The 140,511-nt window shown below is 35.0% G+C and overlaps 19 protein-coding genes and 1 long non-coding RNA gene across 33 annotated transcripts; 7 read left to right on the forward strand and 13 right to left on the reverse strand.

The window, feature by feature from the left end:
* The first annotated feature begins 4,414 nt into the window (after positions 1-4,414).
* On the forward strand, positions 4,415-8,508 carry LOC109186431 (protein PLASTID MOVEMENT IMPAIRED 1-RELATED 1-like). 4 transcript variants are annotated; one of them, XM_019336405.1, is made up of 3 exons: positions 4,415-4,518; positions 4,871-7,162; positions 7,248-8,508. In XM_019336405.1, the coding sequence occupies exons 2-3, from the start codon at positions 4,887-4,889 to the stop codon at positions 8,386-8,388; spliced, it is 3,417 nt and encodes a 1,138-aa protein (XP_019191950.1). In that variant the 5' UTR covers positions 4,415-4,518; positions 4,871-4,886; the 3' UTR covers positions 8,389-8,508. The 4 variants fall into 4 exon arrangements, with proteins under 4 accessions (XP_019191950.1, XP_019191948.1, XP_019191949.1 ...); XM_019336403.1 differs by having other exon boundaries at positions 4,425-4,518; positions 4,785-7,162; XM_019336404.1 differs by having other exon boundaries at positions 4,426-4,518; positions 4,788-7,162.
* Positions 8,509-9,362: 854 nt separating this feature from the next.
* On the reverse strand, positions 9,363-29,287 carry LOC109186435 (PHD finger protein ALFIN-LIKE 4-like). Its single transcript, XM_019336415.1, has 6 exons — positions 29,279-29,287; positions 13,358-13,526; positions 13,125-13,157; positions 10,529-10,757; positions 10,038-10,176; positions 9,363-9,808 (listed from the first exon to the last, which is right to left on the reverse strand). Exons 2-6 carry the CDS (start codon positions 13,452-13,454, stop codon positions 9,566-9,568), a joined length of 741 nt encoding a protein of 246 aa, XP_019191960.1. The 5' UTR covers positions 13,455-13,526; positions 29,279-29,287; the 3' UTR covers positions 9,363-9,565.
* LOC109186433 (protein bem46) lies at positions 14,472-18,222 on the reverse strand. Of its 4 annotated transcripts, none has more exons than XM_019336408.1 (8): positions 17,911-18,219; positions 17,135-17,170; positions 16,956-17,034; positions 16,815-16,869; positions 16,609-16,725; positions 16,156-16,320; positions 15,430-15,688; positions 14,472-14,809 (listed from the first exon to the last, which is right to left on the reverse strand). In XM_019336408.1, the coding sequence occupies exons 1-8, from the start codon at positions 18,146-18,148 to the stop codon at positions 14,784-14,786; spliced, it is 975 nt and encodes a 324-aa protein (XP_019191953.1). In that variant the 5' UTR covers positions 18,149-18,219; the 3' UTR covers positions 14,472-14,783. The 4 variants fall into 4 exon arrangements, with proteins under 4 accessions (XP_019191953.1, XP_019191952.1, XP_019191954.1 ...); XM_019336407.1 differs by lacking the exon at positions 14,472-14,809 and adding an exon at positions 14,850-15,053 and having other exon boundaries at positions 17,911-18,222; XM_019336409.1 differs by lacking the exon at positions 14,472-14,809 and adding an exon at positions 15,215-15,359 and having other exon boundaries at positions 15,391-15,688; positions 17,911-18,221.
* On the reverse strand, positions 25,376-29,470 carry LOC109186434 (nuclear transcription factor Y subunit A-7-like). 4 transcript variants are annotated; one of them, XM_019336414.1, is made up of 6 exons: positions 29,295-29,470; positions 27,437-27,569; positions 26,808-26,911; positions 26,666-26,737; positions 26,361-26,522; positions 25,376-25,977 (listed from the first exon to the last, which is right to left on the reverse strand). In XM_019336414.1, the coding sequence occupies exons 2-6, from the start codon at positions 27,564-27,566 to the stop codon at positions 25,657-25,659; spliced, it is 789 nt and encodes a 262-aa protein (XP_019191959.1). In that variant the 5' UTR covers positions 27,567-27,569; positions 29,295-29,470; the 3' UTR covers positions 25,376-25,656. The 4 variants fall into 4 exon arrangements, with proteins under 4 accessions (XP_019191959.1, XP_019191956.1, XP_019191957.1 ...); XM_019336411.1 differs by having other exon boundaries at positions 26,808-26,914; XM_019336412.1 differs by lacking the exon at positions 29,295-29,470 and adding an exon at positions 28,998-29,277 and having other exon boundaries at positions 26,808-26,914.
* An 11,089-nt stretch (positions 29,471-40,559) lies between these two features.
* On the reverse strand, positions 40,560-45,515 carry LOC109186432 (phospholipid:diacylglycerol acyltransferase 1-like). Its single transcript, XM_019336406.1, has 7 exons — positions 44,993-45,515; positions 44,163-44,385; positions 43,687-43,970; positions 43,234-43,558; positions 42,597-42,856; positions 41,839-42,332; positions 40,560-40,921 (listed from the first exon to the last, which is right to left on the reverse strand). Exons 1-6 carry the CDS (start codon positions 45,439-45,441, stop codon positions 41,849-41,851), a joined length of 2,025 nt encoding a protein of 674 aa, XP_019191951.1. The 5' UTR covers positions 45,442-45,515; the 3' UTR covers positions 40,560-40,921; positions 41,839-41,848.
* Positions 45,516-50,603: 5,088 nt separating this feature from the next.
* On the forward strand, positions 50,604-57,623 carry LOC109186156 (protein Brevis radix-like 4). 2 transcript variants are annotated; one of them, XM_019336080.1, is made up of 6 exons: positions 50,604-50,685; positions 50,795-50,997; positions 51,107-51,495; positions 55,573-55,711; positions 56,640-56,998; positions 57,110-57,623. In XM_019336080.1, the coding sequence occupies exons 2-6, from the start codon at positions 50,875-50,877 to the stop codon at positions 57,186-57,188; spliced, it is 1,089 nt and encodes a 362-aa protein (XP_019191625.1). In that variant the 5' UTR covers positions 50,604-50,685; positions 50,795-50,874; the 3' UTR covers positions 57,189-57,623. The 2 variants fall into 2 exon arrangements, with proteins under 2 accessions (XP_019191625.1, XP_019191626.1); XM_019336081.1 differs by having other exon boundaries at positions 55,573-55,706; positions 56,638-56,998.
* Positions 57,624-58,629: 1,006 nt separating this feature from the next.
* Positions 58,630-59,116, forward strand: LOC109186314 (glycine-rich RNA-binding protein-like). The gene has a single exon (XM_019336245.1). It carries the CDS (start codon positions 58,778-58,780, stop codon positions 59,087-59,089), a length of 312 nt encoding a protein of 103 aa, XP_019191790.1. The 5' UTR covers positions 58,630-58,777; the 3' UTR covers positions 59,090-59,116.
* A 552-nt stretch (positions 59,117-59,668) lies between these two features.
* LOC109186126 lies at positions 59,669-64,284 on the reverse strand. 2 transcript variants are annotated; one of them, XM_019336037.1, is made up of 7 exons: positions 64,121-64,284; positions 62,315-63,938; positions 61,253-61,686; positions 61,002-61,163; positions 60,732-60,807; positions 60,248-60,403; positions 59,669-60,118 (listed from the first exon to the last, which is right to left on the reverse strand). In XM_019336037.1, the coding sequence occupies exons 2-7, from the start codon at positions 63,926-63,928 to the stop codon at positions 59,984-59,986; spliced, it is 2,577 nt and encodes an 858-aa protein (XP_019191582.1). In that variant the 5' UTR covers positions 63,929-63,938; positions 64,121-64,284; the 3' UTR covers positions 59,669-59,983. The 2 variants fall into 2 exon arrangements, with proteins under 2 accessions (XP_019191582.1, XP_019191583.1); XM_019336038.1 differs by having other exon boundaries at positions 64,054-64,135.
* A 9,021-nt stretch (positions 64,285-73,305) lies between these two features.
* On the forward strand, positions 73,306-76,573 carry LOC109186191 (growth-regulating factor 1-like). The gene is made up of 4 exons (XM_019336119.1): positions 73,306-73,810; positions 74,199-74,622; positions 75,108-75,574; positions 76,261-76,573. Exons 1-4 carry the CDS (start codon positions 73,624-73,626, stop codon positions 76,266-76,268), a joined length of 1,086 nt encoding a protein of 361 aa, XP_019191664.1. The 5' UTR covers positions 73,306-73,623; the 3' UTR covers positions 76,269-76,573.
* A 4,327-nt stretch (positions 76,574-80,900) lies between these two features.
* Positions 80,901-83,823, reverse strand: LOC109186134 (cytochrome P450 72A15-like). Of its 2 annotated transcripts, XM_019336049.1 has the most exons (6): positions 83,418-83,823; positions 82,666-82,886; positions 82,288-82,532; positions 81,911-82,059; positions 81,660-81,880; positions 80,901-81,425 (listed from the first exon to the last, which is right to left on the reverse strand). In XM_019336049.1, the coding sequence occupies exons 1-6, from the start codon at positions 83,695-83,697 to the stop codon at positions 80,997-80,999; spliced, it is 1,545 nt and encodes a 514-aa protein (XP_019191594.1). In that variant the 5' UTR covers positions 83,698-83,823; the 3' UTR covers positions 80,901-80,996. The 2 variants fall into 2 exon arrangements, with proteins under 2 accessions (XP_019191594.1, XP_019191593.1); XM_019336048.1 differs by having other exon boundaries at positions 81,660-82,059.
* Positions 83,824-87,849: 4,026 nt separating this feature from the next.
* Positions 87,850-88,794, reverse strand: LOC109186928 (stress-response A/B barrel domain-containing protein UP3-like). The gene has a single exon (XM_019337123.1). It carries the CDS (start codon positions 88,765-88,767, stop codon positions 88,000-88,002), a length of 768 nt encoding a protein of 255 aa, XP_019192668.1. The 5' UTR covers positions 88,768-88,794; the 3' UTR covers positions 87,850-87,999.
* A 359-nt stretch (positions 88,795-89,153) lies between these two features.
* LOC109186242 lies at positions 89,154-90,960 on the forward strand. The gene is made up of 2 exons (XM_019336169.1): positions 89,154-89,171; positions 90,136-90,960. The coding sequence occupies exons 1-2, from the start codon at positions 89,154-89,156 to the stop codon at positions 90,958-90,960; spliced, it is 843 nt and encodes a 280-aa protein (XP_019191714.1).
* A 1,308-nt stretch (positions 90,961-92,268) lies between these two features.
* LOC109186160 lies at positions 92,269-93,786 on the forward strand. The gene is made up of 2 exons (XR_002055092.1): positions 92,269-92,485; positions 93,296-93,786. It is a non-coding gene; the product is annotated as an uncharacterized LOC109186160 (long non-coding RNA).
* A 9,850-nt stretch (positions 93,787-103,636) lies between these two features.
* LOC109186894 (40S ribosomal protein S3-3-like) lies at positions 103,637-106,237 on the forward strand. The gene is made up of 6 exons (XM_019337080.1): positions 103,637-103,770; positions 103,883-104,030; positions 104,722-104,893; positions 105,498-105,552; positions 105,643-105,774; positions 105,884-106,237. Exons 1-6 carry the CDS (start codon positions 103,741-103,743, stop codon positions 106,055-106,057), a joined length of 711 nt encoding a protein of 236 aa, XP_019192625.1. The 5' UTR covers positions 103,637-103,740; the 3' UTR covers positions 106,058-106,237.
* A 695-nt stretch (positions 106,238-106,932) lies between these two features.
* Positions 106,933-109,210, reverse strand: LOC109186097 (vacuolar protein sorting-associated protein 2 homolog 1-like). Its single transcript, XM_019335999.1, has 5 exons — positions 108,958-109,210; positions 108,074-108,204; positions 107,638-107,742; positions 107,280-107,540; positions 106,933-107,161 (listed from the first exon to the last, which is right to left on the reverse strand). Exons 1-5 carry the CDS (start codon positions 108,992-108,994, stop codon positions 107,021-107,023), a joined length of 675 nt encoding a protein of 224 aa, XP_019191544.1. The 5' UTR covers positions 108,995-109,210; the 3' UTR covers positions 106,933-107,020.
* Positions 109,211-121,056: 11,846 nt separating this feature from the next.
* LOC109186791 (protein BIG GRAIN 1-like A) lies at positions 121,057-122,437 on the reverse strand. Its single transcript, XM_019336934.1, has one exon. It carries the CDS (start codon positions 122,235-122,237, stop codon positions 121,191-121,193), a length of 1,047 nt encoding a protein of 348 aa, XP_019192479.1. The 5' UTR covers positions 122,238-122,437; the 3' UTR covers positions 121,057-121,190.
* A 2,068-nt stretch (positions 122,438-124,505) lies between these two features.
* Positions 124,506-129,830, reverse strand: LOC109186790 (omega-amidase, chloroplastic-like). Its single transcript, XM_019336933.1, has 10 exons — positions 129,524-129,830; positions 128,522-128,638; positions 127,999-128,223; positions 127,358-127,451; positions 127,003-127,077; positions 126,296-126,374; positions 125,544-125,559; positions 125,371-125,451; positions 125,107-125,189; positions 124,506-124,795 (listed from the first exon to the last, which is right to left on the reverse strand). The coding sequence occupies exons 1-10, from the start codon at positions 129,773-129,775 to the stop codon at positions 124,708-124,710; spliced, it is 1,110 nt and encodes a 369-aa protein (XP_019192478.1). The 5' UTR covers positions 129,776-129,830; the 3' UTR covers positions 124,506-124,707.
* A 444-nt stretch (positions 129,831-130,274) lies between these two features.
* On the reverse strand, positions 130,275-130,877 carry LOC109186243. Its single transcript, XM_019336170.1, has one exon. It carries the CDS (start codon positions 130,875-130,877, stop codon positions 130,275-130,277), a length of 603 nt encoding a protein of 200 aa, XP_019191715.1.
* A 636-nt stretch (positions 130,878-131,513) lies between these two features.
* On the reverse strand, positions 131,514-133,487 carry LOC109186792. 2 transcript variants are annotated; one of them, XM_019336935.1, is made up of 6 exons: positions 133,398-133,487; positions 133,115-133,290; positions 132,441-132,593; positions 132,178-132,353; positions 131,910-132,014; positions 131,514-131,796 (listed from the first exon to the last, which is right to left on the reverse strand). In XM_019336935.1, exons 2-5 carry the CDS (start codon positions 133,247-133,249, stop codon positions 131,924-131,926), a joined length of 555 nt encoding a protein of 184 aa, XP_019192480.1. In that variant the 5' UTR covers positions 133,250-133,290; positions 133,398-133,487; the 3' UTR covers positions 131,514-131,796; positions 131,910-131,923. The 2 variants fall into 2 exon arrangements, with proteins under 2 accessions (XP_019192480.1, XP_019192481.1); XM_019336936.1 differs by lacking the exon at positions 133,398-133,487 and having other exon boundaries at positions 133,115-133,379.
* A 3,166-nt stretch (positions 133,488-136,653) lies between these two features.
* On the reverse strand, positions 136,654-139,150 carry LOC109186840 (trinucleotide repeat-containing gene 18 protein-like). The gene is made up of 2 exons (XM_019337005.1): positions 138,670-139,150; positions 136,654-137,353 (listed from the first exon to the last, which is right to left on the reverse strand). Exons 1-2 carry the CDS (start codon positions 138,966-138,968, stop codon positions 136,882-136,884), a joined length of 771 nt encoding a protein of 256 aa, XP_019192550.1. The 5' UTR covers positions 138,969-139,150; the 3' UTR covers positions 136,654-136,881.
* Positions 139,151-140,511: the final 1,361 nt, after the last annotated feature.

Here is a 140,511-nt window from a genome sequence, read left to right on the forward strand (position 1 = left end):
GTCCACCCCGGGTTAATTAAATCCATCAATCCATATGGAAAGATATGTGACTTTCTCACCAAACAAATCCTATGGTGGAAAATGGAAACCAATTATGGGATCATTTGTACACTTCATTTATGTTTATTTTTCTGTTATATTTTTCAATACATTATGTTATAATGAGTTGTACTATACAATGTTTTGGACAAGCATACACTTACGGACCGTTATACTTTTCATTATATTTTTCACTATTGCATTCACCATATATTTTCTTATTTTCTTCTTCTTTTTCAATAATAATAATAATAATAATAATAATAATAATAATAATAATAATATATACACATTATATATTGGAGTTATATCTTAATCATTTCTTAAAATAAAAAATTAAATTTATAAAAATATTTTACATTATTATTATTATTTACAATAATATAAATATCTAAAATCTAAATAAATTTACAATTTTAATATAAAATACTAATATTGAGCACCTATTTTTTTGCATCGCGCATAAAAAATACTAGTAAATCAAATAAGTTCTGAAAAAATCAATTCTACATTTGTACTTTCAAACTAAGTTGCATACTCGGTACTAGTTATTGAACTTTCTTTTTTAAAAAAAAAAAAAATACAATTATAATATTTTTACCTGTAAATTACTTGCTATTACAGGTAATGTTGGTGTTGATGTGACTTTCAAGTTTTTTTTTTTTTTTTTTTTTTTTTTTTTTTTTTTTTTTTGTATACATGGATAATGCATAGACTATTTTAAATTTAAAAAAAAAACATTTTTTTAACAGTAAAAATATATATTGAGAGAGATGAAACATGCTTAGGTTGGGCCTAGTCTTTGAACAAAGATTGATCCCATATCTAAACGGCCCATATGATTACCTTGAATTCCACTCGGCCCAAACTGGAATCTTACCAATGGTCCACATGTGGACCATATTTTGTATATACTATAAAATAATATATATTTAATACACTAATAATGTATTTTTAGTATATTAAAAATGTACTTTGTTTTCAGAATAAGTATATTATTTAAATACTAAATATATATTATTTTATATAATATACATTCAGTACACAAATAATATATTTTTAGTATATTAAAAATATACTTTCTTTTATGGTCCATACAACCTTACGTGGACTATAGACCCTTAGACTTGATGAGTTGATTTGAAAGTTGAAACTCATTATTAAACAATGGGGTACAGTTTTTCCCATATTAGATCAATTTCATCATATCACCTTATGATGAAGCGATATAGAATTTAGTTCAAAAAACAGTTCCATTATGAAATTCAATATATACATATATTTAAGCAAATTAATAATAAAAGAGGGGCTAGAAGTTGAGAAGTAAAAGCTAGCTAGGGAGGGCATAAATAAAAATAGAGCCAAAATAATTGCATGCAGAAGAGAAACAAAAGTTGGCCTGGCAAATTGAGAGGCATCACGTCGAGTTGAGAGGAGAATTGAAAGAGAGTACGTGTGACCAAAAAATAATTGAGATGGGATATGATGGGAATGCTTCCAACGAATAAATAATTAAACATTATCGTGGGCGTGCAATTATAGAAGGGCGTTTTGTGGGAGAAGGCGATCAACTTATTGACAGTCATCAATTATTAGTATTTGACTTAACTTCTCAGAATTTAATCGAATGTTTGTCGAGGTTAGATGAAATCCTAATTGACCTGCAATTACATGTCACCACACATGTTAGTAGGTTTAATTGCTTCAGTTCAAAATAATATGTTTGTAAGTTTAATTACAACTTCTAAAAATTTAAAAGTCTAATTGACTTTTTGAGTGAAGTTTAAGGGCTTATTTAACCCTTTTTTCTAATACTTTTAATGTAATTTTTAAATATACAAATTTTATATACTAATATATATTAAGCTTAATATTATGAAAAATTTAACTCAACATAACTTCAGTCAAATCATCTTGTTAACTGAATCAGACACATAAAATGAAGTAAAGGGTACATATTTATACTCTATGTATTTAGGCCAAAACGATGTGTTGGTGGTGAAATAATGTATGTTTGGATGATATGTATAATGTACTTAGTCTAAAACTATATATATATATATATATATATATATATATATATATATATATATATATAAAGTATACGGTATCGCTTGAATCGGGTACAAATCTAAAATTTTATATAAGGTTAAGATTTTAAATTTGTCCCTACAATACCAATATATATAAACTCAAAGTCTTCTCTAAATTATATTCCGTATATATAAAATATAGACATGGACTCGCATACAATAAGATTTACATGCCCATCGCGTATAGTAAAAATTATTTAATTAATATTTAACATAATGAATTTGGTATACATGAATGTGTGGTGGTTGTTCTTTGCACCTAATACATACGTTAGTGTGTAACGTGCATGTAGGCACGACACACTACACATGTTACAATTAATACGGAGTACTTGATAATTACATTTTCCTTTTACATCTTTTGGAGGGGAAATCTTAAGATTTACACTGGAAATTCTAATCGCCAAAGGGACGGGAGCATATATATATATATATATATATATATATATATATATATATATATATATCGTTGACAGAAGTCTTGTTGGTCTTCATGTAAAAAAACTTCGACCGAAACTGATGAGGAAGCTAAATTCAGGCATGTGTTTAGGGCCTACACGAATGATTTGGCAAGAGCATCCGTTGTCTTAGCTTGTTATGCTTCCGGTAAATGTCTTTTATTTGATTATTATATTTAGTTTTAACTTTTTTTTTGTTTTTTTTTTTAATCGAGTTAAGGGAAAATAAAAAATAAAAAACACACGAACATTCAAAATATGCACCTTTCCTGGACATGAAACCCCATCCGATAAGCCTTTGAAGATTTAGGGACTTGTAAGCTGGTTAAGGCATATCTATAATTTATCTCTTTCACTAGTCTTTAGACTCTTAATTTTTGGAGTTTAAACTTATGAAACATAATATATGACATTACTCAATAGATGTCTTAACTATAATTAATGAGATTTAAAAAGTTTTGATGAACTGTCGGATATATTGTTAAGCATTGAATTGCCGATAATAATAACTTCAAGCACGATTTTTTTTTTTTTTTTTTTTTTGAAGATAGAAAAGGCATATTATTATTTGCTCAAAAGGGAGCTTCAAGCACGATTTGTTGGTTCTTTATTTGCATTTAATCATAGATTATTATGAATAGATAAATCATTAAAATTAAATATGCTAAAAGCAAGTATCAGAACGTAGTTTAAATAGAATATAAAACAAAAATATAAAAGTTGGACCATTTTATTAGTTAATCAACTTCCAATGCCATGAAAATTGTGATAATTAATGTTGCATAATATATAATATTGTAATTATATTTTAAATACCTTTAATTTACAACTAAAAAAATAACAAAATTTTGAAACATGAGAGTTTAGATTAACTGAAAGTCCGGAAATATTACATTTTTCAAAAAATACGCATAATATTTTGTTTTTTTGGTGATGAAAGAAATTTTCAATCACTCCATGATAAGGTATACATAATAAATTCTACCCATGTATAATAGTTACCGTTTTTTAGATAATTTTCAACAACATAGTTTAAATTGAGAATAAATTATCAGTTATATCATTTCACTTTTATATATAATCTTCAATATGTTCCTTCATAAGATCAAGTTTCAATTGAATGGTATATAAAGATGGGATTCATAATAATAGCAAGACTGAATTGAGTTTGAAGTTTTGTCCCCACTCTCTAATAAGCCTATTTGAGATTGAAACTTTCACATCCAAATATCAAACTTAGTGTGAATGAGAGTGTAAAAATGGGACCAACTGAGCTGCCTATGTAGACTTTAAATTAAAACATATAAAACAAGGTGTGAAATATATGTTGACTTCACACTTTCTCTTTCAATTCGTATCTTCACATCGTTTTTTCGTTTACGTGGATGAGACTTCTCCCTTCAAAACTCACATTAGAGATGCCTTAATAATGGAGAACGGATATACGAGTTTCATTATGAAACGATAACAGTTACTTTGACCGTTAAATTATGATCAATTTATTACATGATATTTTTGAATTAAAATAAATGATATAAAAGTGTGAAAATCGAAAATAACTTTACAATTCTAATTACTCGATCAATTTGGTTGGATTCTCAATATACTTGAATCTCTATTTTTATTTTTATTTTTTTGAAAACAATCTCTAATCTTATGACTTGTCAATCTTAGCAAGTCATCAATTATATAATTGCCATTTGGATAAGAACTAAATGAAGAAAAAGAAAACCCGGCGCAAAACGCGAAGTATACAAAAATGGGAGGTCGAATATGCAAATTAATAAAATATAGAAAAAGATAAAAAGAATACTTGAGTTTTAAACTTCGAACTCTTCTCCAGAGAGAGAGAGAGAGAGAGAGAGAGAGAGAGAGAGAGAGTTATTGGAAGCAAGGAAGGCTGGCTTCGAACTCCGCTTACTCTACTTGTAAGAAAATTCATTCCCGTTCTTCATCTTCTTCTTCCAATTCTCTACCATCTTCATCGACACGTTTTTTAAACGAAATTTACGTTGGTACATATAATAATAATTCATATATGACGATGATGATCAGAAGCGGGAGGACTGTCGTTTTTGCATAGATGATAAAACCGAGAATTAACTCACGTTTCGTTTATTGTTTATTAGAAAACGTAATCTTGTTCCGCAAGAAAAGCATCAAATTAAACTCCCGTTTTTCCTTGATTTTGTAGCAGTTTTGGATCATCTGAAATGCGTTATTGCTAATATGTGTGATTTTGGGCGGTGTTGATGATTGGAAAGTTGTGTTGTTTTGCAGGGTTTAGAGGGGAAGGATGTTGTCGAAATCGGAATCTCGGAGGAAAATTGGTGAAAATTCAGGGCATGGGAAGCTATTAAGTGATATTGAATCGCTTAGTAAAGCCCTGCATTTGGACAGAACCACGCCGAGGAGTTTAATGTCAACAGTAAGCAGTCGTTCAAAGGCTGTTGGGAAATCAAATTCTGCAGAAACAAAATCGAAAGTTGTGAGGAAGGATTTGGCAGAAGAGAAGGAGAGTAAGAAGTCTGGTTGGGGTTGGAAGGGGTTGAAGGCCTTATCTCATGTACCAAACCGGAGGTTCAACTGTTGTTTCACCCTGCAAGTCCACTGTGTTGAAGGGCTGCCTCCATTGTTTGATGATCTTAGTCTGATTGTGCATTGGAGAAGGCGGGATGCGGAGTTGAGTACTAAATCAGTGACAGTTGTTGAAGGGGTAGCTGAGTTTGAACAAGAGTTGAAGCATTCATGTTCTGTGTATGGCAGTGGGAATGGACCATACCATTCTGCAAAGTATGAGGCCAAGCATTTCTTGTTGTATGTATCGATATATGGTGTTCCCGAGCTTGATTTGGGGAAGCATAGGGTGGATCTTACCAGGTTGCTTCCTCTTGCATTGGAGGAATTGGAGGGTGAGAAGAGCTCTGGTAAGTGGACAACCACTTATAGGCTATCAGGGAAGGCTAAGGGTGCTTCATTGAATGTCAGTTTTGGGTATGATGTTCTTCAGGACAATCCTATAGGGCTTCCTAGCAAGAAGAATGTGATTGAGGGGCAGAATAGGGGAAGTGCAGTGAGGCGGTTAGGACAGTACGAGCAGGCCATAGTGAGGCATGCAGGAAGCCTTCCTTCAAAGTCATCTGTTTCGAAGCGAAGCCTTGCTGCAAGGTTTGCTGCTGAGTCAAGTTTGGCTTTGAAATCCATAAAAGATGTTCACGAGGCTTCACCAGTGCCAAGGTTGGAATTTTCTGAATCAGTTAATGTGCTCTACCAAAAACTTGAGGAAGAGAAGTTGGGCGTGCCTACTGGTCCTAATATCTCTGATAATGTTGAAAGTTCAAAACCAGATTCAAACTTGCCATCCGAGGTTGGAATGGGAAATGCTGCAGATGAGTGTGAAATTGTTGAGTTTTCTGTCATAGAGAAAGGCATAGAACTGTCTTCAAAGGAACAGGAGAAAACAGGTGTTGATGCCATCGGGAATTCTCATGATTCTGTAGAGGGTTGTATTGTACCTGTCAATGCGTTTGGCATACCCCCCAACTCAGAGTTGCAGGTTCAATCCATGACCAGGGAAATTGGTGGTAACAAAGAGGATGATCAGGTAAATGACTTTGACTTTAAGGAGAAAGATGACTCCACCAAAGAATCAATCATGAAAGAATTGGATTCTGTGTTGGAGGTTGTCTCAAATCTGGCAAATGAAGGATTAGATTATCCAGATGATGAAAGAGAAGTTATAAATGAAGATAGTTGTGTGAGTACTAAGGAAAGTTATACAAAGGTTAGGAAAGGGAATTCCCTAGGTCCGGATGATGCATATGGGGCTGGTGACTTTTTGGATATGCTTGGGATAGAACATAGTCCATTTGGCTTGAGTTCTGAAAGTGAGCCCGATTCACCAAGAGAGCGCCTATTGAGGCAGTTCGAGAAGGATGCTTTGGTCAATGGTCATTCCTTGTTGAACTTTGATACGGACACAGATCCCTGCTTAAGTGTTTGTGATGCTTTAAATGATCCAGATTGCAGTAACAGTTCCAAGGACTTTGATTACACATCTGTGACCGAGTCTTCTAAGATGATTCCCGGGATAAAAATAGAAGACACCAGGAATAAAACAACTGCCTCTATGTTGGAGGACTTGGAAACAGAGGTTCTGATGCAGGAACTGGGCTTGAATGAAAGGGCATTTCATTATTCTCCTAGCTCGAGCAGGTTTGGCAGCCCAATTGATTTGCCTCCTGAGGATCTCGATCACTTACCACCTCCTCTTGGAGAAGGATTAGGCTCCCTTGTTCAGACCAAAAATGGAGGCTTCTTGCGCTCAATGAATCCTGCACTTTTCCAGAATGCAAAAAGTGGTGGGAAATTGATTTTGCAGGTTTCTAGTCCAGTAGTTGTGCCGGCAGAAATGGGATCTGGTGTCATGGATATATTGCAGCATTTAGCTTCTATTGGCATTGAAAAGTTTTCTATGCAAGCCAACAAGTTAATGCCATTGGAAGATATAACGGGGAAGACAATGCAACAAATTGCATGGGAAGCTGTACCCTCCTTGGAGGGACCTGAGAGGTTTGTGGTGCTTTAACTTCTCCTGCAAATGCAAAAATATTTGCTTCTATTCATATTGTTCTGAAATTAACTTCTGCTGTTGCAGGCACGGTAAGTTGCCCCGAGAATTTGAGGTTGTAGAAAACATGTCAGGTTTTCCAGATACGCTTCAAGGCAAGTCACGTGGACTCAAGCCTAGTAAGCTTGAGTCTAGTTCCACTGGCACTCGACGTGATTCAGAATATGTATCCTTAGAAGATCTTGCCCCTTTGGCAATGGATAAAATTGAATCTCTTTCAATTGAGGGGTTGAGAATACAATCAGGCATGTCAGACGAGGACACGCCTTCAAACATAAGTCCACAATCGGTCGGTGAATCTTCAGCCTCTGAAGGAAAGACAGTAATTTTTGGTGGATCCAAGGGCCTGGAAGGAACTGGTGGGTTACAGCTGATGAACATTAAAGACAATGGTGATGAAGTTGATGGGTTGATGGGACTGTGTCTATCACTTGACGAATGGATGAAGCTAGATTCTGGCGAAATTGATTATGAAGATGGGATTAGTGAACGAACATGTAAACTACTTTCTGCACACCATGCCAAGCGCGCAGACTTGAGTAAAGGAAGATCACGGTGTGGTTTGTTGAGCAACAACTTCACGGTTGCATTGATGGTGCAGCTTCATGATCCTTTAAGGAACTTCGAGCCAGTCGGTGCACCAATGCTCAGTCTGGTTCAGGTAGAGAGAGTATTCATTCCCCCCAAACCAAAGATGTATAGCTCAGTTTTTGAAGTAAGATGCAACAGTGAAGAAGATGATGATTCTGAACCTGCTAAAAAGGATGAAATAATGGAAGAGCCAAAGGTGGAGAAGATAGCAGAGGAGGAATTAATCTCTCAGTACAAAATCACTGAAGTCCATGTTGCAGGCTTGAAGACTGACCAAGGCAGGAAGAAACTATGGGGCTCCAAAACTCAGCAGCAGACTGGTTCCCGTTGGCTGCTTGCCAACGGAATGGGGAAGAAGAACAAACACCCGCTTATGAAGTCGAAAGGCAGCAATAATTCTTCATTGCCAGCTTCCTCAACACCAGACACAACCACAGTGCAGCCCGGTGAAACTCTTTGGAGCATCTCCTCCCGCGTTCATGGAACAGGAGCTAAATGGAAAGAGCTGGCCGCATTAAATCCTCATATTCGGAACCCAAATGTCATCTTCCCAAATGAAACCGTCAAATTGAGGTAGCACAGCACAGGTCTGATCATTTTTTCATGAATAAACTTTGTCTGCAATGCCTCTTCCAAGCTGTATGGAATGTCCAATAATAGGTGAGAGTGAAAGTTCTATGGCTTTCAAGTTCAACAATATAATGTTGAGGTGTTATGCATGGTGCCTATGGGGCAAACTAATACCACCATAAGTGCAGGCAGGATCAGATAGAGAGTATTGTGTCGCTAGTCTAGACTCTAGAGAGAATTTGTTGGTTTTTACGTTGTGAATAATAGAATGGTGAATGGTGATTGCATTGTGCACATCATGTAGAACTAGTTCCCGTTATCATTTTAACATGGATGAATATTTGTCTTCAACCGATCAGTACCCGGGGGGCTTATCTTTTTACTTTGTTGTGGCACTAAATCTACTCAGGAAGCATTATATCCTTAGTATGTATGGTGAGTTGACTAAACTTGTCAACCCTAACATGACAAGACAAGATCAGTTATTACAACTTTGTAAAAGTAGAACCCAACCTGGTCACATAAAACAAACATTGAGTGAAAATCTCAGTGCATGTAGAGCTGTCCAACCACAGTGGATGCTCCACTAATTCTCTCCTGTTAAAAGGTTTTGGTTAAAAGTGGATGGAATAACACCTACAAACAGGAGAACTATGCACTGAAGAGACTGCAAGTAGACATTTTGTGCAAAAAGTTTCAACTTTGCATAAATCAATCAGAATGTTGAACAGAAAAAGGGTACAACTCCCATTAATTGAACAGAAAAACATGACTCCAATTAACATAGACAGGCCTTGTCAGCACAGCTGTGTTCTGAACAAACAAATTCTGAACAGATATATCACACATGACATACATAAACCATATATAGTTCATGTACACAAATTTCAAGCCAATCAATGACAATGATATATGTGATATGATCTCAGTTAAGTGTTCCAAGTTTTCAATAATCACAAAAGGATGGTTCATGCATCCTTGCAACATTTAAGATCCCCCTGTAATATATATCAAATGGAAGTGAATTCAAATTAGGAAATAGTACATTATCCTGATAAACAAGAGTTATGGGCCGAAACTTCAATACACATGCCTAGCAGTTATGGGGGATGGCAGATGAGATGTTTAGGTGAGCCGAAATAAGACAATTACAGTTAAGTGAAGCGTAGCACTTGTAGGGAATATCAAGGCCGTGGCCTCTTGTTGCTGCATGATGGGCATTTGTACTGCTTTATGTGTTCAGCCCGGGCAGGGGTGATCTTCACACACTTGCCATGGAACCACCTCTCACATATGTCGCAGCAAATCCAGAATTCATCTGACGCGTAGTTCTCACCACAAGCTCCACACAAGGTATCACCGTGCTCGTCTTCTTCTTCATCAAATCCATCCTCCTCATCCTTTGCTTGGACTTTTGAGTACTTAACCTGAGATTCAAAACGATAGTATTTTCACATTCAAAATTGAGTCAATGATAGCATGCAAGGGCACCTGAAGAAAGGAACAAATTATTGTTCATGGTAAGTCAATACATTGTGGTATTCAAGTAGAATGTTTTAGAAGGCAAGATAAAACAGTAAATAAATGATGATTTCCAAGAACATCAAAAGAATTTCATCTAATTAAATGCAAGAAATACAGAGAATGCCTATTTACCGGTTTAGGATTTGACTTGGACTTGTTGTTGCTGCTATTATTTGTGACAGATGACTTTTCCTTTACTTGTTTTTTAGCAGCTCCAGTCACAACTTCAAAGATTGTAGGAAGATCATTTATCATATTGAAGAGGCGCTTCCTGCATGATAATGTCACAAACATTAGATGGGTTAAGCAAAATGCAGCAAGTTTTTCATATTCAGTCCATCAAACAGGCAGTTTTTTTAGAAGGCATAGGATCAGTTTGCACTCCATAAACATGAGCCACATGGCATCAGATAAAGTTCGATATCACACAAAGGCATGCCATCTCTAATGGGGCATTTCTTCAAAGTGAACTAATGAAGTGTAAATTTATATAAAAGAACAAACAAGCAAAATAATTTAAAAAAAGTGAAGGTGGGGGAAAGAAGGATGTGCACAAAAATTAATCAAGATTTATTTTTAAAAAACAAGGTTATTTAAAAATTAAGGAATTGATCATAATTTACCTGTCAGCTTTGTCAAAACCAAATCTTGCACCAAAATAGAAGGCAACTGAAAGTAGCCATGCATCGCTATGAACAGCAACGAGAGCCAACCAGTCCTTTTCTTGCATCCCATCTCTGGCAAAGTTGATACCTAATGCTGGTTCTGGAAGTTCAGGTGGGACCTCTTCAGCAGGTAAATTAACTTCCCACAGCTCACTTGGAAATCCATAGAGACAAAGATTCTCCTTCTCTGCAAGGTTAGCAAAGTTTTAATATTTAAATTTAGACATGATTGCCACAAACAAGAAAATCTCTCTCTCTCTCTCTCTCTCTCTCTCTCTCTCCCTCTATATATATATGACCCTAATGATTCAGACAGAAAGACCTTGTATAATTTTATACGTTGCCAGTTCCTAAAGTAGGGAAGTTCAAGCCTTCAAATTTGCTGGGATGCATGCAGAAACAAAGAGGAAAATCCTACTTCTATGGAGAACCAGACAACAGTTTTCTCACTGCTGAAAATGTAATGAAAATCAAGAGTTATAGTCGGTGTCACACCATTATATCTGCAGGGAACAGTGTACAGAGGTGAATCGCCTTCTCTCCCACAAGTTAGTAGCTTAACATTGATCACTTCAACTAAACTTTTGGAATTTAACTTGAGATTCCCTCAACTAAACTTTTGGAATTCAACTAAACTTTTGGAATGTTTTTACCCATTTCTTGGGACTGTTTTGAAAATTTCCACAGAGATAACAAAAAGTTTCAAAGATCAAATTTGACCCCTTTTGTTCTCCAAAATGTGGTGCAATTTGCAAAGAAAGTATAAATCATTCCATGAAGGAATCAATGCACTTTATGGAGGCTGCTAACCTAACTCATTTCACATGTAAGCTCCAGCATCTCCTCAGTGCTATTTTAACAAGATAATTATCCTATTCACCTAATAAAGACAAATTAATGATTGAAAGAAAGACCATATAAAAAAATCTGAGGCATCTGGTTGTACTCAGTAATGCAAGTCAAGAAAGAAACAGTCACGTAAAATCATGTGCAATGAATCTAGTCTACAAGGTAACATCACTTCCTTATAAAACTTTAGCAAGAAATTTAAAATAGATCTTAGCCTCGACCATGTGACGTGAACATAACCAATATTGTAAAACTCATCCTAGGCGGCCGCCTAGGTGCTAGGCACCCTAGGTCGAGTTGATTTTAGCTTTAATCACCATTTTATTTGGCTGTCCAACTAGTCGGTTAATCAGCCAACAAGTTGGACAAACGACCAACTCGCCCGCTTTTTTTTTTTTTTTTTTTTTTTTAATATGGTTGTTTCGCTCAAAACGATGTCGTTTTGAGTGAAAAAAAAAATAAAATAAAAATAAATAAATAAAAAGAGCAAAGTGAAAAATAAAGACTCAAAGCGAAGAAGAGGAAAAAAAGAATAACTGAAGACAAAGAAGCAAAAAATGAAGACTTGAAGAGCAGACAACTCAAAAGCAAAAAGGAGTAAATCAGAGACACCATTCCACCAACTGCCACTGTTGCTCGCCACTGCTTGTCGACACTCACTGACTCACACTGTCTCGAAGGTCAGACTCAATACCACCTTCGTCGCTTGTTGCTCCCATTGCTAGACTGAGGTCGCCGGCAAAGACAAGTCTGGCTTTTCCTTTTCCTTCCGACAAAGAAGAGCAGCAGAGAAGAGCAGGGCCACTAGCATTATTTTTCTTGCTTTGGTAGCCATGAAGTAGATGAAAGGCAAAAAACAATGTTTTTAAAATTTATTTATGTACCTAGGCGCCCAATGGGCGCCTAGTGCCTTCTACAACACTGAACATAATAACACACTTCTTTCTGAAGTTACAAACAGCTGAGGGTTGTGGTGTTTATATATACATCTACTACCTTAAAATAGAACTACAAAATATACTAAAAAGAAAACTTGCCACAAGCCAGTATCAATAACAATATGAGGAGGTGAAAACTCAGAACATGTAGAACACTAAACCCACATATATACTTATAATCTAACTCCAGAAGCTCATAAACAATACTAAACACTTTATTGAAACTGCCCATTATTACATAGGACAACACACAAATAAGCAAGGTCACCAAAAAACACTAATAACAGAAATCATGATCCAGTGAGAAAGGAAGATTCTACATAAACATCTATACCCATTCACAGATAGCTCCTTTTCTCACACATCTACAGAAACAGTGGTGAAGCATTGGATGCTATTGATCAAGCCAATCAAAAAGTTTGAAATTATAGCCAAGACAAAGGAGAAAGGAGAAAATTTAAAAGGAAAGTGGTCCATAATAAATTTCCAAATTTCGCCAGGCAAAAACTTGCTTTTCATTCAAACATACATAATTCAACTCCACATCTGAGTCTTCTAAACTGTGTAGTCCATGAGATTAAAAAAAAGCATCCGCACATCACGGTGTTTCAGAAAGATACAAACAAAGAAATGCAAAGTAGAGAAATTTGTGCAAACATTCTCTTGAAAACACATAAATTCAGTCGTATTTACATAGTACAGTAAACGAAAATGCATTGCCCCAAGTCGTAAAAGAGAAGATTAGGAAACAAAGATGTTTTACTAACCCGGGTCACACTGCTGATAAAAATCCTCGACATCTACAAAAGAGAAAAACCAAAATGAAAAAATCTTATCAGAAATGAGCAGCGATAAATCTCAGAAAAACCCCTAAAGACTCAAAATAAACGAGCCGGCAACGACACAGAGCATACACTGCGGCAAAATTCCAACTCCAAAATGTATTGAGATAAGTATAATATACACGTATAAATGTGTGTGTGTGTATATATAAGCATACCCGTAGTAAGGGCCTTGATCATTCCAGCACGGCGGCCCTTGTAATCCCTAAAGACCTCCTCTACCGTCCGAGGATTGTGCTGTGCGCCTCCGTCCATTGCCTTTCTTCCTCGGCTTCTCTCAACAACACACTCGGAAAACAAAGAAGAGAGAGAGAGAGAGAGAGAACACTGGTTCAGTGCTGTTTGCAAGAGCATTTTAATCAGGAAATGAAGCTAAAAATGGTGTTTTCGGAAAATGGGAGGGTGCATTTGCAATTGATTGAGTTTATAGGGGGTTTCACGCAAATGTATATAAATATAAGAGGCCGCAATAGAAACAGGAAGGGGGCAGAATGGAAAAATTTTTCGTTTGAAAATACTACATTCCTATGACTTGAATTGGCAGCGGGCCCCACCAAGCAATGCTGTACGGAAACCAACACGTGGAGACTCTTGATTGGGCTTCAACTGCTCTGGGGAATACAGCTAGTAGGATGGGGCAAAATGTGGAGAATTGCTATTGCCGGACTTGAGCTTCTCATTTTTTATTTTGTGAGTACTATGAGTTTGTTAAAGAATATTATATGGTGCTTGAACTCATGAACCCCTCTTATTTGGAGGAGTCACTTTATTAACAACTTGAGCTTTTTACTAGAAATTGTAGTTGTTTGAAAATGTTGAGGTCCAAAATTTGATAGAGAATAGAGCCGGGGGATGAGCTTCTATTTGCCCACAAAAGTCAGGATTGCCCGACAAGATAAATAATTCAGTGATCCATTTGGTGAAGAAATGGGTCAACTCTGATGCCTACAAGTAGTCTACCACATTATATGTAACTCACGCAATCTGCCACTCAAAAGATGATTTTCTCACTCTATTCCAAAATGTTAATGCAATAATCTCTCCCGCTAAACTTTTTTGTGAGGGGAAATGATAAATTTAATCTTAAAATTAATATATCGTGAATAATTTAAAAAATTAAAAATGTCAATGAATAGGATTCATGTCATGTTCATCACAGATATAAACCTTGAGGGATTATATTAGCTATAAGGCAGAAGGCATTGAGTTAAAAACAAATAGCAGCCACCAAGCTCTGCTCTGATGTTTCAGGTGTAAAGTGGAAGTCAAGTGTTGAGTCAAAACGTTCTGAAGTTTCTCTACATATAGATAATGAAGTGTTGCAAGCTAAATAACAGTTTGAGAAAATGAATGGGAAATGTTTTACTATGTTGTCCAAGAGAGCTATGAGGATCTTTAACCATAAGATATAGCAGATGTTAGTCTAATATGGGAAGATCATTAATAACCTTTCCCATCCTTCCTAAAATATATGCTTGCAGAAGAAATTTTTTGAACTTCTTGTCACTGATATATATATTTTTATATATATGATCTTGGATAACAATTGCTGGTTACACCTCACAAATGGCTGATTCTGATGTTTCATCGTGCTTCAAATTCAGAGGTTACTGCAAATAATATCAAAGGAGCAAATTAGATGTACACTCGTATTGTATCATATTCTAGTAACACAAATATCAGAAAGATTACCCAACAGAACTTATTTAGTTTTTACAAGCTCAATGATTAGGGAAACAATAAACTTTGGGATTACCGACTTCTTTGGAAAAATTAGATTTTACACAAGTTTTATGAGAGTTTTTAATCATAGAGAACTTCTTTCTCTTCTTCTTCTTTCTTCCAAAAAAGTTCCTGCAGTAATTTTCCTGTCAAATTCACCTTTCATCTATCAAAACATTAAATTTGGAATGGTATACTACACCACAACAATGGGAGTGTTAATTACACTTTTTGAATTAGTAACTTTTCTGGTATAGTGTGCATATAATCAATCATATTTCACTTCCTAGGGATTTTATCGATGTTTTATCCAATCGTTTCCATTGCCACTGCAAGAAATCATCTAGCAATGAGAAATTTCCTGTAGGAGTAGTTTTGACGTCTACAGTTTAATGAACTGAGTTTGTATGCATGAGCAATAAATCAATAATAGCTCCAGAAGGGGAACTGGAGAATAAAGGCTTGCAGCAATATATATGGGTGAGTAGATCCAATATCTTTCACTTACCATCACCTTCAACGGAAGAGTCTTCCTTCTTCGTTTCAGAATCCTTCTTCTCTGCAGCAGTTTGTTGCAAAAACTGCTGAACTGTTCTCCAATAGCGATCACCACCTGCCAACCATGTATCCATATGCATTCCGGTAGGAAATTCCACAAATAAGCATCGTTTGTTGCGTGCAGCAGCCTTAGCGTATAGCATCTCCATGTGTGACGGGGGGACCATTTCATCTTGTAATCCAGAGAGAAAAAGTATTGGTTGTTTGATCTGCAATTAAAAGTCTCAAAACTGTAAATGATGCAAGTTGTGTGGACAGAAAGGAACAAATTGAAGACAATAACAAAGGGGAAACAAATTAATCTTTGCAAAGGAGCCACCCTTTACTTGTAATTTTAAGAAACAGAATGTGGACAAATTAACTTACAATAAGCACTTAACACTGATTTTATAAAAACACGAACTTTAGCATTCTGGCATACATGTAAGTATGAACTAAGTCAAGGTAAAGACTGGAACGTAACATATCAACAAGAAGTCAAAACAAGACCCAAAAAAAGGATACGTGGTTAACATGAAAACTTAATGCATTAGTTTTTGCTCATAACAAACATTCAAACACCAAGCAGATCCTCCTAAAATTATTCTTCCAAGCATAAATGCTAAAAGCCTTTTCAAATTTCAAGTTATTGTCCATCAATAATTAAAACATAAGGACAATAACTCAATATCCTGACCTGGCCAACAACATCAAGGGTATTCCATGGAGATTTAACAACAAAGTTAAGAAGTTTGGGGCCCTTTGAACCACTGCCTCCAATAAACCACTTCAAGAAGGGAAGGAGAACTCCAGCCATGTCAAGGATAGAGGTGAAAGTATTCTCCAAAATAAGTGCAGCAACCTGTAATTGCAAAGTGTCCCACAATATTGTAGGTTAAAGATGGATTTGCATCAGCATATTGTAAAACAGAGAAGCAGAATATCATTTAAACCACTAGCAGAAGCTGAAAGCAGATTCAATAATGATCTTAGATCTCCAAGGTTACAGGTCCTTAGCCAATTACCAGAAGACACAGATTCATAGTAAAAGAATAAGCAATATACAAGACTTAGAAATAAACAAGTACCAATCAGGTAGCAGGCATATTTTTATATAAATAAAATCAACACAAATTCATTAGACTGATACCTTATCAGGGTTATTTTTAGTAAGCACAGCTCCAACTGCTCCACCTAGTGACCTTCCAAACACAACTATTCTTGATGTATCAATATCTGTCCTCTGAACCAGATGATCTAATGCTGCCTATATGGAAGACAGCAGCATACGTTAGAACTCAAACTGAATGATATGCATGAAAAACGGTGAGACGAAGTTCTGGGGGCATACAAAACCTGAGCGTCCTTCGTTATTCCATGTTGAGAAGGGTATCCATCACTGGCACCATATCTATGTACAAGAAAAAACAAGCTTATTATGCATCAACAAGTTATTGCTAAGGCAAACTACAGGGATAAAGTCAATAATTAGCATACCCTCGGTATGAAAGCATAAAAACATTGCAATTCAATCGTTGTAACAATATGCGGACCATTTCAAGACGATGGGCAATATCTGAAGTTGACTAGTTAAGGCTAAACCAAGTGTAATGAAGTAATGATAAGAAATTTGAAAAGCACAAACATCGCCCAAAATAACAAGAAGAAAAGGATACTTCCAGCATTTTCCTGAAAAAAGAGGATAGTTGGGCCTGCAATACAAAATTAAACCACCATCAACCATCATGAGCAAACTCACACAAGAAACTGGCAACAAATCAGTTATTATCACAATCTGCAACATTCTTAAAGTACTCTCAAAGATTCATTATAGTTTATATGTAACAGCTAAGCAACCTAGAGACATTACTACTCAATAACATAACTATTTACATTTTGCAAAAAAAAAATTCACTTCCCAGCATCTTATCAATAGATATCATAAATAGAAGTAAAAAAACATCATTGCCACTTCGAACTAAATTCAATTATTAGAATAATTTCTCAAACTCTGCAACCCAACAGCCTATACCTCAGAAATTGAAGCTCACCTAAAAGTATAAACACATACACCAATACCCCTGTATACCACCAAGTTAGTTACAAGACTGGCATTTGATAGAAATTAATCTCCTGTTCTGAATTTTCCAACAAGTTATTAACACAGACCTTTAGTTCATAATCTCAAATGACCTAGTAAGTTCCAGCTCATGAACTCTTCAGCAAGATCCACGAAAAAAAGTGAAAATCAACAAAAGATCGCATTTCCTGACTAAAGTTAGGTCAACATGACCCTCAGAGTCCAGTATATTCTTCAACAATATAATAAAACGAGACATACAATCCTAAATTCCATACAAATTCAAGTAAGATAAATCCCCATTTCACCAAAATTGCAGCACAGCTGGGTTCAAAAGTGAGGAAAATCATATATACGTAGAGAAGGGGGAACCTCGGCAGTCGGGCACGAGCTTGATGAACCAGGCATGAAGGCGCACGCCATCTGAAGATCTGAGCCAGACGTCTTCGTAGAGAAGACGGAGACGAGCCGGCGTGATCGGATAGGACTTGGTGAGGCCAGGCAACACCGGCACGTACACAAGCTTCTCCTGGAACGCCACCAGCAACGCCATTCCGGCCACCACTATCCCTCCCACTCCGTACGCCAACACGCTCATGTACGACACCATCGTAACTTTGAATTCCTTTTCCGATTCTCTCTCTCTCTCTAGCTCGATGTGTATCTGTATGTATGTATATGTGATTTTGTATAAGAAAATGCTACATGTTCTCGCATTTAGTAGTCTCAATTTATATTTTCACACACAAAATTTTGATGTTGACGATTTACATAAAAAATAATAATAATAATTTATCAGAATTTATCATATTAGAGATTAAAATTTAGGAAGTAAAATTATAGAGTACATATAGTAGTAGAACTCTTTTGTATATCTATCTATCTGTACACCGTCTTTCTCTCTCTTCCCGATGATGCAACTTGGTACCTTGATTCCTTGAAAAACTAATGAAACGAGCCCACTTCACTACTTCTCACTTCTTGCTATCATACTACCAGGTGTATTATTATTTTTTATTCTATTTTTCTTTTTCTTCCAAAAAGTTAAATCCCTAATCCAATAGCATTCACACCCCAACTCGACAGAATATTGTGAAGATATAAATTACGATAATTCAATGAAAAATCTCAATCCGAGTGCGACCCGGAACATGGTCGATGAATATGCGAACTGGGACTTTGGCTCAGTAACAGGGCTAAATATCGATATGCACAATGTATCTGCCCACTCTACTATCTATCTCTAAATAACTTATAAAAGTCAATACATGTTGTATTCTTGAATTATGTTTATATATTTTATACTTGTTAAGTTGTACATTATATTAAAAGCATTACACTTTAATTTTTTATGATCAAATTGTCCTTACACGGTTAAGTATTTCATTAGTTAGGGCAACCCTAACAGTAGTTTTATTGTTAAAAAATAAAAAAATAAAAAAACTTGTTTTGATAATATGTAAGAGAGACCGGGTTGGATAAGAAGGGGAAAAAAATTACAGTGAATTTTTCTGACTTTAGGGTCCGTTTGAAAAACAAGAAAATGACTTCTGAAAAATGAGCCATTTTCCAGAAGTCATTTTTCTTTCCTGTGTTTGGCTGCACAATGAAAGACTGTCTTTTGGTGTTTGGCTCATTTTTTAGAAATGATGTAAAATTGTATAATTAAACATTTTATATAATTAATTATTTTGTTTAAAATATATAAAATTTACAATAATATTATAAATAATAATATTTATTTTTAAAATCAAATAATATTATTTGTTAAAAAAAAAAACAGAATATTCATTGGTTTCCGGTGGAACCAAATCATGTCATGGTTTCCGCGCAGGAAACCATGTCATGGTTTCTGCGCAGGAAACCAGACCGGAAACCAGACATTCTTTGGTTTCCGCCGGAAACCATGACTTTCGCGCAGGAAACCATCTAGTTTCCGCGCCGGAAACCAAGATCTGGTTTCTGCGCGGAAACCAGATGGGTTGTTTATTATTTTTATTTAAAAAAAAAAAAAAACCTTTGGTTTCTGTCGGAAAGGAGTGAGCCCAAAAGCCAGAGGATGAGGAAGCCAATGAAGATGAAGAAAGTCAGTTGTTCTTGACGTGAAGAAATGAAGAAGTCAACATCCGGAAAATAACTTTTCCTTTTTTAAAGGGGAAGTTGTTTTCCTTAAAAATAAGCTCATTTTCCATTGATCAATACTTCATTTTCAGTTGATTTCAAATTTTCCTTCTTTCTAAACATTGAAAACCCGAAAAATGATTTTCAGAAATCATTTTTCGGGTTTCCAAACACACCCTTAATGAATCTCATTAAAAAAACAAAAAAAAAAAAACGAAAAAAAAAAAAAAAGTTAATTTTGCACACCAACTACGCTTGTTGGGCACATTGAGGGTGGTTGCCAACTAGGAACCACCCCCTTTTTGTTTTGATTTTGTTGTTTTTTTTTTTTTTTTAAACAAAAAAAGTGTTAACGTTGTTTTTAAGTAGTAATTACTAAATCAGTTATCTATTTGCATTTACCTTGAATACATTACCTACCAAAATAATTATTTAATTATTAAATGCTAAATTAAACCAAATATATATTATTACTATAAAGTATCATTTACATATTTACCAATTATAATATATAACTACTCAACATAAATAAACTTGAGCAAAATTATCAAATTTATCATAAATAAAATACATCATTTAAAATATTTTACCTAGACAAACATATCCGTATTATAATTTATAAATACATATAGATAGAATATAATTTAGATTCTATGACTTTTATCATTTATTTATTTATTATTTGAAATTATTATATTATTGTTATGTATGAATATTTTGTTCTTTATACCACTTACTCCTTTTTGATTCTCATACAAATCAAATACTTCAATAGAAACGATAATTTTAATTACTACTTTAATCTCTAATTTTTTGCATTGCAATCAAACGACGTGTAATATTTTCATAATAGTGGTAAGATTGCAATTTTGCAAGAATAACATATTTGTTACATTGAATACAAATTTTCAAACTATATTGAAATGAGTGGTCAAATGGATGAAACAATACTCTTATATCTAAAGGTTATTACGAGTTTAATTATTGTCAATACCTCCTCTATTGAGCTTGTAATTGAGTAGGCAAAACATACTTCTCGTATCTAAAAGTCACGAGTTCGATTTTTATCAATACCCTATCGATTAAGCTATTCACACATGATCTTTTCAAAAGATTATCTAGTCATTCAAAGAAAAAATATCCGTAATTTCGAAAAAATATCCGTAATCTCACATAGGGAGTGAGTGAAGTTTAACTTATAATAGTATTTCGTAATTTCTTTTTCGCATATATTAAGGTATGTTGGTAGCACTTTGTAAGCGAGGTTGTTTGTTAGTGTGTACTTGACTTGATGAGTTGATGTATATATATATATATATATATATATATATATATATATATATATATATATTGTACATTATATAATTAAAATATAACATTATAATACTTCAATTTAAATATTACATTGATTAGACATACATATTATTGGCATTCAAAAAAAAAGACATACATATTATTTATATGATTTGTACTAACATATACAAAAATATACAAATTATCATTCCACAATATATTATTTGATTCACACATTACGTTAACTAAATTTGCACGCTATGCATACCGAGTTTCCAAGCTATTCTAATATAGTTTGTAAGAACAGATAAAAAAATACATGATATTTGAACTTAATTAGATCGCCTAACTCCGATTAGACCACTTAAATCTGGTCAAACACCAAAAACCTCTCCATAACGCAAAATAGTTACTCCTAGCTTGTCTCCCAATAAATTACCTCATTATTATCCATACCCACAAAACAAATTAGCCTTTGGTTTCTTTACAACCTCCCACCTCTTTTATGCATCAATAAATTAGCTATTAATTGTCCCACTAAAACCACCAATTTACTACCCATAATTAGCCATAAATCCTAATGAATTCCCTCACTAATTACCCATCTTCTACCCAACGTCTATACTAAAACCACCAATTTTTTGGAAGAATAATTAGCCATAAATCCTAATGAATTCCTTCACTAACAGGGCGTTTGGTTGGAGGGAGGGAATTATGTGGGAAATGAATTGTAATTTCATGGGAGTTGAATTACTGGGAATAAAGTGGGAATTTAAATTTCAGTGTTTGGTTGACAAGAATAAAATTACTGGGAATTTCAATTCCAATGTTTGGTATACATGGAAATTGAAAGGGAATAAGTAGTATAAAGTAAAAAATGTCCATTATTGTTGTTAGACATTACTTTTAGGTTAAAAAATGAAGGGGTAATTTTGACTCATCACTATCTTTTTTTCTCAGGAATTAAAATACCAGGGGGGACATGGGATTTTAATTCCATGAAAATGGGGGAATTGCAATTCCATGGAATTGCAATTCCCTCCAACCAAATTACGGAATTTAATGGCCTTTGGAATTAGGTGAGAATTAAGTGGGAAGAAAATTTAAAATTCCTCCAACCTTCTACCCAACGTCTATAATCCTATTTCTGTAACTATAATGACATGTTTCGTTCATGAAATAAGTCAGAAATGAAATGACATTTCTTGAAATAGACATATTTTATTGTTTGGTTCGTCACTTTGTCATGAGAATACTATTATTGCGACGGTACGGCAGAATTTCAGAATACACCAATAGTGTTAACAATATGCACCAACAGTATAAGGGCAAACAACGCAATGAAATGCAAAAAAATACACAACAGACCCAAAAAATTACACCATATAACTCACCACACTCAAAAGGTATATTTTCGAACACTGTATGGTGTTTTTATTCACACCGAATTGTGTGTTTTTGGTGATGCGTACCTAATTTGTGTGTGTTTTTGTAGTGCATTTTCCTAACGTTGATGGTGTATATTTGTTGAAATATTGGTGATGCCGCACCTAAGGACATCGTCGCACTTGAACCTTACTATATATATATACATATATATATATATATATATATATATATATTAATGTTGCAAAAAACGTTAGGCGCCCCCTAAGCGGCAAGGGGGCGCCGATTTTTTTTATTTTTTTATTTTTTAATTAAAAATAAAATTAAAAATTAAAATTTTTTAAAATTTAGTAATAAAAGATAAGTTTTCCATAGTTATTTCTCAGAAATTATTTACGAAAGTGGTTGTAAAATTGCTCAAAAGATTGTTTAAACCATCTAAATACATAAAAAAAAAAAACTAAAATTAAGAGCTAAAGAAGTATTTTTTTGAGAAATTAGTGGACCAAACTGCCTTCGACCGTTTGCGGTGAATAGATCTTGAAAAATTTGTCTCGAAAAAATTCAGCCGGCTAGGCGGTCTAGGCGGCCGACCGCGAAGGAGGCCGATTCCGGCCTTCTTCGCGGCGGCGGCCGGGCGCCTAGGCGCGATTTTTGCAACCATGATATATATATATATATATATATATATAGGGTTGAGTTCAAATGAGGACAACAATATATAGAGGACTGTGAGGACAAATAATGGGCACACAACTTAATACATAATGGCACACAAGAATAATTGTAAACATCAGGTTTCGAACCCGAGCTCTATAAATTAACAAATCTAGTACGCGACATACAAACTGTGGCACACGACTACATTCGGTCATGCACACGACATACCGACTAATGGCACGCACTACATTTGTCCTCACAGTCCTCTATAATATATTTGTCCTCATTTGAATACACACACACACACACACACACACACACACACACACACACACACACACACACACACACACACACACATATATATATATATATATATATATATATATATATATATATATATATATATATACACACACACACATTTATATATTTCTTATTTTACCCCTAATTAAATTTATTTTCTATTTCACCACCACCACCAACGCCATCATCATCGCCACTGCTGCCGCCTCGCCACTACCACTAACACCACCACCACCACCACACCAACCACCGCTGCCGCCACTGCCACCATCACCAGCACCAGCACCACCCCACCACCGTCACCGCCACCACATATTTTCATAAGGGTATTTATGTCTTTTAAAACATATTTTATTTCTATTCCTTAAACCAACCAAACACTGTAATATAATTCCTAAAATCTATTCCTTCCGCAAATCAAACAATAGAATACAATTCATATTCTATTCATTGGATATTTCATTCCTTATGAAATAGCATTCTTATTACCCCAAAATTGATTCAGTGAACCAAATGTGTTGTAAAAGAAGGTAAGAAGCAAGAGGCGATGGACATCACTCTCCCAAGGCAAGCACTCTTCCCATCCATGCACTCTTTCTCTCAACAAAGAAGACTCCTTCTCTATCCTACAAAATTAGCTTTATCCCTACACAATACTTTGTATACAAGATAGCCCTCCAACATGTATAAAAACACATACAAAATACATAGTGAATTTAGACTTGACACCGCCCAAAAAGGCCCGTGGTTTTCACCTTTCGGTTTCCACGTAAAAACTATTGCGTTTATTATTTTCCTACTTATCTTTTTACAACTTTAGTTTTCCGGTGAATCCACCAATCTACTGGTTGTGTTGGACCCTCGTGGGGTGCCAAAAGTCCTAAAACCAACACACATGATACTGCCAAAGACTAGTCGAATGGGCAAATTATTCGAGATATACACGTTGTGCGCCCGGGCCCAAAACGATGTCAAACCCTCCCCTATCTGTTTTTTTTTTTTTTGGTGGAAATTTCGTTTCCTGTGTCTGTTGTTAACTTTTTAAAAAATAAAAAATCGTATTTCGAATGTACATAATTGTATAACAGAATACACATTCTTTTTTGAAAAGATAATACAGATAATCTAACATCTAACATAATACATAATACACATAAACTCTTAACTTTTTATAAAAAAATCTCATGTTTCGAATGTACATATTTGTATAACAGAATGTACATAATTATATAATAGAATGTACATAATTGTATAACAGAATACACACACTATGTCGCGTCAACTTCCCTCACAACTTAACAAAACGACGTCGCTTTGGGCAAGGCGGGGTGCACGATATAACGATTGAGTCGAATGATATAATTGTGGCTCTTTCAAAGAACTACCAGCTTAAAAGTCAGATAGACAGCTCACAACTCATACATGAAATCAAACAAAAAAAGTATGAAAAGTTCGAAAGCGCTCAAAAGTCGGATAGACAGCTCACAACTTCTACATGAAATTAAACCAAAAAAGTATTTGCAAGAAAGTCCGGAAACGCTCAAAAGGCGGATAGACAGCACACAGCTCCTACATGAAATCAAACCAAAAAAGTATTAAAAACCCGGATGCGCTCAAAAGTCGAATAGACAGCTCACAACTCCTACATGAAATCAAATCAAAAATGTATTTGCACGAAAGCCCAGAAGCGCTCAAAAGTCGGATAGACAGCTCACAACTCCTACATGAAATCAAACCCAAAAAAGTATTTGTAAGAAAGCCCAAAAGCACTCAAAAGTCGAATAGACAGCTCACATAGTCCCTACATGAAATCAAGATAGACAACTCTCATGGAAAATCAAACTTGAAATTTTATTATTACCAAATCACCAATCTTGTGGTCCTAATTGACAAATTACAACAATGAGTTAAACCAACATAAATTGCCCATCGATTCAAACCAATAAGGCCAATAGGCAGCCCCTACAAAAGTCGAACTTGTAACATTAAGGTTTACCAAGTCAACAACTTTGAAGCATCGAACTTATTAAAGGAAAAAAAAAAAAAAAAACATTGCATGACAAACAAAACCTTAATCTTTAACAAAGGCATACACATTCAACATATATTAGCAGTAGCAGTAAAGATAACTTAGTTGCTTCCCTATCAGTGAACAACATAAAATTTAATGGTTACACGACAGACTAAGCATTATCTTAAAGTCATCAAAAAGAAAAAGGTCAAGCATGTCTTATTGCAGTTTCTAAGAAAAAAAAACAAAAAAAAGGAACCAAACTAAACACAGAAACTTCAATTCTTCACAGGAAAAGTGACAATAGCCAAGGATGAAATGCCTGCCCAGTGAGGAACTCCTCACCGGACACCCGGAGAATATGCATTGCAAGTAAGCCCGCCCCCGCCTTGCATGGAAGCAGCAGCGGCCGCCATGTGAGAAGGCAGGCTCGAGAGCCTGTGATGATCGGGCGGCTGGAAGATGACGTTGCCATGAACGCCCTGAGACATCCCGTGTGGAGTAGAAGAGGCAGTCGAAGCCCTGTGGTGCTTCGCAGAATCACTTCCAGAACCGCAGTTCATTGACAGCGATTCTCGCAGCTTCTTCGTGCTAAGGAATCGCCCGCCCGAGCCCCTAACCCTATTCACTGCATGAAGATGGCGGGACTCGTGCAGGTATGGCTGCACACCATTTAAACACGCAATCATATCATCAGTCACATATCATTTTTTTTTTTTGAATACTACTGACTCTATTACAAGGTAGTATCTGTTCTATACTTTCTCTAACTATTGCAGCCCAAAGAGTCAATACCCACCACCGGGGTTCGATCCTCTGACCTTCCCTCAAGGAGAGCCAGCCACAGAGGTGCTATCTGATAACAAGGTGCTTGGCTCAGTCACATATCATTATTTGGACACGACACAAGTTCAGACATGGCAGCCTAAACGTCTTCCGTGTGGAATCATCAAACCTTTATACGAGTGTGATGAAAACCTTACGAAACTAAAATATTTTCAACTTGTAGCTAAGAAACAACGAACGAGCAGAGAGTAATACAAACCCTTCTAGTTTTCACGAGCTTGTTTTGCGCCTCGAGCTTTGCCCGTATTTGTCTCCTCCTTAGTATTCCATGGTACTGTTTTGCATTGACATAAATCGGTCCATCTTCTGCAAGATCAAGTGGCAATGGTACCCGAGCAGGTGCAATCCCGACCATTTGAGGCTGAAGTTGATTACAATCAGAAACAACAATTAATCCAACACAATATCTAGGAGTGAGAAACCGAGCTAAAACCATGTTGCCATCAATGCAAACGAAGTATATTCTCAAACACGTAAAGATAAACTTAGTATATATATACTCACAAAAGGCTGAGGTCCATAAGCAGTAAATAAGCCACTGAAGTATGGATCTGAGTAATTGTAATTAGAGTGAATCTGAAACGAGAAACTGAAAGATCAGATTAATGGATAAAACCTCGAATAAAAACCCTCATCATAATCTTACCGTGGATTGACCCATTTCACCTTGGGCTGGATTCACGGGAAATTCTGGATTGCTAATAACGAACATAGGCTTGATTTGAGCAGGTACATGCTTCCCACGACTTTCTTCTTGAAATGAGTCAATAAAAACAATAGGTTTAGTTGTGGCTATGTCATTTTAGGACAGGATGAAGCTTCATTGATGATAATACAGCTCATATGAAGAGGACAAGGAAAACTGGGAAACGGTCCAAATTGTGACCACATGGTGGCATTAAATAACATTTACAAAAGAAGTAGGAGTACATAGAGGAATTGCCACTATATTTCGGTTTTAAAAACTGTGCAGTTGCTCTCCCATATGGGAGGTTGTGGGTTCGAGCCTCAATGGAGGCAGTATTGACTCTTTGTGCTTCAGTAGTTATGAACAGATACTGTATTGTAACAGAGTCAGTAGTACTCAAAAAAAAAAACCTATCCAGTTGCAGTCCTCGTCACATAAGGATTGCCGTGATAGTAGCAAAAGTAGAAGTTAGAACTAAAACATAATTCGCAAGTATCATCGAATCGGGGGAGGGAGAGAGAAGAAAAAATTGAGAATGAATAACGGATCTTAAAGACTACAAGTATAACTGGTTCAGTAGTGAGTACCGGATCCAGATGAAGGGCACGGGTCTTGAGAAGTAGTTTTCCTTGCAACGGTAACTTCCCTCGGGGACTGAAACGCTGACTGAGCTGGAGGCGAGGCATGGCCTTGTAACTGCAGGCTTAAAGGCTCCATGTCCTGAAAGTAAGTAGATGAAAATTACGCTATGTACTTTTCACTAGCAATCAGCACCAAAAGTGACATATATTAAGGTTGTATACGCTAATGTTGAATCACATGTTGCTACAAATGTGTCTGTCTCTTTAACTAACTTAAGCATACAACATTAAATAGGCATACGATGAAGATTTCATACGACAACAGAGTAGAAAATCATAAACTTAAAGGTGCACCAGATTAATCAGATAGAAAAGCAAATGGTATTGCACAAAGCTAAATTGAAAAGCAACGAATATGTCCCCACCCCCCAAAGCCCCGCCCCTTTCGTAGACGAGATAGAATTCATATGCTATGGAGGAAAAAAAGGGTTAGCTAATAGCCAGGCTGTTCATAAACCGGAACTGAAAATCATTAAACCCTTCTCAAACAAGCCCGAGGAATCCAAATCTTCGAGCCCTTTTTTCCTCGAGGACTGCACAACACTAAACGCCTCTCAAACTGCATATCTTCAGGACTTCCAGTTCTTCGTTTTAAATCCAGGAACCACTCAATACCAAACTGTGATTCCACAAACAAGTCAACAACAACAACAACAGGGTCTTCATTGTGAAGTGGGGACCCCGAACTAACAAGTTGAAAATATTATAGCAATCCCCCAAGAACATCAACTCGCAATTCCAAAATTATAGACAAGATTATTAAATTAAATCAGTAGATAATTGGCAAAGAGGGCTAAGAATACAAGGGTTGGTGAGCTTTCAATGGGGTCAAGGAAGGAAAAGTGCCCAAAATGTCACAATAATTCATCTCTATTTCATGGATGGTAACACAGACCTAACTAGTCAGATCAAATGGGAACCTCAAACTGTAGCATCCAAAATCAAATCAAGAATTTCTGCTAATGATGAAAACCAACAAATTAACAGATCCCTATCTTCCACTACAATCAATAACCAAGCAACACAACCACTCTCATCAATCATGGGCACAGCAAAACTGTGTACTAAATCATTTCAGACCAAACAAATGACCATTCCATCATGTACAATAGGCCCAGAGTCATTAAACTGGAAACAACCAAAATGTTTCCCTTTTCTTTTGTTGGTAGGAAATAGAGGGGGTGGGATTTGAGTAAATAAAACACAAACGTAAACCACCCCCCTATTTAAGGATACCCAGTATAGATTCCATCATTTAAACCCAAAACAGAACCATTCAAAAGGTCAACAAAAAGTCAACCATCTGTCCAGATCCTTTCCCCATTACCAGGCACCTGAAGTTCTTCATACATTCAAGATCAAAAATAAGACCAGAGCATATAAATACAAACAAAAAAACAGCTGCCTGCAAACAAGAAGTCAAAACCCAGGTCTTATTCAAGGAAATCTTTTGACAAAAACAAAAAATACCACCCAAAGGCAGCACCTTTACTCATTAATTTCTTACCCATCTAAAGAATCACCACCAAGAACAAAACTCATAACTCCAAAACCCCATGCATTAAAGATTACAGAGAAAAACCCAGAAAGAGCATCAGAAAATCAAAAGAGACCAAGAAACAACAATAAAAGTGCAGTCTTTTCACTAGAACCAGAACTCAAAACCCCATTTTTTGCAATACCCAGCAACGGGAAACTGTATATCTACATGTACACAGTACACACACGCATATAAATATAAATATATGCACACATGGGTAGTCGCTGAAAATGGAAAGGGAGAGGGACAGAGAGAGAGAGAGACCTTTGGGATCTGGTAAGATTAGAAGAGGAAAGATACACAAGTGTTGCCTGTTGGGATGAAATTAGGCATGTTTCCTCCCTAGAAACTCTCTCTCTCACTAGGAATTCTCTTTCTCCTCCCTCTAAAACAAATAGCAAGAATCTTTGGTGCACGTTCCTTCCGGACTACGATGTATACAACTATACACTAAGCTAAATTGTTTAATATAATATATATATACTCACACACACACAAAATATCTGATTAATCCCAGTAGAAAGGCACTTCACCCCTGCACCCTTCGCACCACCGTATGCAGTAACCCCACTTGGACTGCTGGGGTTTCTTTTAGTAATTCTAGAAATATTTATTGGTTACAAATTAGACTTTAAACCCACTCAACTTTTACTCCAAGTTGTATGTAATATTGTAATGAGGTTATGTTTATAATATCGTTTGGGTTAAAATATATTTAAAAAAAAAAAGTTTTGTTGATGATTATTCAACCTCAGTGACTCATTTTATTAAAAGATGTTTAAATAGCTTACTTGGTTGAAACGTTAAATATGATGTTAAATTATCTATGTAATAGGTTCGAATCTCACTAAAAATTTAAAATTTGATCTCTTTAAAAGAAAGTTTTAATTGATTATGTTTCATATTTTTATATCATTTTAAAGTATTTTAAAATTTCACATGTTCACCTCACTCAAGTATATTTTTGACCCCGTACTCAATAATTATGTAGTCTATCAAAAATATTACGGAGTATATTATAATATATAATGTATTTTGTATTTAAACATTATTATGGGTGTTTGATATTTTTTCATTGATATTTCTAACGTCATTTAAACTTTATGATGATTTTATGAATCCACCCCTTTCAATAAGTCCTTTAGATATATTAATAAGGGTCAAATAGGCCACTTAACTGCACACCAAAGTGCAATTAGGCCATTGAACTAAAAAAGAATGTAATTAAGCCATTGAACAACACAAAAGCATGCAATTTAGCCCAAAATGACTTGTTTACCTAGAGTAGCAAGTTACCAATTTCAAAATTAATTTTTTAAAATAATTTTTAATAAATAAATAATTAAATTATTATTAAAAAAAAAAAAAAAAAAAAAAAAAAAAACAAAACAAAACTGAAACTTCCGGCCGGAGACGAACCTCCGTCTCCAGCCATGGAGACAAAGACCTTCGTCTCCATGGCTATGGAGACGAATTCGTCTCCGGCCATGGAGACGACGTCTCCATGGCCAGGGAGACGAAGGGACCGTCCCTTCGTCTCCCTCGCCATGGAGACGAAGGTCTTTGTCTCCATGGCTGGAGACGGAGGTCCGTCTCCGGCCACGGAGACGTAGCCGGCCGGAGACGATTCGTCTCCGGCCGGAAGTTTCAGTTTTTTTTTTTTTTTTTTTTTTTATAATAATAATTTAATTATTTATTTATTAAAAATTATTTTAAAAAATTAATTTTGAAATTGACAACTTGCTACTCTAGGTAAACAAGTTATTTTGGACTAAATTGCATGTTTTTGTGTTGTTCAATGGCTTAATTGTATTCTTTTTGAGTTCAATGGCCTAATTGCACTTTGGTGTGCAATTGAGTGGCCTATTTGACCCTTATTCCGATATATTAAAAGTGAAAGAAAGAAAGAAACTTCTCATATACACAGCTTCTTTTTTCAAATGGTAAAATTAAAATAAAATAAAATGAAAAGCGTGTTCGAGTTGAACTATTTTTCAAATAAAATTATCCATTTTATCCAAATTTGTTAACATCATTGGAAAACAATTTTTTTTGGGAATAAGGTTCAAATTGACCAATGAACGTAACCTGAAAATGTAATTAGGCCACTGAACGAAAAAAAAAAAAAAAAAGTACAATTAGGCTACTGAACACTCCAAAAATGTGCAATTTCACCTGATAGCAGGTTACCCTCAATTTTAGCAGGTTATCTGCTTACAGTTGAACTTTATTCCTTTTTTTTTTTCTAAACAAAAACTACAAATAGCCCTTGAAGATCAATAGTTGTACCAGAAGAAATAACTAAAAACATATGTAAACAATGTCTTTAAAAAGCTAAAATTGAACATTTGTAAAGAAATTAAGAAACAAAATTAAAAAAAAAAAAAAAAAACATGATTCAACGGGTTCGCATCTTTGGAACAAAAAGAAATTCTGTTAAGCACTTTTTATTAAAATAAAAACAAAAATATTTCCAAAATACTATAGAAAAAAATAAAAGACATTATTCAACATGTTCGCAGCTTTTGAACAAAAAGAATTCTGTTCATCACTTTTTATTAAAATCTAATCTAAAAACATAATAAGTGTGAATGAAAGTTATACTCCTCATTTATGTCCGTTTTTTTCATTAAATTTTTTTGTACATTATGCTATAAAAGTTGTACATTAAAATATTTTGGACAAACATATCCCTATCACTATAGCTTCCGTTATCTTTTCCACTATTGTTACCATGCACATGCATCCACCATATATTTCTTATCTTCTTCATTAATAATAATACTAGTTTTGTACGCGCATTGCGCGATTGGGATAATGTCCAATGTTTTTTTTTTAAATAAGTACTTTAAAGTATATCAATGCAATATTATATTAGAATTGTTCATGCATAGATAATTGAATGTTAAATTTGCGTATTTAAATAAACAATTCTAAGTTTACAAATGTAAGATAATATAGTCAAGATTGATTATAATATTATCAATAAAATAATTGTATAGGTATGGTTGAAACCAAATACGGGACATAAGGGAGAGCAAATAAAAATTATGGCTTAAAATATTAAATATATACTGATATTGAAGAGCTAACGGCTGATTGCCAAACAAGGACATTGCAAGATAGTTTCTCACTTCAATTTGTTGTGTGATTTGAATATTCTTTTTGTCAATAAATCTCTCAAGTAGTTAATATGATTCGCTTAATTATATATTTTTTATTTTTTTTTAAAACAATTGTTGTTGTTATTATTATTATTATTATTATTATTATTATTATTATTATTATTATTATTATTATACCCTTAAATTATTTTACATGTTAATCTAAACAACTAATTTTTTCAAATATCTTTTTACCAACCGTTGATATAATTCGCTGGTCAAATTTGCTAATATAATCTGCTAACTGCTGATTGTCAAACAAGGACATTGCGAGGTAGTTTTTACTTCAATTTTTTGTGTGATTTGAATACTCTCTTTGTCAATAAATTTCTCAAGTAGTTAATATGATTGGTTTTATTAATTATATTTTTTAATTTTTTCATAGTATTAATAAAATACTTGGTAAATAAATATATAGCATTATTTTGTATTATAACTTTGATATTTAATTAAAAAATAGTGCACAAAAAAGATAATAGGCAATGTAGTAAATATAATCAATTGATGAATTTGAATGTAAATAATTTTTACATTGGAGAAATATAAAGACAATATAACTAATAAAATTATTTCTCTTAATTACTTTATTGATAATGAATAATTTTTTTTAATAAAGACATTGTAGAGCCAATGTATCAAATATAATCAATTGATGAATTTGAATGTAAATAATTTTTATATTGGAGAAAAATAAATACAATATAACTAATGAAATTATTTCTCTTATTTAATTTATCGATAATGAATAATTTTTTTTTGAATAAGGATATTGTAGACACATAATTCTAAATTAAAGAAATGCATATGTATTATTTTTTGTTGTAGCTACTAAATTATTATTTAATTTAATGAGAGTAAAATAGAGTACTAATTATGTCAATTTTGATTGGGATGAGGTTCGAACATAAGACCTTTCTTATTGAAATCAATGAGTAAGTTAACGGTGAACTAACAGAAATTAACGGAAAATATAATATTTAACGGAAAAGTTAACGAATAATCATATTCATTAAGGACTAAATTATTATTTTAATTTAATGAGAGTAAAATAGCGTACTAATTATGTCAATTTTGATTGAGATGAGGTTCGAAGATAAGACCTTTCTTATTGAAATCAAGAGTAAGTTAACGGTGAACTAACATAAATTAACGGAAAAGATAATATTTAACGGAAAAGTTAACGGATAATCATATTCATTAAGGATAAATTAGGAAATCTTAAATAAAAATTAAAATCTGATAAATCTGAGCCATTCATTTAATTAAAAAATTTGACCGCCATTTTTTCTACCCATTATAGGCCTAACTCTCTTGGGCTCTTATTAGTATAGTAGATAGTAGATAGTAGATATATAATAGATATATACATTATATATTTGAGTTATATGTTAATTATTACCTAAAATATAAATATCAAATTTATAAAAATGAATTACATTATTATTATTATTATTTAAAATAATTTAAATATCTAAAATTTAAATAAATTTAAAATTTTAATAATGTATTAATATTGGGCGCCTACTTTTTGCGTATCGCGCATAAAAAATACTAGTAAAATAAATATGTACCAAAAATACTATAGAAAAAAAAAAATATATAAAGACAAACAGAAGCCGCGCATTCTTCACCTGATTTATCATTCAAATCAGTTCACTCCCCTGTAACGTTAGTGTAGCTTTTAGAGCACAGTTCATAGCCGCCCCTCAATTATTTCAATGCCCACTCACGCGCTCATTAAACGTCACGTGCTGATGCTTTTGCTTGCGCGACTTTCAACTCATCCAATCCCATATTCTCATCTATAGGCACATCAATTGTAGCCCCAAATCCACATATTAATTTGACAAATATTTTTTTTAACGAAATAATGCGATTGCGAAGAGAGAAATGTCGTTAACAACAAATAAAAAATAAAATTATGAATCTATAGCATATAAATTATGAATCTACCAATGTGTATGAACACGTTTCCACGGCATAATTTGCGGTCAAGTTGTCCGACTAGCTTGTTTAGCCCAATTTCTTTAAAAAAAAAAAACTAAATTAATAAAAGTCTCAACATATTATATGCTTATTTTGATATATAACGCAAACAAATAAATTCAACATCATAACTAACTTGATACAAAATTGTAATTCAATAAATTGAGAATTAGGTGCATCCTCAATAGTAATGAAATTTCTGCGGTTTTTTAGGTGCCTACTAGGAGAGAGATGATGAAGGAAAAAAGAGAAGAAAAAGAAAAAAAAAAAAAGAAAAAGAAAATCTAAAAAAAAAAATATAAAATATAAAAAGTTGCGCCAAACGCGCCCAGAAGGCGCGTGGTATGCATGCGCCTCACTGCCCGAAAATTGCGCGATACGCGCTTGCTTTCTCATTTCTCTTTCTTTAATATTTGATGGGACCCACAAAGAACCAATTTTTGCAGGAGAAAAAAACTACTAAAATCCCCACCACCACAATTGTTTAAAACCCAATCTCAAGCTTTTACTATTCCAAAACCTAAGTAAAATCTCCTTATTGGGGATGACCTAACAATTTTTAATTTGTTTTAAAAAATATTAAATTAATCCAAAAAATATGGTCAATAATATCAATATAAATGAAAGTTCTCGATAAATTCACACCAATTTTTACAATAGGAATATTCTCACATGAACCCTATATATATATATATATATATATATATATATATATATATATATATATATATATTTTGGTTGTAGCAATTAACCACCCCATGAATTTTTCAAACCTTGGAGGTCAAGCTACATGGGCCCCATTATAGTATGGTTGATGAACAACATGTTTAAATTTCATACTTATTGATGGACTAATTTAATTTATCATGTTTTCTATCTATTTTTCACTTATTACATTACAGTAACAATAATTTATTTGAGGCAAATTGAACTATTCTTCTCTTTGTTGTTGTCATGAGTAATAGCAATGGATTGGGCAACTTGATTTCTCAAGTTAACTTGTAGTCTTGTACATTGACTACCACCACAAATTCACCATGCTCTACAAATATTTCACAATCTTCTCCATAATGTTGCTAGCAAGAGTAATTACTGGTACCTTATTATTATTATTATTACTAGTAAATTACCCGTACGATGCACGGATAATTTTTTTTTTATTATTGCTAAATGTATACTTGTCCATATATATATATATATATATATATATATATATATATATATCACATACTTAGCTTTATTTTGCTTATGAAGTGTTATAATGGTGTTCAAAATGATCCTTAATTTGTTTATTTGATAAATTAGGCACAATTCAGCATCTTTGTGTAAAAGTGAAAGATTTTGGACTATTTTGGATGCATTTGGATTTTGGAGTCAATGAGAGCCAAATATGAAATTATGGAGATGGATGTAACACTTCCAAGGGAGCCTAAGAGTTGTGTTTTCAATGGTCTTGGTCATTTGGACAAATCAAAACAAAAGAAAAGCAAAAGATCAAGGCATTGCAATTCTCGCGCTGCACGTCGACGTCTTATTTTTAGACCATATCTCGGTCTAGGAATATCAAAATGAAGTGATCCTTACGCAATTGGATAGAAGACTCGAATGGTACAACTTTCAGGAAGACCATTAAGCCTAGTTTTGAAGTTTTGGAGGCCAAAAGGCACGGCCAAGTGCACGGCTGTGCCTAAGGCCGTGTCATCGAGGCAGTAAGCAACATTTCTAGGTTGATTTTTGGCACAGTCGTGCCTACAATGCTCTGTTTGTATTTAAGATCATTTTCATCTTTCAACTAGGTTCCAAACAATACACGAACCCTAGTTATTCCCTACTCTTTCTATTCATATTTTTAGGTTATATTATGTGTAGATTTAGGTTTTTATCATCTTTGAAGCTTGTATTGAAGGATCTATACTTTGATTTCAAGATTCTACATCCATTTCAATAGAGAAACTTCTTTTCCCTTTTATCTCTTTATCTTGCAGTTTTTATGCTTTACACTTATGTTTTTGTGTTCTTTATGCTATTGAATCATGAGTAGTTAGTTTATGAGATTGAACTAGGGTTGTATTATCTATCTTGATGCTTAGTTTGTGTTTGCATAATGGCTAGAATTCTAACGTAGAGTTCATGTGTTTGTGAATAGATCTTGTTAATGTTTGATTTACACATTCATTAGCATATTTTTTGAGGATTTATTATCTCAACAAGAGTTGGATGATGAATCCGAGCTACCCCTTGCATAAACCCAATTTCTTCCTATGGAAATGGGGAAATTGGGAGTTTAGATGCTTTGGTGCTTAATGGACTTGGAATTGATCGATACGTCATGAGAGTGGGGCAATCCCTTGTTCTAATCATTGTTTATTTGCTTATGAAAGTGACTTTAGACTATGATACCTACGTGCATTCCCGTTTGATTATTCCTTGGGTATTTGTTCTCCATAACCTAACCTCATAGGTTGTTAAAGCATCTAGCTATAAGATAATGGTCTCTAGTTTAAGTATTATTTCTTTATTTTGTGTTTATCTCTTGTTTATTTGTGTTTGTTCTACCTTTCACGAGTTGCTTAGTTTCTTGTTGATTTCCTAGTGCTAGTCCCTAGTTACTTGTATTTGCATATTACGTGTCATAACCCCCAATCTCAAGACAATGGCAAAACACCTTAGCTCACTGTAACGATATAGATTTTTTTTTTTTTTTTTTTTTTTAAAGCGAGGTTGAAACTAGATTTAGAACATTATAGATCTTAAATGTAATATATGATAAAAACAAAACACTCATGATAACAATTGAGAAGCTTTTGCCAATAGAGAAGATAGAGAAATGGATTATTCTTGAAGCCACGATGTTTGTCTTATCTTGATCAGAAGACAAACAAATTTAGGCAAAATTTAAATAGAAAGAAAATCAATCACCATAATAATTAGAGCTTGTGTGGGGCAACCTTTAATCTAATTAGTCAAAGAGTTTACTTTATGATGATTATGAGGTTCCAAGTTCAACTCCCCTTGAGAGTTGTTAATAGTCGTTTTGGTTTGAGTTGATCAGTTATAAACAATATATAATACTTTACCTCATTATGATCTTTTATTGGCTAAGATTACAATACGAGTTTCATTTATAATGCATGTTCGCATAGTGATGATGTGTTTTCCCAAAAAATAAAAAACCTTTGTGACTAAAGAAGATAGAGTGGGTGGTACCCTTCTTAACATTTCTATAATAATAATAATAATAATAATAATAATAATAGTAATAATAATAATAATAATAATAATCTTAACTATAATAAAGCTATATGGTTTGGGAAATAATTAATGTTACAATTAATGCCACAACATCTTTTATTGTAAAAAAAAAAAAAGCACAACATTTACAAAATAAAATAGCTATATATATATATATATATATATATATATATATATATATATTATAATCATATAAAAAATATACTTTTGAAAAATAAAATAGCTATATATTATATAATCATATATAAAAAATATGTTCAATTAGAGTTTAAATTTACACATGCAAAATTTGAAATTTACTTTCCAAATGTAATTATCTTAGTTATTATTCGTATTGTGAAAATTATAATATAGATGAAATACAATTAAGAATAAATCAATGTAATTATGTAAATTCTCTCTATAAGTTTATTTGAATATGCACATAATTAGAGATTATATTAACCATACAAAATTATAATTATAATTTTAATTTTAATTGTAATTTTATATTCTATAAAAATAATAAATACTTGACCAATGGAAGCTCAAAAATATTATTATATTAAATAATTTAAAATATTTTATTTTTTTTATTTTTTATTTATATTTATAATAACATAATTTTTTTTCGTGCATCGCGCGGGTGAATTACTAGTAATAATAATAATAATAAGGTCAATGTAAAACTTGAAAAATAATTTGAAGAGATAAATGCAATATTGACTTTTGAAGGCGAACTTGTCTTTATTACATTCATACTCCCAAGTGAGTCCCAACTACTCCATGTTTCCTGGCGTGAGACAAACGCGCCGTACAGTCCGTGGGTAAAAAAAAATCTGATCATATACTCCGTATCTTTTTCTTTTCCAATTTCTTTAATCTAATTTTTTGATTATTAAATGGGAGTTATTTTTTTATTATTTTTATTTTGTCTTGTAGCAGTTTAATTCCTGGAATGCCCTTTGACATCAACGGACTTAATGAAACACCTACCTTATTGTTACTACCATTAAGGTACCAACTTTTTACAATTTTCCAAAACTGGTCCACTCATCACTTAGGTTGAAAATTGACAAGAGATTGGCATTCATTATCCAAAGTGCTATTATTTTTGGCAATTTCAATTCAACCCCTAAAGTTTGTTATAGTAACGTCTTTGTCCCATCTTGTTTGCGATAGTTACATTTGATTTTGAAAGAAATTTAAATCTAAGAATATGAATGATAATTTCACTTGATTTTAAATAAATTTTTCAATCAATATCCCAATAGAGAGGGGAACAAGGACAAAAACCAAACAGCGACGGAATTAGGGTAGGGGGCCTCATAAACGAGAAGTATACTCCCCTTAATGCTCTGTGGGGCCGGGATGTGGGGTCCTCGGAGTGGGATTCAACCTTTTGGGAGAAGAAGATTATAAGAGCATTCATAGTAGTATAGGTTTTTTGTCTTTTTGTATGTGTGATTAGGAAAGAGAATATGGGAGGATAGAGAAAAAAAAAAAACTGAATTTAAAAACAAAAATAAAAATAATAAATAAACAATAGGTCAGGCGCGTGTAATGCACTCGCCCGTGTAGCCACCTACTGTGCGCGAAACGCGCACAACAGGTGATAATTTCAAAAAAAAATAAAAAATTACGGTTACAATATTCATCATTTGCAGAAGAACTCAAACCACTCTCTCTCCATTTTCTCTCCCCTCCACATCCCCATTTACTATTCCATACCCCAAATAAACCACTGATAGGAATATTCTAAGAGTATTTTGTTAGCCATTGCAAAATTTAGCCAGGAGATGAGAAGTAACAAAAAGTTACAAACAAATAATCTCAACCACATATATACTTAACAAAAAAATATATACTCGCCGAAGAGATTCACAAATATGTGGAAGTAGATGGGGGAAGTTGGGGAAGGAGGGAGACAATGACAAAAGAGGCAGTCTAGCTAAGCTAGTTGTAAATTTGTTGGTTTCTCAATGTAAGGTAGTATTTATAAGGTTGGACCAAACATAAAATAATATGAAGTTTGACGGTGTCCGGTGAGACACAATTAAGGTAGGCAACGTTGAAATAGACAAATAAGAGGCAGGGAGTTGCAGTGGCAACCCAAATCCAATGGATTGTCCTTTTCCCCTGTCACTCATTAAAACCCAATTCAATTAATTACAGTGGTTGTCACTTGTGAGAGAGGTCTCGTCCCACCTATCTTTCTTATTATTATGAGTTGAGAAGTTTTATTTTGTTAGCAGTGGCAAGGTTTAAGATTTAAATTTATCTTTTTTACTAATATAATTGGTTAATCAACGTAAAAGAAGTTGATTGAGAAGCTTTGTTTTGTTAGTTGATGCAGGATGTAGGGTACAAATTTATCTCATCAACCAATTTTCATAGTAAGAGTCATGATGGGCATTCAAATTTGGGGTTCAAACATATTATGAGTTGAGAAATGTCTCAATAAATTTTTCTTCTTTCTAAATTTATAGTATTGTCATATTTAATTCTTGACGTTTAATTTGATCACGTTTAGTTCAATTTCATGATTATATTGACATCGCACATTTGTTTATTTGTTAATTTTTTTTATTAAATGTACGTTAATTAATAAGACAATCGTATTTTATCGTCTTAGTCTTTCCTTCTTGTTAAAAAAATTTATAAACGATATAATGAACAATATAGGGTAGCTCATACACTAAAAACTAATCATATAGATCCCAATGCTTCTCATAATCTTATTAGTGTGATCAAGTGGGCAAAGCATAATTCTCACATCAAAAGATTATGAGTTCGATTATTGCCAACATTCTCTCAACTGAGTCCATCACATAATGTGATTTACCTCTCATTTGTGATTCACAGGGCATTGTAAATGTGATATGGAACAACAAAGTATTTGATTTGATATGTGAATAATGACCTTACCAATGGTACTAAGTTGCTCCCTTATAGGGAAAATTGTGAGTTATATTGACTCTTTGTGCTTCATTTAGTTGAAAAAATAATTATGAACAGATACTACATTATAATACAATCAATAGTATTAAAAAAAAAAAAAAAAGAAGAACTAAAGAATGGAGATATTTTTATAAATAAAATAATATTTTTATTTTTACTATTTAAAAAAAAAAAAAAAAGCCTCTGATAGGCACACTAGACTTTCCCACAATAATTGTTATACAATATGTACACACAACCTTAAAAGAATAGTGGAATGGTTGGAAATACTCTCTTGTTGCAAGCCACTGTGTTAACTGCTAAATAAGCATCAACAAGCCGATTAGAAGCTGTGGTAATTACAGTGAAAAAACATCAGCAAATGCTCAGATTTTGTGCAGAGCCAGAGATGATGGTTAAGCTTTCCAGTTTCCAGTATATGATTGCCATCATGTTTTCAGTGTACACATACACTAAAAACTCGCAGCAGATATACAGCAATGGTTCATCTAGTTCTCGGGCTCTTAACATGAACCAGCGCCCTCTCCTTGATGTTTTCGTTCATGGTCCCTGAAAGCGCCATTCGCGCATCAAAAAGCTCGAGAGATTCATAACAAGTACAGTTTCATAAACTAGAGCCAGGTCGGAACCATGAGAAGTAAAAACGGAATCATATAGGAGATACAGAAGATTGGATGGGGTATGTAGTTTACACATACAGTTACCATGTGTGGAGTTTGACTCTTCGTGAGAGCTGTCTATTGGCCTTCTCGGTTTGAGCCGGTTAGCTGATTTACCAACTTGTGGTCCTTTGCCAGCTAGGGTTACAAGACGGGCTTCTATTGTGGGCTTTCCCGTAAATCAAAGATATCTTGCAGAAATTGGAATGAACTCCATTTTCTGCATGTGCCTCTCTCCTCTTTACTTTATTGTTATTTGGAAACCCAACCCTGTTAACTATTCACTGTAAACATCCCTAAAATAATGAAACACTTTTTAGGAATATCAGCTAAAAATTTTCAATGTTATCGTTTGTTCAACCCAACCCAAGTGTGCGAAATAGACAAGATAATTTCCTCTAATTCTCGTTTCCAGAACCCTAAAATTCAATGTCCAAGTTTACCCAAGCAAGTATTGTTGAAACTAATCTTGAATAGGCTACAAGAATGGGGCTCCGTGCTCGCTTGGGTTAAACGAACAATGACATAAAGAGATTTAGCTGATATTCCTAAAAATTCCTCAATTTTTTTAGAGTTTTGGATGTTTGTTGTGAATAGTTAACGAGTTTGGATAATTGATAGGGAACTAGTGGACGCACCTATAATTGACGATGGAAATCAACTATATCATCACTATAATTCGAGTGAAAAGAGTAATTTTCCCTTATTATTACTCGGATAATCCATAGAATAATTCTACTAAAAATGATTATGGAAAGACAAAATCATCATTGAACTGTAAAGAGAGGTGTGATGGTTGTAGCTGACCTTATGTAATCTAGAGTCTCAGTTTGATCCTTTCAGCCCATTTGAAAATCTGAGAGTACACTTGATCTCCTCCCAAATGTTCTCCTGTAGCTCCTGCAGCGACTCTCGCGATATCTTCAATCAGCGCAAAATTCCCCATTATATCAACGTGGGCTCCGCTCTGAGTTCCCCTACCCTCCAACAAGTTAGCTGGAGGGTTGTGGTTATACTCTCTAATGTAAGTACGGATTCCATATGGATTGAACCGGGTCTTTCCCCGCCAACCTCTTGCGCACATATAGCCCGCGCTCAAGAGAGGGACTGTCTCGTCCCCATCAACATGGAACACACCACCTTTCAAGCAAGGGCTCTCGTCTCCACCGTCTGCTGATGTGTCAATCTGGAAAGGTATATAGCACTCAGATACAGGACTAAGTTTGTATACATATGCTCGTTCAGTTGGAATCCCAACACCATACATCGAATAGATTTCCATGTCAGGTGCATCGGGTAATCTGCAAAGCAGCATAAGGCAAAAATATTAGGCTCGATATGTTTTCCAAACAAACTACATAAAAAATGCAGCGAAAGCAAGAAATATTCGCGATCTACCTAAGATAGAAGCATTGTTGTGACTAGAGAGGGTTCGTGTTTAGAAGTCAATGAAGAAAGAAAGACAAAAAAAAAAAAGGAAAAGTGAACGTAGTACAAGAGCACTCTGGTGCAAATTAATAGAGAAATGATATAAAAGATGAAATTATAGCTTGACAGTGTCTCACTTCGTTTCCAAGGGATTTGACCAATATTTGTAATGCGCATACTTTTTATCATCTAGATTTTCAGCAATTCCATGTGAAAAATGAGCAGAGCCACGCTTCATCATCTTTGGGGCGACATAATGGAGAAGATCCAAAGCAGATTCAGTCGTGTAAACTTTATAGTCTGCAACGGCTTTGATACCCCCAACACCCATATCATGGTACTCAGTCCATACGTCACTGCAAATAGTATTTGTGTGGCTATTGCCCTTAAGAGCACCCTGGAGATTAAAAAAAAAAAAAAAAAAGGAATCAAACTCGATTTTAGTTTGTGCCGATAGTGTCAATATGATGCAACCATAAACTGCAGCGAGCCAATATTAAGGCCTAGTGCTAAACTACTTCACCATCTTGAACCAGGTCTGTCCTAAACGCAATGGGCAACTAAGCAGAGAACGAGGTATATATTCATGTCATTTTGGAAAATCTAATATGTGATAGTACTACGTATGAGAGTAGAATTTAAAATATGCAGTTGGCAAAGATAAATTATTATTTTTGGTCAGACCATGAGGTGTCCTGAACAGGCCCTAACTGTAGGAGGCACCTTTAAGCCCGTACCATACTCAGACTAAAAAAATGGTTGTTGGAAAATTACCCGAAAGTCAACTCTCTCAATCTCCAATGGATGTGATTCGGCTACATCCTTCCCAAACGATATTACTCTTCCATATCTTGCATGAGTTGCATTACCTAAAATTCCTGTAACAATGTTGGCTGCTTGGTGAGTATTATTGTTCTTCAGCTTTTTTGGATTACACTCATGGCCTTCTTCCGGGGACCAATCAAGGCCACCCCAGATGGTGTTACCACCCTTTGGTATAATAGACATTACCGAATCCCACGTACGAGTCATTCGCATCACGTGCTGTAAAGTTTGAAAGCTAAACATGTCACTGTCCAAAAAACTTGGCGCCATAGCCCTGCAGAGGAAAAAAGTCAAAAACGGAAGGGGCAATTCAGATCAAGGATCTCAAGAGCAAGAAATAGACATGAAATATTAGCATTGCATCTTAAAAGGTAGTTTTGCTTTGTGGCAGTAAGGAAAGACCTAGCAACGGCAATATCCTTGGCTTCAGCAGAGAATAATCCCGCGATTGCTTTTGGAACACCCAGAAATGGCCCGCCAATGTTCATCACAGCCTTTATGTGTTTCGCACACCAATCTGACCCACCACCACCTCCCATTGGAGCAGGTGCCTCGACCCATTTCATAAAATGCAAGAAATATAGAACACCCATTGAATGTGGAATTACAACCACCTTCTTGCCACCATTTGTGTCTACCATGTGTTCTATGCTACTTTTCATCCTGCTTAGAGTTTGATCCCGTACCTGATGATGTTGCAAATTATGATTTCATTTGAACAAATATCATTTAAAGAATCAAGATCAAGAAATTAAACAGATATCATTAAGTGCAATCAATAACCAAGAGTGTAAGAATAGGCTCAACTGATTATTAGTCCACGTCAAGGAAATCCCAGATATTGCAAAGCCACGTAAAATAAATAACATCTATAGTACCTCAGTGTTCTGGAATGAGATTCTCCAATCATAGGAAGCCATATACATGTTCTTCTCCTCATATCCAATCCGAGCCAGGTTGGCAATCAAAACTGCCCATACGAAATAACCTGGTGCAAAGTAGTCAGCTGCAACAAGTCCAGAAACAGGCCTGATCCTTATACCAGAAGGATCCAGTCCACTTTCATTGTTCAGCGACATATGCTCCACCCAGCACAATGGTCTGCAAAACACATATGCATACATATTCAATATTGATTTCAACAGCTTCTCTTTCACATTACAGTCAACAGAAAACCCATTGCAATGGAGGAATGTAGTTCATATCCTATAGAGTTAATACCCAAAATGACCCATCGACTATTTCATAATTCACAAATTGGTCCCTTAACTCTGCAAAATTTTACTCATGTTAGTCTTCTGTTACTTGTACTGAAGACTAAATTGGGTAAATTTTTACATGGTCAAGGGACCATTGACAGTTGAGGACCAATTTAGTACTAATTATCTCTATCCTAAACTTAATGCAGAGTTGAAATTTAGCAATTAAGCTATGAAATCCACAAGAGCAAGGAAAAAAACTCAATTTCTCAACACACAACAGATCAAAAACACAAATATATTATCAAGAAAGCCAGCATGGACATCTTTGTTGGTTCTGATAGATTATGGACAAGCACACACATCGAGCTTGAGGGAACTCCGTATGGGAGCCAAACACTAGTCCTCCCACCTAATCGAGGGAATTTCACTTTTTGTGACAACACATTATCAAGAAATTTATTTTCCACGTTTTCAATTTCTTGTGTACTCCGTATAAAGTTGGTTACCTTTTATACAATTCACCAAAGGTACCACCCCAGAGCCTCTTCCTGAACAGCCCCTCAGCACATTGGTGCCCTTCCCACAACTCCAGCCCGCCGGTAACAATCCCAGGCACAAACACCACCGGATGCTTCGCCCTCAGCCCTTCTTTCGCCAATTTCACGCCGGGCGGGTCCGGCAACGGCCCGGTGATCGCCTCCGTCACGTACTGCGGAAACGACGCCGGCATTGCATTGTACATGAACAACAGCACCCACCAACTCGAGCATATGCAACCCACAAACCAGCAACAATTGTCCACACACCTCCATCTCCTCCTCGCCTTCCTCGAACCTAAATTCGCATTCGAGCTTTGAACGCTCTTCTTCTCATTAGGCTCTGAACTCGACGCTCTCTTGCTTTCCCCGCCCTTTCTCAGCCTCAGTATCGACTTGTACATGTACTTATACACCATATAAATACGAACTTGAAAGCTCCTTCAAATAAATTCCCAGATTCCAATTACTTGAACACACAGATAATAGTAACAATTACGGAGTAATAAACAAACAAGAATTTCAGTTTAGCTCAGCTCAAAACCCAATTCAACTACTGGCCTCCCTAGTCCCAGCTAATGCTATTCTGAAAACCCTAGCCCCTGTACGCGTCAGAGGAAATGGCCAAAAAAAATTACGGAGTATTAAGCCGACGAACTTGATTATTTTAGTTCCAGAAGAGCCGTATATACTGAAATTTTAAAAACAAAAAAAAAATACGGAGAAAAAAATACTCCGTAATATTTATGTGGCGAAGCTACTAGATGTATCGTGTATATACGTATACGAGTAGCTTCTAGGGCGTTGGGCGGCGGAGAATTTAGGAGACTCGACGAAGATTCCGGTGAGAAATAACAGCGGAGAATCTACAACTACGGAGTAGAAGAGAAAGAAATATGAGAATCTGTATAGATGTAGGGGTGTCGGGTCCACTTGTCGGATTTTGGACGAAAGTTTCCTTTTCTTTTTCTTTTTTTCTAAAAAATATTTTTGGATACTCGGAGGAAAGTAAAAAATACTAAGTAAAGCAATAAAGAAAATTTTATTTGTGATCCACTTTTAGTTTATTTTTAAAAATATTTTTATTTGATCATAGTATTATTATGGTATAATTATTTTTTGTCATTCGTCAATAAAATCGTTTAAATATAAAGTATTTTAATCTATTCAATTCTAAGTGTTAAGTCTTTTTTTTTTTTTCTGTCCTAGATTTATATATGTTATGAAGTATACTTGTAGTTTTTCAATTGCACTTTTTTGAATTTACAACAAATTCACTCGGTTATTGCGAAAGAATCAATACTAAAAATAAAAGATAGATGTATTTTAAAAAAAAAATCGAAAAGAAATTTATACTAACAAAGCACCGACGAAAATTCTTATTGAGAAAGGATATGAGAGAAAGTTTCTTTGACGAATTGAATAGGGTTTCGATAAAGATATATTATTACAGAGAAGTAGGGGTGTTAGCGAACAGAACTTTCGGTAAACTACTCGTGTTCGTGTTCGGTAAGCGTTCGTTTATGTTTGTTTATTAAGGTAAACGAACATTAACAAACAAAATTTAGAGCTCGATTTATAAACAAACAGAGTCTGAACAGTTGTAAGCTCGTTTGCTAAGAGATCGTGAACAAGCTCGTTTTTGTTCGTTTAATAATGTTCGCGAACAAACTCGTTTAATGTTTGTTTCATAACGTTCGTGAACAAGTTCGTTTGTGTTCGTTTAATATTTGTTTGTATTCTCTCTGTAGTTGTGTTACTTGTTTGGTTATTTTTCATGAACATATATTATTTCTTGTTCACGAACAAATTGTGACTATAAATATGTTCATATATTTGGTTATTAAGCATTCACGAACGTGTTTATGAACGTTCGCGAACATGTTCGTTAATGTTAACGAACACGTTCGTGAACGTTAACAAACACTAACGAACGCTTAACAAACGAACACGAACATGATTTTCAAAAACCTTAACAAACGAACACAAACACAAACACTCCAAAAACCTTAACAAACAAACACGAACAACCTTCGTTCGTTTATGTTCGGTTTGTTAACAGCCTTACAGAGAAGTTACAATTGTTTTTAATAGTGGTTAAGTTAGTTTATGAGTTTAGGATTTTAAATAGATATAGGAATTTAGATATATTTAGAAATTTAGTTCGCTTTTGTTAATTAAAAATAAAGAGTTTCTTAATTACAAATATAATCATTTAGAAAATAAAATATTTTGTAAATTTAATAATTTAAAAAGTATTTTAGAAAGTAATATATATTGGAAAAATATATATTATTTTATAGGTATAAAATGGTTTAGGAGACTAGATAAATTGTATTTATTAGAAATATAAAAAGTTTCTTAATAAAAATGTAATAATATAGAAAGTGATATATTTTGTAAAAAAGGGGATAGTTAGTGTTAATTAATTTTTTTTTTTTAATAACGTGACATTTTTTCATTCACTGCTAGTGTATATCATATATACATTAAGGGTGCTTTAAATATTTTTCCTCTTTAAATTACTTTTTCTCAGAGCATTACTTTTATCAGATGGCATACATTAATTGGTCCATGACTAGAAAGGGATTACCTTTGCCTTGAAATGCATTTTCATTATCTTTATTAATTACCAACAAATTTTCTTATTTTCAATATCATTTCACTGTGACTCATCTGTTTGAGATCGATCAAAAAATATATAATTATATCCCCTTATTCTAATCAGTATCATCATGCCAACCATTCGAACCCAACACGCTGCGATTGCACAGGAAAAAATAAAGATATTTGCCTAAGTCATTGTTGAAAGGGAAGGGTTGTGTAGTAGGGAATTGTTGTAATATGTGAAGCAAAAAAAAGTTAAGTCAAAAGAGTGCAGATGCGATGTCCCAAAAAAAACAAGCAGTTCCATGACAGTGTAACAAAACACAATAAACTAATGGTGTCTTCTTCTAGTGACAAAGACTATTGCAAAGTTGATGGTGTTAAGGAACATCATTATATCGTATTTAACGAAAACTCGGTTTGATTGTTAACCATTATCCCATTTTCTGCCCATCATTATTGTGTGGACTATATTTCGTATGTTATAAAATAACTTTTAGTATATTAATAATGTACATGGTATTCAAATAAAGTATATTATTTGAGTACTGAAAGTACACTATTTTATATAATGTACCTTCAATACATAAATAATGTACATTTAGTATATTAAAAATGTATTTTTTGTTATGGTCCACACAGCACTGTGTGGATCATGGTCCACACAATGACAAATTATGTTGTGAGCACGTGCCCACCTTGCAATGCGGGCACAGTTCCATATCCATAATTTCTATACTGTAGATTCATAAGTTCTATACTGTAGATTCCTAAAATTTATATTTTAGATTCCAATTGTTGAACTATGTTTTCACAAATCAGATAATTATATGTTCATAATTTGATAACTATACAGTATAGAAATTATGAATTTACAGTACAGAAATTATGAATCTACAGTACAAATATTATGAATCTGCAGTATAAAAATTATGAATCTACTGTATAGAAATTATGAATCTACTGTTTAAAAATTATAAATTTTATGAATCTACAGTATAAAAATTATGGATATAGAACCGTGCCCACCTTGCGCACGTGCTAACAGCATAACGTTCTCCACACAATAATTTGTCATTTTCTGGGTGGCCCAATTTTTCAGCATGCTTGGGCCTTATAAGGCCCAATCTTTCAACTTTGTGGGCCTATGAAAAGAACACCACATGTGGCATTTGAAGACTTATGCAACACGATCCATTAGAAGCGTTGTTTCAATTAAAGGCAAAAAATGGTCCACACAGCTGTGTGGACCACGGTTCAAAATGACGTCGCTGAATTTTATGAGTTAGAATAATGTACATTATGTGTTAGGTTAATAAAATTTTTGGGGTAAGTTAATGTATATTATGTGTTAGAATAATGTACTGACTTTTTTGATGTTGTATATGGGAGGTTATGCTGACTGTTAGACTGCTTTTAAGATCACTTTGATATACATGATTTTACTTTACATTTTGTTATACTTGACTTTGGTTTTAGTTTACACTACTTGTGTTGATAGAGGGAATGCCTCCACCTTTTGCTTATTCTTACTTCACTTTTGTTATAGGTTTACTTTAGTTTGGTTTGTGAGAATAGGGTTTGTTCCCCTGTCTAGCATAGTTCATAAGGCATCTTTTGATGCTTACAAACCGCATCAATGTTTTAGAGTCATTGTTCTATTAAAAAATATAATTATATTTATAGTATTGAGAACATTTAGGCTAAGCAACTTGTTTTGACAATTTAATGTGTCAAGCAATTATGATTTAAGTAACTTACTAATCTCTCTTGTAAGGTTAGATGTCATGTCTAACTAATAACATCGAGCTATATCTTGTCGATCAGTCATCAGGAATTAAACAATGGGAGCTGACCATAGTCCTTGAATAGTGGGTGACTAGTTGGGTTGCCAAATTGGTTTGGTGCCCTTTCTTATCGAGTCGTTGACCTCAAAGCTATCACCAAGTTAAGTTAATCACATTTTCTTTTTGATAACGAGAGAAATTTGCAATTACTATGCAAATGCATGCATTATGTAAATTCTACTTATGTGTATATCCGCTTGAGCTTTTGCCTTACCAATTGTGCCTCTTGTGGTGTTAGGCTAAGGTCTCAAAGTCCAACCTAGTAGGTTGACCAATAGTTCTTAATAGGCTAATATACACAATTACACATATTACATGTATTATCTCGTTAGAGAATTAAAGGTACTAAAAACTAGAGATGCCAACGTGGTGGGGTGGGAGCATACCCCCTATCCCTATCCCTATCCCTAACTTTTTCCTCCATTTCTCATCCATATCCTCTCGGAAGAGAACAATCTCTCTATCTCGTACCCGTGGCATCCCTACTAAAAATATAATATGACCCCATTTGGTAAAATAGTTAGTCTATAAGTCAATTTTGACTTATTTGATCACTATTAGTAGCTTGACTTGGTTTAAAAATTAATATAAATGTTTGGTTAATTAACTTTTTGTATTCCAAAATGTTAAAATTCAAAAAGCTTCTTAAAACAACTTTTTGAGAAAATAAATTTTACCAAACAGATATCAACTAATAGTTAATTTACCAAACACATTTCTACAATCAGCTAATCTTATCAACTAATTATATCATCTAATTAACCAATCAGCTAACAGCTAACACCCATTTACGAAACATGGCCATTATAAAATATCTAAAAAAAAACTAGTAATGTTTGTAGAATGACTAGATAAAGAGTTAGTCATGTTTATTCAAATTTTCGCATTTAGTTTTAAATTCACTGTATTCGATTCACACTATCAATATATATATAGCAGTATATACACACATATTTAGCAGATTTTATACTATATCTGACAAATATAACAATTGAAATCATTAAAAAAATCAGTGTATCTAAAGAAATAAAAGTGGAAATATTTGTAGATTAAATTAACGTAGAAATGAGTTAGTTGTATAAATAATTGGAAGTATTGCGTATGGTGGCGCAATTTAAGGAAAGCAATAGAAGCGTTGGAGAGCATACATAGCCGCACCCCAACTATCACCTTCACTCTTCCCACTTCATCTCTCCCTCCAATTTCCAGGTCTCTTTCATCATCATCATCGTCATAATCATATATTTTTGTATATATGCTTACATCTGCATCTGTTTGTGTATGTATAAGATCTGATTGCTCTGTTTTTGCTTTGCAGGGCGGTTTTAACCTCATCAGTTTCAACAATTTTGCGGAATTTGTGTATATATAAGAGATATAGTGAGAGAGAGATAGAAAATGCTTACTTGCATTGCTCGTTCCAAGCAATCTGCAGGCGATGAATCGTTTGATCAACCAGAAAAGTTCGATCCCAATGCTGCTCCGCAGAGCAAGCAAGCGATTAAGAATCTCACTTCTCAGGTAAAATTCGGTGTAAATGGAGGATTATATGGGAGGATGTAGGGATTGATAGTTGTGTGTGAGAGAGAAGTTTTTTTGAATGTGATTTAGGTGAAATTTGGTTTTGTAGATAAAGGACATGGCGTTGAAGGCGTCAGGGGCGTATAAGAACTGCAATTCGTGTACGAGCCAGCCGATGCAGCGGCGGAACGGGAGCGGCGGCGCGGCGGACTTGGTGGCGCAGGACAAGTTCCGGTGGTCGTACCGGCGGACGGGGAGTTTCAGCTCGAGTTCGACGGCTGGGAGGAAGGAATTGGAGGCGAGGCTGAAGGGGATATCGAGCGGGGAAGTGACGCCGACTTCGATGTCGGCGTCGGCGAGTGGCCGGCGAGTTGACCCGGTGGTGTTCGTGGAGGAGAGCGAGCCCAAGGAGTGGGTGGCGCAGGTGGAACCCGGCGTTTTGATCACCTTCGTCTCACTGCCACGTGGCGGCAACGATCTCAAGCGGATTCGATTCAGGTATTTTTCTTTTCTGTGCCACTGTAATTTTATTTTATTTTATTTTATTTTATTTTTACCGTGACTTCCTTATTTGACTTATTTAACGGATGCAATTAGTACAATCTTTGTTGCATGATTTTACCAAAATTAACTGTTCTTGTTTGGTATGATATTACTCTTTGTTGCATTGGTTTTACCCCCCCTCCCCCACCCTCAGTCTCGTCTTTAATAAAATCTATTAAAATTCAATGCATTTTATTAGTGAAAAAGACAACACTGAATCTTTATCACATATTTGGTCGGACGTTTTGGGGTTAATTTCTTCTTCCTGGTTTAGAAAATTTCTATATGAAGTATATATTTAGCATTTATAATAACAAAATATCAAGAAGGGTGGTTTAGAAAATTTCAATATAAAGTAATATTTAGCATTTATAATATCAAGAACATTGAATATGAAAATTTTATTTCTCTAGAGAGACATCAGGAGAGCTCTATGAGATACTAAAGAACTGTTAACTAGATTATAAGTAAAAAAGAAAAGAACTTAATAACAGAGTTTACAAATCACTATTAGGGGTTTTTTCGTTAGAATTTTGAAATTGAGTGTAGCAACCTAAGTATATATTAGGTCACTGTGTGTAGACAGATTCTTTGTGTGTACTGATAATTGGTCATATCTGCTGAACCATTGAGTCATCGTGATTTACATCCTCTTAAATATTCTATTGGAATACGATGTGGGAGGTCTTATGCTCTAATAGACTGGGACGTGCGAGGTATTTGGGATTAGGGATTCAACCTTTTGAAAGAAAATGTTAAAAATGTTTCATTTGGAGGTTGAGAATGGGGCTAAGATTATGATCAATTATATATATATATATATATATATATATATATATATATATATTAGCTTAAAAGGAAACTCTAAAATACAAATTTATATCGAAATGATCAATTAACAATGGAGTTTGGAGTCACAATCTTCTTTTATTCCTTTTAATCACTTAAATCGAGTAATTTCTTTTTATAAAATTTTATACACGATATAAAGTGATCAATGTCTTTTTCTGGTACTATAATCTTTTAGTATTGAAAGAAATTTTTTAAATACTTGTTTATCATTTCATAATATTTAAACTTTAAACTAGATTTAAGAATAATAATCTTGGTTTATTACTGTGGGTTACCACTGTGACTCTGTGAGTGGCACTTAGGTGGTCAACCTAACACCAAAGGACTAATTGATCAATGTCTTGTACAGTTCATGCAGAAAGTAAACCTAGTGATTATTACCAGAAACAAAGCGTGCCAAAAGAAAATTCTTGACGCTCCACCTTAAACTAAATCCTCAATCCAAATAATATTAGTAGGTGTCAAGAGTAATTATACCCTATGATCATGAAGAAAAAACCATAAAGGAAAGATATAGTAATGAAGATTCCTTCCAAAAGTCCACAAAGACAAACTCATTGAGAACTTTGGTGGGTCTAGTACTCTTGTCTGGTTTTCATTGTGTTGGAAACCAAAAAAAGGTAATTTCACTAGTACACCCTTGGATTATTCTTGGTGTCAATTCAACCCTTTCTTATTTCAAAACCTATGTGTACACCCCTTTTTAAAGTTAAACACCGTTGTCTACCCATATTAGATTGGCCGGTAACAAAGATTTAGATAGATAAGGTTACATGTTTTCATATCTTGAATTTATATATATATATATATATATATATATATATATATATATATATATATATATATGAAAGTTAGTTGTATTGTGTTTATGAATGAATCTTGTGCTCGAGGTTAGTCTCTAAAGTTATATTAAGATTTGATTAATCGAGTTTGACTTGTAGCCTTAAATTAGAGTAATCTAGCCCATTTTTTTTTATATTTCAAAACCTATGTGTGTAACCCTTTTTAGAGCTAAACACAATTGTTAGACCCATGTTGGGTTGACGGATAACAAAGTTTTAGATAGATAAAATTAGGTGATTTTCATATAATGGTATCCGGGTTGGACTTCCATTTGGAAGGTTGTGAGTTCGAGCCTTAGTGGAGGCGTTATTGGCTCTTTGTGTTTCAGTAGGTTGAGAAAGTATATGAACAGATACTACAATGTAATAGGGCCAGTAGCATTCAAAAAAAAAAAAAAAATTTAATTTTTTAATTAAAGATTATTGTCTTGCTGTTGTGAGTGGATCTTGTGATCGAGATTCGAGATTAGCCAATAAGATTAGATTAAGATGTGATTAATTGAATTTGATTAGTAGCCTCAAGTTAGGTGTGGTTATTAAAGGAAGATGAGAGCGCGTAAAATGTTACTATCAGAAACCATAGGGGCAGAAGTGAAATTATGAGAAACTGTTGTAGCAAGTGTCGGGCAATTTTCATGGCTTTCGTTTTCAATGTTCTTATCACGCGCAATCCTTAGATCTGTCATCTTGCGACTATTTGGTGTCACATTTTGTCTGTCGTCCCTAAACCAAGAATGCTGTTCACATACCCAAAAATTAAATCCCATGCTGGTACCAGACTAGACTACTAGAGTGGTGACAAAAAAGGTGGATTCCAGTTTGGCTTCTTATCAAGGGACAAACTGGTTGAGAGCTTTCAAGTTCTTGTTCTTCAAATCTTAGGAAAAAGACACAATCTTAACCATTACAAGGAGGTTTTTCTCGCTTGTATGGACATGTGTCAACCATCAAGGATTTGAGGTGTTTTTTGACGTTTTGTAAATATCTGTATAATCAATTTAGACAATCTTGTCATTATTAGCACTAATTAAAGTAATGGCAAGACTAAAAGATATGACTTTTTTCCGTAACATGTAATATTTTAGACATATATTATTCCATTAGAGGTCTCTTGCGCGTATAGTATAAAAGTGATATCCATATTTTATTTTTTTATTTTTACTAACATCTTGTGGTTCAAGTGGAAGGTACATAACTACCTTAAATAAGTTGTAAATGTGAACTTTGTGATTGGAGTGATAAGAGCTAGGAAATCAGTTTGGCAATAATTTAATTTTTTTTATTAGTTCAAGTATAATGTGATTGCAAAACACCAAAGATCTTTGATGTATATATTCAAACTTAACCTAGAGTTTTAAATGATAGTTATACTTGGATCAAGAATGTGAACTTATTATTGTTTTTAAAAGATGCTCATACTTAGATTTAGATAAGAATGTGAACTTATTATTGCCCTAGGGTGCCTAATAGTCACACAAATTAAATTTGGTCATGAACTTATTATTGCCCTAGGGTGCCTAATAGTCACACAAATTAAATTTGGTCAAAGATTTGATTATATTCTTTCCAATGCCATAACACCATAATTAATATTGAGTCTAACTAGTAGGTAAATCTTTGGTTGAACAGTCATCTTCTATCATAACCTGTTTCAACTTTCAATGGACTGTGAGTCAGTATCCATCCCCATGAAATAATTTTTAATCATTTTATTTTCTTGGTAGGATGCCCTCTAAGCTAAGTCAAATGTAACAGCCCAATTAGTCCAGTTTTTGCTTTATGGTCCCCCTTAAATTATGGGAATGCACCCTTTCTGTCGATGAAAAAAAAAAGCTGTGTAGACTAGTAAGTGGTAGGCCATAATTGAGTTGCACATCATAAATATAATAAGATAATCTAATCATTAGATTATGTGATATGATGTTTTTTATCCTTTGAACCCCTCAATTTTAGCCTATTTACTTTCCCCTCCCTCCCCAACCCTCTCGTCTCCACCTCCATTTGTGAACACTGTAATAGAGTTCACTGTTCATAACTCAATAAATGGATATTCAATTCACATGTGATGAATATTATAATACGGAATATTTAATTTAGTTCTAACTTCTAACAACATAAGTTTGAACTCCTAACTTAAAAACCTTTCATCACTCTTATTATGGAGATTGGCGGAGGTAGTTAATTGCCGGCCTCAAATGCTCTTATACTAATTTTAAGAAGAACATGTACCACTATATAGTAGCTAGATTCCTAGTTTTATTTCCTCTTATTACGTAATCCAGTTTGTCCAAACAAAAGGGTATAATTTTTTTTTAATTTTTTATTTTTATGGGTACAGTCGTGAAATGTTTAACAAGTATCAAGCTCAGAGGTGGTGGGCAGAGAATTATGACAAAGTAATGGAACTATATAATGTGCAGAGGTTAAACCGCCAAGCTTTCCCTTTACCAACACCGCCCAGATCCGAAGATGCAGAGGTATGGTTTTTCTTCTCCAAGATGCTTATGTTTATTTATTAACACATTTTTCTTTACTTTTTAGAATTTATTTCAAGAAAATGGGGGGGTTTTATTTGTTCATATTTACTACAGAAACTATAAGAAAGTAAATAATCTTATTTTTATACTCCCACTAGTGACCTAGTGGCCTTACATTGGGTTCTAACAAATTTAGGGAGTGATTGTTGCCGAGCTACTTGGCAATTTTTGTAAACAAATTTGTTTATGAATTGACATGATAAGGCTAAATACAAATATGATTTGTTAAGGTTAATATGTCAGAGTTATAAATACAAACACAAACACAATTTTTAAACAATTTAAATAGATCTACACGATAGACATGTTTTCAAGTTCACTCACACACGAAAACTCATATAATTTTCTTTTTAGAAAATAAATTTGTATTTTTAAAAATAAAATTCTACAATTAAATTCAACAAAGTAGTAAAGATATTCAATTTATAACATACCGTAATATGATAAAAATAATAATAACTAATTTTAATATTAGTTAAATGAGTTCTTAACGGGTTAAACATGTTGAATTTCAAGGGGTAGCTACTGGTTAATGACCCGGGACAAATTGACAAAACCAAACACAAATCCATTAATTTTTGTGTCCTTATATATGTTAACATGCAATTAAGTCATGTTGCAAATTGGCATGCCTATGTTTATATAAGCCCTACATACCATGGTTTGTCATTATATTCATAAAATTCAAACCCAAAATCTTTAATAATTTGTTTAAACGGAGAATAAGCTAGCTAGGTTGATTTCAGGGTTGTAATTTGTAAAATATAGAAATGGAGTAGTTAAAGTCTGTAACTAAAATTAAAGCAATGAGCAATAATTTTGATTAATTTGTTGTTTAATTAAAATATATTATTATATTATATTGTAGAGTTTGAAGATAGAATCAGCAGCAGAAGAGAGTCCAGTAACGCCACCACTAAACAAGGAGCGGTTGCCTCGTACCTTATACCGGCCTATATATTCATCCTCGGAGTCTCTGGAGCAACAATCCTGCGGCGTGGCCTCCTCCACCCCAAAGCTGTCGAGCATCAGTGGTGCGAAGACGGAGATGTCATCAATGGATGCGTCCTCGTCGATGAGGACGAGCACCTCCCGCGACGCCGAGCTGTCCATCAGTAACGCCAGCGATCTGGAGAGCGAATGGGTTGAGCAGGACGAGGCTGGAGTGTACATCACCATCAGAGCTTTGCCCGATGGAAAAAGAGAACTCAGACGTGTTAGATTCAGGTTTAATTTCATTTCATTTGCTATCATATATATCCTCTTTAATTTCTCTGCTAGTTGCTACTTCCAGACCTAGCTTACTCAATATATATATAACTCTGATGTTTAATGCAGCCGGGAAAAATTTGGAGAGATGCACGCCAGGGTATGGTGGGAAGAGAACCGGGCGAGGATACATAAGCAGTATTTGTGAATCAACAATGGTATATATACATATACACCTGAATTTGAAGTTGCTGATATATATAAAGAATGAGGAAATATATATATGGGGTGAGATAGCACTTTGGTGTTAGTTGCGCCTTGTTTTTTTGCAACACCATAAGATGGAGGTCAAGTAAGTGTGAATGAATCCAGGGCGGCACTCTCTGCTGTACGTGGGGGATTTGTCTTTTTTTTTTTTTTTTTTTTTTTCTCAATATTTAATTTTGAGTACAATGGATGAAAGAGCATTCCTAGTGCTTCAAATCTACTACTAGGTGTATATGGGAGTTTACAATTATTTTATGTTAATACGGGGGAATTTTTATTTTATTTTGTTCTTTTTCCTTTACTATGTTCTGTTCTACAGACGTACTGCAACCCTTGATACCTTAAAGCTTAATGCATATTTAATTTTTTCCTTTTCTCTCCCAAAATGTTTCTTTTTATTATTCTTCTCTAAGCTCATTTCATTTTCCAACATCTAAAGAATCAATTAATGCTTTTTAGGTAATATACCATTCTTGAAAATCTTTGCAAATCAAGAGTTTGGTTCAAACATTGTTAAAGTAGAAAAAAATATATTTGTTTAATAGTAAATAAGAATTAGAATCAAGAGAAAATGATACTTTTTTCTCTTAAAGTCTGTGAGTTAATATATTAAAGTGCGTGGGGTTTGTGCTTAATGTGCGTGAGGTTGGTGCACACTATCATTTGTGCAGACGCTATCAAACATTTGTGCAGACGCTATCATTTGTGTAGACGCTAACATTTGTGTAAACTATCATTTGTGTAGGCGCTATCTTCTTCCCGACACGCATTTTTTTTTTTTAATTTTTATTGATTTGAGCCGTTGATCTAAATTTGATCAATAGCTCAGATCTAACCGCACGGGAAATTATACCCGCACCTTCCCTATATATATATATATATATATATATATATATATATATATATATATTAAAGTTTCATATTTAATGCAGGGAATGGCCTTTTTTTTTTCTTTCTTATTTTTGATTTCATTGTTAAAAATAAAGAAATAGAAGGATAATGAAGTTTTTAGTTTTATACTGTAATAAATAAATAAAGGAGCAAATTACACTTTTGGTCCTGTGACTATTGGGGTCTTGTTAATTTCAGTACTCGACTTTAAAAACTGACAATTTAATCCTGTAACTATGCAATTTTTAACACATTTAGTCCATCCGGCCAAATCACCGGCCAAATGTCGCCGGAAATTTGTAAAATCATTTTAATTTGTTTAATTCGAGGGCAATATGGTCATTTCAAGTTCTTCCTTTTCTTCCATTCTCCTTCCTACTTGCCGCTCGGAGCCATTACACCTGATGTGCCGCTGCTCGACGCTGGCGACCCCAAGTCATCGACAATTGGAGTCCAAAATCACCGGCGAACACCATCCAGTGAGTTATACGTATATATGTATTCAAGTTTGTTGTTATTATATTGTGTTTTTAGCTTGTAGGTTTGGGTGTTTCTGACTTTGTTGTTGAATTTTGTGGTGGATCAAATCATCAACGATCGTGAAACTGGAGATCCAGAGGTTTTGGCTTCGTTACCTTCATGGATGAGCAAGCAATGAAGGATGCTATCGATGGGATGAACCGCCAATCCCTTGATGGGCGTGACATAACAGTGAACAAGGCTTTGTCTCGCGGAAGCGGTGGTGGTGGCGGTTTCCGTGGTGGACGTCGTGAGGGTGGCGACGGCGGTGGCTACGGCCGCATGGACGGTGGTTACGGTGGAGGCGGCGGTGGCTATGGCCGCAGGGATAGTGGTTATGGCAGCGGTGGCTACGGCGGAGGTGACCGCTACTCTAGAGGAGCTATGATGGAAGCTGGAGGAGCTAATCTAGCATTAGTGTTGCGTGATTGATGTTTTGCCCCTGGATCTGTTAGATGTTAGATCGATGTTTAAGAACTGATTGGGCGTGGCAAAATCGACTGACCTCTAGACTATTCTGCCTCATTTTCCGGCTAAATTTCAACGTCGCCGTGGCATAATCGAATCATACAACACCATTTTGGGCATTCGACCTAATGCTTTTTGCTTCTCGACAACCTGCAGAAAGCCCTGGGAAAAAGTATTACCAAATTAAAAGTACCAAATGAAACATTTGGCATGGATGAACACAACCAAGGAGTGGCAGCTGTTCTATACCCAGGTGCATTTCCGGCCAGCAAGTGCAAGGAAGAAGAAATGACATGAAATGACCATATTGCCCTCGAATTAAACAAATTAAAATGATTTTACAATTTTCCGGCGACATTTGGCCGGTGATTTGACCAGATGGACTAAATGTGTTAAAAATTGCATAGTTACAGGACTAAATTGTTAGTTTTTAAAGTCGAGTACTGAAATTAACAAGACCACAATAGTCACAGGACCAAAAGTATAATTTGCTCTAAATAAAGTCACCAAACTTTTTTTAAAAAAAAAAAACTTTATAAATTCCACATCCCTAAATAGGGGCCTTAGTTTCCCTTAAACCAAAAAGTCACCAAAGTTTATAAATTCCACATCCCTAAATAGGGGGCTTAGTTTCCCTTAAACAAAAAGTCACCGAAGTTTAAAATTTCCACATCCCAAAATAGGGGCCTTAGTTCCCCTTAAACCAAACAAGGGTATATGATATTTCAGTGTTTATATTCCAGAAGTCGACTCCTATCAATGTCCAATTCCGAGTGGCAATCTGGCAGATGAGTAAAGCATGCATGCATGCATCAAACGTACACAAACAACATTCATCTGGCATGCTATCATGCTATGCTATGCAGATGAATAAAGTAGTGGACCTTGTTGCAGAGGATCAGCAAAACTTAGATGCTCCATCACTGGGGTCAACTTCATTCCGATGATTTTAACTTGTGGATTCGAGTGGCCATCCAAGAACACTTTCGTAATCTGCACAAAACCCCCAAATGTAAAATAAAAACCATAGATGCTCTGTCATCATAAACTCTCAGCAATATAATGACCAAGAGATTGCAAAACACAGCAAGTAACTAACAAATCATTGGGGAAAACACAAACCTGAGTACAGCCAAACACCTTCAGAACTTCTAGGGATAAGCAGCTATCTGCGATCAACCCCAGGGCTTCATCTGTCAGGTTGCGACACCAAGACACGTCTAAACTCACCAAATTTCTACAATGCTCTGCGACTGACATTGCAGTGTTGTGTGACACCTGAAAAAACGTTGCAGCAACTTTAAGCACATAAATAAGCATATCATAGGAGCGAAACAAATTAAAAACACCCCTTACACCATGAGATGTTTGCTTGCTTAGCTTTGCACAATGAACATCCATTGATTGACTAACAGTACGTCATATCAGAAAAATAAAAGCAATAATGCAATATAGGAACTCTATGTTCTGGTAAGTAAAAGAGACAACAATTAAGAAACTATCTATCAGACAGATGAAAAACAAGAAAATTGAGGTGTGTTACAATGTGCATTTTATCTCCAAGAGCAAGTTTTACTGTAAATGGAGCGAGAACATCAATTCATACCTTTTTTATGTTATTGAGGGACAGTTCTTTCAACCACTTTCCACTAGTTTCAAGATATGCAGCAATAGCTTCATCACTGTCATAAGAGCATAAAAAAGGAACTCCTATTATTCTTTTCTTGTAAAAAGGAGCAAACTTTAGCAACAGGGTAATACTAAAAACCCAAGTGTACATGATTCCATAATATCCATTACTATGGTTAGCTACTTAGCTTATAAAAGAAAGAGCAGCTTTCACACAATACAAAATTATTCATGAAGTAAAACCCACCTGAATGCATTCCGGCAGAGCTTTAGCTTGTGAAGCGCTCTACAACCATTAGCAAGATAACCTATGGAATAGTCTGTCAATCCACACAAGTTACTCAGATCTATTGCACATAATCTGGGACAAGATTCGGCAACAGCTTTCACAGAACGGTCAGTCAACTTCCTGTATCAAATAAAAGACACACAAATCAAAATGACGGCTTAAAACAATTTTAGGGAGCATCATCTGTGCAAATGCTTAGGAACACCTACTTGCAGTCCTTCAAAACAAGCTCCCTCATATTATGACCATGCCGAGTAACAAACTCTATAACAAAATCATCACAAACTTCGGGGATACCAGCTACTGACAAAACTTCCAAATGTTCAAGTTTTAACAAAAATGGCAAAACCAGTGAACAGTCTATTGCTTCGCAATCATCTAAATACAGCTCCTTTAGAACTGATCCCAATGAGTCAGACAAACACTTGATACCATTAGAAGAAAGAAGAGAGCACTGACTAAGATTAATGGATCTCAAAGAAGGTGCAGAAGAAACAAGAGCGGTTAGCCCAATGTCTGAAAGACGACAAGCAGCCTTCAAAGATATAGTAGTTAGAGCAGGCAAACTATTTGGCAAGCGAGCTAAAGTAGCTAAAAGTGTATAATCTGGCAAACAGCGACCGCATTGATCAAGTTGTAAAACCTGATTCCAACAATAAAAAATATTCAGATCCATGGAAAGAAGTAAAATCCCACACAATCAAGGAAATATCTATTCAACAAATAAAATGCTTATTGAAACATCGATTAAAGAATGGACAGTCCTGCAATATATTAGTGCAAACTTTATGCATAAGTTGGTGTACAGTAATCCAGCTGTCAGCCTTGACAGGATGCATAGTTGGAGTGCCAAACACCAACTTTTGCTGAAAACAGAAACTGTAAATAATAGGAAATCATGTGTGAATTAGAAAAAGAAAGGTGAGTGCAGAAGAAGAGGTGGAAGCACCTAAAATGTACACCATAACAGACTCAATAGTTTAGACAACTAGCACAAGACTCAACAAAGGGTCAAAAGCCAAACCAGGGATAAAAACAAAATAAAAAGCATATCTGGCAAATAAAGAAAGGCGCATACTGGACATGAAAGTTTTATTAGGGCAGAAACAGCAGCAGAGAGCATTCAGTTATGTATTACCAAGTAAGATTGGACTCACCTAGCCATGCAATGAACAACTCATAAAGCATTATTCTCATGCCATGACAATTGACAAACTTATGCCCAGACGGGAAGGTGAACAATCTAAGATAGGGAGAAAGTAAAACCTTACCGTTAAGTTGCCGGTTCCACACCTTTCAAAGGAATTTACAAAGAGCTCCTCAGTTAACCACGAACAGTCCGTCAGGCGTATCTCAGTAGGAGACCCAGAGGTAAGAAGTCCAAGAAAGTGACAATTCATTTTCCTAGAATCACAGAGTAGATGGCATAGTTCGTGTTTGAGTACATCAGGAATGCAATCAAGTGAAGTAACTCCATCTGCATTCTTTACCAGTGCGTGCATGCACAGATCTCTCAACAAGGGAACAACCTTTCTCCTTTGATTGGGCTGTGTATCCTTTTTTGGATTCCATAACAATGGTGCAACCATACGTTCAGGGACAGAACCCGTCTCAGTCTGTTTATGCATATTCTTTTCACGATCTTGGATAATCTTCATAGCAGTTGAGAACGGCCCAGGCCAGTCTTCTAATACTTCTTTTGGTGGTTGATTATCTCTTACAGCCTCATCAACAACAAGGTTCCCTTCCCCCTGGGAAGAGAAATGAGCAAATCTTGGCGCACTTCGCTTAGCTATATCCTTGAACTGTTTCCTGTAACCTCTTTCTGCATTTGTCACATTCACAGTAGACTCTTTGATCTGTTCTCCATGTTGTGTTGCTTCATGCTCAGCAGCATGGCTTGTTTCTACTTTAGATCCAGAATCCTTATTCAATGTGCAAAAATCCTTGGATAAATCACTGTCAATCACAACTCCTTTTCCTTTTTCATTTCTACTAAGCCTCCTCGTGGCATTAACAACAGTAACATCTTTACTATTATTTGATAGATCCACTTCAAATTTCACAGAATTAGAAGCCATTAACAACGGTCTCTCAGCAACTTTTCCTTTACCTTTCTCTTCTACAGTTAATCTCTTTCTTTCAAGATTTCCTTTCCCATCCCTGGTGGCATTTAACTCTAAATTTGTCATTGCAGTGGCCCCAGAACCCTTTGACACATCCTCACTCCCCTTATCAGGAAAGGACTTCTGACCACCCTCAATTCCTCCGTTTCCTCCAGCAACAAAAACAGAACCCCCATTATTTACTTCAACTTCTCTAATAATCTTCTTCCCTGAGCGCAAACTAAGGGATGTGTCAACCTCTGTCTGTGCTTTCAACCGTATTGTGTCCATCTCCATGCGCCGTCTTTTCACCCGACTTCCCTTCTTAGAACATTCAACTGGTTCCCTGCTATGATCACCACAAATGTTCAACATGGTATCCGTTCTTATTGTTAATTCCTCAACTACACTAACCAGTTTATGCTTGCCCACATCTCCCATGATCTTATCTCCCTTTTCTTCAAGGCCCAAACCACCCTTTTCAATACCATCACCATCCTTCAAATTTCCTAAATCACATCCATTACTAGCAGTAATAATATCAGAAAAAGCATTACTAAATTTGGCAGACAATCTAAGACTCCGCCTAGGTACAGCATCCGGAGGTACTGAACGCTTCCTGGAAGAGCCTGTAAGCGGAGTGGTCTCTCCCGGCAGATTGCTCAATGCTTCCACAGATTTCTCTGGAGTCGATGGTTCCACAACCTCTTTTTTACGTTTTTTAAGCAAATCCACAGATTTCGGCGCAGGAACCACTTCTCGAGATCGCAGAACCGTCATTTCTACACTACTGAAACCAGACCATTCAAACATTCAAACATTAACAACATAAGTACATATTCACTCGTAAATGCATATATACTTGAAATAGATGCACATCAGATGAGTTCAATCGAGATATCTAAATGCTTAGAGTTCGAAATGCACTAAAACAATCAAGCAAATGCCAGTGAGAGAGTTAGAGCAAAAGACCTTTACTGGAAAGAAATGAGCGTCCAACAGCGAAACAATCAGAAATGAGGCATAATCCGGTGAGAGTGAGGGGAATAGTAGCGGTTAACGACGGGAGAGCAGTGATAGCACCGTGGCGGGAGGTTTCGCAGTTTCAAGGGTTTCCGTACAAGGACTTTGGGGGAAAGCTTTGTTGACAAGCTGCCGCCGGTTAGGCTTCCCGCCAAAATAATGGGCCAGGCTTTATGGTGCTTTTGGGGCGGTCCAATATAATTGGGCTAGAACTTCCTACAACATAATTAGCATTTCGGACTTACTGAACCAAATAGGCCCAACTTTTTGAATGAGTCAAATTATATGGTGGATAATGGTCCACATTGTAAGGTAGGCTACTAATAAATGTTTATTTTTAATTGGAAAAATTGTTAAATAGATCATTAAATTTTATTTGAAAGTCAATTAGCCTTCAAAGTTTTTTAAATTTGTAATTATACTCAAGTGTGAATTCCATTTTTGGTCCTACTGTTATAGGGGCGTTTCCAATTTCAGTCCACTTTAATTTTTTTGCCACTTTACAACCACTGTTATTGAATGTGTTCCACTTTTAGTCCACCGTTAATATTTCCGTCAAGAGGCCGTACAATCAAAGGGTATTTTTGATATTTTTATGTTTGTCTCTTCTCTTTTAATCCAGGCACTTCGTCCTCCTCCTTCGATATTCGAAGATGGCTCTTCGAACAACGAGAATGGGAAGCCAAAGCTACATCGTTTCGTTCGTTCTAACATGGGCCGGCGAGGTTTCTTAGGTTTTAGGTTTAATGTTCTCATTTCTTTAGTCAAACATAGTCTTGGATGAGAAGAAAGGTCAAAATACCCCTAGATTACACGGCCTCTTGATGGAAATACTAACGGTGGGACTAAAAGTGGAACACATTCAATAATAATGGTTATAAAGTGGCAAAAAAAATTAAAGTGGACTAAAATTGAAAATGCCCCTATAACAGTAGGACCAAAAATGAAATTCACTCTTATACTCATCAACAAATTATTTTGATGCAATGAAGCCTCAGAACTGATTAATGACCTGCTATCACATGTCATTAGGGTTACGGTGATATTTCGGCGAATTTCAAGTAACAAAGTAACCGACAACCGATGGACATCATCTGGTCACCAGTCACTTTGTTGCCTGAAATTTCGCCAGCAAGTTGCCGGAACCCTAATGACCTGTGATAGCAAGTCCAACTTAACCAGTTTTTAGATTTCATTGCATCAAAATAAATTGTTGATGGGTGTAAATGCACATTTAAAAAGTTTAGGCGGCTAATTGACTTTTTAGATAAAGTTTGAGGGTCTATTTGACTGTCGAAAAAAAATTTGTTGATTTTTTTTTAAAACAAGGTTCTTTCTAGAGTTTTAAATATTTTGTACCATTTTAATAACGATGTTATTGGGTGTTATTGGGTTACTTAACGACGATTGTTGGATGTTCCGGTTCCTCGCATCATAAACACAGACAACTAGTTTGTGGGGTTTCCCCTCTCATCAGAATTTTAAAAAATAAAAATTGGACCAGTTTTGATAACGTGGCAATAATTCCTTGATGACTTTCTAACCACTTCAAGCAATGGATGAAAAAAAAAAAATCAATTTCAATTATGTTTTGAATGATCGAGAAAGTAGTTCAAATATCACGATTTTTCAACCGTGTCGGAATGTTTATTGGTATGTTGATTAGCCGGCATGGAACACAAAATCAAGTGTTGATTATGAGTTGGAATCTAATAGGGTTGTGTTATAGGCTTATAGTTCTTCCTTTGTTTTTGATGGAAGAGGGGAGCCATGCATTCTTCGCTTTAAATATTGCCCCCACTGTTTTTCCAAGGAGTTTCACTGTATTGTCGGACTGGGATCTAAATGAACATCACTCAAAGGGGTAATCAATATTTACTTTGAAAACAATGAATATTGCCCCAACCACAATTTCAATTCCTTCAAAAAGTAACGGCTACTAGAGCAAATAGCTAAGCCCCCTTGTCGGGATTGTTAATAGATATTTGCGAAATTGATATGAGAGATATCATAGGGTAAATTATTGTGTGGAAAAGTCGCGTCTATGCTTTGGTCGGCCACCTAGCGTATTACCATAATTAATAGTGTAAGTAGTTGGTCGGTAATCGGCCGTTTAGGCGCTGACCGCCTAAGCCTCTTAGGCACCAACTAAGCAGCCTAGTTGGCCGATTAGCTATTGTTTTTTTTAAAAGGCTATTTGACTCAAAACGATATCGTTTTGAGCAAAATAATTTTAAATTGTTCAAACTCTAGATACTTTTTAGGTTAATATTTTATAATTATCAAGTTTTAAAAATTTTTTAAAATAGAAAAATATACGGGCGCCTAGTGATTTTTCAATCATGTTGTAGCATTGTTACATTTAGTCATATTCTTTTAATTTTGGCATTATTTGGTAAAATAGTTAGCCTATCACCTAATTTTGACTTATTTGACCACTATTAGCTGATTGACTTGGTTAAACAATTAATATAAGTGTGTTTGATTAATTAGTTTTTTTTTTTTTTGTAACAACTTATTACTTCAAAATGCTAAAATTAAAAAAAGCTGCTCAAAGTAGTTTTTTCGATCAGTTTTTTGAGAAAGTCATTTGTATGTAATAAGTTAACAACTAATTTACCAAACACTTTTCTACAATCAAATAATGATATCAACTAGTCAAACACACTAACTCAATCAATTAACAATCATTATTTACCAAACATCCCCTTTGTCGTCACATTACATCATTGACTTTTATTTATTTGTTACAGATAGTTTTCTTTTTAAAATTTTGTTATTCCATAATGTAATAAATATGGTTAACATGTGATTTCATTATTGATCAATTAAAAGATTTTACAACAAAGGGATAAAGTAAATGTTGGGACAAGAGACTTGAATGATAAACTTAAATGTTAGTCATCTTTTACCAATGGTGAAATGACAAAATTTTAAATGGATTACTAAATATGTCAAGCATATAAAAGTCAATAGTGTAAGTAATCAAAATGAAAAGAATATGACTAAATGTGGTAATGCCACAATATTTGATGACTAAAAGTTGAATTTGCTCTTTAAAAAAGTCTAAAACAAGGTTTTTTTTTTTGGAGAAAAAGAGGGATGAACCCGAAAACAAAACTATCTGGTGTCACTGCGAGCGACTCTGCCTCCAACACTGTCTTCCCACATAACGTCTTCCACGATGGTGGGCTATCGGCGATGACCCGGCCGCCAAGTTCATGAGTTAAGGCGACCGCAACAAGGCGGTCCGCCACTCTGTTTTGCTCGCGCCTCACGTGCCTGAACTCTAGATTAGGGAAACTGCCACACTCCCGAGCACACAATCTCAGGACATTACTCGCCACCCTCATCTCGTGCGTTCTCAACTGGTCGATGACCCCCAAGGAGTCGCTTTCGGCAACTAAGTTTGCAGCTCCCCAGGCCGCCGCCAAGCGAAGACCTTGAAGCACCGCCCATCCCTCTGCCTCCTCGGCCGAGCACGATCCTATATTGTACGTGAACCCGCATAACCATCGCCCCCTATGATCGCGAATGACCCCTCCACGCCCCGCTTTCATCATCGCCCCTTTACTACAACCATCGACGTTAAGCTTAACCCAGCCCACGTCCGGCTTGAGCCACTTTCTCTCTTCAATGCCCGCCGCGACCCTCACCGGTCTTTTCTTCCGGAACGCTTCCAGAATCGCATCCCTTTGGCTAATAATCACCGCCACTCGCTGCGCCAAGCTTAGCTTGGTGCCCTCGAAGATTCTGCTGTTCCTCCATCGCCAGCACCACCACAAGCCAACACTGAAAGTAATCCTCCACTCCTCATCAAAGCCCAAGGCACGGTCTGCCCTTAAATTCATGGAGAACCAATCCATCCAGCTCCTCGTACGCAGCACCTGAATTGCCGATTGCGGCATAAGCGCTTCCCAGAGCCCTGTTACCTCCATGCAGTCCTTGAGAATATGCCCGATCGTCTCCGGAGTACCTGCACAGGACGTACACATCATGTCAGTCGTGAAATGTCTCTTACATCTCTCAACGTTCGTCATCACCTTCCCTAGTTTCACCAACCACAGAAAGTGATTAATTTTGCTGGGGACACGGAGCTTCCAGATGATATCCCAATCCCCGTCCACCGGAGAAGTGCTTGGCGGTTGCAAAGCCCTATACGCTGAGCTGATAGTGAACCTGCCTGTCGTCTCGAGACCCCATCCCCACTCGTCTCTTGCATCAGCATCTTCCAGCACCGAGAAAGCATGGATCTTTGCCTTCCAGCTGTCGTCTAGAATATCGTCGAAACGCTCCCACTTCCAGCCCCTTCCATGATCCCAGTAGTCTGCAACTGGGCTGTAAAGCTCTGGGAGGCTAATCGGTCTCTTCATGTGCTCGTAAAGTCTGCCTCCATGGATCCAGTTGTCCATCCAGAACTGAGTCTCTTGACCGTTGCGAACAACCCTTTTCAGCCCCTGCTCCACGAAGCTCGACGTGGCACGAATCCCTTTCCACGCGTTCGATGACGGCCTGTTGAGATCCCTCAGCTCTCGACTATTCACCGCAGGGTACTTGCTCCGTCAAAACAAGTTTTAAATTAAATATTTAGAATTTTAAGTTAAACAAAATAATGATAATAATTTTGAACTTGTAATTAAATTTATCAAAATTAAGTTGTCATATCTTATATTATTATTTTTTTGTTGGTTTGGAACTAAAAGTGTCTGGTTCCCCACTTCCCCTTCCACCCTATGCCATAAATACTGCATGAATTCAATTCTCTTTGGCTGAGTGGTTGGTGTTTCTTTTCTTATTAAAAAGATAAATATAACGTTATTTAACGAAATTAAATGATAATAATATGATTGTTTCAGAATGGATAAAGTAAGACAAATGAATAAATGTACTAATAAAGTGTAACACAGAAGAAGGTCCCCCTTGGAGGGATGTTAATGCATCAGTGAATGCCATTAGCCTAACTTTGTACAATTGTACTACTGAGATTTGCACATATCATCCATTTATGTATGTGTACCATATGGCTGTGTTTAAACTTTAAAGCTCTGCCAACAGATAGAGCACTGCTCTTTAATGTTGCTTCTCTATATGATGCCCTGTTTGGTAAATGGTTGTTAACTGTTAGTTTATTGGGTTAATTAGAGGGTATAACTAGTTGATAACATTAGCTGATAGTAGAAAGAAGTTTGGTAAATTAGCTGATAGCTGATAGCTGTTTGGTATAATTCATTTTCTCAAAAAGCTAATTGAAAAAGTTCATTTGAGTAGATTTTGAATTTTAGTATTTTGGAGTACAAAAAGCTAATTAACCAAACACTTATATTGATTTTTAAACCAAGTCAAACAACTAATAGTATTCAAATAAGCCAAAATTGATATATAGGCTAACTATTTTACCAAATAGGGCCGTTGTGTTTTGTATACAGAAAATGTAATGTGTACTCCTATTTTCTACTCCCAACGTTTACTCTTATACATAAAATCTTGATATAGACACTTGTATTGAGACTCACATGGAATCTCTCATTGATTCGTTATGAACAAGTATAGTGGTATTCAAGACAAACAAAAATAAATTTTGTTTTTAAAGGCCCTAAAAGATTGGGGGTTTGGTTAGTCAAGGAAGATTTAGACACAAGTCTTGAACAATTAATGAAAGTTAAACAAATGATAACAAGAGTGAGGCAAGTTAAACATGAGAAATAAAAACAAAGGGATAAAAGTTATGATAAAAGACTAGGGATTGGGACGAGTGATATTGGTTTGATGTCATGGACCAAAGGATTGAGGGTTAGAAACTTCACCATTGGGTTCGAAACTACCAACTTCAAATTGGTTAACTAACACGCTACTTTCGTGATCTAATGTTAGATCAATTCGGTAAATGGAGGCTGTCCCACTCTTGTGACACGGATACGAACACGAACACTTCAGAAATCTTAACAAACGAACACGAACAATTTCCATTAGTTCATGTTCGATTCGTGTACAGCCTTAGCTTTATAGAGTGATGAGTACGTAGTAATGAATGTATTGATGTACTATGCCAACAACTATTGATGCTTTCAGGCAATTTGAATGGAGAATTGATGGAAGAAATGGGCTCTAGGGAAAGGGGAGGAAACTCTCTTGTCTGGCTTTAAGATGCCTCTTATTCTTGTGTAAATGATGGGCCCTATTTTTTGCCCTCCACCCACCCTGGGAAAATGGAAGACTGCCTTTAGGGCTTTAGGCTTCAACAAGCTAGCTAAGGGCACTTCATAGTACGAACTCTACTGTTTCTACCACACCATACATTTCTCCTGGCTAAAAAGTGTGTTTTCTAGGCTTCAATAAGGCCACTTCCAGTACATTATCTCAACAGTCTCTACTACACTACACATTCTATATATATATGCTGCCTAAAAAGTGTTCTCATTGGTGGCAATCACTGTATCGTAGTGTTGATTTGGTAGCTATAGAGTTTCAAGTTTGACTCTCAGTGAAAACAGAAGCAGTCTATTGATATTCTTAGTTTGAATCAGTTAGCTATCAACAACCTAAGATGTTTTACCTCATTGTGTTCCTTTCCCGCAAGGGTCACATGGCAGGCTTTACTCAGTGTACACTCTCGAGTAGTGAGTTTTTTTCGTCACTCGAAAAAGAAAGAAAAAAAGTATTCTCATTTCTAGGCTTCAACAATGGCACTTGCAAAATAGCACTGCACATTTTTGCCCACTAAAAAGGCAAAATTTCCTTGTTCTCGGAGCATCCACAATGGTGAAGTTTTTTTTTTTTTTTTGAGGAGTTCTTATAAGTGTGATTAGGAAATAGAATATGTGAGGAAAGAAACCAAAAAAAAAAAAAGAGAAAAAAATAATAATAAAGCAGCATGTCAGGGGCACCTGACGCGCCACCGGGCACGTGCACTACACACACCCGGTGTGACTTTGTTGTGCGCGTTTCGCGCACAGCAGCTCATGGCCTTCATTTATTTCTCTTTCACTGAGAAGAGAAATAACCCTTCCCTTGCAGGATGAGTTGCCCCTCTCTCCGCCATGTTGGCATTCAAACCTAAAAAAACCGTGAATAAACTTCTTATATTGATGCTCTCGTAGTCTCAGAGATCACACCCAGTCCGACAAGATAGTGAAGGAGGATCTATCACATTGGATATAACTCTCACACTGTTACTATTCCTTCACATTGAATATAACTCTCACACTGTTACTATCAAGATTAGATTTTATGTTCCATAATTTAACACTCAAGAATCAACTAAGTTGCTCGTGTGAGGTACACTACACATTCCATGCTGGCTAAAAAGTGTTCTCATTTCTAGGCTTCAACAATGGCACCTGCAGAACATCTCAACAGTTTCTTCTACACTGCATTTATGCTTCCTGAAAAGTATTCTTTTCTTGGTCTTCTAGGCTTCCTCTTTTACAGAATATAAACTTTATAAGCCAAAATAAAATGCTTCTTTGAACCTGTTCCATAAAATTTCAAGTCAAAAATGAAACGGTTACACTTTTACATGTTACACAAATATAGTTAAACCGCTCATGGGCACTCTAATATCCAGGGATCAAGAATCAGAGTACAGTCAATTCTGGGACTAATCAATTCAAACCAGATATTCCCACTGTGAATTAAACCAGAGATGCTTATAAGGGAAATGTTGGGTACAGAAAGAAAAGAAAAAAGGGAAGAACAGAAGAATGGAGGGATAATGGTATTCATAGTTTGTAACTTTGAGGTCCAGAAGTAACTAGACTCAAACTGGAAAAAGGTCAAAACCATGGTGAGTGGGGGGTGTGAAGGGACACTGGTAAAGTAACAGAGAAGGAAAAAGTAAAAGTGGGTTTTTAGCAGAGTGTTGCAGTAAAAGTAGTGAAACCGTACAATCTTTTCATGAATAGAGACCAAACTCTTTTGAAGCTCACTCGATTTTTGGGTAGTAGATTATGGACAAAAACACGGTGACTAAGTCATAACAGTCTCTGAATAAGATAAATCGCGAGTTGTCTAAACAGTTTTATTGTCAATTCTTGTCTAAGCAGCCTTCTTGCCATACAAGGAATCTATCTTTATACTTCTGCTAACTTGGAGAGCCCAATTTTCAATCTAGAGAGCCCGATGACCTGAGGAGTAGATTATGGACAAAAACACGTGATTGAGTCATAACAGTAGGAATCCATCTCTATACTTCTGCTAACTTGGAGAGCCCAATTTTCAATCTAGAGAGCCCGATGACTTGAGGAGTAGATTATGGACAAAAACACGTGATTGAGTCATAACAGTCGCTGAATAAAGTAAATCGCGAGTTGTCTAAACAGTTTTCTTGTCAATTCTTGTCTAAGCAGCCTTCTTGCCATACAAGGAATCTATCTCTATACTTCTGCCAACTTGGAGAGCCCAATTTTCAATCTAGAGAGCCCGGTGACTTGAGTAATAGATTAAGGACAAAAACACGTGATTGAGTCATAACAGTCACTGAATAAGGTAAATCGCGAGTTGTCTAAACAGTTTTCTTGCCAATTCTTGTCTAAGCAGCCTTCTTGCCATACAAGGAATCTATCTCTATACTCCTGCTAACTTGGAGAACCCAATTCTCAATCTAGAGAGCCTGATGACTTGAGTAGTAGATTATGGAAAAAAACACGTGATTGAGTCATAACAGTCGCTGAATAAGGTAAATCGCGAGTTGTCTAAACAGTTTTCTTGCCAATTCTTATCTAAGCAGCCTTCTTGCCATACAAGGAATCTATCTCTATACTTCTGTTAACTTGGAGAGTCCAATTTTCAATCTAGAGAGCCCGATGACTTGAGAAGTGCTAACTCTAAGATATTATTGGTGAGAGTCAAACATCTATCCTATCACAGAAATGTTAATTTTCGGTCAGGTGATTGACCACCGAGCTATTTCTCAAGACTAAAGATAATTTTTGGGGATACATATCCCAATGAATTGATACTCTTCATTTTATGTTGTGTTTTATAAGATATTTTTCAAGTAATTAAATGATAGAAAGCATTGCATAAAGTGTGTCCACCCCAGAGGTGCTTTAGTTTATGGATTTCTTTGTGTATAGTTGTCAAAGAAAAGAGCTGACATAAAGAGAGTGAGAGAACATAGTTGCAGGCCTGCAGAAGCAGCAGATAACAGCAGAGAACCCTCTCAGTCATAATATATGTGCACAGTACTATCCCCAGAGACCCTCTGCATGTGTCTGTCATTTTGTGCAAGTGAGAGAGAGAGAGAGAGAGAGAGAGGGGAGTGACAGTAAAACAATAGATCAGAACCTTTAGTTTTAATCCATGTATACCCAAGAGCCCAAGATTCTCCTCCCCAAATAAATATGCCCTTCTTCTCCAACATTTCACTATCTCTTAGCTCTCTGAACTCTTGAAAGTTTTCAACTTTTTTGGTTTTGTTCTTGCAAAGATTTCTGTCCCTTTTTTTGGTTTAAATGATGAGTGGTGGGAGAAGTAGGCTTCCATTTACTGTAATTCAGTGGCAAGAACTTGAGCACCAAGCTCTAATCTACAAGTATATGGTGTCTGGAATGCCTGTCCCTCCTGATCTTCTCTACTCCATCAGAAGAAGCCTGGACTCTTCCCTCTCCTCCAAGCTCCTCCTCCACCAACCTCAACACTGTAAACTTCTCACTTTATCTATCTATCCCTTTATGCATCATAAATGTGATAAAGCTCAGATTTTTCTACTCTGGGCAGTGAACATTGATGTGGGTAGACTTGAATAATGGAAAATTTGACCCTATCTATATAAAGTTGCTAACTTTATTTAAAAATATATGATGGGTCTGATTTTTGGGATGATGTATAATCTTTATGCATGAATGTGTGTGAATGGATAGGTATCTACAAAGCTATGATGGTTGGGCAATAAATATGGTAAAGATTGGACATTTATGGGATGGGTAGACATGAAAATGCAATCCCAATGCATTTGTATCTCTGTCTGTCTGTCTTGTGGGCATTTATTCATTGTGTGTTTTTTGTCTTGAAATTTTGGTTTTTGCAGATGGATGGAACTATTTCCAGATGGGGTTTGGGAAGAAGATAGACCCAGAGCCAGGGAGGTGTAGGAGAACAGATGGGAAGAAATGGAGGTGTTCAAAAGAGGCCTACCCAGATTCTAAGTACTGTGAGAGGCACATGCACAGAGGCAGAAACCGTTCAAGAAAGCCTGTGGAAGTTACAACACCACCACAAAAAGCTATTCCTTTCTCACCTATCACCAACACAAGTGGTGGCGGTGGCGGCGGTGGTGGTGGTGGGCTCTCCCCCACCACCCCTACCTCTCTCCCTTTCTCTTATTTGAGTGCTGCAACACAACCTTCTTCTGAATTCCACCACCCTTTCCTTTACCCCTTTCCATCTTCTGCTGCAAGGCCTGATCAGGACCATACTGCCAACTTTCTCCTGGATTCTGGAGCTTATTCTAGGTATGCTTAATGAGCTTTTCCCACTTTTGGTCTCTCCATTTGGTGGCATTCTCAAGTATAGTTCTCCACTATCACTTTATTCTCTATTACTCTAATCTTAAGAGGGATACATCTCCACACTTTCGTCAAAAGAAATCCAAGGTCCAAACTCGAGAGCTGGGGTCAACCCTCACCTTACTACTGGAGTATTGTCTTTAGGTCAGATGGTCGACTACTTGAGGTAGTCCCAAGACTCGGGGAGACCCATTCTCTATTAGTCTCTTAACTTTGAACTCCTTGCCAATTTTAATCCTTTAGCCAAGAAAACTCACTAAAAGGACTATAAGTGGTGAAAATGTTACAAAAGTTTGAGTAAAAGAAAAATTTATGGTACCATAAAAACTTTGAGCTTGTTTAAAGGGGAATATTGATAAACCCTTTCTCTAATATAGGGGGATTAAGCTTGTTTAAAGGTTTTCTTTTTAATTTCCCTTTTGATGTGGTAGGAATGGTTATGGTCATGGGATGAAGGAGGAAGTGGATGAACATGTGTTCTTCTCATCAGATACTTCAAGGACTATGAGAAGTGGATCTGGTTCACTAGATGACACTTCCTGGCAAGTAGCACCACTGACAATGGCTTCACCAACCTTAGCCCAATTGAAACAACATAAGACTTATGTTTCTGCAACTCCACAGTTCCATGAAGGCTTAGCAGCAGCAGATAATGGCAAGAATAATACAGACAGTATGCATCATCACATGAAGCTAGGCTCATCAGAGGAACAACACCATCAGCAGCAGCAGCCCAAGAAAGTAATGCACCATTTCTTTGATGAATGGCCCCAAGAGACCAAACATTCATGGCTTGATGATTCTGGGGACAAGTATTCAACCCATGCCCCACTCTTCAAAACCCACCTCTCCATCTCAATCCCCAACTCCCCCCATGACTTCTTCATGGCCCATAATGGTAAATCCCCTCTACTCACCATTAACCATGGTTCGCCTACAAGGGTGGACTGACATAAGGTTCATTTTAAATATACTAAAAGTTCATTTTTAATACATTGAATGTTCATTTGTTTGTGTACTGTACTATCCACCCAATAATGAACATTTAGTACACAACAAATGAAGTTTCAGTATATTAAAAATAAACATTTGCTGGTTGCTACTGCTGCAACCACTCTACTCACCATTAATCATGGTTCGCCTTGTAGGGTGGACTGACATAAGGTTCATTTTAAATATACTAAAAGTTCATTTTTAATACATTGAATGTTCATTTGCTTGTGTATTGTACTATCCACCCAATAATGAACATTCAGTACACAACAAATGAAGTTTCAGTATATTAAAAATGAACATTTGTTGGTTGCTACTGCTGCAACCACTCTACTCACCATTAATCATGGTTCGCCTTGTAGGGTAGACTGACATAAGGTTCATTTTAAATATACTAAAAGTTCATTTTTAATACATTGAATGTTCATTTGTTTGTGTCCACCAAATAATGAACATTCAGTGCACAACAAATGAATTTTCAGTATATTAAAAATGAACATTTGCTGGCTGCTACATACTGCTGCAACCAACTTATGGTTGAATGAAGGTTCTGATATTTGACAGCACAGTTTGGGCTTTTTGTTTTTGCAGAAAAATGAAGAGGGGGGTTTGAATAGAGGCAGTGGGGTATGGTGAAGCAGATGAGAGAGGGAGAAAAGAGTGGTGGTCTGGGGTGCTTTTACTGCTCCAGCTTCCTTATACATGTGCAATGAGGTTTTCTGAGCATGCAAGAAACTGTTACTTTTTCTTGTTGGTCCAAGGGGGTGTAATTTAGTACTTGTGGTTTTTTTTTTTTTTTGAAGTTTGTAATGCTACTGCATCATGCTGCCTGGCTTGCTGGCCCTTCTGAGCCTTCACATGTATTTTGGCTTTCAGTATGTGAGTTTATTTTGTTTGTTTGAAAGGTGGCTCAGACCTCAGTCAGCTCTCTCTGGGATTTTGCCACATGCAATCCAAGTTTTTTTAAAAAAATTATATTGGCCCCGTCTGGTAAAGTAATTAACTTATCAGTCAATTTTAGTTTATTTGATCAGTATTAGTTGTTTGACTTAGTTAAACAGTTAATCTGAGTGTTTGATTAATTAGTTTTTGTAACAACTTATTGTTTCAAAATGCTAAAATTCAAAAAGCTATTCAAAGTAGTTTTTTTATCAGTTTTTTGAGAAAGTCATTTTGTATGTAATCAGCTAACAGTTAATTTATCAAACATTTTTTTACAATCAGCTAATTAATGATATCAACTAGTCAAACTCACTAACTGAATCAGGGTCATTTACCAAACACCCCCATTAGGTTCCTAACTTATTACATACTAATCATAAGTCCCAGAACCTTTGTCCAAGAGTTACTGAAGCAGGTAAATCACAAACCGCCCAAGCAGCTTCCCAATTAGTTCCTCTTGTTGAGTATGTGTGCAAGGGATTCAAGCCCTCACCCTGTTGCTGGAGTGTTGAGTTTTAGTTCAGGTGGTTGACCACTTAAGTTAATCCCACGGGGTAGTATGTTTTTTTTTTTTTTTTTTTTAAAAAAAAAAGGATGATGACATGCTAGTAACATCTGAGCTTTTTTCCAAAGGTTCTTTTCAGTGACTGCTTTAAGCTATTGTTTGAGCCTATGGTCCCAATGGCAATTTTGGCTCTTTGCCATCTTCCAGGAAATGTGAATCATCTCTTATAATATATGACAGCATAATACAAGATTTCATTCATTTTGGCACCACAAACATCAAATTTGAGTCAGATATGATTATATGAAGATGTTTTAACTACGAAATAATATTGAGGGTGTCTTATCAATTGATTTTTCTTTGGGGGGCAGGGGGGCAGGGGGGCATAATCTGTATTGATCAAATAAACCCCCAACATCTTAGACACAACGAGCATCGACCAATAAAAGTGTTACAACACGTGTATTTTACGAGATTTTTTTTTTTTTTTTTAGAATGAGAAAAATATTTTTTTATAAAAACTATTAATTCTCAATTATTTTAATCAATCCATGAAGTATTTTGAGCGTCCGTACCATACTCAGATTAATTTCCATTCGCACCGAGTCGGTCCAATTAAGGAGCAAAGTGCTGGCCAGATTAGTTTTTCTATATGAGAGGAGTTTCAAACTCTCGACCTTAAGGGATGAGAGTGCACGACCACTCATACCAATCAAACTGGTTTAATTCTCAATTATTTGATTTAACAATAACGCGTCACATCAATCAATTCATATTATATTTAATCCATATAACAAACTCTATGGTTTGGTGCCTATGTGGTTTGGTATCTGATCCTCCAATCTTTTCTGCATCTGCTGATTCAGCATTTAGGATTGGACCATCAGTCAAAATAGGTTTCCAGTGGATATAATCCAACAAGAATCAATTTTGATTTGAAGTGTACCCTATTTTACACCACCCAAAACTATCTAAAGTACTACCCATCAGCCTTTTTTTCGCCTTGTTAGTTTGATAACCACGGTTAATTGACCTTCTCGACTTTAGCCAGTCATTTATGGACAACATATGTGAGTCCTTTACTGACTAAGATTACAAGACGCAAATTTTCTCATAAATCAAAGTTATAGAATTTAGAATTTAGGATTCAACACCTAACACTTGTCATTAACTACTTGATGTAATGAAATGAGAGCTAACAATATGGGGTTTGGGTAGTTGCAGTGCAGTGAATTACATTATGACTATGAGGAACAGGGGCAAAAAAGGTACTGTTTCTCCCCTCCCCCCACCCATCTCCCCTCCCCCCACCCACCCCACCCAACTTTCTCTCACTATGATATGATGGACCTCTGCATGAGGACTACACCAGAGACCAGACACATATATGGCATGCATGAGATATGCAAAGTGTTCTGTTCACACTTCAGTAGTTCAGTCTATTATAGTTTTTATCCAAAAAAAAAAAAAATTCTCCAACTAATCTTGATTTAGTAGTTATAAAACCAGAATAAACAAAGAGGTTGGCAGCAGATTAACATGGTAAAGTTCCAAGAAATGTCGGATCATTAAGGTGGTTTGATTTTTGTTTTTGTTTGTTTGTTTTTCTTTAGGTGTACCCGGGTTTTCACTGTCAGACACAGTGACTAATCCCCTTTCTGAATTGTAGGCACCTCTAATGGATGAGACAATTGACCAAATTTAAAGTTGTTCCATATCCGAAGCCAAAGATCTAACCATTTGATGTTTGGTTAATTATTTAGAAGTTGCAGATTGCAGAGTGGTGAGATTAAAGAGAGGAGTATATTTTTTGGTTTGTTTTACCGTACTGTTTGTTTTGCAGAAAGATAGATGGAAGAGAACAGAGGGAGTGAGGAACCCAACCCACTGCTTTGCTTTGCTTTGCAGTACGCCACAGACTGCTGTTTTGTCAGTCACTAAAAACTGACTCAAAACCATGATTTATTATACTATATTATCCCACTTCCCCTGCTTTTCCACACTTCTTTTTTATATTTTAAAAACAATATGATTCTTTAAAAAAATTATTTTTGATTTTTTTAAAGAGGGAAACGCGTAATTATACTCAAAAATATACATTGAATAAATTTAGCTTCTATGTACTAGCCTGCAAACCACACAGGAGAAATAAACGGTATTAGGAAGACCTCATATGACGGGCAAATGCCTACCAAGGAAGGGTCTCTTCTCTTCCCATGAGGCCGAGGCTATGTCAGTTCGCGATGTGCTTAGCTGGCTAAAAACTCAAGACTTGAATAACATTCAAGTAGAAATAGATGCACTTCCAGTGTTAAATGGTCTAAACTCGACAGGGAAAGATTCTTCCTTTGATCTTATTTTGATGGATGTCAAAGATTTATGTAATGTGTTTTCACATGTTTTTATATCTTTTGTTAAACGATTAGTGAACCAGGCTATTCACATTCTTGCACGCGAGTTTGTTATATGACTGGTTGCATAAAGTGGTTTAATAACCCTCATTGGTTTATCTGTAATGTTTTAAATTCTTATCTTTAGTTAAATGAAGTTTCCTCTTTTTTTTTTAAAGATTATTTACCCTTAATGACCAATATATAGCGGTAAAAACATCATGTGCACAAAAGTGTGCAAGCCACATGATGAGAACTTTAAATTTACCTCATTCATAAATTTTGGAGTGAATTCATTGGGTCTAATATATTGTTTGACGAAGTAAAAAAAAAAAAAAAAAAAAAAAAACAAAATCTTTACAGATATTATTATTATTATTATTAAAAAAGGCAGTTTCTTCTATCTGTTCAAGAATTTCAGGTTTGGCAGTGAAATGCTAATAATTTGGTGTGATTTCACAACTTTAAAGGTGACATTTCACTGCAGCCCAGTTTTGGTATGATTTACACAAGACCAGAGGAGATGACATTGATTGGGATGGATCATAAATATTTGGGACACCAAAAACCTAAAGGGGCAAATGCATTGTACATTATATTTGGGGAAGACACTACAGGTAGGGAAGGTTTGAGAGTGGATCAAACTTTTCAACTCAAATTTAATTAATGTCTATCACCTAAGACAGCTGAACACTAATAAATTTTTGTAGGGACCGACCGACCAATCACAAACCAATGTGTTGCTCATAAAGGGGGACAAACCTTAGATTGCTCACACCATTGTTGGTGTGCACTTAGTAATTATTGGTCAAACATTGTCAAATTGCTTCTATCATGGGTGGGTCTATGTTGTGGGCTAGTCTATGGTGGTATATATGTATGTATTTAGAGTTAATGTCACATGGGATTTTTCAAGTATAGTAGTTTTGTCATGTTTAGTCTTAAACGTTTAAACCACATGTGGTCTAAATTAATCACACATGATCCTTCAACTTTCAAAATTTAATCAATCAATTTGCTTCTATCATGGGTGGGTCTATGTTGTGGGCTAGTGTTTGGTGCTATATATGTATGTATTTTTTTTGTCAGGTTATGAGGTGTTCTGGGCAAATTTTAATTGTAGGAGACATTTTTAAGCTCGTACTATATTCAGATTAATCCTCATTCGTACAAGGTCGACCCAATTAAGGGGCAAAGTCCTGACCAAAGTGATTTTTCCATACGAGAGGAGGTTCGAACTTCGAACTCTCGACATCTTTAAGGGAAGAGAGTGCACGGTCACTCAAACCAACCAAGCTGGTTTATATATATGTATGTATTTATGTTCAACATAGTCCCAATTTCATTTCATTATAAAAAATGTGATTTTTGACATTTTTTTTTCAACGTTCCATGCCAACAATCATTATTATTATCAAAATAGATTTTTCCTTCACCCAGAAAAGGAAAATTCCCTCAACTCAGAGACCCTCACACCCCGGCCCGGCCCCTCAAAGCTGATGCAATATGATCTGAGCTCCATGCTGTGGCTGCAAAGTCATGACAGTATAAGGAGCATGAATGTAGCTAGGGGACAGTTCAAACCAGAAATGCTTTAGAATCATGGCAAGAGCCACTTTGGCTTCTATATTGGCAAAATTTTGGCCAATGCAGGTCCTTGGCCCCCATCCAAATGGCAAGAACGCAGAAGGGTGATCTTTGCAGGCCTTCGAAACCCCTTCAGCGAACCGTTCTGGCTTGAACTCTTCTGCATCGTCTCCCCATAGGTCCGGGTCGCGGTTCATCAGCATTATGGGCAGTGTCACATCCACTCCAGATGGAATACACAGACCCCCTATCTGTGTTTCCTTGTAAGCATGCTTGTAAAGTGCAATCACTGATGGATATAGCCTTAGCACTTCATTAAGTATCATGGTTACCTGCAAAAATCATGTATAGTCAGTCGAATATCTTATGTAATTAAGGATGACAATTTCAATCCGCACCGTATATCTACCCTGCATTGCATGGATCAGATTTTGATGGTGGGTCAGGATGATAGATGCAGCCATCTGGACCCACACCCTGTGGGTCCCATTGTTACAGACTTACAGTAGATGTTCTTTCTTAGCTAAAAAGTTAAACTGATAGTATTGGGCGGAGCCAGGACTTACGGTTTTGAGGTGGGAAATGGCTTCAAGGTCGGGGATTTTATCCCCGCAGACTTGCAGAACTTCTTCCCTGGCTTTTTGTTGCCAGTCTTGGTGCATTGCCAGGACAATGATTGTCCAGGTTAACCAGGTTGCGGTTGTCTCGTGGCCGGCTAAGTAGAACTGTTTGCATTCCTCTATGATCTCCTCCATGCTCATCTCGTAATTCTTGGTGTTGCTTTCATGGTGTTGCAGAGGGTTGGTTTGACGAGCATTCGACTGCAGAAGCAGACCGAGGAGGTCATCCTCCTTTGCTTCTCCACCTCTAATCATGGCTTCCTTTCTCTCCACCAATGTTCTCAGCATTGATGTGATCCTTTTGTCCAACTCGTTTCTTCTCCGGTTCTTCTTCGTTGGAAGAAATCTGTTATTCACAATGCATTTCGGGGCTGCTGAGCATAAATATATGGAATAGTAAACGTGCAATCTAGAATTAAAACAGTTGTTTTAGATCAGTTTTTTGAGAAAGTCATTTTGCAGGTAATCAGCCATCAGTTAAGAACTAATTTATCAGAATTGTTCTATAATCAGCTAATGTTATCAATTACTCAAACTCACTAACTCAATCAGCTAACAACTATTTACCAATTACCTGAAGCCGGGAATGTACATGGTTCTCATGGCTTCCATAACTAGTTGTTGCAGTTCTCTCTGAAGTACTAGGATTCTGTTCCCCTCTTCATAGCTGTTACCAAATGCTGTCCTGGATATGATGTCCCCTGTAAGGTCTTGAAATTCTGGCCAAACATCTATCTCCCCAGCTCCTTGGGGTGTCACTGATGTCTTCCATTTCTCTATCAATAGTGCACAACTTTCCGAAAATGCCGGTATCATTCCCTATACAAAATAAAACCAATCATTAATTCCAGTACTACGTTACATCCCGCGGGACGGGACGAGACTAATCCAACTGAGTATTGATCGAGTCAATTCAAGACTAAAGAAAGGGAATAAATATGTTGAGGGTGACCTTGAGTTTTTCCATGTGGAATGCAGGGTTCATTATCCTCCTGTGGTGAGCCCATGTTTCACCCTGCTGAATTGTGAGCCCTCTTGCTAGGCTTAAGATAATAGGGTTCAGTGGTGGCAAGTGGAAGTGGCCTGCCTTGTTCAAAAGTATTTCTTTTATCATTTCTGGATCCATGATGGTCAGCCTGGGTGAAGTCCCAAACCAACAAACAGATATCTTGCCTGCAAACCACCACAAATGTTAACAAAATACATCATTTAGTTTGATATCACAACAATTACTAAATTTTCAGTTAATGCAGAACACGTTGGGGTGTTTAGTAAATGGCTGTTAGCTGATAACGTTTAGTTGATTTGGTTAGTGGGTTTGACTAGTTGATAGCATTAGCTGGTTGTAGAAAAGTGTTTGGTAAATTAGTTTCTAGCTGATTATATACAAAATGACTTTCTCAAAAAGTTAACAATTTTTTTAATTTTAACATTTTGGAGGTTGTTACAAAAAGCTAACTAATCCACCACTCATATTAATTGTTTAACCAAGTCAAACAGTTAATAGTAATCAAATAAGCCAAAATTGACTGATAAACTAACTATTTTATCAAACAAGGCCATTATTATATTCAGTTTGATATCAGAAATAGTTACTAAACTTTTAGCTAATGCAGAACGCATCATTCAGTTTGGTATCAGAACAGTTACTAAACTTTCAGTTAATGCAGAACACATGATTCAGTTTGGTATCAGAATATTTACCGTATTTCTGCACTAGATGGTTGGTGAAAGGATCGACGCGACGGGACACAAGATCATGGGTGAGGCTCAGTGGTTTGGACCAGGCATCGGCCATGTGTTTGCCAACATCCTTAAGGTCACCAAGCAATAGTTTGTAGGTTGTGCCATTGATGTTTTGCTGTCTTAAACGCCTCTGCAGCCATTTGGGTTTCAACAAAATGGAATATGAAATTCTTGCCAGATAATAGATGAGTAGAAGCAGGGAAGAGAGCCCCAAGGAAAAGGTAACAAAGTTTGCCATTTACTATATTCAGTGCTCTGATATTAAATCTGTGGGTGTTGTTGTCTGGTTCAGGTAGTGTATATATATGTGTGTGATTTTCCAGAAGAATTTTGACCTGCATATTTATTCAAAAGAAGATGATTATTATAGTGTGATAGATAAAGCAAAAAAAAAAAAAAAAAAAGGCCATTTTTATTGACTTTTTTGGTCTTGTAGCACAAGGCTTGTATGCGTGTCTGGTTAGGATACTTTGTAGAGATCATGTGTTGTTGTGTTGCTTTCATTTCATATGATTAAACATTTAGAATAATTAATCTGATTGGTTTTTTAACTTTTTGGTAGCTAGATGGGGTTGTATTACTTACTCTGAATATTAAAATTTAAAGTTGGATTGAATTTTTTGTGCATAAAAATATATAATTTGATGTTTAGTCTCGAAATAAGATTGATTTAATTTATCTTTTTATAGATTTAAAAATAAATTTATTGGTTTAGGATATAGTCGAAAAAGTCAGCAAATTATGTTATAAAAAAGTATTTAGAATAATGGACTACTCTTCCCTATGGATAAGTGCCGTGGAGAAGAGAATTGGCTGCTTTTCGTGTAGACCAAGAATGGAAATGAATATTTGTAATTCCAAAATATTTATTGTTGAATTATAAACAATAATAACTTTTTGCAATTTTTTTTTGGAAAACCAAAGACCAACTTCATAAATTAAGTACCAAATAATTGAGAGATACAATCAGGAGGGTCATCAACGCAAGAACCTAGGACAGACATGAAACCAGTTATCCGTGTAAGAACATGAGCCACGTGATTTGCTGACCTACGAATATGATGAATAATAACATTACCCATATCCCTAGCAATAAGACGACATTGCTGAACAATAATACCAACATAAGAATGATCCAACGAAATAGAATTAAAAGCGATGTAAAAATTTAAAGAGTCTAAATCTACAACAGAACTCCTATTGCCAAGGCCCTTTATCCAGGATAATGCTTCCTTAACTGTCATAACTTCAACAAGATATGGACCGTTGTCACAATTCAGACGGTCACGCAAGATAATAAGATTTGAATTCAAATTTAGATTAAGAGAGTATATATAATTTGACATCATATTACTATGGAGTTATCAACAATAGCGAAATTATTGATTTAGTCTAGTGGTCTTCTCTTATCAAATTGAGTTTTCAACTTTAAAAATTTTACTCGATTTTGTCCTCTAGCTATCATCTTACCGTTCAAATTGATGAGAGGACGGAATTAAGTGAGATTTTCAAAGTTGAGAACTTAATTTGATAAAGCAATAATTAAATCAATAATTCCTTTATAATCATAGGCTCTGTTTGGCAAACCTAGCTGAAAAGCTATAAGCTAGGAGCTGAAAGTTGAAAAGCTATAAGCTCAGAGCTGAAAACTAAAGAGCTGTTATGATTGCAAATGTTTGGTAAAATTAGTTTTTTGATAAGCAGATAAATGTAAAAAGACTAAAAATGACATCTTCATAAAATTTAAATTAGTTTGTTTACATATTAAAATTTAACATTTTGTCTTTAAAAAAATTAACATTTTGAAATAAAACTATTAGCATAATCATGATCTAGTATCTCATAATGAAGTAGCAATATGATTGCAAATCTAATAATAATAATAATAATAATAATAATAATAATAATAATAATAATAATAATAATAAGAGAAAATTACACTTTTGGTCCTATGACTATAGAGGAGGTGGTAATTTTAGTTCGTGACTTTTAAAACTAACAAATTTAGTCCTTTTAGTATGCTTTTTTCACACATTTAGTCCTTCCGGCCAATTTGCCGGTAGATTTTGGCCGAAAAAATACATTCATTTGTTTATTAATTTCTTTGGGGGGTAAAATGGTCACTAATGTCTGAGATCACACTCTGTACATCTTCTTCCTTCTTAAACCAGAAAAACACATGGTCGTTTAGAACATATTCTGGTTTGCAATCCACCTTCCAGCTCCATGCAAGTTCTTGGATAGCTCTCATGCCGGGAAACCAGCCTGCAAACCTACCCAACAAGCAGTATGTCTTGACTTCTTCAATCTCCAACACCTCATCCTTCTCAAGTTGGAAAATTTCTTCTTCAGATTCAATAAATTCCAGCCTGTAATCCTCACTCTCCATCGCTTTCCCAATAACAATCGGTCTCTGAATATTCATTCTGTTGGCCGTAGTTGTGGTCTACTTCTTGTTAACATTTTGTTTTGGAACCCACTGCAATTTTCTTGTGCCAAACACTTCATCCTTATCCGCCCCATTATCCATCGAAAAAGTATCTGTCGAACCCAGCGTACGGGAGGCAGATGAGTCAACTGTGTTCCCGCCCATCTGTTGACCGTTCATGTTCACCGGAACAGCTGAAGACCCTGCGATATCCCCACCTGAGAAGCCATTGTTCTCCCTCGTATTACTAGTTCCCAGATTCCGTTGGGTACCCTGAGCATTAATCACCCCAGAAATCGATCGCACAACCCCTGTTCCGACACCCAAACTCACCGGAGGATTAGCAACTATAGCAAGCTGACCAGTCGTGTTCAACACAGACCCCTGAACCCCATTTGCACCTCTACTCACCAGCGCAAAGTTATCGAACGTGTTTCCAGTCCTTAATTGACGTTTAAGGTGGACGTTATTTAAGGTAGGAAATATAAGCCACCGTTTATCCCCTTTTTTCTCAGACATTAGTGACCATTTTACCCCTCCAAAAAATTAATAAACAAATGAATAGGTTTTTCCGGCGAAAATCTACCGGCAAATTAGCCGGAAGGACTTAATGTGTGAAAAAAGCATACTAAAAGGACTAAATCTGTTAGTTTTAAAAGTCACGAACTGAAATTACCAACCCCCTATAGTCATAGGACCAAAAGTGTAATTTTCTCTAATAATAATAATAATAATAATAATAATAATAATATTTGTGGTGAAAGTTGCAGATAAATGATAGGAGAAAAGGGTTTTAATTGAAAATGATAAATTATGTCATTTCTTTAAAATAATAAGGATAAAGATGGAAAAAAAAGTTATGAAGCTGGGAATTTATTTTGAAACGCTACCTTAGGTAGCGTTCCAAAATAAGCTCTTATTTTAAGCTAGGAGCTTATTTTGGGAACATTACCAAACAGAGCTTATAGCTTATTAGTAGCTTAAAATAAGCTATAAGCTCCTAAATAAGCTCTGTCAAACAGAGCCATAGACTAAATCGGCCATTACCTCTATTACAGCAAAATCATGTTACCAATGAGATTTTTTGTACAAATTTTGAATTTAAATCCTTTATATAATAAAGTTATATGGTTTGAAAAATAATTAATGTTACAATTAATGCCACAACATCCTTTATTATAAAAAAATACAACATTTAAAAAATAAAATAGCTATATATTATATAATCATATAAAAAATATACTTTTGAAAAATAAAATAGCTATATATTATATAATCATATAAAAAATGTGTTGAATTAGAGTTTAAATTTACACATACAAAATTTGAAATTTGCTTTCCAAATGTAATTATCTTAGTTATTATTCGTATTGTGAAAATTATAATATAGATGAAATACAATTAAGAATAAATCAATGTAATTATGTCACTTCTCTCTATAAGTTTATTTGAATATGCACATAATTAGAGATTATATTAACCATACAAAATTATAATTTTAATATTAATTTTAATTTTAATTGTAATTTTGTATTTTATAAAAATAATAAATACTTGACCAATGGAAGCTCAAAAATATTATTATATTAAATAATTTAAAATATTTTAGTTTTTCTATTTTTTATTTATATTTATAATAACATAATTTTTTCCCGTGCACTGCGCGGGTGAATTACTAGTATGAAAATATATAACAATATGCAGAATGTTTTATCACTAATTTGGGAGGTGTAGAGTGTATAATTAAGTGGGAGAGACTCATTCATTTTTAATTAAAATTTAATTTTTTTTGTTTTGAGTATATAGAATAATAATAATTCTTCAGTCTAACGGTTTTACCCAATAAAAGTGTCTACAAATTAGGCGGAAGATTAGCTAATCAGACCGTCTTATAATTCCATCAACATTATTGGGTTAAATTTTGGAAAGAAAAAAAAGTGCAAGAAATCATGCTAAAGACACTTTGGAAAATTTGCAGTCTTGGATTGATAGTGTATCAAACTGTTTCTTGCAATAGTGGATCAGGAATAAGGAAACAACATTATTCTGTAACAAATACACATTCGAAAAGTCCATTACTCCATTACAGAAGCAGCAAAGTAAGATGAAGCCTCAGAGATTAGCAGATTGTTCCGCCGGAACGGCGAAATCCACCGCCAATACGTCATCGAGAAACTCCTCAACCGTATCCTTCGCCTCATTCAACGTCTCCAATTCACTCACTCCTCGGACAACCGCAATCGAACCGATCGAATAACCTTTCGCCCTGGCGGGAGAGAAGTTTTCCCCAACGCACAGCTGTTCAATCGAAGGGAATTTCTCTTTAATTCCCTTGTTCACCCTCAGGACTTCGTTTTTCTCGTTTTCCCCAACGCTTTCCTTCAATTTCAGAAACGTAGCCCTAATGGCGGAACCGGCCGGCACCTTAATCGGGCCGGAGAAGCAATCGGGGATCCAGTCCACGGCCATGATGTCTTCGCAGATCGGAAGGACGTATCCCTTGACGACGGCCACGTGGTCGGGGTGTGCGGAGTAGTCGGCGAGGTCGGACTTGGACCTGTACCGACAGTGGAGCATGTGAGTGAAGGAGAGAGAGGAGGATCTGGCGCGGAGGAGTGCGCCGGCGGCGATGTGGGCCACCTGGGGCAGAGAACCAAGGCCGTTGAGCTTGCCGATCATGTCGTTGACCTTCGCGGCTTCGACGTCGGGCTTCACTTTGAAGAGAACGACGTGCTCGACGATTTGACTGGTTGACATTCCGATCGGCGCGGTGGAGTAGCAGCGGCGGAAGGCGGAGGAGGCGGCTGCCTGAGATAGAGATAATGCGCGTGGGGATAACAATTGCGAGCGATATTGAGCTGCTGCTTTCGCAATGAGCATTTTTCCTTGCCGGAGCGATAGTGAAAGTTTGTTTTCATATACTCATTGGGTCTACTGTTAAGCCCAAGCCCATTTGGCCCATTACATCTAATATGGGCTAATGACAAAACATACCATTCATTGGAAGGTTTAAACCGGCAAATTATTCCGAGGACTCGAATCCACCTTACAAGGTAGATCGATACTGAATGTTTATAATTTATATATACTTAATGTTTATAATTTTATAAAAATAAATTGTGAACATTTAGTGTGTAAATTGTGAACATTAAATATGTAAATTATTAACATTCAATATATAAATTGTGTATTTTAGACCTGAATACACCTTGCAAGGTAGAGTTGGTTTATGTTATAATTATAACTATTGGTCTAAACATATAAAAATGAAGTTGGAAATTGAGGTACAACTTTTGAGAAACAAATGAAAGTAATTGTTGCTAGGAATGCAAAATAATTTATTTACAATGATTTAGAGTGTGGCTATGTGTGCAAAATCTCTCTCCTCCCTCTCTCCTATTTGACACAAAAAATCTAATAAAAAGTTAACCATTATGGATGCTCCAATAGTAAACTATAATTTGTCACATTATTAAATGTAAAAGTCAAATATTGAGTGATGAAATATTAAGTACAATGACAATATACCGGGGTTGTTAAGAATCGAACATAAATGAACGGAAGATGTTCGTGTTCGTTTGTTATGAAATTTGGAGTGTTCGTGTTCGTTTGTTAAGGTTTTTGAAAATCTTGTTCGTGTTCGTTTGTTAAGCGTTCGTTACTGTTCGTTAACGGTAATAAACATGTTCGCGAACGTGTTCATTAACAAGCACGTTCACGAACATATTCACTTACGTTCATGAACACTTAATAAACAAACACTTGTTCACGAACAATAATCAAACAAACAACACAACTACAAAACTAATATAATATAATATACGAATACAAACGAGCTTGTTCGCGAACATTATTAAATGAACACAAACGAGCTTGTTCACGAACATTATTAAATGAACATAAACGAGCTTGTTCACGAACATTAGTAAACGAATACAAACGAGCTTGTTCACGATCTCTTAGCAAACGAGCTTACAATTGTTCAATCTCTGTTCGTTTATTAACCGAGCTCTAAATTTTGTTTATTAATGTTCGTTTACCTTAACAAACGAACATAAACGAACGCTTATCGAATACGAACACGAGTAGTTTGCCGAAAGCTCTGTTTGCTAACACCCCTACTAGAGGTAGAAGCGTGATTTGTAGGCACGTTTATTTGATAAAGATTGAACAACATATAATGATATATAACATCTATTCTTGTAATGTTGTGAAAGCTTAGTTGTGGGCTATTATAAATGGTTGAAGATTGGTTGGATACTTGGATACTTGGATAGATTGGTTGTGGATTGTATTCATGCTCGACAATGCTGGAGTATTCTTGGGTGCCAACCGAACTCTGCTCATTTCTCATCTGTCCAGGAATGGTTCATCTTTCTATCATCATCTTTGCCTAGGGATCAATTATGCACAGTGATCGTGTGTTGCTGGGAAATTTGGAGGCAAAGAAACGACAAGATCTGGAACAACAAGAGGATTCAAAGTGCAGAGACCATTGTCTTTAAAGCTTCGAAGTATCTGCAGGATTGGAGAGAAGCAGCCTTACCATCCTTACCAGTTAATGAGGAGTCGACTACTGTGCAACCTAAATGGTCAAAACCACAGGAAGGTTTTCACAAACTAAATGTCGATGCAGCGATAGACTCAATCAACGGCAAGATGGGCTTTGGGTGCGTCATCAGAGACGAACACGGCACTTTTGTAGCAGCTAGAGGAATTCAATGGGATGGTGTTTTCTCACCCAGGGAAGCTGAAGCTACTGCGATCAGGGAAGCACTGAGCTGGATTAAAGAACTAAACTTGAATAAAGTCAGCGTTGAGACGGATTCTCTTCAAGTGGTCAACAGTCTCAAATCGAGTATAGGAGAATCCTCTTTCCATGTAATCCTTAGTGATATTAAAAACGTATTGTGCGACTTTTCGCATGTGTTTTTATCCTTTGTAAAGCGATCAACGAACGGTGTAGCTCATGCTATAGCTAGATATGCCGTTTCTAGTTCTGGTTGCTCCGAGTGGCTTTCTATTCCGCCACCTTTCCTTTGTAATGCTTTGTCTACGGACTTGATGAATTAATGTTATGACTTTCTTTCAAAAAAAAAAAAAAAGGTGTATACGGATTCATAATAGATGGTCCATTGGCTTACGAATCAACAAGTGTTAAGGAGTTCAGTTGATTGGATGTTTGTAATAAGGAAATGGCTAGAGAATGGGATGTGGATTTAACCGTGTTTTTTGAGAATAAAATAGCATATTTGTTGCTTAGTTTGTCAAGTCATTGAGTCACCGTGATTTATATCATTCTAAATGCTCTGTTGAACTGGAATGTGGAAAACCCTTGGAGTTGGAGATTCAATATTTTAAGAGAAGAAAATAACATAGTTGTCAAGTAATTTGTAAATTGATGACATCATTGTTGCTTTCTATAGGAAAAGTCTTAAGTTTGAGTTTTACCCCAATCTGGATAGATTTCTATAGGTAAAGTTTTAAGTTTGAGTTTCACCCCAATTAGGGTAGAAGTTCTTTACATGATACAAGGAAATGACTTTCACCAAATATATTATTCCTTTGTTGCGCCATAGATAAATAACTGTATAATAAACTTAGTTGGGGAAACACATTGTTGAGTATATATAATATATAATATATAAGGCAAAAACTTGTGTGAGGCCGTCTCACGGGTCTCAATTCGTGAGATGAATCGGATCTTTGATTAATGAGGTCAAAGATCTGATCCATTAATCAAATATCCTATCCGTTTCACGGATTAAGACTTGTGAGACAGTCTTACACAAGTGTTATAAAACATATATGTATCAGTTAATTGCTAATTTAAATTTTTAGTTAAGATGGAATATATCATCCATTTTTATGAGTCAACAAATATTACATTTTCCCTGAAAAGTACTCCATATTAATAAAAATGTAATATTTGTTGACCCATAAAATTTTATATATTCATTGATTGTGCGCTTTGGGTGAATCAGGTGACAAAGAATCACAAAGAAATAAATCAATTTAGGTTGTCTTATAGCTGACTAGTTCAAACAAACAAGGTCAATACACAATTTTCACGCAGAATCAACTTGAAACTTTGTGCTTACTAAACCAATCGTCCAACTAATTTGACTGAAGTTGTCCCAAAATTTATATATTCAGTAAAAAAAATATTACCTCAAAACACCAATGGAAAGTTTATAATTTCTCACTTCAATTATATACTACCCCATGATTGAACATGTAAGTAGTGAGCAGTGAATGGATGATATAAGATTTTGGGTAACCTCAACTGTTTGGATCCACAAGATCCAATGGAGTGTGCCCACTCAATAATAAGAGAATAATATAATTAAAATGGGGGAAACAAATGTACATTAAAAATCTCAAACTCAAAAGACCAATTGAAAAAACAAGGGGAAGAAAGTCTAAACTTTAAAGTATATTTAGAGAGAGACAGACCCAAGAACAGACTGTCAAATCTACATATTCTCCCTCCCCGTTATCTCTCTCTGCAGATTCCATTCAATCCCAGATCAGTTTTGCCCTTTCAATCTCTGTCTCCCTCACCCTCAACTCTCAATCATGCCCCAAGATTTTCAAGGTACTCTATAAACACAAACAATATGGATTTCTGTAGCACTATACTATATATATATGCACACACATATATATACATATATGTATGAATGTTTCATGTCTGTATATATCAGTGTAAGAGCTTACTAAGCTTATCCAAGAACAAGAAATTGGGTTCCCAAGCTGTGGTATGAATTTCCCATATGCCAAAACTTGAATTCTTGATTTATATGCTTAAAGTTTGAATCTTTCATATATTTTTGTTTTTCACTGTAATTCTTCTGTCTGGTTAGCTCTGATTCTTTGACTGTTAATCTTGTTTTTGGGTGATATTTTAAAGGATTTTTGCTCTAAGGAAAGTTGAAATTTTTGAGGTTTATGATCCTGTCTTTCATAATTCATAATTCATAATGCAAATGCTTTGTTTGACCTAAGTACGAGTGGACATTTCTGGGCCTAAAGATTCTTCTTTTGAAGCTCTGTGCTTAGGACTTCAGCTGGGTATATCAGACCACTGCATACCTTTTTATGGAAAATAGGATCTGCCTTTTACATCTCATCATGCCTTAAATAATTATTATATAATAGTAATAATAATAAGACCTAAAAATAATAATAATAATTATTATTATTATATGCTCCTGAGTCCTGATTTATGTGTATATTTGGTGTGGGCATGGTACCAATGTAGTCTATTATGTGCCAATTATTTATATTTTTCGACGAACCGAGGATTGGTTAGTATAAGGTATAATAGTCACCAGAACGAGTTTTTTTTTTTTTTTTTTTTGGCGGGTCGATGATTCTTTGACTTTTTTACCCTTCCTTATTGCAGGAGAGGATTTGAAGTGAAAAGTGAAGATATATGGAGGGGGATACACAGAGAGGGGTAGATGGGAGAGTTATGCAGACATTTCAGAAGAGTTTTGTGCAGGTGCAGGACATATTGGAGCAGAATAGGGTGCTGATAAGTGAGATAAATCAGAACCATGAGTCCAAAATCCCAGATAATTTGAGCAGGAATGTTGGGTTGATCAGAGAGCTGAACAATAATATCAGGAGAGTGGTTGATCTTTATGCTCACCTTTCAACTTCTTTCACAAACTCCATGCCCAATTCCTCCTCTGATGCTGACTCTAGTGGTGCCAAGGCTGCCCACAAGAGGAACCGAGCCTGAAGCTAGCTCATGAGCGTTAGGTTTGACTCTCGAGTCCTGTATATTGGCTAAATTAAAATTTCTGTCGGTAGTAATCGATGTATGTGGGATGTATCATTCTTACAATAAAGTTGGAAAGAAATGGCACATTCAATTCTTTTTCTTTCATATTTGTTTTAAAATCGTCAAAAGAAAAAAACAAAAATCTCTTGTTTCAGATGGTTATAAATTATAATACGACGTTAAGGTATAATTTAATTGGTTTTTGTTTTACAAACATGGGTTCGAATTTCGGATATCATTGCTCCTCTTCAATTACCTTCTACTTAAAAAATAAGATTTTTTTTTTCTTTTTCTAATTCAGTCAAACGCGCGCACACAAATATATATGGTTCCAAGTGAAAAGTGAAGACTGGTCTGATCCAAGTATTTTGGTGGATCAACGGTTGGTAGTTGCCAAAATATAAAGGAAAAATTTATTATTGATTTTATAAATATTACAAACTTGAAAGTTTACAATAATTATAAAATTAATTTTGTGTTTTTTTTTTACTATATAAAGCATATAATACGAAATTAATATGTGATATATATATATATATATATATATATATATATATATATATATATGTTTATTATAAAGGGGTGATGGTGTTATCTTTTTAGCTTTTTTCAGTTTGTCAAAAAGGATAATAATGTCATAATAGGTCTTCAAAGATTTTTTTTCTACCACTCTTTCTTCTATATACTTCTTCTGGTACTCTTTTGTTCCTTAGCCTAAAGCCATTATTCCTTTAGACATTACCTGATGGAAGCTAGAAAACTTACCAATTACCATTCTCTGCATCTTTCTCTCAGGTGAATCAATTTGAATATCTTTATAATAGACTTAATTTTGGTTTAATTATATTCTTCACTTAAATAACAAAACAAAGCGACAAGCATACTTGCAAGAAGCCTCTCCATTCATTAAAGGAAGGGTATTCTTGTGCTTGAGAGTCAATGGATCAGACAGCATCACAAAGAATCAAACTTTGAAATTTTATGATTATCAAGTCATCTCGAACGATCAATTTAATTGGGTTGCCCCATTGTCGAATTAATTGACTTGCATTAATTATCATCTAGTATAGCTGTATAGGTAGGTGAAAACATCTATGAAAGGACAGATTTCCTGAAAAATTCCTTTAAAATATATATACTTTTTTATTCTGTGGTAACTCAAACTATATAATTTTTTAAAAACAAAAGAAAAAAGAAAAAAGAAAGAAGAGGTTTTGTAGATAATATTTTGTGTTCCAATGAAACACCACCACAAGAATAGAATCTGAGATAAGGAATGATGGGTGTTTTGACCAATTCTATTACATAGTACAGTTTTCCTTTTTATCATTGATTAGGGTGTTTTTGTTTTTGTCAAATGATAATCATCTGGATAGGATTGATTGGAGGAAAAAGGAAGAAATAAACAAATAATTCGGTGGGTTTAATAATCAATGGAAAAGTAGCTAGCTTGCGTACTCTAAACACTGTGCAATAGTTCCACTAGACAGACAAACCATGAATGACTAGTTACACTCGATCATTAATGATTATAAGCTCTATAAGATAATAATAAGTAAATTCTGAGATATAAAAAAAAATACGATGTTTGTTATTATAAACAGAGATATAAAAAAAATACGATGTTTGTTATTATAAACAGAGATATAAAAAAAATACGATGTTTGTTATTATAAACATGATTCTCGTACTTAAAAGATTATGAGTTTGAATTTTGTCAATATTTTGTTGGTCGAGCTGAGCTCGTTGCACATGGTATTTTTACTTTTTATATTTTTATAAAATAAAATGATTGTTATTTACAAAAATATCATGACATATTTCTGTTTATAATAATAGATATGTGATTTTTGATGATTTGGATCTATTTTACAATGGTCCTAAATGAATAATGTTGTTTTTTCCTATTAATTTTACCCATAATGTTCGCATCTTGATGTGTACTATCAATACTTTTGTTTAATTCATTGACTACCATAAATTTGTCAACTTGCATAATCTTAAAAAGGACCATTTTTATTAATCAAATATAAAATAAATCAAAATAAGGATGGGAATGTAGCATTATTTGTCATACAAAGACACTCTTTTGGATTGGATTTTGTAACAAGGGAATTTGTAATTTTGATAGTTATATGAGTGCTGTTTATTAAATGGAGAAATGATTTATTTTTATGGATAAATTAAATATGTTTACTTGTCAAACTAACTTAGAAGAATATTATTTTTCATTTTTCTAAATTTTAGAGGAAAAGTTAGGCATGTTCTTCAATTTGGAGGAGAGAAATGATGGGACTTAGCTTTGTACTCGGCGTTTTTCTCATTCGAAGTTTTTGTTTATAATTTCTAGAATTTGAGATTCAAAAATATTGAAAATTGAAGAAATGAAAATTTAGAAAAAGTGACATAAACGGCCCATATAATGTATCTATAGCAAAACATATTGTACAACTTTACAAAACATACTGTACCCGTAAGATTTTCTATTTAATTTATATCAAATTTCCTTCTTTGTTTGTCTGATACGGTACTTCGGTAATTAAAATGAGTATGTATAACTCATGGCTAAATTGACGACATTGACAAAACATGTATTAAGCTTTTACTAACAAAATAAAACAAATGAACCCACACCCAACAATCCTATTACGACATTGAGATTTCAATGTTTTGATTTCAATTCTTATTTATTATTAAACAAAATGACTGATTCTACTTAAACTTATTATTATCATTATCAAGTATTTGATTCTTATTACTATTCAGGAAAATCACAGTTTTGGTCCCTCAAGTAGTTCCCAATCTGCAATGTCATCCTTAGTTCTCAATTTGAACACATTTGGTCTCTCAATTAATTGACCATTAAGCAGATTTGGTCATTCTGTAGTTCTGTCTGTTTGTCTGTTTCAGTCTGTTTAATTTATGGGTAAAAATGAAATTTCACATACCATGGTAGTGTATAATTGAAGTGAGAAATTATAAACTTTCCAGTGGTGCTTTGAGGTAATATTTTGTTACTGAATATATAAATTTTGAGGACAACTTCAGTCAAATTAGTTGGACGATTGATTTAGTAAGCACAAAGTTTCAAGTTGATTCTGCGTGAGAATTGTCTATTGATCTTCTTTGTTTGAACTAGCTAGTCAGCTATAAGACAACCTAAGTTGATTTACCTCTTTGTGATAAACCATGGTATGTGAAATTTCATTTTTACCCATGAATTAAACGGACTGAAACGGACAAACAGACAGAAGAACCGATTCTGCTTAATGATCAATTAATTAAGAGACCAAATGTATTGAAATTAAGAACTAAAAATGACATTACAAATTAAGAACTAATTGAGGAACCAAAACTGCGATTTCCCCTTACTATTTAGATTCAAATGTCAATTCGATTCTTCGACAAAGTGTGGAGCAAGTGAATGAGATATAAAGGAGAAAAAAAGACAGCATTGTTGGTGGGCCCAGGAGATGCATCCTAGTTTATGATTTAATGGAAGATAGGCCTACCTGGCTGATCTGATAGAAACTCCTTTGTTTCTTACTACTCATTTTCAGAATCATACTTAACCTTTGAGGGAATCACTTTATTTTTTTGTACTGCCCTAATGCATTCATGGTTGTTCGACTTTTAACCTAATTTGTCTTCAACCTACATAGGATATCTTGATCTCAAGTTGTTTAATGGTACAACTTTTCAAAAATCACCATTTCATTTTTGGTACACAAGAAGTGTGTTCCAGCATTTTTTGTTTGGTTCCTAAAAAAGTTGTGCTATTTATTGTGCACATGGTAAAAAGATACCGGTTAAACGCAAGTTTTTATGTGAGAATAATGATGTTTTTATGAACATGCAATGCAAAATAATTAGTTGAGTTATGTACTCACAGGAAAAGAGAATTGTTATTATTTTCATATGTAATTGTATATCACGTAATAGACGGGGTACTTAATTACCGTAGTTATCGCATTGTGTCTTTGTAAGATACTATCATAATAATTGAATGACTGATGAATCCAACATCGACGTGACCCTACCTCCACCTTAGGCCCCATTGCTCCAACTCACCTGTATTTTCAAATCTAGTTCGTTTTTATATAGATAGATTGAAAAATGATTTATTGCTTATAAAGGTGTGTAACTTACTATCAAATCACAGAGTGAACCTCATTTTATTATGTTGTTACTAACAGGAAATATAATTTTGGCCACTTTTTAGCCCATTTGAAATTTTTTAAAACTTCAATTAATCCAAACCATTTTCAAGCAAGCATTCTACACCACAATGTCCTTATCAACTCAACAAGATCTTTTGATAGCTTAAATCATATTTTAAAAATAATATCTACTTACCCAGTAAAGTATAAGATTTATTATGAACAAATAAATCTCGGAGTATGTAGCAAAGCCCCGCAAATCATACAAAATGGACAATTTAATAGTTTATGGTAACAAGCTAAATGAAGTAAACATAGAAATTGATGTGCAAAACAAACCCTCTGAAGCTAAAGCATCCGCAACACGGTTAGCTTCACGATAAACATGAACAATTGATGAAGACCAAGATACCAACCGCGAATAGATTCGACTTAGCACACCACGAACTCTTCACGGAATCAATATTGTGGACGAGGTAACATAACGAATCAGTGCAAAAGAATCAACTTCAATATATGAAACTATGGCCTATTTGTACTTGGTTAAAATTTAGTAATATAGTTGTGCTTCCTTTGAATATGAATGAGAAAATCTTAAAGTAGGGTGGATAGGTACAAGGAAATGAGACCAGGTTCTGGTTCGCTGGTCCCCAAATACAAGCCAAGACAAACCAAACATGAAATCATATACTAAAACATTAACATGTGAGTTGGGAATCTACTTTTCCCCTCCCTTTTGTTTCATGTAGGTCCTCCAATCTCCAAACTAACCATATTTCTTTAATTTCCTCTTCTTTTTTTTTTTTTTTCCTATTCTTGCCCATTTTATTTACTTTTCATCTTAATATTCATAATTTTTTTTTTTTAAGATTCAAATACAAGTCTATTATAGAAAAATGATATGATTCCTTGATAAAATGCATGCACTTCGACCCTCTAGATTTTTCTATATTTGTATATTTAAAGAAAATAAGGCCAACAGAAAACATTCATTGTGGTCAATTGAAAAAAGGCTCAATTTGACAAAAAATGTTTCCTAGCATGAATTCTAGAATTGGACTCAAATTTGAAACTTAGACCCTCAACCTACGAAACCCCAATCCTCCCTCCCTCTTCGGTGCACACAATCGATTGATATGAGATGTAATACTTTTGCTTAATCAATTAAAGTGTTTATTTGAGAAAAAATAAAAATATTAAATGGTAAACATTTATTATTTTTTGATAATGAAAGAGTATACGTTCATAGAGTAATTTCATTCCTATGTAATAACTCACAAACCCAAAAAAAAAAAAAAGAAAAGAAAAAAAAAAAAGAAAAAAGAAAAAAAGAAGCTTGATTAAGATGATGTTGACAAGAATTAAACTTGTAATATTCTGATGTGAGAATTATGCTTCATCACTCTTTTGGAACAATAACATTTATTTTTAATTCACCACAATTAATCACGTCATTAGACTCAATTATAGAAACGCTTATTTTTTAATTCACCACAATTAATCACGTCATTAGACTCAATTATAGGAAGTGTTCTATTTCTGGCAGCCTATATTGCTATACATGAATAGTTGTATCCACTTACATTTGTTTAACTTCATTAATCCATTCCCATCTGATCTTATATGTAGTTAGTAATCATGGCACATTGATTAAAATAATATCAATCATTGCCAATTTGAGGAGGATTTTTAAAATAAAACATGGTTTTAGAAAAATAAAAATAAAAAATAAAAAAGAACATCACAAGCTAGGAAGAAGATTGAAATGTATGAAACCAGTGAATAGAAATAAAGATGTGGGTGTTTTTGTCAATTGCAAGCGGGTGAGATCATATGAGAATAACGTTTCTTGTAAAAAAAAAATTAAATAATTTTATATGTTAATTTGAGATAATCAACAGCTTGAAAATAACGAAAAAAATCAGAAAAAATGTAATAAACAGTACAATCTGCTTGAGTATACTTTTACATATTTTGAACTGAGTGTGATTTATCATTGGATGCACTCTCAAGTTTAACCCAGCTGTTTAAAATATTTACAAAATTGTCACTGCACTTTTCCCTTAATTTTGAGTCATCGGCCATTCTAGATGAATGGATGAGCATTGTTCTATCTTGAATATCGATTGACAGATGGCAGTATAAAGTTTCCATATATATATATATATATATATATATATATATATAATGTGTGTATATGTATGTATATATGGTTCAATAATATAATATATATATCACAGATATGGTGATTCATAAACTTTCACAATATTGTATGGCAGTCCTCATTCTCAAAATAGAAGAATCCAACTTGTCTGTCCTTTGCCCATTTCCTCCACAACTCCTTTCTCGCAATACTTTGAATATGGTTTCACAATGAAGTGAAGGCTCTGTTGCTCTATCATTATTCATTTGGGTGAAAGCTATTTGTACCCCTTTGAATTGAATAATGCAAGCCATATTTTTCGTGGCGTGACAGAAGTAGATGATTAAAAATAAATTTGTTACACATAATTAAACCTATATTCTGTGGTCGAGTATAAATATAAATATTAGAACTCATTCCTCTTGCCCAGACCATTTCTGTGTAATTAATATGAAAATTTGAGTCAAGATTATATGAGATAGATAGAATGATTTTTTCACCACGAACATTTTTGAGTGGAATATTATCGTCCATCTTTTCCGTTATTTCTATTCTCTATTTTTATTTTTTAAAATTGTATTTCTCTATTTTTCATTTTTTTAAAAAAAATCAAATAAGAAAATGCATTTATCAAACCCATTTTCTGCAAATTATGTTTTATGATTTTTTCTCTAGTTTTTTTTTTTTTTTTTTTTTAAATTTCTCTAAAATAAAATGAAAAATTTTCTCAATAGTAAATGAACCACAATTTATATTTATTAAGCCAAATATAGGGTAACAAATGGTAAAATCATCTTTGCAAAAATAAACTTATCCTATTTGTTTTCTTTTAATTGATATATAACAAGTAAAACATTACACAATTACAATCTTTCGTGCCAACAAAAACCTAAATACATGCTCCAAACAACTCTCTTAGATCCTGGGTAGTAAATTAAGGATAAGGACATAAATTAATGAGTCCTAACAATCGCAATGTGAGAGTTTCATCCAGTGTGGTAGGCCCCAGACACTGGCCCGGCCTCTCACCTAATGAGCCGCAACTTAATTAACTAAAGGTCTCAATGTATAGTCTTAGTTGATTAGTTGCAGAAACTTGTAGTTAGATCAACAGTAACAACAAAAGAAAGACTTATGTCACGGACTGTTTTCCGTGACCGTATTAAGACCCAAGGAATGAATGGGTTAGTTAACTTGCCAAATGGATAAAGGGGCGTCAATAGCATTAAAGGTATTTTGCCTTAGACGCTACGGTCTGGCCGAGTCAAGCATGTCTACCCCGTAAAGTTTGGAGAGCTTGTTGCTAGTATTGGACTTGGCTATGAAGGCCACCGATATAATTCGAAATGCACAACTAGTCGGGAGCTATTGACGTTCCCCTGATGAGCCCATGACGGGACAAAACCAGTTTGGCACGTATAAAGGTAAAGCTGGTCTGCGCAATATGAGGGGCTCCGGAATGCCGCACGGACGTTGAGTGCTGCGTCGGACTCTATTCCCGTCACACTTAGCTTACCTATGGCACCTAGATAATCCTCCTAATAAAACTTGAAATACTTAATTTTAACGTCTTGGTACTTCACTCTATCTACTAAATTAAATGAAAAAGATGAATGGAAACTTACCCAATAGTAAAATTGGAGAGATTAAGCAAATGGAGTTGTGAGGGAGGATAAATTGATGAAGAATATAAAGAAGAGGCCGGATGGATACATGTATGCATGATGGAGAGTGATATATCGAATATATATAAACCCATTTGTCTTCAAGGACAATAAAGTAAAACATAACCAGAGTGTACCTTTAACTTGTTGCAATTATTGACGCAATACAAGAGGATAAGAAGAGCTCCCTCCCATGAAAACGACTTTGATTTCCCTTCCCATCAATTATGTTTATGTATCACTTCTTTCCACACTTCCACTGCACTTTTAAACATGTCTTAATCGTGATATTGAATTTTATTTTTCATTCAATAATAATAATAATAACTATAATAAGTGGGTAGGATAATGTGAATCTCTTCTAATTTAATCAGATGTCTCAGGTTTGAGTATTGGGGACGGAATTATCTTAAAACTCATGAGTGAATATTTTGTCACTATTTTAGGACATGTGAAAATTGGATTGAGAAATCATGACAAATTCAATCCAATACAATTAGTTATCAAATAAGGGTAAGAGATCATATATTCGATAAAAAAAATGTGGATATCAAGTTGCAATTGTCCAAAATTTGTTGTCATCCAATCTACACAAATATTTGCCGCATGTCTTCAAATTACCCTTCAAAAATTTTCGACTAGCCAGTTAAGTTTGTCAAAATAATTGAGAAAGAATTCAATTTAAATTTCATGGAAAACAAATTACTTAAAAAATTGGTTCTATTGTATGGTTGAAGGAAAATAAGTGTTGGGAATAATTAACATAAAGACTCAAATAACCCTATAAAATAAATATAAGTGAGGGTAATATTAGAAATTTGTTATAACTTTTTCCCCACAAGGGGTGGACAATAAAATGCCAAATGAGAGTAAAGAATTCATTTTTCTTAAATTTGAGATATTCATTTTTAATTGGTTCAATTTCTCCATTAACCAAACACGCTAAAATTTATTTTTCCTTAAATTTAAACAAAAAATTATCGCTAAAAAATATTTTTCAGTAAACGAACCATGCCATAATAGTGTTAAGCTCAAACTTATAACTAATCAAGTTGAGCTCCATGCCATAATAGTGTTAAGCTCAAACTTATAACTAATCAAGTTGAGCTCAAGCTTATAACTTTTGATTAATGATTTGTCGAGTCACTCGTTAGCTAATATAGGTTTGAGTTCGGCTCGACTCGTTTGTACTTGTACTTAATGATGCTTCATAACATGCAAAGAGTAATTTGGATTTATTTTATTGATTGGGCTTCTCAAACAGAACGATTTGCAGGCCTATCAATTTAATTGATTGGGCTTTACTTTTGGCCCAAACAAGATTAAGTTTCTGATAAACTGAGCAATTTATATCCTACACCACGACGCGCGTTGCATTATGCGCCCAGATGCAAAACGACGTCGTTTTAAATTTTTTTTTTTTTTTTTTTGAAATTTCCCGCCCTAGTGAATGACAGTAATTTTTTCTTTAAAAAAACCCCGTTGTTCAAAAATGTACATAATGTTATACTAGAGTACACATAATTGTATACATGAATGTACATAATTATATAACAAAATATACATACTCTTTTTAAAAGATAATACATATAATCTAACATAATACATAATAAACATAAACTTTTAACATAATACACATCAACTCTTAACATAATACACACAAATTTTCTGATTCGGATGTACATAATTGTATAAAAAGAATGTACATAATTGTATAAAAAATGTACATAACTGTATGAACAAATACACATAATTGTGTGAACAAATACACATAATCATAGCAACTTCCTACCGCGCCTCTCAAAACGACGTCGTTTGGGAGGCGTGCGGCGCACAGTGCTACGCGTGTCGTGGTGTAGGGTACAACGATTGACAAATAAGGGAATACGGCCCAATTTTTCAGCCCAACTAAGCCTGAGGCCTTATTAAAAGCCAAGCCCAATTGTTGTCTAAACCCTAGGTCTTATTCTTCCGTTCCCTTATAAACGTGCATCTGAGGCGAAAAACCTAGCCAACAGCTGAAGTCTGAAGAATTCGCAAAGCTTCAAAGCTTAGAGCTCTCTTCGCGTGTATCTCTCTCAGCAGCATCTCAGAATGGCGACTCAGATGAGCAAGAAGAGGAAGGTCAGTTCTCTCTTTCTCTCTTCCCTTATCTTCTCTCTTTGAATATGCGCGCCGCTTGCGTTGACGCTCAGAGATATGCTAATGCGGTATGTATGTTGTTTGGTGTTGATAGTTTGTGGCCGATGGAGTGTTTTTCGCTGAGCTGAACGAGGTTTTGACGCGTGAGTTGGCGGAGGATGGATACTCCGGCGTGGAGGTTAGGGTTACTCCCGTCAGGACTGAGATTATCATCCGAGCAACTCGTACTCAGAACGTTCTCGGTAATTCCTCACCACACTTCCATAGGATCTAGCTTCCTATGCAGTAATTTTTCCTGCTATTTTGTGCATTTGTTTTCTTTGTATTTTGTTGAAGTATTACTTAGGGTTGGTTTTGAGTAGATTGCAGTGTGCTTGTTGAATTTTCGGTTCAAATTGATACGAAAATTTAGATTTTTGCCATATTGGTTTTAAATCTATTGCGTATTTGCTTTGGATCAGGTTGTTAGTAATTACCACTCCTTGATTAGTGAAAAATGGGCACAAGGCTATGTTTTGATCCATATCTATGTATTGAATTAAATTGCTTGGGTGAATATGTGTTGCTCTAAATATGAATGCCCTAGGTTTTGCTTAGATTTGGTTTAATTTGCATTCCACTTACAATAAATTTAATTTAATCTGTAAATTGAATGTACAATTGTATAAGCTGTTATTGACGAAATAAAATTAGAGTACAACAAATTCCTTAGTTTGTGTTCCTGCTTATTGTGAATTCAATGAACCCGTATGCCTTTCTTGTATGTATGTAAATATATGTATGTTGTGTAAGCAAACTATGTAAAAGTTTGGATATGGTGTGGTGCTGGCAAGTGAATCAATGCTACTTGCTAAGTCTGTTATTGCTTATTGGAGTGTTGGTTTGCCAATTGATTTAATGCTCTCAGCTGATATTTTGTATTGGTCATTGAAGGTGAGAAAGGAAGAAGGATTAGGGAGTTGACCTCTGTTGTACAAAAGAGGTTCAAGTTTGAGGAAAACACGGTGGAGTTGTATGCCGAGAAGGTGAACAACAGGGGGCTTTGTGCCATTGCTCAGGCTGAGTCCCTGCGTTACAAGCTGCTTGGTGGCCTGGCAGTTAGGAGGTAAAATAGTTTGTGAATTATTTCTACTTAATTTCATCCTGATTCATTACATTCTGCTTATTAGTTGTATATTGCCTGTGTTGACATGGAATTAATGTACGAAAACTGACATTTGATGCATGTGTCCATTGTTTTACATGTTAATGTTGAATCATTGCCTCTCTCTTTTAATGCTATGTCATACACAAAGCAAATTGGTGTTTAAATACCAATATTGTGTCGGATGATGACTATAGGAATCTGTTTACCCATGCTATACTAGTTAAATGGACCTGTATTCTTGCAGTAACCTTAGTGTAGTGTGGAAACATATTTTCTATACTATTTAGCTTTTCCCACCCTAATAATCCATGTCATAGTTAGCAGAGCATGTTTTTAATCATGCTATAGTCATCTATAAAGCAAATAGGTCAATCTATGTACCAAGTTTGTGTCGGAAGATGACTAAATTATTTCAGCTTCTTGAGGACTGGTTCCAAGAGCTGTGATGTCATACATCTAGCTCTTTGTTCTTGGGTTGCAACATCACTTGAAATCCAATATTTTTCGTTTTCATTCCTCAACAATGTTTTACCAATAACCTTTTGTATTCTTTCTTGTTTAGGGCATGCTATGGTGTTCTGAGGTTTGTGATGGAATCAGGCGCCAAGGGTTGTGAGGTATGTTGTATTACCTTAAAATATCTGAACCTATTTACTTGTTTTAACGTATTTGGTGTGTTTTTAAACATACAATATTCTTCTAATCAGGTTATTGTCAGCGGAAAGCTGAGGGCTCAGCGTGCTAAATCCATGAAATTTAAGGACGGGTATATGATCTCGTCTGGTCAACCCGTCAAGGAATACATTGACACTGCTGTCAGACACATTCTCATGAGACAGGTGAGCATAATGTTTTCCTTGCTAAATTTCAGTGAGATAATTTAGCTTTAAACCCCATTTCAGTGCCAGTGTGCCGTCTTCTAAATGTTGTGACATTACACTATTTCAGGGAGTGCTTGGAATCAAGGTCAAGATCATGCTTGACTGGGACCCCAAGGGAAAGCAAGGCCCAATGACTCCTCTCCCAGATCTTGTCACCATTCACCCTCCAAAGGAAGAAGAGGAGTATGCCAGGGCGTCCGTTATGGCTGTGCCAACTGATATCGAAGTGCCAGTCATATAGGAACCTTTCACTTTTAATTATCAACATGTGTGCTAGACCTGCTAGTTTCTGTTTTCTGCGTTGAATACTATAAAGCATGTTTTTGAGGATTCTGTATTTTTATTATTATAAGTAATACTGTCAACTAAATTTTGTCTATCATGTTTTCCTCATTCATTTAAAGGTTCAATTTTGTTTGAATCCTATGTTTTCTTAGGTTTTTCCATAATTGCCAATATGATTTGCTGGAAAAGAAGTTACTTTTCCAACTTATTGGATTTAATTTAATTAGTCGGTTACAAGTTTCAGTTTCTGTTGTCAATGTTGCAATTGCTTACAGAACTGAACTTCATATTTGTTTTTCCTCGTACTCTTAACATTTAATTAATTGAAAAAATGTAATGTTACTTTCGAAGGAATTGCAATGGGGTTGGCTGAATTTCACCACTTAATCGACTTATATTTCCTCAATCCATCCCTAAGTGTGGATATTCAGTTATTCACTATAATAACTATTATTATTATTATTATTAATTAATAATTAATTAATAATAAAAATATCTAAAGTATTATAGTATAAACCCGCCCCACTAAGGATTTAATGTTTTTTAAGACCTATGCAAGGGTATTTGGGTGAATATCCAGCGATTTAAAATTGTCATTCCTATATATAATTTTTCAATAAAAATGTGAATACATTAACACTTGTAAATGTGTACTGTGTAATCAAAACTTCAAATCAATACATTAACACTTGTAAATGTGTACTGTGTAATAAGGGAAGTGATGACAAAAAATGTGTACTGTGTAATAAGGGAAGAGATGACAAAAAATGTGTACTGTGTAATCAAAACTTCAAATCAAGAGTAAATAATAAATATCTCGTCTCTACAAGAAATCCTAGAACTGTGTCAAACTAACTATATTGTGACTTTCAATTAAAGATTTACAAAGGCTGCATATGATGTTTCTCCACAAGTGACCTTACATCCTTCTCAAATTGTCTAGCCTGGCCTGTAGATCACTGTCTATGCCAGTATCTTCATTTCCAGTTGCCTCAGCTTGAGGCACATTGTTCTTTGTTGCTGGGGCAGCAGCTATAGCAGAGGAAGGTGCATTGACAAGCTGTTGGATCATTCAAAGGCCAAAAAGATTTAGCAATAGACTTTAGGATTAAATTTGCAAAATTGCAAAATATTATGGGATGAAATCAATTGTGAATAGACCAAAACGCAGTACTTACCTCAGAATTAATATTAATTCCAATCTCATCAAGGACCTGGTTCACCAGCTCTTCGGTTTCTTCTTCTTCCTCGTCTCCTTCCAGGGCATCATCAATGGCTTCACCCATCACCTCGCTTACCATTTCCATCTTCTCATTTTGCATCTCAAATTCTTGCATTATTCTCTGCAGCGCTGGCAAATTCATCTGTCTATTCATTGTGCCCATTGCCTTTGTAACGCCTTTCATCGCTTCCCCCATTGCTTGAGTTGATTTCAGTGTCTAATCAACACCCACCAAACACGAATGAATTTTTGGTTGAATTCACCAGAATCATTTGATGTACGCAATCCAACGGTGAAGTATAAATCAAGATTACCTGGATTCTTAGGGAAACACCTTGAAGTTGAGATTTCAGCTTATAAAACTTTTCAATTTGATGCCTCGTTCTAATGAGATCTTTTGCCATCACCTTAACAGCTCCCTATAAGTAGAAAAACTTCAAATCAAATGCAGACTTTAAGTATTGTTGCACAAAACACAGAATTACTACACCACTGTGACATGGCCATCAAGTCATGTACATTCTCTTGGGATATAAAATCAGAAAGTTGGATTTTACAATTTGTTAAAATCTGAGTTTTCTGAGTGTATCTGAATTCAACTATCAACTATCTACTTAAATACACCCCAAGAAGCTACCTACAAAAATGTGTATCTCAGATTTCATAAAAGCCTATTTTTCAATAAGTTCTTATTGGATCCAAAAAAGAACACTAGCTAATAAGTAATAAGCTCTTTGAAAGAAGACGTACCATCTGCCCTTGTTTAGCACTTTTCTTTATCTCCATAATTAGTTTCTTCTCTTGTGCTTGTAAACCCTGTCTCTCCCTATCTATTTCTCGAATAGATTTATCAAGCATCCGCTTGTTCTCCCGCAAGAGTTCTGAAAATCATAACAATATATAAGCCAATTCATTGATTACCAAAATGAAAAAAAAAATGCCAAACAGATCTGCAAATTCAAAAGATACCATTAGCATTTGGTATCTTGTACACCACTGCTTGCACTGGGTGAACATAAAATCTTCACATAAGCAACAGGAGCAAGAAAACAGCAAATTTCCTCACAATGATGTCAACCAAAGGAAATTTCCTAGCCTCCTTAAAATCCATAATAAAGCATTCCAAACTTGTCCCATGTTATATAGATACAAATTCTCCCTAACACAATCTACAGTTCTGAAAAGTATACCAATTTTTTTTAGTATTTATTTACCCCACTCTTAGCTGGTAAAAACAAAGAGATTCATTATTTTCTCATTTCTTCTGTCGTGTCTATACTAATGATGTTCCAAAGTTGTATCTTTAATCTCAAATTGTTACAGTTTGTATCAAATAGCAATCTAATAAAAACATTTACATGTTCAGCGGCACCTAATCTGTGACAAATTATACCAACAGAATGCAAGTTCTGTCCTAGCAGAAACAATCTAAACTACAAAATCCAAAAGCAAAAATAAAATTGACAAAATTCTAAGTTGATCGAGCATCAATTCACATGTATCATGGCAATACACAATCAACTTCAATAATATACACTGAATTTAACATAAAAAGAAACGAATTCATCCGGATTACTGAAAATTTCAAAATAACACGCAGATATTTCCCTTATGCATCGAAATGAAACACGAACCTGCGGGAGTTTTCTTCTTGCCGAATAGGAAACTCATGGCGGTCGAACAGATTCTCTTCGTGCAAACGATTCGATCGGGAAAATGAAACTATTCTGATCGGCTCCTCCTCCTCCTTCTTCCTCTTAATCTCTATCTATGGAAGCTGTAGTAATCTTCTTTCTGGAATGATAATTTAGGGGAGGTTTTGAAGGTTTTCGCTTTACGCGGCAAAGCAGTTGGAGAAGGTGGAAATCTACGCGGATAAGACAAATATGTTGTGTTGCCATGGTCTCGGTTTTCGCCATTCTCAAACCTTCGCCGTTAAGCGTCTGCGTGATTATGGATTTATGGGCCGATCCAAATGAGAAAATTCGGATGGGCCTTGGCCCGGTATTGGAAAGCATTCTTAACTATACAGATTGGGCCTTCTCTTTTTCTACTTTTGACGTTTGTTAGGCATCCAACAAAACGTGAAAATGTAATTTGGTCAAGAGTAAATATCCAAAACGGTTCCTTGACTATAGCTAAATTCACAAATTGATCTTTGACTTTTAATTTCAACCAATTAAGTCCTTAACTTTGTAATTTTAACACAATTTGGTCATCTGTCTATTTGACCGTTTGTTGACTGTGATTTTTGAGGATATATATGTAATTTCATGGTCCATCATCAGTTTTTTAAGGTTCCGATTGCATTTTCAGACCGCACTGTTACATTTGAATCCACTGCCGAAAGCAATCTACCAAATCCGGTCGCCTTTCTTCATCATCTCTTTGGATTCAATGTAGTTGAGTTCGTACCAGAGCGAAGAAGACGACGTGTTTCCGAACTGGTGCAACGTCATCCTGGAGGCCTCCACGTGCTCCGACGAGAGCTGAAGGTTCTTCTAGAGATCGTCGATCACGGTCAACAAACGGTCAAATAGATAGAGGACCAAATCGTGTCAAAATTGCAAAGTTAAGGACTTAATTGGTTGAAATTGAAAGTTGAGGATCAATTTGTGAATTTAGCTATAGTCGGGGGATCATTTTGGGTATTTACTCTTTGGTCAATCAACTAAAAAATGCAATTAGACTATTCAATATTGTAAAATCATGAAATCTATCAAAGTGACGCAATTAGACTATTCAATATTGTAAAATCATGAAATCTATCAAAGTGACCTGAAATGTCAGGTTTTTTTGAATGCTACTAGCTCTATTACTCTGTTCATATACTTTCTCAACCTACTTAAACACTATACTTGCTAATAACGCCTCCACTGAGGCTCGAACTCACAATCTTCCAAAATAAAAATCCAACTCGGGTACCATTAGACCACATAGTCTTGGTTGAAATATTAGGTTAACAACCGGTAATTTGAGTTTTAAAATTTAATTGTTCTAGAGTATTTAAATATATTAGAAAATGACGTTTAAATTGATAAAGAAAAAGAATGAAATATTATATTTTACTATTAGTTAATGAAATGGTTGTTAGTTATTTTTATAATCTTGATTTAACTAATCAGAGAGAGTTTCAAAAACTTTATCTAATAAAAGAATAGATGTAAGTACTAACTAATTAAAATGATGTTTGTTTTGTTAGTTATTTTTATAATCTTGATTTAACTAATCAGAGAGAGTTTCAAAAAATTTATCTAATAAAAGAATAGATGTAAGTACTAACTAATTAAAATGAGTTTTTGTTTGTTTTTTTTTTGGCAACGCTAATGATTCTTTACAAAGTAGATTTTTATATTTTTCACTATCGGAGTTGATCCTCTAACTATTCAATAAAATGATAATAAAAATGTCATCACACTAGCTAGTAGTTGGTATTAATGTGAGTTTTAAAAATATTCTTTTACAATAAGTAGCATATATGTGCAAAAAAAAAAAAAAAAAAAAAGACTGGACAACCATGCACGGGACTACGGGAGTATTAAAAACAGAAAAGAAAGTCTTCAGAGGCAGCACACGAGCGCACGTGGGGACCCAGAAGCATAGTAGTGTTAGTACAGAGACAATGCAGGTGGTCACGTGCGGTTTTGTCTCGCAATTTTTCGATATTTCGTACGTATTTTTTTCCAATTAAAATACTTTGAATATCTGGCCTGCTTCCCGGAGCACCTGCAGGCTCCACCGCTCCACACACATCCATCGCCTTTCTTAATTTTATTTTAGTTCTCTTTATTGAAAATCACATTTTTATCACTTGAAAATTATTAAAAATTAGGAAAAGTGTCGAATAAACCCTCAAATTTTATCTAAAAGTCAATTACGAGTCTAAAATTTTTAAAGTTATAATTAAATTAATAAATATTTTATGTTAATGCAATAATTTCAAAAATCGATTAGTGACCTATGATAGCATATTACTAAAATTTCGACAACATTTTCAACAAAAATCGATCGTCGTCGCAATAAAAAACGGACGCCTTCTTCTTCGGAGAAAGGCGACCAATTCTGGTTGTCCAGAGAGGCGCCCAGTTTTGGTTGCCTTTCTCCAGAGAGGCGCCCAATTTTGGTTGCCTTTCTCCAGAGAGGCAACCACAAATGGTCATTGGAGAAGACGACCAGCTCAAGTCACTGGCGGTCAATTTTTGGTCAGAAATGGTGCCGAAACCCTAGTGATTTTCTATCACAAGTCACTAATCGTTTGTTGGGCTTCATTGGACCAAAATAAAAATGTTAATGTGTTTAATTACAACTTTAAAAAGTTTAAGCACCTGATTGACTATTCAGATAATGTTCGAAGACCTTTTTTTTTTTTTTTTTTTTTTTGAATATTACTGGCCCTATTACATTGTAGTATCTGTTCATGTACTTTCTCAACCTACTGAAATACAAAGAACCAATAACACCTCCACTGAGGTGGAACTCACAACCTTTCAAATGGAAGTCCAACCCGAGTACCATTAGACCACATAGTCTTGGTTAATGTTCGAAGACCTATTTGATTATTTAAAACTTAAAAATTCTATAATGTCATTGAAAATTTTATATTGTCGTAGATCAAAATATCATACATTTTAGCATAATATAAAATATAATTTTATAAAACCCACATAATTTTTTTTTATTGCTTCGCTCTTTTGGAATTCGGGGAAACATAAAATGATGAGAATTTACCTTATTACACATTAATTTTTATCTAAAATATTATATATTAGTTATTTTATGATGTTTAAATCTTTTCTTATAAATAAAAAATAATTTAACAATAAATCACTTCATCTGCTCCATTTCAGCTCTTACTTATTAGTCATTAGTCAACCCAATTCCTATTTCTTTATTTATTTTTAAGTACTTTTTAATAAATTTTAAATTTGACCTTTTGTGACTAATAATAATTTTGATTTAATTATTAAATATATAAATTTTATATACTAATATTAAAATAAATATTATAAAAAAATAAATTATAAATAATTTAATTAAAATTTCGTTAATTGAACTTTACACATAAAATTAAATATCGAGAATATTTTTATAGTAGGGCATAACGGTTATACCAAAATAAATAGTTGGTACTTCAATCAAAATTTTACCCTCCCAAGAAGGTGGTGGGGAGAAGTAACATAATAATTTGAAAATGACAGCATATTATATATGCACTTGAGGGATAATTATTGTGTGATTTAGAAGTAAACATCTGTCATTTCACCTCTCCTTTTTACAATCCAGTAATAATAAATTAATACAATGATTGTGATAATGGCTTCGTAACTGTCTTGCAAATTAAAATCATAATTTCACTGTTTTCATTTTTTTTTAAAATTTTATTTTTAATTTAAACGTTAGAGACAATAGTAAATAGATTGTTAATATGTGTTTGAACCCTAAATTTAAGGGCTCAAAACTGATGGAGTAGATAAATGGTATAAACTGTGTCAACTTACACACATGTCCTCAAATGCTTGTACATTAGTGTTCGTAATAAGGTAAAATTTATTTCTTCTTTTTAAAAAAAAAAAAAAAATTTCAGGTAGGATTTGAAGAATATGTACTTTAGGCTATTAGCAAAAGTAAAGTTTATGGACTTATTTTGAATTGATTGACCAGTACAGTTTTTGCTGCTAACAAAAGTAAAGCTTACAGACTTATTTTGGATTGATTTATGAGTACAATTTTTTTTCCGAGAGCATGGATTGTTATATAACTGCAAGGTTAAGGGTTTAACTTCGATACCAAATACCATATGATTTTTTTAAAATTTTTATTTTTTGGATTATTTTTTATTTTTATTTATTTTTGTTCTTAATTAATTAAGTACACGCCAAGAAACAGGAATGGATCTACAAGATTTGCTTTTGAAAGAAATGGAAAACTTTTTGAGAATATCAAACCTTGGTCAATTATTGAAGAATTTAGAAAAGCTTTTACATTTTTAAAGCCTTTATTTAATTTTATAAAGTAGTGTAATAACAAAAAGATATTCAAAAAGGTAATATCTAACCCCAACACATGTATTATAAAAGAATGCAAAGAGTTATTAATATCTTTTCCCGATTTAACAACGTTAATTTTGACGATTTCACGATTAAAGAGATAATACTTGATTTTTTTAAATATTAAATATTATCAAAGTAAGATACAATGTTATTATATAAAAGATAAAATATAACTATTAAAGTCGATCATTAAAACAGAAAATGTAAGCATAATTGATGAAGAGTAAATCAATAATTAACTCTATGAATCTATTATAAAATCATTGATACTTGAGTTAAAGAAATTGATATTTAATTTCTCAGAATTTTTCTTGAAATTTTGTCTATATAATTCGCATAAGAATCTTTATATATGTGAATAAAGTATAATTATATCTAAGATATAGCGCTGAAACTTGCAACATGCTTTGATACTAATTGTTAGATCAAATAATACTTATTATTAAGTCAAAAGTTATAGCTAGTAGCAATGATACACCTTTATTTACTTATATTTGCATAACAATCAGTGTCACCTTTTGATAAAAGGATATTGAACTTGACCCTTCAGCGTTCTGCCCAACATTAGAGTGAATGTTCAATAATATTTAAAAGTGAAAACTTGATACGACACCTAAGTTAAGACTCTAACTCCACGACAAAAGCTATATCATCCACGCTAGACGGTCCACACTCTAGACTCTTCTTAGCACTAGGTAGCCTTTCCTAGGTCTCTCCCTCTGCTAGGTCAACATTGAACGAGTGAACAACCTCACTTTGGATACTTTTCAGCAATAGATAGACATTTCCTAAATATCTCTCTCTCTCTCTCTCTCTCTCCCTCCCCCCCCCCCTCCCCCACCCCCGCTAGGTTATTAATTAGTACCGAATGAGTGGATGTCTTATCTCTAGATAACTTTCACTTTGAACTCTTTGAAGTTCCCTTTGAACCTTATCAAACAGCAGGTAGCCCTCTTTTAGGTAGTTGATATAATCCCACATTGGCTCCACAAGGGATTGTGGAGTGGTACTTAAGTAAGGGTCAAATCTTTACTCATGAGCTAACTTTTGTGGTGGAGTTAAAGTCTTAACTTGAGTGTTGTATCATTTGGTGCTATCGTTGAGTGTGGTGGGAATTAAAGGGCTGAGTGAGCCATTTAGAGTAAGCGGTCACGGACGTTTGCTTCTCAAAACTGGTACTTAAGTTGGGGCCAAAAGAGCTAGCTTTTATGGTAGTGGAGTTAGAGTATTGGCTTGAGTGCTATATCAGTAGCCCTTTCCCACCATGCACCGACCTCTCAACAAGAACACCCAAGTCAAGATCATAACTCCCACCATGCACCGACCTCTCAACAAAAACACCCAAATCAAGATCATAACTTTACCACAAGCGCTAGCTCATGAGCCATCTATATTGTGAAGCCGACGTAGGGTGGTAAGAAAGCTGTACTAATTAAATTAATAATATGCACCCCTAATCTCGAGGTGGGTTACTTTCAAATTAGACAGCAATAACAATCATATTTTTACTGGATTTTTTAATCATGAGTATAGTTGTTATCATCTAAGCAAGGTGATTTTTTGTTTCTATGTTTTCAATTTTTACTTTTTATTTTTTGGTTGATGAAAAAGAAAGTAGAAATAATCTACTTTAAAAATTTTGTTTTGTTGGAAAAGTTAGTTTGCATGTGCGCCATGATGCTTGATCTTGCCATACTTATTGAGATTCCATGTGGGACCCCCATTCAGCATCCACTGCACTAACCCTAATTATCTCTTCCTCCTGTCTTTTGGTGTTGTATTATGTTACATAGTTTTTCTGATTGACATTTCTCTCTCGCAGCGAGCTGGACACAATTATATGCATATACATATATATTGGGTCCATAATGGACTAGTTTACTTAATTTGGACCAACCACATGTGCCCATTTTTTTTTTCAAAAATAAAAATTAATGTCATGTTTTCGTAAATAAAGTAATATATGTTAAATAATAATTGAATTATTTGTCAGAATGTTATATATTCATCTAGAGAATTTTACTATAATACAATATTAATTTAAATGAGTTATTTTCCAGAAAATATTTTCATTTTTTGTGTTTGGTTGCATTTCAGAAAATTATTTTTGTGTGTTTGGTTCATTTCTTTGAAAAATAAGCAAAATTATATATACTTTTTAGCATAAGTGTATAATTAACATTTTCATTGTTGTTAACTAAAAGAAGATTTGATAAAGCTATTTGATAATAGCTATTTTTTTTTTTTTTCCAAATAACAAACAAAATAATTTAATTTTTTTTTTTTTAAAAAAGAGTATTGGTTTGTACTAATTTCCGACGGAAACCAGTACAAACCAGAATGGTTTTCATCGGAAACCAGTAGAAACTAGATTGGTTTCCGTCCATACTGGTTTTTGGCAGAAACCAATTTAGTTTCTACTGATTTTCGACGAAAACTAGTTTGGTTTTGTCAGAAACCAATCAAGGTAGAAAGTGGAGGATGATAGAAGAAAGCAACTGAGGAAGAAGTCGCGGAAGAAGCCAAGAAGAAGTAGTTGAATTCAGAAAATGACTTACCCCCTCCCCCCAAAAAAGGTCATTTTTCATAAAGACCAAGCTATATTATCTTTTTGACCGAAAATTATTTTTTATTTACTTCAATTTTTCACCATCTCCCAAACACTAAAAATCTGATAAATAATTTTCATTTTTCAAATTTTCAAACACACTCTAAAAGGAAAATCCAACCAAAGGACATGCATCCAAGTCATACATATATAGTGACAAATAGTGCTCGGCTTCAACCCCATTAGCTTTCCATTGGACTAATCCTAATGCCAACCAGTCCCTAAGCTCAGTCAGTTGAGTTCAAGATATGTGAATATAGTATATTGTTGTCAGCCGTGTGGTACATCTATCGCTGGTTGTCACTAATTAGAAAGTGCATTATATTGTAAACCTATTTGTTATATGTAATCATGTGACTCGTTAATACTCATCATTTTAGATCATCTGTTTTACAGTGAGATCAGAGCTTCACAATTTTCCAAGGCCAAGCTCCTGATCTCCCTTACATATTAATGTACTAAGATATTACTATTCGCTTGTAACATTATATTATTGCCAACACTTATTTTAATTTATCCAATAATATAAAATATACCATTTAATTTCAACCTATACTTGGTGTACAATATCTTTGGACTTGTCCACCTCAGACCCACATAAGCCGATCGTTATACTGTGGAACTGTGTCCACCTTGCAAAGTAGATACAGTTCTATGTTCATAATTATTGAATTATATGTTCATAATTATAAAGCTATATATTCATAATTTTTGAATTTCATATTTACAATTATTGAATCTCTATATTCATAATTAGATAATTATATGTTCATAATTATAAAATTATATGTTCAGAATTTTTGAACTATATATGCATAACTAGTATTTGTCCCGTGCTTTGCACGGAAAATATGTTATAAAAATATACCCTATATAAGGTTTATTCATATATAAAATTTTTGTTATTTAATAATTATCACCCGCGCGATGCACGGGAAAAAAATCATGTTATTATAAATATTAATAAAAAATAGAAAAAATAAAAATATTTTAAATTGTTTAATATAATATTAATTTTGAGCTTCCATTGGTCAAGTATTTATTATTTTTATAGAATAAAAAACTACAATTAAAATTAAAATTAAAATTTTGTATGGTTAATATAATCTCTAATTATGTACATATTCAAATAAAGTTATAGAAAGAATTTACATAATTACATTTAGAAAGCAAATTTCAAATTTTGTATGAGTAAATTTAAACTCTAATTAAACACATTTTTTATATGATTATATAATATATTCTTTATGCACATGTCATTCCATAAACCCAAATGTCATTCTATAAGTCCAAGTCCTCTTTTTGTGGAGATAATTCAAATGTATTTTTTTTTTTAAAGTCCTAAGTTTAGAAATCCAGAAAAACATTAAAGACCCATACGATATATACATTTATATATATATTTAAATTTTTATTTATGGCTCAAATGATTTTTTTTTATTCTGAAGTCCAATAATTGACCCACGGCCCGCTGCATTTGCTTTCTTCATCCCTTCTCGCTTCTGCCATTTCTTTGAAGCATTTGAGAGGGAGAAAAATTATATGTGGAGGCTTGCATTAATTGCACTGTTTCAGATATCGAATAGGCTTTCATAAAAAATTTAATTAATATTGTAATCCCAAGAAGCACCATAAATAACAAAAGCATATCAAATAAACTTTCATTGTAAAGTCAGAGATTTAATTGATATTGCATCGTTTCATATTTTCTATTAATCGGGAATCGGAATCCTTAATCCTAATATCATAACATTTAATAACTCCATTAATTCAATAAATGTAATCCTTTGTTATGAGCGAGAAAAAAAATAGCTACTTTATTTTTCAAATGTTGTGTTTTTTTTTTTAATAGTAAATGATGTTGTGGCTATTTTATATTTATAGCTAGTAATAATAATAATGTTGGTAATTAATTGTAACATTAATCTTAACTATATGGTTTGGGAAGTAACATTAATTGTAACATTAATTACTTCCCAACCATATAGCTTTATTATAGTTTAGATTATGCAAGATAGACACGGTTCCACAACATAATTTGCCCACATCAGCATTTCACTATTGAAAATTGATGAGATCAATTTAGACAATAATATAAAATACAACATGAGTTCTTATAGAAGTATATATAATATTTACACTACAATAGTTTTTTTAAGATAATTATCATCCACACTAAAAAACATTTAACTCTTTTCTATACATTGGAAAAGACATACATTATTCAACTATATATAAATACTAACTCTATAGGTCTATCCCATTTTATTTAATTTTAAATTAGTTAAATATAATTAAATATTATAAAATGAGATAGATGCAACCCTCTTCTTTAAATCGGTACAGACAAATATAATATACATAAACATTTAAGAGGAAAAAAAAAACATAATGTTTTTTTTTTTTTTTGATATATTAAGTTTTTCGCTAGATATTGGTGTTAGAAGAGGTAAAACGCGTGTCGCCCAATCAGTTTTCTTTGTGCACAAAGAGTTTTCATTACCTCTAATCAATTTTTTTTGGATTTTGTCTCCTAGTGAACCCCCTCCCCCCACCCATGTCGAACTCTTAAACTCTCACCTTACCCTTGGAGCAAAATTTTCAGGGAGACTCTTAAACCATTGAGTTAAGTCGTCGCCTTTTGTGATGAGGGAAACTGGTACACAATCACTATTTGAGGATGTGGACATGGTAAATTTCGTTGATGTAAAAGCCCAAGGTAAACCCCGCACTAGAAAGACCTAGTATGTGACGTCAAACTCATAACTTTTAAGTACAAAAATTATCTTAAGTTACTCATAACTAATCAGCTCAAATCAAAACTATTATTCTTATTAACAGTTAAATTTGTAATTCAGTAATTATCAAGTCTAACTACTTGAATATCTCGAGTGAAATTGCCCTCATCTAAACTAATTTTTGTTTTACTATAGGTTGAGAGTTGATAGTTGGTGTGGCAGGCCACTTTAAAACAGGTACGTGTGGAAACATTTTTCAAACCTATTGATGAGTAGGAACGCCATAGCAGACAACATCATAATATAATGCTCACTTTCTTATAAAGATCCTTACTGCCTGTGCTCCGAAGATCGATGTCATTATCTTTTTCATATATAGGGGCAAAAAAGGGACTCATATGACTCACACTTTGCCCATTTTTTTACTTTTCAAATCATTCCAAATAGTGATATGTGAACAGCATCGGTTCATGGCAGCTGCAAAATCCAAGTATTGCATGCTCACACTTTAAATTAACAGTATGACGGTATATTATTTATTTTTTATAGAAAAAATAGTCAAATACATCATTAAATTTTCTAAAAAATCAATTAGGTCAATGAATATATTTAAAAGTTGTAATTAAACACGTTAACATATTACTTTAGTGTATCAAAGTCTAAAACTCTAATGGTGACCTCAGGTTAATAATGCACCAGCTTAATTAGTTCCGACAACATTTCGGCAAGCACGATGTTTTCCGGCCACCAAACGATAGAGACGGCGATAAAAAATGGTGATGCCACAATTGTGCTAGGACCAAAGGAGACGTTCTGGTAGTATCTATGACCAAAAATGAAAAACTCTTTAAAAAAAAAAAAACAATTCTCATCCCTAAATCCATTCGAAGAACAAAATTCTATTAGGGATTAAGCAATTAAGTGAATCTGATGTCTGAAGTCGCGTATACAAGGAAGAAATACAAAGAATTATACATTAAGCAGTTGAAATGACTACTTTATCCTTTCATTTAAAGTTCACTTTACCGTAATATGACGAAAGGACCTCAATTGGAAAGAAATTGAAAGTCAAGGGACGTAAAGTGTCCAAATTAAAAGTCAGGGACTAATTTTGGCAAATCAATATTGTCGGGGGACTATTGCTGGAATTAACTCAAAAATTTAAACCAATAGTAACTTTATTATTTATTGCTCACAAAAGACCCTATTTCTGGATTTGACAGGATATATAGTGGAGGAATAAATCACGGTAATTCAGCAAACTCTTAAATAGGAGGATCGATGTTTTGTGCCTACGGAACCTACCATATCAAATGTAACTCCAACACTATGATAGACAGGTCCCGATCTTGTTTCCCTGCCCACAGTGTACCAAAGTACCACATTGGGTGTAACTTTACTATTTCTATGGCAAAGATGAGTTGCGTGGATATATACCTTTTGTTTTATAGCCTGCATAATCTCACAATTTCAACTCCTCAAAAGTGCAGAAAGAAAGAAAGAATGGCATGGAATTGAAAGGAATCATTTTATCTTCAACCCAAAGAAACCCAACCCATATCCATCATTACAAACGTGGAACATCTAGTGTTGAATTCCTTCTCATAGATGATGGGTTGTTTTCTTGATCATAGCCCTGTCACTTGGTTGCATGAACTAGAGCTTATAGCTAGTTTCGAGTACTCTACCCTGAAAAAGAAGTTCTATTCTAGCCAGTTTCGAGTACTCTGTCTAGCCTGTGAAAAAGGAAATTCAAATTTAATAACCACAAGATTACAAGTTTAAATTTTAGTAGCAGTTTATTAGTCTTCTTAGTTTAAACTGATTAGTTATGAATATAACATCCTATATTGATTAGTTTAATTTATCTCTTTATGATCAATTATGTCATAAGATTGGGTTTATATATGGTACAACTCTAAATAATAATTGATGGTTTCTCTCAACACCCAATATTATGAGTAACTTAGATTTACTTACATAGACAGCTCAATTGGTCATATGACAATATTGAAAAAATCGCTAGGCACCTGAGGACTGCCTAGGGCGCCTAGAAAGCCGACCTTGGCGCGATTTTTACAACACTGCATAGAGGCTCTTTGTGTGCAGTAAGCAAAAGTTTAGCCTCTGGTCTCTGTGGTTCTGTCTGATTATCCTAAATGCTCTGTCAGACCATTAGAATTGGAGATTCAACCTTTTAAGAAGAACTTAGATTAGTTAATTTACTTCTTTGTGAACAGTTAGGTCACAAGACATGCTTTATTCGTGCAAACTCTTAATTGTGAATGCTGATTTCTCTCTTTGCCAAAAAAAGTTACACTAATTTAGCCTTTATACTAGCAACTAGCAAGCATAACGCAAAGCTTTCATAAACAAAGTTGAATATGATACAGAGGGTAGCCCGTAGGTAGATAATAATATAATCACTCAAGTTAAATGATCCAAGAACTGTTAATCAAGTTACATCATCATCATGAACGTAATCCATTAGCAATGGCTTGATTGAGTTTAAGGCTGGTGGTTCCATAAACAGGCAGTTCATCCGCCGCCGCTGCCGCCGCCGTTGCATCCAATACGCGGCTGAAAGAGCCGACGTTTTCCAGTTCAAACAGATCTGAGCTAGTACAGCTCCTCACGTCTTCGTCGTCGTCGTCACTGCTGTAAATTTCTCTGGAATCTCGGAAACTGTGGTTAATGTAATGTGTAGGGATATATGGCATTGGATTCTTGTCGTTTTCGTATGTGTTCTTGTGGCCGCAGGGCTGGCAATCTTCGTCGAGGATGACGCTGACGGGGCAGAATCTCACTGACCTTTTGGATTTGGCTCGGGAAGGTGTCTTGTTCAGGCAAGACCTGGACGCCATTGTTGAGTCCTTCACTGATCTAGACTTCGTCACTGAGCTCCAATCTTCGATGGCTTCCGCGGGGTGTTTCTTCAGGCTATTGCTTGATCTCGATGAGTTGAATATTGAATTCAGGAAGTTAGCGATTTTTCCGCCCGGTGAAATCGGCTGTTTCACCTTTTTCAGATCTCCGTAGATCTTCAGCGCCCTAGATTTCGTCCTCATGAACCGCCCTTCGCGTTTCTGATTCACCTCGCCGGCGCACAATGTTGCAGAGGAGGCGGCGGCGGCCGTCTTTTCCCTCTCCGAACTTTTCGCCGTGAAAATCGACGATTTTGGAGTAGACCTAGACGCCGCCGACGACTCCGTCTCCGACGAAGAAAACAAGCTGGAATCCGTGGACGAGCTGGAGTCGGAGTTGAAGTGTCTCCTCGTGTAGCTCTCCATCCATTTCTCCAACATGATTGCTCGTCGGAGACTTGTGATTTCCTCTTCAACTTCAACGCCGCCGCCATTGTTGTTCCTTCTGTACGCCGCGGCGGCGGCGAACGACGACGTTTCTTTCTCTTCTACCGACTCGTCAATGGAATGGTAAATGGCTTCCAGGAGGGAGGAAGAGAAGGACGGAGTTTTCCTCCTCCGCTGACTTCTTTCGTTCCGCCATGGCTTTTCCATATCAGAGATAGATTCAGAGTAGAGTTTCAGAAGAAAGTGGACATGGAAAATAAATAATGATCAGATACTGTAGTGGAAGGTGGCTATATAGAGAAGTTGGTGGAAAAGCCAAATGGCACGGCTTGGATTTTGGGAGAGAGAGAGAGAGAGAAGGAAACTTCCGCAGGGGAATAGAGTATGATTGATTAGCCTCCAAAATTATGACGCATATATAAGGTGGGAATTTTCATTACTTTACAACATTAGAGGACTTAATTATTACTCCTAGAATTGTGGTGTATATAACGGGATAAATTCATATCGTTACTTGTAAATAAATAATAATTGGATATAATATATCATATTGGACTACAGAAATTGTATATCGTATACCACATCAAGATAAGTACTTACTGGGGGAAATATAGGCTAGTTAGTTCGCTCGAGAAATACGCGCACATTATAGTCACTAGGCAGGACGTGACGATGAGTTGTCCACAGCAAGGAACACCTAGATTGATGTTGATTTCAATCACGAAATAACCGATACGGGTGGAAAAAAGACAAGGATAATACTAATCCCCTATCCCAAGGACAGAGATCTTTACGGCGACAAAAGCCTCTATAGAACTAGTATAGATCGTCCCATCAAGTTATTAGGTCATCCACATCTTAGGATATTGCATATTTTCTAAGAAAAAATGGCCATGTTGGCGAAGAGAGAGGGTTGAGGTTCCTCTGCAAGAGAGGAGATTATGGCAGAAAAGTGGGTCCCATTGAGAAATGAGGCCAGTCGCGTGGGCAGCTCGTGCGTGTCACAAGTATGCCCATCGGGCGCGCAGAACAGTAACCTTTTTTTTAAATCAGTTTTGTTTTATTTTTTTTCTCACCTCTCATATTCTCTTTCCTAATTACACTTACAAAAACTCCACAAAACCCACATAATATCCCCACTGTTATGGATGCTCTTCGACCCTGGTGGAACAAGTGGCATCCTTAAACTTAGCCAGCTGAATATGAAAATACACAATTGTCAAGAAATACAATTAGAATTAACTATTTTTCTTTTCTTAAAAAAAAAATAGCAAAAAATGAGAGTAGGAGACTTTAGGTTGGGCATGCGTATGAACATGCGGAGTGGGGAATTATTGGACGGTCTACTCTAGTGTAAATGTGTAATATGTAATGGGAACGTACTAACATAGAAAAGAAGGCTTGGCTTGGCTTGCCGCGCGTGCATGTGGTTGTGTCATTGCCAGACTGGGCAAACCACATTCCCTTTCCTTTTGTTGTGTTCTTTGTTTTCGGAATTAGCCGATAATGTTTGGTTTCAAACAGGCCGGGTGGCCAACCAATGTTCCGACCCCCACCCCTACAACCTTAAAATTAAGGAATCAGATCGCACAGATGTCGTACGGAATCTACCACCCACCACTATCATGAGACTCCACACATACCTGTCTTCTGTACGTAGAGATCATATCTATTCATATGCGGAGACAAGAGCCATTACATCATTTGTTTTAGATACAGCTAGCAATATGTTATGTATCGAATCTTGTAATTGAGTAGTGCCCAAATTTTGATATAGCTATAGTGATTTAATCTAATTGTAAAAGACACGATCTTCAGTTAAAGTTTGTGAAAAGATATCATATCTTCCTGTTAGAATGTGTGTTGGAAAGATATGCATACCAATTAATGGTTAAGATCATTATGAATTAATCTAACAGTTGAAAATGATTATTACCATTTCATCTGTTTTCTTCTTCTCATCCTCACCCTCACCCTTATCCTCACCACAAGAGGATGAGTTGATGACCTCACAAATATAATACAATTACGAGGAAAAGCATTACTAAATTTATATGTTAACAACGTTGTCATGATTTATTATATGGAAACTATGACTAAATTTATATGCTTACAACGTTGTCATGACTTACTATATGAAAACTATGGGTGATCAAGCGGTTCAGTTCCTGGGACTTTTTAGAATTTGGTACAAATGAGTTAGAGATGGATAAAATTTGGTACTAAAATATACTAAGAATATATTCCTTTTGACGTAAAATTTAGATTTTTGGGTTAGAGATAGCCTTAGACCCATGTCTTCATAGAAATAAGATTGAAACCAACCCTTCATAAAACAATTTTAGTGACAATTTCAAGCCAATGCCCTTTTGCCCCAAGCCAGTTTAACTAGTTGGTCTTGAGGATAAAACTGCATTACAGTAAAGCAGAAGAAACATCATGGACTTATTCTAGTTCTCGATGCAAATATCACGAACAAAAAAATGTTCGATTTCTACTTGACATAGATCAAGAGAACAAGTTGTCACTAATCACGCTTCTCTTTATTCGTTACATCCATAGCTAAGCAGTTCCAGAATAGCAGGTATCCATGGCCAAGTAGGGATAGAGTGTATCTTTACACTGCAAGCAAGCTTAGATCATTCATTCTAGTCCCTCGTTTTTTCCTAAACAGAACTTAATGTCCAGCTGTAGAATTCAATCTCTGAATATCAACCAATTTATATAGATCCCCTCGCCTTTGCTTCTGAAATGGAAGGTACGTTCTGCATGTCCATTTACAATTTTCATAAGCATATCTAAGGAAATAGCGACTGGAGGGTAATTCGCTTTCAGAGATACCAAAAAAGTCTAAATTTTTGTCCTTCTGTTTATCACTTTATCGATTCTTGGAGTATAGATGATGATGATGAAGATAAATTTCGTTTTGGGCTAATAATGAATGATGTTAAAAACCATATAATCCCATATTCTCGAGCAAGAAAGCAGTCAAAGGTATCGTCGTTTTTAATCATCAGCGCAAAGCATAACCAAATTAGATCAAAGTTTACGAGTGCATATTCTTGATCAAACGTACCTTCTAAGCTCAATCAATGAATAGTCAATCTCTCCGATTACTGTAGTTTCATCATGCTCGGTTGTTGCAAGAACCTCCCCAAACTGCCACATTCAATTCATTTCGTTAGTTGTAATCATTGCCGAGGACATTTACATAAAACGAAAGGCTGAGGAAAGTGTGACTAGTGACATCTCTCAAGTTGACTTGGTTACAGTAGAGCAAAAAGTTGTCTAAGAATTGAGAAAAAATAAATAAATAATAATAATGCCATAATTTTCTTACCGGCCCAACGAGGGTGGAATGTCCCCAAGCTACATAACTAGAACCGGAATCTCTTGCTGGTGAACAGGTTGCTACATACAACTATAAGGAAAGAAAGCAACATCAAATAGTCATACGAGGAGCATAGCTAAAATGTAATTCAGCCTCATCATATGAAGATTCCACCAAGATACCTGACAATCTGCAGCTCTGCAGGTCAAATGAAAAAAAAAAAAAAAAAAAAAAAAAAAACGATTGTGCTATCAGGTGTGATTCTATAAACCGCAAGGTTGAATAGAAAGATTAAAGACACATGAATGTCCAAACAACCTGCTCAGACATAGTGTAACTAAAGGAAAAAGCAGTTTGTTAAATTATTGGGTACCTCAGATCAAAAGGAAAATTGATTTTTTTGGGTGACGAGGGAAACCCACAGCCACTATCTGGGGGTGTGTACTGGATAAATCCCGCCTTTTGATCCTAGTCAGCAAAGGACCACAAGGAGGTAAACCAGCCTAGGTTGCCTATTAGGAGTCGAACTTGGAACCTTGTGGTTACCAAGTTAAACGGCCCGACCAACTTGGCTGGGATTGCAAAGGAAATTTGATTTGATAGCATACACGCATGGAGTTGAAGTGAAGTGGCAGTGTGCCCCAATTTTGATTTTTCTTTTTCAAGCACACCAGGTGTCGACTCTTACATCATTAGACCATTACAGAAACCAGACCTCAACTTCCATAAGTCATTGTCTGTGTTGAAACACAAAAGTTGTGTCTGTAGGATTGTGTCTTTTTAAGTCTGTATATATTTGTATGTTGTCTCTCCCTTGAGACAAGGAAGTAATACAACAAATTCTTCTAAATCTTTCCTAACATGGTATCAGAAGCCAAAATTTATATTAAAAATAAATAAATAAATAAAAAAGGGTTAAAAATCTATACATTACCTTGCCCGTTGCAATAGTTCCCAGTGCAGTGGTCCAGTAGTCATGTTAAATGCCCCAGGATAACATAGCAAATGTGCACCTACATGCCAATAGGAAACAATTTATTTACAAACTACATGCTGAAAATTCAATGAAATAGAAATACTACGGATGAAAACTATGTTAGGTGAAAACATTCCTTCAGGAAAGAAACTAGTTAGCTTTCTCCATGATAGCTACACGATACAGTACCGTCTTATGCTGTACTCCACAATTGAATTTTAAGCTCAACATAGTCCATTTTGGAATAAGACAAGTATAATAAGAAAAGAATTCTGCAAACAAATTTTGATATTAAGTTTGTTGGTGATCCCAAGGAGAGCCTCGATTTGCTTATGTTTATTGAAGTTCATGGAATAACATGAATAAAGAAAGCTAAGTTGGTCAAACTGTTGGCTTGGTAACCACAAGGTTACAAGTTCGATTCCTAGTGGAAGCAGCCTATTGGCCTTCTTGGTTTGAGCCAATCAGCTATGGGAAACCTAGGCCAGTTTACTTTCTTCTGGTCCTTTGCCGACTAGGGTCACAAGGCAGGATTTACCCGTGCACACCCTCGAGTAGTGGCTGCGGGTTTCCCTCATCACCCAAAAGAAAGTTTATATAGTTCAAAAGTTCGCAATGGAGAGAAGTAAAATAACTTGCTAATAGTTGGGCAAAATAATCCATACCTCTGGCTGCATAGATGGCAGCTAGCTCTTGAAACCGAATGTCATAACATATACCTATACCAATGCGCCCAACAGCTGTGTATAAAACTGAACAGTTAATTTCTCATAGGATGAATGAGAGGTAACACAATATGGTACCAAAATTGGGTAAGAATTAACAATTTACATTCATTAGCTTGGGGTAAAGAAAGGAAAAAGTTTGTGGAGGGTTTAATCAATGACAAGTGAAGACTATTAAATCACTATATACTCATAGCTCCAAACCTAAAAGTCTCAAAGTATGTATTTTGACAATTCTCTCCTTTCGTTTTATGTCCTGATAACGGATAAAGATAAGGCAAGGATGACAGATGACCTGTGTCCACAATGGTTGGATTCTCCCCCGCTGTAAGAGTATTTGATTCTTTAAAGGTAATTTGGCCCGGAATATGAATGTCAAAAAGATGTATCTGTAAAAGAGGCAGTTTATCAGTGACAGTAAAGCAACACCTCAATCATAAAATGATTCAATTTCTAGAGAATTAGTTAACACAATATATATCAGATGGCAAAATAATATTGACCCTGTTTGGTAAAATAGTTAGTCTATCAGCCAATTATGGCTTGTTTGACCACTATTAACTGTTTGATTGGTTAAACAACCAATATGAGTGTTTGATTAATTACTCCGTAGCTTTTTGTAACAGCTTATTGCTCCAAAGACCAAAACACTAAAATTCAAAAAGAAGCTCAAAGCAGCTTTTTCGATGAACTTTTTGAGAAAGTCATTTTGTATGTAATCAGCTATCAGCTAACAGCTAATTTACCATACATCTTTCTACAATCAGCTAATACTATCAACTAGTCAAACCTACTAACCCAATCAGCTAATAGCTATTTACCAAACACCTCCATTATCAGGACAAAAAATACCATTGTTTTCTTGGCAAAGTCAGAAAGGAAGATCATTTCAATGTCTCCCAAGCCAAAAGAAACAAGAAAGAAAAAAGCATAAACCTTTCTGTGCTTGGCCAAAAGCTCTCCATTAGTGCCAAAGACACAACATGCGTTATACAATTTATCACCACTACGTTCAGGTATAGAGCCACCAACAATTGTTATTTGCAGACTCTTAGCAAGTTCAGACAACATCCTAGTTGACGGAGATTCATCAAATCCAGCATCAATGTCCTCTGCATATTGTGGAAAACTGTCATTGGAATATGGACTATTCCATATTTCCTGATTTAACACAAAGGAATATGTGTTAGTATAGCAGCCAACTTTGCAGTTTCAGAAATGAAGGGTAGAGTCACTGATGAAAATCCCTGGCATTTGGTAGACAGATAACGATACATACTCTTTAATTTCATGCGGGAATTTTAAGCACTATAAGTAGTAATTTGATCAAGTGCAACTTATATTTAGAAGGAAAAAAGGAAGAAAAAAAAAAAAACTGAAAGATGTAGTATACCACCTTATAAAATACAAGTTTTTGTCACTCAAAAGAAAAAATAAGGATGGATTTAGTTAAACTTACAGGAAGGAGAACCAGTTCAACACCCTGCTGTGCAGCATCCTCAATGGCCTTCTTAGCACGAGCAATGTTTTTCTCCTTGTCAGTAGTCACAGACAACTGACAAAGTGCAATCTTGAACTGAAACAAATAAAACAAAATCACCATTATATATCATTTCCACTCAAATCAAATGGTCAATCACAACTTTCCACAAACCAGACCTTTTGATTCAACCAACCAAAGGAAAGGAATAAACTAGCTAATAGAAGATTAATTATAAAGGACCTATGAGATATGGAGTATTTTCTAAAACCCACAAGTATAACTAGAAACAGAATTAACACTAACATAAAATGCATTCCTATAGGGGGCAACCCCAGCCAAGTTGGTTGGAGTGTTGACTCAAAAACCAACTAATCATAAGGTTACACGTTCGAATATGGAGGGGCCTATTGGACTTTTTGGTTTGAGCTGGTCAGTTACGCTGGTTTACCTTCTTGTGGTTATTTTCCGGCTAGGCTCACAAGGCGAGATTTACTTAGTGCACACCCTCGAATAGTGGCTGCGTATTTCCCTCCGTACTAAAAAAAAAAAAAAATGCATTCCTATACACATAAGCACTACATATGTAACATTACAACTAAAGACAAAATGTACACAGAGTATATATTTATAACTAAAGATTAAATCTTTATGGCTTGATAAGTCTTTCTAGTAGAAATTAGAAAACCATTCTCAATGCTGCATCCTGTTTCTTCCCAAACCGAATCAAAAGAGAGTCTCAACTCTCAAATAAGGTGATGATAAAACTGACAACATAACCATACCAATAAAGTGCAATATTAATATTAGTTAATCATTTTCCATGACTAAAGGATCATCTTATTCCCCTCAGCAAAAACTTATGTTTCTTGTGGCTCCACAGAACAGACATGATAGCACTAATCTGTAATCTCCAATTCATACATAGTTGAATCGCACATACAAGTAATACCCACATAAGAAAATGTGCTAGTGAACTACCTTGTAGAGTGGCGGCGTAGGCAAGGGAAGAGCGGGTGGGACCCGAGCTTCCTCAGACTTGAAGGAGGGAGATCCCATTGAGGCAGAGATGGCTGTACAGAAAGGCCTGGCGAAATTCTTGTTATTACTGAGATTAATTAAGGAAAATGTGGGATTTGAGAGAAAATTTGGAAGGAAATTAGTGTTGGGTACGAGGTGACGGAGAGAGCGTTTGTGGATTAAGGTTTGACACAGCGATGAGGTGGCCGCCATCGTATTCAGTGTTCCAAACGTCGCCGGTCAGAGATTGAAATGTTGGTTATAATGGTAACTTGATTTCCCACATTTTATTTGGACAAAATAAATAATTAAATACCTTGGGTCCGAAATAGATAATTTAGTGAGTAAAATATTATTTTTGTGCAGAATATATTTTTAGCACAATTTACTTATGGGTCATCGGGGTGAATTTATTGTGTACACTCGCGAATAATGACTAAAAATTTCTTTCATCATTTAAAAAAAATTGTAATAGACCGAATAATATTACATTTACTCTTTTTTTTAAAAAAAAAAATTATTTCTATCAAAGAATGTTTAAATAGTTATCTAGGATTGTAGTCAGGTGTAAGTTAAGAAACTTATGAATTAAAAAAAAAAAAAATCATTTTATGGAACTCGTTAGATAAAGAATAAAAACATTTATATAACTTGTTCATATAGTAGTCTAACTAAAAATTTACAATATTGTTTTTGGCCTCCAAAACCCGGATTAAACACATTGGCCACACTTGCTCTTCATCTTCTCATCCAACTCCAGACCTTTCACTTCACCGATCTTTGTAGTAACAGGCACTGTGCCCTCGTTCTCGTGAACCTTAACCATCCACTCTCTCTTCTTTTGAGCCCAAGCCTCCTTGGCGGCCTCCGCACTTTGATCCTCCCTCCTCCTCACCCAACACCATTGCACGACACAGCTCACCACCAACACTCCTAATTGCATCACAAACATCACCATCATCAACCCACACTCCAGCCTCACCAACACCTTTGCCTCCCGGGGGTCCCTCGGGGATTTCAGCATTGCGAGGCTAGGATTCTCCCTCGTAAAGAGAGTCAAGAATGCGAGGAACTGGGCGAGGGATGAGCCGAGGAGGAGGGTGACATGGGTTGTGAAGCAAAATTGAGAGTAGAAGCCTATGAGTGCAGAGAAGAGGGAAATGGAAGAGACCATGAGGAATGCATAGCCTAGTGAAGTTGGTGGCATTTTCAAGAGGATCATGGGAGCTATGGAGGCTGCAGAGAGAATGAAATTCAAGAAAGAGACAAGAAGAATTGGGAAAGAACATGATTGCCGGAGCTTTGAAGATGCCATTGGTCTCAAAACTATGTAGGATTTTGATGTGTTTAAGGTTATGAAAAGAAGTGGAAGAAAAGTTAGAAGTTTTTATAGGAATTGAATGTGGAAGTGACCGTTGATAGTGTTACACAACGGCTAGATTTTGCATGGAGTAGAGATTTTCAGAAACTGACAAATAATTGAGGATTTTAATGATTGTACTATGAAAACTACAAAATAAAACGTTTATGCCAATGTTAACATAAATCAATTTCACACCCTCAAAAGGCAAAGTCCCTTGCCCCCAGAGCCCACACCAATCCCGACAAGATTGTGGAGAGATAAATCACGGTGACTCAACAGCCCAGTTAGTGTGATTTCCCAACCTAAAAAAAATCTAGAAGCAAAAGAGATTCTTGGAAAAAGAGCTCGGAGCCTATATATAAAAATCGAAAATGCACAAATTCAATAACAAACACAAACCTGCTAATGAACTTCAATTATAAATGTATAAATACACTGATGCAGAATAGGGAATCAAGAACATGACTTTGAGATTAAATCTGGAAATAAACCCTCTTTGTGGTAGGGTATCACTTGAAAAAGAAAAGGGGCTTGTCCAGAAGGGGTAGAAAGGGGATGGGAGGGGGGGAGGGGAGGGGAGGGGGGAGGGGGGGGGGGAATAGATACCCAGCAGTAGTTATACAATGAATCTGGATACTGAATTACCAATGTAGCCATGTAAGTCTGCAATATTTGATGTATGAAGCCATTTCATTATATCAAATTCCCGACGCAGAAGGGGAGACTCCCAATTTCGTCAGTGGTCAACACTCGTGGAGATCGATTCCTAGTTAAGAACTTAAGATGTACGCAGCTGGCTATGGGTGGTCATTGATGCCATTCAAACACCACCAGACCATATCTTCCACAATCCCGCTCATTGCATCGAGAGCTTCAAGAAGAAATAATTGAAATAAGGCTAAGAAGAAATGACAATAAACTAAGATGTTCTTGTCCCGTGCCTTGTCTCGAAAGTGTTTTGACAGCAAGAGCAGATAACCATACCTAGTCTAAATTATTTACTGGGTAAAAATGGCCTCAACTCTATCAAGTGAGGCTTGTAACCGTCCAGAATTCATGTTGAACAACGGTTCCTCAGTACCTAAAGCCCTGTATACCCAAATTGAAATAAAAATACTAATTAATCGTTTATCTATCATCAACTCAGCAAGAGCACCACCTGAAGCTTCAGTCACCCATAAATACTACAATAATAGGGCATATTATAACGTAAAAGATTTAGATTTATTCAAGTAAAAAGTAAGTAACTTGCCCAGTAATTTCTGGAAGAACATAATCCGCTCTCCACCCAAAACGGAAATCTACACCAGGGCACAAGCCAAGTGATGTCTTATTCCGTATCCTAGATACACCATCTCCACCCAAGCACGTAGTAAGCTTCCATTTCCAGCCAGTTGCATGCGACTGAAAGCTATGGCCTACTCCTACCTGCATCAGTTTGATTTTAGATCATACAAGTTCGTGCACATACTTCTAGTACGTGGCAATAGAGGAAGGGGAACAAATGACCAAAACCTGAAGATTCAAAAACTTCGTTACAGGGATCTTTGAAGAAAAAAGGCGCACTTCATGATGCAAAGGCTCGTACATGAATTTCCATCTCCGATCAGGGGACAAAGGCTTCAAAACCAGTTTTGCCAGGTACTCATTGGTTGGAGAATTATAGAACTACATTAAATAAACCCAGAAGTTACAATTACTAGCATAAACTCAAAAGCATAGACTCATAAAAACTAGCTCTGTTGAGCATATAACCATTAATGTGCAATCCAACTATCAGCTTAAACTTTTAGTTGAGATGAAGCACATGCTTCAATTTGGTATCAGAGCCAGACCAAAGGTCACAGTGCACAATGCAAATGTTAGGATCAGTGACAGGGTATAGGTACTTCAATGAGTTTTCTTTATGCCACATCTATATGGAAAAAAGGGGGTCTCCTGATTATGCACATATATGTCCATTCTACACTACTCTTTGTATCTAGCATATCAGATTAATACTTAAATGCCATTAACAAACTAAGGACTGATGGTTCACCAAAGAGGATGAATTCTGAGTTTCTGCACACTCTTTCTTGAGTTTCTTCACAACTAAGAACACTAATCAGTCCATAATTGCTAATTAACTTCCAATTTAATAAAGAACACCACCCAAAAATAAAAAGCAGAATCGATGACATAAATAATACCTCCAGATTGACGCCAACACGAAAACCTTCGAGTTCTTTCCTGAACTTGAGAAAGAATTCTGAGGGCATCAAATTGATGTTGTACAGCTCGTCCCAATTAGCGGGCTCTTCTCCACCCGAACCGCCATTCTCCATTTCCCAAACCCCAATAAATTAAAATTAAAAACAAATAAAACCTGAAATAAGAAGGAAGAGAATTACACCTAAAATCGTTTATACACGCAAATTATCGAGAGTACAATACAGATTTATTGAAGAAATTAATCGAAAGATAGAAATTCACGCCTTGATGTGACTGAGATAGTAGTGCAGCGGCGAGTTTCAGTTGCACTCAGCAGGGATAACGCGATACTCTTTGGAGAACGGCGTTTGACTTGAAATAACCAAAAATGATATATCCAAAAATAATATACTTTTTTAGAGTGTGTCAAACGTACATTATTTAACCCTTTTTTTAAAAAAAAAATCTTATGATCCAAATTAATATTTATGCGGTCTAATAGTATCCGGGTTAGACTTCTATTTAAAAGATTATGAGTTAAGCCTCAGTAGAGGCGTTGAGAAAGTACATGAACGAGAAAATAAGACTAGAATATTAAATAAATGAATTTTGAACTTAAATTCTTTAAAAAAGAAAAAAAAAAAATCATTCACTTGTGCCTCTTGGGTGTCTATGATGTCTTCGTATCTTCAACGAGTCCACTTATCAAGTTTTTTAGCAATGGTAAAATGTTATAATAACATTGTTGAAACGAATTTGTTTGAACCAAATTCAAAAGACAATTATCTCAAGTTTCACGGAGTTATATCCAATATTAAAAACTATAATTTTATAAAGTTGTATGTCAATGTTATATAAAATTCGAATTATCTCCTTTGCAATGTCAATTGGCTTAGAGTCCATGGCAATTTATGTAGTGAATGTTACACCTGAAAACCACAAGTGACACAACATTATGATTCTACCTCAAAATAAAAATTAGAACTTGCTAACAAAATAAACAAAAAGTAGTCCTTCCACCTATTACTTTAGTACAAAGGAGATTTATAGATCGAGTTAATACCCGATTTTGATTCACAATTGTATAACTGGAAAGAAAATTGAACAAGTCTGAAAGGTCAATGACCAAAGTGGTAAAACCTTAATAATCGAATACTAAATCAAGTATCAAGTATTAACTCTTTATAGATCACAATCAAATTGATGACAACAATGTGTAACGTTACATAATTAAACACAATTTGAAGAAAATAAAAATAGAACTATAGAAAAAAATAAACTCAAAGAATAAATTAATGAATAAATAATATTATAATTATTCATTTACGCACCCAACTTGCACGCACGCTTATATATATTAACAATAGAAAATGCTAAAGTGTCGGAACTAAATCCATGGCATACTCTACAATGTAAAAGAACTACATTTAGCAAAGCATATATGAAAGTAAGATTTCAAAAGAAGAGAGAAACCTGAAGAAGACCTCAATGGAGTCCGATAATAGGAGATTAACCTTTTTTAGTTGGTTGTATTGAATGCTATTGAATACTATTTTTTACATCTATTAGAAAATTTTATAACTACTTTCTTAACCTACTGAAACACAAAGAATCGAAACTCGAATCCACAATTTCCCACATAAGCGAGCAACTTGGTGCCGGTGGATCACAATGTCCTTGGCAAGGGTAAAACCAATTAATTAAAGCCAAAAATCCAAATCGGCTAACTACATTGTTAGGAAATTATGATAGTTAATAATGGCGTGGGGTTACATAGTTGGGGAACACCATCACTTGAAGCCAATAGGTACCAGGTTAAAGTCACTTGGGGATAAACAGCTATATATGTTGTAAAGTTTACACAAATTCTTAAATTACAAAAAAAAAAAAAATAATAAATAAATAAATAAATGAATAAAAATTATGTTAAATTACTTTCTCTTCATTCTCTAGTTGTCCGAAATTCCTTTCACTTTCAAACCAAAGTTTCTTAAACCGAAATGCGTGTGTGCAAACTGGGTGCATAAATGAATCGTGTAGATTCTGGTCCAATACATAAAATTTAACTTCATAAGATACAAAATTCATGTTCATAATACATATACACATAAACACGATATAATGAACATAAATTATGTACATTATAAACATAAATTATGTGTATTATATAACTGAGAACACATAAACACTTTACATAATACACATAATTCATGTTTATAATGCACAAAATTCATGTTCATTATATCGTATTTATGTGTATGGGTATTATGAACATAAATTCTGTACTTCTAAAATCAAATTTTGTGTATTGAACTAGGATTCACTGGGCACTGACCCTGGTCCACAATATAATTTGTCAAAATAAACTCTTATTGTGCGCACAAGAACCCATCTCTTCGATATGCGTTGGACCTGTGTCCAGCATGCATGCTGGACACGGGTAACAGTGCCGTTAGGCACTGTTATCTCCTCCTCTTTTTTTTTTTTTTTTAAAAAAAAAAAATTTAGACCGCTTCGTTATAGGAGTATATGTTCATAATTTTATTACTATATGTTAATAACTGTAAATTCATAACTCCATAACTGTACGTTCATAACTCTATAACTATACATTCATAACTCCACAACTGTACATTCATAACTCCATAACTGTACATTCATAATTTTCGAAGCTCTATGTTCATAATTTTATCACTATATGTTCATAATTGTAAGTTCATAATGTCAGAGCTCTTTGTTCATAATTCGATCAATAACTATACATTCATAATTTCATAACTGTAGATTCATAATCTCATAACTGTAGATTCATAACTCCATAACTGTAGATTCATAACTCTATAACTGTACATTCATAACTCCATAACTGTACATTCATAATCTTCGAAGCTCTATATTCACAATTTTAAAGTTCCATGGTCATAATTTTATCACTATATGTTCATAATTGTAAGTTCATAATGTTAGAACTCTGTGTTCATAATTTCATAATTGTATAACTGTACATTCATAACCACTGTTGCAAAAATCGCACCTAGGCGCTCTAGGCGCCCGCCTAGGCGTTCTAGGCGCCCTAGGCGGTCCCCAAGCGCCTAGAGGGCGCCTAGCGATTTTTTCAACATTGTTCATAACAGCATAACTGTACATTCATAATCCAAAAAAAATAACGCCGTTAATGACAAAACACGCGTAATTTTTTTTTTTTTTTATAACTAAATGACGCGTTTGAAAAACGACGTCGTTTTGGGCCTGTGGACACGGGTCCAGGGCATAATTTGCCTACACTTCCGCCCAACTTAAAGTTTCCGAGAGCCCAAACTCCAAGATATTAGTGAAAATCAAATTACAATTCCAATCTACCGCTAAAATACTGGCTTTAAATAATGTAATCTACTACTAAGTGACTTTAAATCATGTAATCTACTACTAAGAACTAATTCCGCGAGAACCATATATATACTCGTACAGGTATAAACGTGAACATTTTTAACTATCACGGCAAAGATAATTTGGAGCCCTTGAGGTTGAAATTTCAGTAGAGGCAGAACTAGAATCTCTAATGCATTCAGATATACAATGGTCAGAAGGGAAAACACATAGGTTAAAACAGTATATAGATGGAAATTACATTATGTGCCCACACGGTATGCCTCGAGCATAAACCATAGAAAGCAACTGCAAACAAAATATTCCCACCTCCACGAACATCTAGTGCACTTAATTTCACAGGGCGACTAAGAAAATCAAACCGCAGTTAATATATCCTCTAGTTCTTTATACCAGCAATGCCGGGAGTTGCAGCAGTAGCAGCGCCTTGAAGATCAGACAGGGAGAAAGACCGCCACGAAGGGAACTTCTGTTCGGGATGTGGCAAGGATGGCTCGTTACTAGATCTTCGTGGGTGAGGAGGAAGAGGCGGAAGGTTGAAACAAGGTGGTGATGATGGAGTAGAGTTGAAAGACTCGGTGCTATGGTGGTTCTCGGAGCAGCACGTGGTTGCGGCAAGAGCCAACGAGCTTCTAGCGTTGGTAGGTCTCTTGTACATACTGCCACTGTTGCTTCTATTGATAAAATTATGATTCCTGTCGAAGAAATTGTTGCGAGCAAGTTCGTTCTTGCGTTTCCTTGTGTACGGGTTCTCGGGCTTGACAATGTCTTTCAAGGAGGAACAAGAAGTTGCATCTGATAGACTCGTAAATGATTTGGATTTGCCAGCATAGAAATTTGATATGCCTCTCCTGAAAGCAATGGGAAAGATGTTAGAAAATGAAGTAAACAAAGAATGTGAGAAACCAATATATTGCAATGTTAGATGTTTCTTAAAAATGTAAATATAAATTCTAAAAGCGAATTCAACTACATGTGATAGATACATATCAAACGAGGCAAGACTGATACCAGAAAATGAAGTAAACTGAGAAATCAATTGAAACATACAAATTGCAATATTCATTGTTTCTTGAAATATAGATGTAGACACTTATACTCCATGCCTCCATAGACACGACATCCGACTACATGTGATTATGTGAAGGGTACAGATCAATGGCCAATGATTAATTTTTTTTCAGAAGATCAAAGCTAAGAAATGAATGGCATCTTCCAAAAACACAAAAGACCACAACATTTCATAGAATCACTCCTATCAGTGTTTTCTTTACCAATATGGTCCAAAAACCCTCTACAATAACAAATGTGTTTTGTTTATATAACCCACAAGACCATATACCAAAAACGACTATACAAACTCTAGAGAATGTTTCCATGGACCTTCCATTTACAAGAATCTTTGAGCTTATATGACATTTTATAAGCGAACAAATGAAATGAAACCCATGTTTCATATGTACTCCTATTCCTGTTTCCAGTATAGTTAAAACTTCATTATTGGATCCAAGTAGCAGATAATATGTTGCAGATACCAGCCCACGCTGATCACATGTTGAGTGTTGAAACTTTTCTAAGCTCCTCACTCACATCTAATCTTTCAAGACTGGTAGGTTGGTTTCTTACTATCCAAAAAATAATAATAATAATAATAATAATAATTCCTCGGAGAGCTCATAGCAAATAAGCATGACACAATTCAGATTCTGGACTGGTAAACCAAAAATTTCAATCCTGACAACCTTGACACTCAACATAGTCATAACACATCATTTTACTAACATCTGTTCCTTAATAACAAGAGAAATGGAAACAAAAAATAAATGTTCACATCTAAAGAATCATACATACCTATGTGTTCATTTCTTGATCCATATCAAATCATAACATAGTTATCAACAATCAATTTTCTACACAAGGAATTCAACAAACACGAGTAATCCATTGGATAAACTAAAAATTTATACAAGAAATCAAAGAAAAACCTCAAGTTAACAGCAAAACCAAAAAAAAAAAAAAAATACAAAGAGAAATTTAATTCGTACGGACAGCAGTTTCATATCAATAAACGTAAAATTTAACCCCAAAGCAGCAGTAATATAAAAAGTATATATATAAATTATAAATTGGTGCAAACAGTTTTAAGAATTGAATCAAGATCACATACTTTATCGGTAAAACCTCCTCTAGATCCTCCAAATTACCCAGAGCGCCATCTTTGGATGAGCTCTGCACTTCCTCGCCTTCGCTGTCCGACGAAGACTGTCCCGCCGGGGAATCATCGCTATTCCTCCCGATCGACGAAGACGACGAGCTCCGATCTTCGTCCTCCTCCACCTCGGCTGCACTTCTCCGGTCTCCGATGGAGAACTCAGCCGAATTGTAGATCGCCGCCATACACGCCATCCCGCGCAACCGTTCAATCTGATGACCACCAGAATTGTTCCTCTCTAATGCAATCGACATAGCTTCAGTGTATTGGAGAAGTAATCAGAGATACATACACACAGATTGATAGATAGATATAGAGAGAGAGAGAGAGCAATTTAGTGAGAGAGATGAGAAAGGGAATAAAGTCAATAAACAGAGTAAGATGAAAGCCTTATCTTTATCCAGACAGAGTCGACAAGATATTGCAATTTGGATAATTAAACAATATTATCTTTTCTTTAATTTCTTATCTAGAATGTCCGGTAGTTTTATAATACATTGCAGACCATGGAAACTTATGATGTTCACCGTTCATTTAGATTTTGATTGGTTGATTTGTGGTTGTTGTAAGTGAAGATGATTGAAGCGTGTAACAGAGAAAGTGTTTGATTTTTCCTTTCAGCCGCCCGTTGATAGTGCATTGCTTCCATTTTGCAATGTTACATATGACTATGTCCAAATTAAAGAATTTTTTCATTGTTTCCCATTTGACTTTTGACTATATGAAAAAAGAATGTATTTTGTATTTTAATAACACTAGTTTTTGCACAAGATTTTAAGATCTAAGTACAAAAGAGAAAATACGATGGAAAAGAAAAAAAGGAAAAAAAGAAAAAACAACAAAACAAAATCTAAAAAGAGAAATTTGAAAAAAAAAAAAAAAAAAACATATTGCATGTGAAGAGCACGCGTTCAGTTGGGCGCTTGTTGTGTGCCTCACGCAATTCGGGCAAACCTTTTCTTTTTTTTTTTTTTGGGTGGGTCACACTAGGAAACAAAAATCATGTTCTTAGAGCAGCTTCAACGTAACGTCAAATTTGCATTTTCCAACGCCAAACCACCATCCCTGCAAAATTAGCTGCTCCAATGTATGCCTGCAAAACGACATAACGCCAATTGTTTTGGCGTTAATGAACAGTGCCGCGTCATATATGGCGTGACACTATTCATCCACGGCAAATGTAGAATATGAAAGTAATAAACCATTTTGCCCTTGTTTCTTTTTATAATTTCAAATGTATTCTTTATTTGTTCATGTGTAATTTTTTATTTTGTTAAATACTTATATTTAAAGTTTGTATTATTAAATATAAATTATACCATTTTAAATATCTCATTGAGACGGTCGAAACAAGACTAGTATTGAATATATATTAATTAAAATTTCAAATACATCAAACATATAGTAATTCCAACAATTAAATGTACTAGATGTTTTATGCTATATTATTATTTTGGAATAAACTAAATTTTCAAAAATATTGTTAAATTTGATTTTTTGAAATAATTATGGTTAATGTTAATAAAAATTAGGAATAAGGGTCAAATAGGCCATTGAACTGCACACCAAACTACAATTAGGCCATCGAATTCAAAAAAGATGCAATTAGGTCCCTGAACTACACAAATTTATGCAATTAGGTCTAAAATGACCTGTTTACCTGCTATGTAGGTTGAGAATTTTAAAAATAATTTTAAACAACAAATTAATTATTAAAAAAAAAAAAAAAAAAGAACGGCCGGAGACGAAATCGTCTCCGGCCATCCTTCGTCTCCATGGCAGGAGACGAAGACCTTC

The sequence above is a fragment of the Ipomoea nil genome, unplaced genomic scaffold (genome assembly GCF_001879475.1).
Source record: "Ipomoea nil cultivar Tokyo-kokei standard unplaced genomic scaffold, Asagao_1.1 scaffold1407, whole genome shotgun sequence".
NCBI classification, from domain to species: domain Eukaryota; kingdom Viridiplantae; phylum Streptophyta; class Magnoliopsida; order Solanales; family Convolvulaceae; genus Ipomoea; species Ipomoea nil.

Excerpts from the sequence above, each read along its gene's own strand:
- LOC109186431 (XM_019336405.1), top strand. The coding sequence starts at position 4,887 with ATGTTGTCGAAATCGGAATCTCGGAGGAAAATTGGTGAAAATTCAGGG. Across the intron at positions 7,163-7,247 it reads TCCTTGGAGGGACCTGAGAG|GCACGGTAAGTTGCCCCGAG; the intron begins GTTTGTGGTGCT and ends CTGCTGTTGCAG.
- LOC109186435 (XM_019336415.1), bottom strand. The coding sequence starts at position 13,454 with ATGGACGGAGGCGCACAGCACAATCCTCGGACGGTAGAGGAGGTCTTT. Across the intron at positions 10,758-13,124 it reads TTATCAGCAGTGTGACCCGG|AGAAGGAGAATCTTTGTCTC; the intron begins GTTAGTAAAACA and ends CTAACCTTGCAG. Across the intron at positions 9,809-10,037 it reads CCAAGTCAAATCCTAAACCG|GTTAAGTACTCAAAAGTCCA; the intron begins GTAAATAGGCAT and ends TTTGAATCTCAG.
- LOC109186433 (XM_019336407.1), bottom strand. The coding sequence starts at position 18,148 with ATGGTGTCGTACATGAGCGTGTTGGCGTACGGAGTGGGAGGGATAGTG. Across the intron at positions 16,870-16,955 it reads TTTATGCTTTCATACCGAGG|ATATGGTGCCAGTGATGGAT; the intron begins GTATGCTAATTA and ends TCTTGTACATAG. Across the intron at positions 16,726-16,814 it reads GAATAACGAAGGACGCTCAG|GCAGCATTAGATCATCTGGT; the intron begins GTTTTGTATGCC and ends TCTTCCATATAG.
- LOC109186434 (XM_019336411.1), bottom strand. The coding sequence starts at position 27,566 with ATGGAGCCTTTAAGCCTGCAGTTACAAGGCCATGCCTCGCCTCCAGCT. Across the intron at positions 26,523-26,665 it reads CTTATGGACCTCAGCCTTTT|CCTCAAATGGTCGGGATTGC; the intron begins GTGAGTATATAT and ends AATCAACTTCAG. Across the intron at positions 25,978-26,360 it reads AGCTCGTGAAAACTAGAAGG|CCATACCTGCACGAGTCCCG; the intron begins GTTTGTATTACT and ends AATGGTGTGCAG.
- LOC109186432 (XM_019336406.1), bottom strand. The coding sequence starts at position 45,441 with ATGGTGTATAAGTACATGTACAAGTCGATACTGAGGCTGAGAAAGGGC. Across the intron at positions 43,559-43,686 it reads AAGGATATTGCCGTTGCTAG|GGCTATGGCGCCAAGTTTTT; the intron begins GTCTTTCCTTAC and ends TTTCCTCTGCAG. Across the intron at positions 42,857-43,233 it reads TTGAGAGAGTTGACTTTCGG|GGTGCTCTTAAGGGCAATAG; the intron begins GTAATTTTCCAA and ends TTTAATCTCCAG.
- LOC109186156 (XM_019336080.1), top strand. The coding sequence starts at position 50,875 with ATGCTTACTTGCATTGCTCGTTCCAAGCAATCTGCAGGCGATGAATCG. Across the intron at positions 51,496-55,572 it reads CTCAAGCGGATTCGATTCAG|TCGTGAAATGTTTAACAAGT; the intron begins GTATTTTTCTTT and ends TTATGGGTACAG. Across the intron at positions 56,999-57,109 it reads CTCAGACGTGTTAGATTCAG|CCGGGAAAAATTTGGAGAGA; the intron begins GTTTAATTTCAT and ends TGTTTAATGCAG.
- LOC109186314 (XM_019336245.1), top strand. The coding sequence starts at position 58,778 with ATGGATGAGCAAGCAATGAAGGATGCTATCGATGGGATGAACCGCCAA.
- LOC109186126 (XM_019336037.1), bottom strand. The coding sequence starts at position 63,928 with ATGACGGTTCTGCGATCTCGAGAAGTGGTTCCTGCGCCGAAATCTGTG. Across the intron at positions 60,808-61,001 it reads CTCTGCCGGAATGCATTCAG|TGATGAAGCTATTGCTGCAT; the intron begins GTGGGTTTTACT and ends CTCTTATGACAG. Across the intron at positions 60,119-60,247 it reads AGGTGTTTGGCTGTACTCAG|ATTACGAAAGTGTTCTTGGA; the intron begins GTTTGTGTTTTC and ends GGTTTTGTGCAG.
- LOC109186191 (XM_019336119.1), top strand. The coding sequence starts at position 73,624 with ATGATGAGTGGTGGGAGAAGTAGGCTTCCATTTACTGTAATTCAGTGG. Across the intron at positions 73,811-74,198 it reads CCTCCACCAACCTCAACACT|ATGGATGGAACTATTTCCAG; the intron begins GTAAACTTCTCA and ends TGGTTTTTGCAG. Across the intron at positions 74,623-75,107 it reads GATTCTGGAGCTTATTCTAG|GAATGGTTATGGTCATGGGA; the intron begins GTATGCTTAATG and ends TTGATGTGGTAG.
- LOC109186134 (XM_019336048.1), bottom strand. The coding sequence starts at position 83,697 with ATGGCAAACTTTGTTACCTTTTCCTTGGGGCTCTCTTCCCTGCTTCTA. Across the intron at positions 82,887-83,417 it reads CCATCTAGTGCAGAAATACG|GCAAGATATCTGTTTGTTGG; the intron begins GTAAATATTCTG and ends GGTGGTTTGCAG. Across the intron at positions 81,426-81,659 it reads CCATTTCCCACCTCAAAACC|GTAACCATGATACTTAATGA; the intron begins GTAAGTCCTGGC and ends TGATTTTTGCAG.
- LOC109186928 (XM_019337123.1), bottom strand. The coding sequence starts at position 88,767 with ATGCTCATTGCGAAAGCAGCAGCTCAATATCGCTCGCAATTGTTATCC.
- LOC109186894 (XM_019337080.1), top strand. The coding sequence starts at position 103,741 with ATGGCGACTCAGATGAGCAAGAAGAGGAAG. Across the intron at positions 103,771-103,882 it reads AGATGAGCAAGAAGAGGAAG|TTTGTGGCCGATGGAGTGTT; the intron begins GTCAGTTCTCTC and ends TGGTGTTGATAG. Across the intron at positions 104,031-104,721 it reads TCGTACTCAGAACGTTCTCG|GTGAGAAAGGAAGAAGGATT; the intron begins GTAATTCCTCAC and ends TGGTCATTGAAG.
- LOC109186097 (XM_019335999.1), bottom strand. The coding sequence starts at position 108,994 with ATGAGTTTCCTATTCGGCAAGAAGAAAACTCCCGCAG. Across the intron at positions 108,205-108,957 it reads CAAGAAGAAAACTCCCGCAG|AACTCTTGCGGGAGAACAAG; the intron begins GTTCGTGTTTCA and ends TATGATTTTCAG. Across the intron at positions 107,743-108,073 it reads GTGCTAAACAAGGGCAGATG|GGAGCTGTTAAGGTGATGGC; the intron begins GTACGTCTTCTT and ends TTCTACTTATAG.
- LOC109186791 (XM_019336934.1), bottom strand. The coding sequence starts at position 122,237 with ATGGAAAAGCCATGGCGGAACGAAAGAAGTCAGCGGAGGAGGAAAACT.
- LOC109186790 (XM_019336933.1), bottom strand. The coding sequence starts at position 129,775 with ATGGCGGCCACCTCATCGCTGTGTCAAACCTTAATCCACAAACGCTCT. Across the intron at positions 128,224-128,521 it reads TTGAACTGGTTCTCCTTCCT|GAAATATGGAATAGTCCATA; the intron begins GTAAGTTTAACT and ends GTGTTAAATCAG. Across the intron at positions 125,190-125,370 it reads ATTCCACCCTCGTTGGGCCG|TTTGGGGAGGTTCTTGCAAC; the intron begins GTAAGAAAATTA and ends TGAATGTGGCAG.
- LOC109186243 (XM_019336170.1), bottom strand. The coding sequence starts at position 130,877 with ATGGCATCTTCAAAGCTCCGGCAATCATGTTCTTTCCCAATTCTTCTT.
- LOC109186792 (XM_019336935.1), bottom strand. The coding sequence starts at position 133,249 with ATGGAGAATGGCGGTTCGGGTGGAGAAGAGCCCGCTAATTGGGACGAG. Across the intron at positions 132,354-132,440 it reads CGAAGTTTTTGAATCTTCAG|GTAGGAGTAGGCCATAGCTT; the intron begins GTTTTGGTCATT and ends AAACTGATGCAG. Across the intron at positions 132,015-132,177 it reads GTTCTTCCAGAAATTACTGG|GGCTTTAGGTACTGAGGAAC; the intron begins GCAAGTTACTTA and ends TTGGGTATACAG.
- LOC109186840 (XM_019337005.1), bottom strand. The coding sequence starts at position 138,968 with ATGTCGATTGCATTAGAGAGGAACAATTCTGGTGGTCATCAGATTGAA. Across the intron at positions 137,354-138,669 it reads GAGGAGGTTTTACCGATAAA|GAGAGGCATATCAAATTTCT; the intron begins GTATGTGATCTT and ends CATTGCTTTCAG.